General features: G+C 39.3%; 7 protein-coding genes and 1 long non-coding RNA gene across 16 annotated transcripts; 5 read left to right on the forward strand and 3 right to left on the reverse strand.

The window, feature by feature from the left end:
- Positions 1–1,820: 1,820 nt before the first annotated feature.
- phf1 (PHD finger protein 1) lies at positions 1,821–36,005 on the reverse strand. 2 transcript variants are annotated; one of them, XM_066645041.1, is made up of 17 exons: positions 35,951–36,005; positions 34,332–34,536; positions 33,262–33,392; positions 15,387–15,465; positions 14,285–14,366; positions 13,568–13,654; positions 12,503–12,597; positions 11,584–11,732; positions 10,640–10,735; positions 10,487–10,555; positions 10,246–10,369; positions 9,920–9,987; positions 9,448–9,579; positions 8,437–8,515; positions 5,865–5,980; positions 5,618–5,701; positions 1,821–4,652 (listed from the first exon to the last, which is right to left on the reverse strand). In XM_066645041.1, the coding sequence occupies exons 4-17, from the start codon at positions 15,462–15,464 to the stop codon at positions 4,397–4,399; spliced, it is 1,515 nt and encodes a 504-aa protein (XP_066501138.1). In that variant the 5' UTR covers position 15,465; positions 33,262–33,392; positions 34,332–34,536; positions 35,951–36,005; the 3' UTR covers positions 1,821–4,396. The 2 variants fall into 2 exon arrangements, with proteins under 2 accessions (XP_066501138.1, XP_066501137.1); XM_066645040.1 differs by lacking the exons at positions 33,262–33,392; positions 34,332–34,536; positions 35,951–36,005 and adding an exon at positions 15,941–16,510.
- Positions 22,463–44,267, forward strand: rgl2 (ral guanine nucleotide dissociation stimulator-like 2). 2 transcript variants are annotated; one of them, XM_066645038.1, is made up of 20 exons: positions 22,463–22,613; positions 24,379–24,554; positions 33,283–33,330; positions 34,080–34,160; positions 34,346–34,512; positions 35,549–35,602; positions 35,861–36,054; positions 37,236–37,345; positions 37,521–37,736; positions 37,825–37,928; positions 38,546–38,630; positions 39,438–39,494; positions 40,210–40,296; positions 40,433–40,465; positions 40,729–40,850; positions 40,958–41,047; positions 41,971–42,061; positions 42,360–42,584; positions 43,058–43,172; positions 43,436–44,267. In XM_066645038.1, exons 2-20 carry the CDS (start codon positions 24,390–24,392, stop codon positions 43,615–43,617), a joined length of 2,226 nt encoding a protein of 741 aa, XP_066501135.1. In that variant the 5' UTR covers positions 22,463–22,613; positions 24,379–24,389; the 3' UTR covers positions 43,618–44,267. The 2 variants fall into 2 exon arrangements, with proteins under 2 accessions (XP_066501135.1, XP_066501136.1); XM_066645039.1 differs by lacking the exons at positions 22,463–22,613; positions 24,379–24,554 and adding an exon at positions 31,379–31,558.
- A 2,975-nt stretch (positions 44,268–47,242) lies between these two features.
- On the reverse strand, positions 47,243–53,285 carry dnase2 (deoxyribonuclease II, lysosomal). 3 transcript variants are annotated; one of them, XM_066645044.1, is made up of 7 exons: positions 53,017–53,285; positions 52,578–52,673; positions 52,029–52,188; positions 51,489–51,579; positions 50,385–50,549; positions 48,411–48,638; positions 47,243–47,653 (listed from the first exon to the last, which is right to left on the reverse strand). In XM_066645044.1, the coding sequence occupies exons 2-7, from the start codon at positions 52,670–52,672 to the stop codon at positions 47,286–47,288; spliced, it is 1,107 nt and encodes a 368-aa protein (XP_066501141.1). In that variant the 5' UTR covers position 52,673; positions 53,017–53,285; the 3' UTR covers positions 47,243–47,285. The 3 variants fall into 3 exon arrangements, with proteins under 3 accessions (XP_066501141.1, XP_066501139.1, XP_066501140.1); XM_066645042.1 differs by having other exon boundaries at positions 53,038–53,284; XM_066645043.1 differs by lacking the exon at positions 53,017–53,285 and adding an exon at positions 52,760–52,967.
- Positions 53,286–55,709: 2,424 nt separating this feature from the next.
- si:dkey-33i11.1 (B-cell receptor CD22) lies at positions 55,710–64,008 on the forward strand. Its single transcript, XM_066682249.1, has 10 exons — positions 55,710–55,758; positions 57,144–57,500; positions 57,659–57,916; positions 58,225–58,476; positions 59,432–59,701; positions 60,303–60,572; positions 62,771–62,852; positions 62,937–62,985; positions 63,612–63,745; positions 63,909–64,008. The coding sequence occupies exons 1-10, from the start codon at positions 55,710–55,712 to the stop codon at positions 64,006–64,008; spliced, it is 1,821 nt and encodes a 606-aa protein (XP_066538346.1).
- Positions 64,009–65,701: 1,693 nt separating this feature from the next.
- On the reverse strand, positions 65,702–70,740 carry LOC136667876 (myelin-associated glycoprotein). 2 transcript variants are annotated; one of them, XM_066645058.1, is made up of 5 exons: positions 70,504–70,740; positions 69,375–69,461; positions 68,767–69,150; positions 66,554–66,641; positions 65,702–66,019 (listed from the first exon to the last, which is right to left on the reverse strand). In XM_066645058.1, exons 2-5 carry the CDS (start codon positions 69,427–69,429, stop codon positions 65,971–65,973), a joined length of 576 nt encoding a protein of 191 aa, XP_066501155.1. In that variant the 5' UTR covers positions 69,430–69,461; positions 70,504–70,740; the 3' UTR covers positions 65,702–65,970. The 2 variants fall into 2 exon arrangements, with proteins under 2 accessions (XP_066501155.1, XP_066501154.1); XM_066645057.1 differs by having other exon boundaries at positions 70,127–70,740.
- On the forward strand, positions 70,583–88,830 carry hpn (hepsin). Its single transcript, XM_066645056.1, has 13 exons — positions 70,583–70,719; positions 71,707–71,831; positions 80,140–80,241; positions 80,704–80,745; positions 80,923–81,052; positions 81,686–81,796; positions 82,321–82,361; positions 82,567–82,732; positions 82,977–83,170; positions 84,696–84,791; positions 85,131–85,273; positions 85,600–85,764; positions 86,861–88,830. Exons 2-13 carry the CDS (start codon positions 71,813–71,815, stop codon positions 86,912–86,914), a joined length of 1,263 nt encoding a protein of 420 aa, XP_066501153.1. The 5' UTR covers positions 70,583–70,719; positions 71,707–71,812; the 3' UTR covers positions 86,915–88,830.
- A 12,026-nt stretch (positions 88,831–100,856) lies between these two features.
- LOC136710941 (uncharacterized) lies at positions 100,857–103,299 on the forward strand. Its single transcript, XR_010804682.1, has 4 exons — positions 100,857–100,872; positions 101,035–101,109; positions 101,208–101,232; positions 102,497–103,299. It is a non-coding gene; the product is annotated as an uncharacterized lncRNA (long non-coding RNA).
- Positions 103,300–103,852: 553 nt separating this feature from the next.
- Positions 103,853–120,603, forward strand: LOC136667788 (phospholemman-like). 4 transcript variants are annotated; one of them, XM_066645052.1, is made up of 8 exons: positions 103,853–103,988; positions 115,013–115,062; positions 116,327–116,359; positions 116,460–116,480; positions 116,574–116,648; positions 116,922–116,958; positions 117,641–117,690; positions 119,911–120,603. In XM_066645052.1, the coding sequence occupies exons 2-8, from the start codon at positions 115,029–115,031 to the stop codon at positions 119,928–119,930; spliced, it is 270 nt and encodes an 89-aa protein (XP_066501149.1). In that variant the 5' UTR covers positions 103,853–103,988; positions 115,013–115,028; the 3' UTR covers positions 119,931–120,603. The 4 variants fall into 4 exon arrangements, with proteins under 4 accessions (XP_066501149.1, XP_066501147.1, XP_066501148.1 ...); XM_066645050.1 differs by having other exon boundaries at positions 103,866–103,988; positions 116,457–116,480; positions 119,911–120,602; XM_066645051.1 differs by lacking the exon at positions 103,853–103,988 and adding an exon at positions 104,364–104,612.
- Positions 120,604–123,467: the final 2,864 nt, after the last annotated feature.

Consider the following 123,467-nt stretch of genomic DNA (forward strand, 5'->3'; position numbering starts at 1 on the left):
CTTAAAATGCTGAGGTTATTTAAACCCCAACATCAACATGAACAGTGTACAAACTTGTAGCAGCCTAAGCAGAGGAAAGGCACCTGCTGTTTACTTTTTCTTTACAGTCCTCACAAAATTATTAGAAACATAACAAAAATGTACATAGACACCATGTTATCTTTCCCAAATGTAGTCAGAGTCAGATTATAAATATTTAAAATGTAAAATTAGCTTCAGTAGCTTCACACTGCGGCTATGAAGCTAATGAGCCGACAACAGGCTAGCTAATAGAAGCTAGCTAATGAAATACCCCTCTAGCACTGTAAAGGCAGGCCTTTGGCCTGAAAAATAGTGAAAGTATAGCCACGTGGCCAGGCCAAAAACATAGTAGCAGGCATTCCGGAGCTAACGTTTTTAGGTGAGGCAAAATCTTACATAATTTGTTAGCTCCATTAGTTTCACAGCTACACTGCAAAACTAAAGAAAGAAAATTTGATACTCCAAACATCACAGTTAAGAAAATATTCGTTTTATAATATTAAACATTTAATAGTGTGTATATAATAATAACTTTGTTCGTGTCAGCTCTGCTTTGTATTAGTTCTTCAACCTAGATAACTTTTCACTGACCTGAGTCAGGTAACCTTGGGGGCAGAATGTGTAGATAAAGCATGTGAAGCTACGGAGTGCTGCATTGTTCACCGGTCTTTTTAAGAATCATGCACCTCTATACTAATTTCTCTAATTTGCTACCGCTCTTTGTTAAGCAGCAGAATGGTGGCCTCCTTTGCCGAGGAGAGCTCATTAGTGAAATGGGACAGTGGTGTAAAGGCTGGAACAAATATCTGTAGACTCTCCAGCCATCACTGAGCGAGGGACCTGGGGCACAGTCTTTTTTCATGAATGAAACAAACACACCAGAGATGTTCTCGACACAAAAACAGGAAGGACCTACTGTTATGAATATAGCTGCAGGACAGAATTGGTTGATTGATGCATTATGCAGATAAATAAGCATCTAATGAGTCACTTCTACTATCCAGCACAGAGAAAAATATTCCTGCTGAGGTATATTGCCTCTTATAAAAGTTGAATTTTATTCACTCGAAGGAGTTCATTCAACACCTGCTATTTTAATATGCAGCCGCCTCAGACGGATTGGACAGCAACAATGGGCAAGCATTTTAATATCACCCTCATTACCAATGCACTTTACAAAGCAGCAGAATACTCTGCATAAACCGTGAATGTAGCTGTATGTTTAAGGGAACATGCCACTCCTTAACATTTCATCCGTTATGCCAATGATTTTAAAATCACTGAAGTGTGAAATGTAAAAAAAAAAGCCTTTGTTTCCACAGAAAAATATTAGCAAAAACAGGTCTGTTGAATTTCAGTGTGTTTTGAGCATTTCCTGTTTTCTAAATCATTTTTTTGCCCAGTTAGATACTGAGAACACTGTTTATCAGCTGTACACTTAAAAAAGAAGGTTCTACAAGGTTCTCTTTAGTAAAGAGAATGGTTCTATACAGAACTCTTAACATTTGAAGAACTTTTTACATGATTAAAGTGTTCTCTGCGTCATGAAAGAGTTCTTCAGATTGACGGAGAATGTGCTATAAATGGTTTTAACCATAAAAGAACTGTTTTTGATGTCGTATAGAACCCTCTTTTCTAAATGCTACATTATAGAATCATCTATAGGACATTCTCCATCTGAAAAACCCTTTCACGATGCAAAGAACCCTTTCATTCAAACGGAAACAGAAAGGTAACGGAAAGAGGTTGTTGTCAAGGAAAGGCGACTAATTAAATTCCTGCTACAAAGTGATGAGCAATGTTTTTATTAGTCGTTCACATTTCAGGTGTGGATCTACTGTACACACTGTATAAACTTAACTTGACCAAAAGTCATAGATAACATCAAACCCAACGTGAACTTGACAACATTTCAACCAAAACAAAAATAGGGGAAAGAAAAAAACAAAAAAAAAACAGAATGCAGTCTGCTAGGTTATTGTCCATTGACTTTAAAGTTAACCCTGAATTGTTTTTTAAAAATCCATATATGGTCTAAAAAAACACTTCACAGGGGCTTTGTATGTGATTTCTCATGAACGTAAATAAACGATAAAGCAAATACAATACATTCATTTCATCCACTGATGAAGTTAACCTCTTTCACATGAAGAATGACTGTTCGGACTGACGGTGCTGTTCAGAGGAAATAACGTGTCTCTGATCAGAAAAAGGGACTTCGTTTCTAAACGTTCATGCAGAGACGCCTTGCATCCACAGGCATGTACACAGTTGCATTCAAAGGCCATCATTTCCATTTAAGTATTAGGAATGTCATAACTGGGACCCCAATGAATCTGATTACAATTATATAATGTAAAATTACACAACACTGCTTCACAGAAACACAACTTTCTCTAAACAAGACCCCTTACTCAAGGGTCTGCCAAAATGTACTTGCTTTCTAAGTTAAATCAGAAGACTTAAAGAACCCTCCAGTGGAAATCAAGTTTTTGACCTTGTTAATGTTGTCTGAGTTAAATTAGCAATAAACTCCATGGCTGAGTATTTCTGGTCTGAAACAGCAGCATTCCATAAAGGAATCCACCATTCTGATGCTCACCAGGACCATTCTCAAAAAAAGGTGGTTTCAGACAGTGTTTCGTATGTCACAGACTCAAGGAATCAGTCCTTTCGATTGGCAGGGTCAGGCTTTCCAGGTAAGGTCAAACTGCAAGGCAGCTTCAGACGTGTGGGACTAATTGCATATTTATAGGGCTAAGTGTACTGAATTAAGGTGAAGGGTTTGACCTAATACTTAGCCATATTTTAAGGCATTAATAGATTAATTTTTATTGGAAATAACTCTTAAATATATCGTGTATTTAGGGGTTAGACTACGACTGGAGGGGAACTTTAAGAAAACTGTTAACATTTAACAGATAACTGTTAACTTAGTCACAAGTCACACTTTTGTCTGTCGTCAGAGAGTGATGTGTTGTGTCACGTAACATGGTTTTGCTTTGAGACACCTTTAAAAATTATAGTGACAGTATATGTGTTCACTCACTTTCCTGTGGAAAACATATCAGGAGAATACTGAAATATCCAGTTGTCCATTTTCCCTAGCACTTGTGTTACAGGATTTACAGTAGGCTGCTTAAATCATTTGAGTGTGCTGCGCACACACATAATTACCACATCTAAAACTTTTAAATTAGCTCAGTGTAGCTGAATCAGTAAAAAGTAAATCTAATGTGATTACATTCACTGAACTAATTTAAAAACTGAAGAAACATATTCTAGCTGATCCCTTTAAGTTCCATCCTTTTTTTGCAGTGTACGCTTACTGATGGGTTAGACAGTATATTTGCGGGCTTAAAAAAATGTTTCAAAATGTTTTCCCCACTGCTTTAGTGAATCTGCTCGCTAGAACAGCAGTTCTCTTTCAATTCAGCTTAGTTCAGTATTATCTGTGTCCCTTGAATATGGTTAGAATATGAGACGGAGACTTGTCTCCATGTATTAAACATTAATTAACTCAGTTCATTTTAATAAGAAGAATTTAATAGACATTTAACTGTGTATAATTTTTGAGTTTCCTCCCTGTGCGTAATGTTCTGGTCGAAAAAAGGTACTGCTACCTCGAGCACTGGAAGTGTACTTGAAAGTGAATAATGAAGGTGCTATTCAACATCTCCTATCAGATGATCCTCATACAAGCAAAACAGACCTTCCTCTGTTGCCTAATTATATTGGTGATCCAACCACGTCTTGTTAGGTCATCTATCTTAAAAAGGTTGCATATTAAGAGGAATTTCTAATTAGGACTCAGTATATCAGTATTTCTCAGGGGTGCCCTTTTTTCCCTGTTAGGGTAATATTACAATTACAGGTATATGTTATGACCTTCCAGTGAAGCTCTCTTGAAAATCTGATGTATGTGAGTGATGAGTGCATAAACAACATATAATTACCATGAATAGCTTATATTTTATATATATTTATATATATATGATACAAATCGTGATAGTAAAGTTCAAGGCATTCTAAAGGTGTTTTCTAACAGTATTCAAAATATAGGAGACGCCTGTGGGGGGAAAGAGATCTAACAGTATAATCCCACAGAGTAAAGTTGCTGTTGAGCTCAACCTGGATTTGTTTCATGTTGTTTTTTTTCTCTGCTTGCTGTGACTTGAGTCCAGTGCTGTGTCAGCTTTGCTATAGCTGCACATTTATAGCCCACCCTAATCACACAGGTTCACACAGCTTTCCTCTTTTTACTTCCCTTCTGTTGAATATTATGTACTTTCCTTCTTCCTCTTTAAATCACTTTCCAGCTCCCTTTACGTGTCTGTCACGTACATTCATTCTCTTTGTTCTCTCCCTCTCTCTCTTAGTACACTGCCACATTTCCCCATTCCACCAGGTACTGGACCTTTCCGTCTGGTGTGACACGTCTGGCCAGAATCCTGACCGCCTCACCGCCGCCCCAGCCTCTAGTCGCTGGTCCGTCCATGCCCCCTCCATTGGGGAATGGAGCAACATCACGCAGGAACAGTGAGGGACACTGCTCAAACCTCTGGGCAGCTGATGGGTGATTCGGTGAGAAGGGCAGGCAGGGGGCTGGAAGCCGACAAGGGTCCTCCGCACTATAGAGTGGGTGGGATAAGACAAAGCATAAGGTGACAATATGAAAGAACATCATCATCATTATCTGTAACCCTTATTCCAGTTCAGGGTCGCGGTGGGTCCAGAGCCTACCTGGAATCACTGGGCGCAAGGCGGGAATACACCCTGGAGGGGGCGCCAGTCCTTCACAGGGCCCCACACACACACACACACACACACACACACACACTCACTCACACCTACGGACTCTTTTGAGTCGCCAATCCACCTACCAACTTGTGTTTTTGGACTGTGGGAGGAAACCGGAGCACCCAGAGGAAACCCACACAGACACAGGGAGAACACACCACACTCCTCACAGACAGTCACCCGGAGGAAACCCACACAGACACAGGGAGAACACACCACACTCCTCACAGACAGTCACCCGGAGGAAACCCACAACCTCCAAGCCCCTGGAGCTGTGTGACTGCGACACTACCTGCTGCGCCACCGTGCCGTCCATGAAAGAACATGTAGCACTTTATTTTCTGTGATATTTTCTTGATCCATTGTAGATGCTTTGCTCATTTGTAATCTGTAATTTACAATCACACATAAATGTTTGGGCCTCTTTGTTTAAAAAGTATTGACTAACGTTATTGTTTACATGCTGAATATAACATTCTCGAAAAAACAGTATAAGCCCATCTCTGTTTTTTAACTAAAAATTTCTGTTTAACTCTCAAGCTGCAAGGGAAATATATTGCATGCAACTCACAACATGCAACTACACAGCATGAAGCTTTGGTAGCGTAAAGCTTACCACTGCATAAACAATATCAGCACTTCAAAGAATATAGTGAGACAGCAAAAGTTTATAAATAGTATGAGGTATAATATCATTTCAGTCTCACTTTAAAAAGTCCTAAAGACGTTTCCATGATACAATGCTGATTGTGAACAATACAAACACAACTGGCTTTTAAACACACTCACTGTTTACCTGTAGTGATGCAGAGTTCGTGACAGACCCTGAGATCCATTGTATGACGGGTGATAGAGAGCATACATTCGCTTGGGAGGTGAGCTGTTAAAAACAAATACATTTCCAAATTGAAAAACAGACTGAAATCTTCAACCTGTTTTTAGATTTTCTAAGCAAATAAAAGGCAAATGTCCCACGGATGTTAAAGTAGAAGTTATCAGAACTCTCCCCAAGCTCCACACAGGTTTACTGACACAATACTAACCCACAGCCTAATTCCTCCTCAGATTTCCGGGTGTTATAGACGCTCGCCCCACCTACACATCCATGACAACATGGCACTAAGTCTATCGGGTTGGCAGTAACTCCAGGAGGACAGGACTAAAGAAGACAGAAAATATTGATTATAATTTTCAGAAAGACACCCAAAAATATTAATGCAAACACTAAAAAATATGAAAGAGCTACTACAGACACAATTACTCATTGATAGCTACAGTAGGTAAGCATTTTTGTGGATTAACTGCTACAACCCCAAACAAAATACATTTTGTATTTTGACTTTTATTTCATTACAGACACCGTAACCCCGATATATTCCATCTATTTTTTGTCAACTTTGTTAATATGCATCCATTCCTGCGTTTCAGGCCTGCAACACATTTCAAAAACCGTTAAAATGGTAAAGTATTTACCACTCTGTAACGTTGCCGTTTCTTCCCATGGCACTAAAAAGGGTGTTATTTAGTCCTATGTGGTTTTGCATTGTCTCATTGAAAAATGCATGGACATCGCAGTAGGAGACAATGAAGGCAGGATGTGTTGCTCCAAGTTCTCAACGTACTTTCCATTTACAATAATCTGCTGACATCGCTTGTTTGAAATCACATTTATTACTGTATTTATTTATGTATTGGAATGTGTTGCAGGCCTGAAATGCAGAAACAAGATGTAAATTAAAAAAAGGAATGAAGATGACTAGACAATGCATGAAATATAATGGGTTCATAATGTCTGCAATGAAATTAAAGTCAAAGTAAATGCAGGACATTTTAAATATCTATCTATAAAAGGCTTAAGCAAATGAAAGTATTCATTTACAATTCATTGACTTCGACAAAAGCAAAATGAACATTTTATGTAAACTGTATTGCAGTTAGAAAAACAACATGTTATGTACTAGCTATAAAGTGAATAGATATTTAATGTTCTATATAGATTAAGACAGTAATTAGTTAATATATATTCATTCATTCATTCATTCATTGTCTGTAAGTGCTTATCCAGTTCGGGGTCGTGGTGAGTCCGGAGCCTTTTTGGAATCACTGGGCACAAGGCAGGAACACACCCTGGAGGGGGCACCAATCCTTCACAGAGCAACACAGTCCCAGATTCACTCACACCTCTGGACACCCTTAAATAGGCAATCCACCTACCAACGTGTTCTTTTGGACTGTGGGAGTAAATTGCGACACTACCTGCTGTGCCACCGTGTCAAAATTAATATTTTTAACTAACTTTAAAACTGAGCGCTCTGAACTGAACTGACGACAGCGCCCTGTAATGACCGATAGTCAGTGACAGATGCTGTAAATAATGTATATTTTAATATTGAAAATGTGTTTAAAAATCATATCATTGTTATAGAATATTATATATATATATATTGATAGATTTATTAAATATATATATTGATTGTACATGCATTGATTTTTCATGCAGACCTACTTATAGGAATACTGACCTACAGATCTTACATTTCTTAAATTCTTATAAACACATGAAACTGGATAACCAAGATCTAACCCAACAGATTAGTGCCCTTAGCTTGAGAAGCATGATAAACAGGGGTGAGTGAGAGCACACCGTGGTCGAGAGCATGCTCCGTGCGTGTCAGCAGTGTGTTAGAGCACGGTGTCCAAGTTTTAGCACTCATGCAGAATCTAAATGTCGGCATTATTCTGTGGTGCATTTCCCTTCTGCACAAGTCATTTGACAATAGGAGCATGACACAGCATCTCAAAACCAGCCGTAATCTCGCTGAAACATGAGCAGATAAGAATGCATCAAAGTCAGGGCCACTGCAAACATTCTATTATTCTGAAAAAGAGCTTTAGCTTGTGCCTCACACTGTAACAGAGGTTGGAGATTTGAATGTACATTTGGTTCGCCCTCAATTCCCCTATGCTTGATCAGAAAGAAGTAAGTAAAATATATTATGGGACATGCACAGATGATGTGTTGCCACTTTAAATTCACAAGCTGTAGCAATACTATCCTGTCACTGTGCCTGTGCCACCTGGCCAAACTCTAATCAACTGCAAAGTGCATCTGGAGGAACTCCTGGATTCTCTCCAAACATACTTCCATTTTCCTTCACATATATAAAAATGAACACACGACAAAACTTAAAGCAGTGCTGATTTTCAAACCCCAATGAGATGAACCAAACACTGATGTCACATCAAAAAAAATGTAGATCTTTTCTTTCTGTAAGATAACACTATACAGATTAACCTTGAATCAAATTCAAATTAGTGTAAAATATCACGTCATATTTGAGAGAAAATGCAGTCACATATTTCTCAACAGGGTTTGCAAAACATTAACAGAAATTATCACATGCTTTAGTAAACTAAGCAATAATTTCTAAGGGGTCAAGCACCAGAAAGTGCAATGACTCGCCAACGATCTCCCGTTTGTCGCCAGGAGCATGCTGTAAACACAAAGACAATTGAAGTTAACAGGTGACTGTTATCACCTGACTGGGACTGCCGGGTCACTTTCACGTCTGAGAGGACCTCATTTTCAATGCAGGTGGACGTGAAAGCACTGACCTGTGTCTCCACGATGCGCCGCTTTGATTTCCGAGACTCGGGCACCACCGTTCGTCTCTGGCAAGGCAGTGACAGGGGGCTGTGGACCAAATGACAGAAGATCATTCAATAACCTTGATGAGTTTCCTCTGCAGAGCTGAAAAGGTACGGAGAGTTAAAATAAAGAGAAAACATACAAAATAACAGTATGGCATATGGATGAGTTTTTGTTCCTAGAAAGCTAAAGGACCCAGGTTCCTAACTATTGAATTGGAATGCTGAAATTGTTTTATCCATGATATTAAAACAAAGTCTGAGTAGTTTGATGTTAATTGGAGCATTGTAGAGAACTCAAAAAGGCGGAATTCTTTTGTGATGTTAGGAACAGGTGTCGTAATGTCTATGAAAGCACAGACATACTATTTACTATCCTTAACCACCAATGTACCTCTGTGTTTGCTGAGTTGTTGATGTTTTAAACGTCTGCTTCTTTTCATCACAGCAGTGCACAGTTCTCAGTATTTAACAACTTTAAAACTTTGTTTGAAAAAGCAAAGAAATTCCCAATTAAAGACATAATTTATCTTCTGCTATTTTATATATATATTTACATAATGAGATTAAGCTTGTTGTAATATGTTTCAGCTGAGAAACAATTAATATACAATACTTTTTTTATTTTGTTTTGGGGTTTTGTTTTGTTTTTCTTTGTTAAATCTAATCTTTTGAATCCATACGAGCCTGAAGCTTTTAAGGCATACAGCATCTCGGCTCCTTACTCATACATCCGTGTTTCTGGTTCTTCTATTACAGCTCTTTGTGACTTTACCTGCACTAAAGCTCCTCTCTGCAACTGCATTTGGACACAAAGTGAGTTTAAAATAAGAATAAATTGCTGGGAGAATTGGAAGTGCGCTGAAGTAAATACAGAGCAAAATGCAAACAATGTGACACTGAAGTACAATATAAACAAACACAGAAGACTGTAGATCTCTTTTAAGATAAAAAGCCTGGCATGGCCCTTGTGCTGACCTTCTGCGATGTGTGATGCTGATGGGCTGGTCAGCAATGAGAGGCGATGAGTCAGACGACAGTGGAGGAGGAGCTCGCACTTGAAGGCCAAAAAGACACTTTTTCTTCTTGATCTCTTTCCCCGAGACAAATCTTAATGGTATATAAAAGTGCTCAGTGAGAATGTGCGCTGTTCAAGCAATAGCACAGCCCTGGGTACTGCTCTGTGTATTACATACAGTGCAATAAAATAGCAATGCATTGCGAATTTGATAAAATTATCTGGGGACTATTGCAGTTATTGTTAGACTGCTCTCATGTAAATGATAAAACCGCACCTACATTGCCTGTAATTACATAATACAGCTATTCCACTGGTGTAATTAGGACGACACACTTCTACTGAATTAGAGTAGCCCACTCATATAGAGGGTTAAAAGTAGATCCGGTGAAAATACAGCAGTGTTCATATGTTATATAAGCTTTGTCTCACCTGTCTTTGTGGGAATTTAAAGCATTGAGCAGATTGTTACAGCGATCTTGCTTGGGTGTATCTGACAACTGAGGGACAGAAAGAACACAAAGAATCTGTCACTTACATATAAAAAACTGTCAGTGGTAAAATGAATGCACTAGAACATGCATTTCAGTAAAAATAGGTCATATTTAGTAACAGAGAAAGAAATATGAGACGATCAAATGATTAACAACACCGCTGTTCAACCTCATAGAATGCAGAGTTTGTGCTATATTTAATTGTGTCTTATCCTCAGGGCTGGTTGGATTAGCATGTCTCTATATACAAGATTTTCCTCCTACCGTGCCCAACAGCAAAGAATCCCAGTTCTCATTCGCGAAGGACATTATTTCGTGATCGAAATCAAAGTATTTCCTCTTGCAGCACAGAGACAGATGATACAGCACTAAATGGGCCAAATCTACCCTGAAAGGATGGGGGGGGGGAAATCACAAAGAAACATCACATACAAAAGCTGTTAGCATCAAAAATCTTTTTTTTTTTTTAGTTCACTGAAGATGGTAAACAGAAAGATGGTCTTACCAGGTCATAGGCAGTCTCTGAATGGTCTCAGCACCATTTGTACAAACCGAGCACTGGAACTGATAAAACCTTAAAAGGAAATTGAAAAGAGGTTTGCATGTAAAATCAGTAGTGCAGCACCGGGCTTTAGTTTAATGCCTCCAATATCCTCACCTGTCTCCATAAAGCAAAGGTTTGGTCAGGCACTGGGTGCAAGCTTCATGAAACCACTGTCCACAACTGTTGCACTGCAACATCTTCAAGTTCCACCTAACAAACAAATTGGATTACTGGAGCAGACAAACTGAACAAATTGTGTAATCTATCAATCGCCAAAGTACTTAGACTTACCCAGTTCTTTTCAGAGCCATATACACATTCAAATTCAATGAGTAAATTCTGCATTTATATCTTGCAACTCCTAAAGGTACTCTTAAATACCTTTATGATCTTAATTAAAAGACAATAATACTACTGAGTATCCAAAAAAAATATCTATCAATCAGTATACATTAAGTAAGCAGCCAGAAGGTATTAAGAAAGATATAACTCAGAAATGGTTTCAAAACTAAGGCAACCAGTATCCAGCCCTGATTTATAAAGATACTTTCTGTAGATTTTTATGCAAATCATTATACACACTACCAGCCAAAGGTTTGGATTTTTGATTGAACTTTGTGGATTCTGTGCCTATCAGGAGTGTTACAAGGTTATGTTGGCCTCAACATCTATTTAGCATAATGTTTCATAAGGCCTTTGTCATTATTGACAAAAAACAAGATATTGTAAATTTGTAAATTAGCTCAGCTAACACTGGAAGTTTAACAAGCTCCAATAAGGCATACATAATTAATATTATCCTATATTTTTAGAATGATATACCCTGCAGAAATAAGGTTACTCTTATCTTCATCGGTGGCTATTAGACGAGGCTCGTTTTGCATATTTGCAGAGATCAGAATTGTAAATGTCAAGAGCCCCCCCCACCCCCCCCCCCCCCCCCAATTCTGTAACCAGGCATGTCCAAAATTTTGACTGGTAATGTGTTTACATACATTCCCAATCTAAAGCAATACTCAAATGTTTTGAAAGCAATGCTTATAGGCTGTTTGACTTACTCTCCTGGTCCGGCACAGTAGCAGTAACACTGTTGCTGGTTGGTCAGGTGCTGGGGATCCCAGTCTAAAGACGACAGCTGATAGGGCAGCCTCAGTTTCATTAACTGCATGAGTCGGGCAAAACGCCCTCGTTTTAAGGCTCCCCCTCTCTAGGATGAAACACAGCCCTGTCAGTTCCATGCATCACATCTCTCAACCTCACCCCACCACCCCCTGTCATGTAAGCACATTTAATAGAGATCTTATTTGAAGATTGGAGTTGGGAAAAGAACAGCTGAAAGGGAAAGTCATTATATTTTCCGTACTGAGGTCAGACGAAAAGATTTCTATCGTCAAATGGGGTTGTCAGCCGGGGTGTAAAGCGCGAGCATTGACGGACAGATTAAAGAACAAGCCCATTTAGTGCGGCAGACTCCCAGCCATCACCTGCAGAGCACTGCTACCTAATAAACACACAGCCCAGCATAAGTAATTCATGGACATTCACAAAGAGTCACACTATAAGTCGAAATTTCAGTTGGAGCATATTCACCGAAATGCCTCCTTACAATTCTCTTCCAATCGTAACTGTTTTCAATCCAGAGCCATTGTGTACGGGCTGCTTTGTGTTCATTGGACAGGTGCATACTCCATATTTGCTAGTTCCGAACATATGGCTGTAGTTAGGCGTGTGTTAAAAAGGACTACATTTTGTAATTAGTAGCTCAATGTAATTTAATTAAAGACCCAAACGCAATGATGGCAAGATGTAAGGAGGGATTTTTAACAAAAAATGTAGGAAAGAGGTTTACTAGAGACTGTTAATCCAGAACTATAAAATGTACCTCTTAGGTGAATGGACCTGTTTAAATGGACAATGAGTGTACATTACTAGTATGTCTTCTAAATTGTGTAGCAAAGCGTCATATATTGCATATACCTTGGTTGCAACAGCAAAAACACACTGGCGGCAGATCCAGGAGTTGCTGTCAACCTCAGGTTCAATGGTTGGTGTATGGCACTGCAGATGATAACCTGAAATAAAAAAGAATACCGTTTACAGAGCTGTTATTTAATACCGAAGTATACCCTGTATAGTCTTAAATGATTTAAAAACCACTGAATATTTAAAGAGGCGCTTTGTAGGAATAAATATGTATGTTATATTCTTTAAAGGTTCATCAATGTTGATGATAATGTAAGGGCAATATTTAGTATATATGTATTTTTACTGCCACAGCCAAATTTTAACATCTAAAAAATGTTTAAAAAATTTAAACATAAAAATGTAGAAATCTACATAGGAATGTCAACATTAAACAATATTTTGTGTTTAAATTTTAAATGAACATAAAGGGGAAGCTTCTTCACAATTTTAAACATAAACAATTTCTGTATAATTAATATGAAACATGCTTTTCTAGAGATTCAAGACTTATTCACACTGGTGTCCAAAGCTTTTATCAGCTCCCTCACAGAAAGCTATTATATGAAATGGTTAGTAATATACTGCTGAATGCCTGGGACCTCCTTTTATGATTTTTTAGGAAATCATTCATGCTGGAGAGAGATATGCTTGGTCCCTTCAAGACAAAACAGTTGCCAAGAAGAATTTTAGAATGATAGCAAATAATTTTTATTAAAAACGGAACTACTTAGATATTTTGAAAAAAATCCCCCTTTGAAAACAATTGGTAACTTGACAAAATACATAGTCATTTGAAATCCATTAGTGTTCATGTATCCACTCTTATTTCATGTGAAATCAATGGTGTAGAGCAGTACATAAGATGTACACAATGTACCAAAAACATGGTTAAAGTTTTAAAACAGTTAAAGATTGAAATTTCACATACTCAACCGAATAGGCCACACATTATGACGACTAATTAATTTCCTGCACCCAGTCTTTATCCTTAGAAATCACATAATAAATATTAAATATCACTTTTTGTGTGCAATGTTCTTTTAATTAAAAAAAATGTATGTCCGCTTGTTTGCTCACCGTGGCGGCATTTTAGACAGTTTATAAGAGGCTCTTTAAGTGGTGGACCGTCACAGATACAACAAACTTCCTCTCCACTGGCGGAGACTAATGGGTAAACAGAGAAAGAGGGAGAAGAGGGAAGAAAAAAAATTTATGATTTCCTTTTTTTTCCTTTCTTTATAATAATATGTGCTGATATAAAAGTATACTATAAATATAATAGTAAATGTAGTCTATTACTTTTTTATAGACTTGACAATGTTATTATATAACACTTTAAAATGATAATCGAATGCCCCCTAAAGGAATTATCTGAAAATATGTCTTTATTAATTAGGTAAAATCACTCTGAATGGACAATGCTTTGTCTATCTGTACTTTCATATTCAACTATAACAACTTATCACACACCATCATCATGATCTGACTTTGTCACATTCCTGAAGCAATTACACTCTCTTCGAGAAAGTAGAAATAATGCTAATCACTTTCCCTTTTGTTGCTCTCAAGGCAATTTACCTCGGTGCACACTAGCGGAAAATGTATATTCTGAATATTTTCTTGACAAATTAACTTGTCAAAAATCTTTTAATAAATCTTGTTGGCATTGAGAATGTACTTTGCAGCACGAAATACTGTTGTTGGGATTTCAATCTGGTAATATTTCAGAAACGGATTGCAACACAAAGAAAACCTTTATCACAGAATGAGATAGGTTAAAACTGAATTACTTACATGAATGAATGTCTTTCCTGAGGACCCAAAACTCTGAATTATCCTCAAATCTGACCAAGCAACACTGCTTGACAACATCTACCTGAAGAGCAAAAGTTTCATTAATTTTGTGTGCTATATGAAACGTATGGGACATTAAAAAAACACTCGTGTTTGATTTTATAAAATGTCAGGAGGCAGACTGTTACTGTGGAGAACAGGGCACAACCTTAACCCTAAAAATATTTGACAAATCATTAAATACGTATGGAAGGAACATGCATACTTTTAATACATGCGACCTACAAATATCAGCTACAAATGTTTTTTTTTTTTTTAGAACCACCCATTTATGAACAGTTCAGCACAAAGTGTCAATAAAGGTTATATCTAACCCCACAAGTGACATAACCCCACATACGGAGGCGCAAGTTGTAACAGCCACTAAAGTTTGGCAAAATGATACAAAGCACAGATAATTCAATAAAATTAAATATTTTTTTCTGAATCAGACCATATATATATATATAGTACAAATCGCAAATAGTTGTGATAAATGTAGCAATTTATGCAAATTAAACACATAGTTTTAGGTATGTTTTTTAATTTACATCCCTTTATTGGATGCTATTGGTTCCCACATTGTTTATTTACAGTTGTAATGATGTAACTGTAAGACAAACCACATCAAATAGAATTCGTCTCTTTGAAGAATTTGACTTCAAAATATTGCTTTACAGACAAGGGATTTGAATAATGTAGGTTTAATCACTCAGAATCACATATTAAACCTCAGAGGACAAGATTATATTCCCTGGAGAGTTTGAGTGGTCAACAAAATTTTAAAGACTATATTGGTACATCTTTCAGGAGCGTAGTGATAACTCCAGGACATTTATAAGTAACTTGATGATTTTGGGCAGAAGACTCCCTACATTTCCAAGGTTTCCAGAATGTGTGGGAATTCAGAATGTAGTGTAAGTACATATTGCAACTGAGCTTTTTCCTAATCCTCGCCCTAACATTAGTTAAAAAGAGTGACTAAAGACAAACTTGAATCTAAAGTAAAAAAGATTTTACAAAATCATAACCACACAGATACAGACAAGAGCACAAAACTCACTCTTTTTACGTTGCCCAGGTACAAGAGTCCATCACTCCACCGGGCTAAAACATCTTCTCCCTCACTGACTACCCCCATCCTGAACAAGAAGTGGAAGACACAGTTTGAGGAAGTGTGGAGTAAAGAGGGGAGAAGTCGGGGGAAAGGGGGGTTAAAAGTGCAGGGATAAGCCCCGAGGGCCTCGCCAGGGAGAGAGGGGGGGACATAAAGGGTTAAATTCACACTCAGTGCATAGCGACAGTATACAGTACAGCGCTTTGAATGATGAGAGACTGAGGCATTAGCACTGAGGCGGTGTGTTCACTCCAATGCAGAGCCCCATTAGAGAGCACTCAGCTCTCAGGCCCATTAACACGTACCACGTACGGAGATGAATAAGTGAAAAATTAAATTTAGGAGGACGATTAAAGATTTGAAAGCGTTTAGATAGAAATTATATTGGCTGCTGTGTTTGTACGTGTGATGGAAACCCAGAAATAGATTAAAAATGGTTTTCAAAAGACAGAAAAGAGAGAGAAAAGGAGAGAGACGAGAAAAGAGCTCTCGGCGTTTACCTGTAAAGTCGTACTCTTCTCTGCTGGGGTCACAGAGACTGGTGTTCGAGCTTGACATGAAAATGTCCGACCTCCTGTGTGTTGTTCGTGTTTTTAAGCTCTTTTCTCTCTCTCTCTTATTCTTTCTTTCTCTTCTTTTTCTCGGCGCCTCAGATTAACACTAACGGTCACTCTCTCTCCACTAGAATATGGATGGGTGCTCGAGCGTGTGAGCGCGCGCGCGCGCGCGTCTCGTTGATAACGGTCAGTCAGTCAAGTCGTCGGTTTTGTCAGTCCGTCCGTCTGTCCGTCTCTCCGCCGACGCCGTTTTTCATCATGTTCCTGTCCTTTCCTTTTTTCTCTCTCCCTCTATTCTTTCTCTCCCGCTTTGCTAGCGTTGTTAAAACGTGTTCGTCAGCGGGGCTTGAGAGAAACGAGCCGACAGAGACGCCATCATCATCAACATCATCTCTTTTTTTCTTTCTGTCAGTCTTCCCTCTCCCTCTTTTTTTTCTGCTTCTCTTTTTCTTCTTTCCCTGTTTCTCTGTGTGCTCTCGTTCTCTCTCTCTCTCTCTCTCTCTCTCTTTCTGTTCTCTCTGTCTCTCTCTCGACTTGTTGTGACGCAGACATAAAACACAGAGCAGTGGAGAGTGGGAGGGAGAGATAAGGCGGGTTTTGCTCGGTCTGTTGAGGAGGGGTTTGTGTGTGAAACACCTTCACATCTGTAAAAGCCGACAGTGACCGACAGCCATGCACCACCACCATGTTTCTATGTGTGTGTGTGTGACTGCTAACCGGCGCCTGAACTGAAGTTTTGTGGCCGCTGGGCTAACTGCCCTGGCCGGAGTGAGCAAAGTTTCAACCCTCTCTCCGCACGCCCACTTGGCATTACCTAGGTGTTGATGCTGCTAGTGGGTCACTTGGAATGGCCCAACTTTACATTTTACATTTAACATGCAGGTCAAAGGTTTCAAGTTTTGAGCCAGTCATAGAATCCATGTTTAAGGCAATATATCAGTAAAACAAATCACATTTTCCTTCTTTTGTAAACATGTCAAACCACACAGTGAAATTCAGCATTTCAATGTAGACTTCGCTGCCAGTTTGTATAACGTTTCATCATTTTATTTTTCATGTTTTTCATTAATTTTCTCCAAGTTCTGAGTGCTCTGCTAAATTGTCATGGCTGTGGGCTAATCACTGTGGCAAAAGAAAAGGGAGTTTCAAACCTCCCACACTTTCACTATACAATTTTAGTCCGGATTCTCAGTATCATATCCCAGTTAGTGGCCTCTAGTCTGCAGGTTTTTGTTTTGGTTTCGCTGATATGTTTTACATGACTGAGCTGCACCCATTAAACTGCACACATTGCAGATTTTCCTTCTTTGTGTTTTGGTACCAACACTTTTTGTTTTACTTGCATACCCCCAAGTCAGTCTGTCGGCGTCCATCAAAAAATACATACAGTAAATACAATATTGTGGTGGTGTGCATGTAATTACGATGTTTCCAACAGGACTCTTTCAGGTCGCTCTCCAGTGAAAAACATGTACTTCTATTGTTGTCGATTTTTAGTTTACTGTATCTTTTAAACACAGTAACTGTCCTTCACATTGTTTGAAAATGTTATGACGCATGGACCAATAGAAATGCTCCCAAATTACTTGAACTTAAATGTTTTCACATTGACTTCCATTGAAAGTTATGTTAGGAAGGTAAATTAGCATTTTGGAGATATATGTTTTCCATTGGACAGTGACGATATGAAATAATTTTTTTGTTGCCTGTAGTATTACACACTTATTATGTTTCACATTCACAACACACAGAATTGTGTTTTATAAGTCCTTCTTCACTGTTCACCAGGGCAAATGCAGTGAATGTTGGAAACTGCAGAGACAGCAAGCTAATATACCTTCCTTTTTTTTTTTATTGTCTGTACTCTAGTAATGGGACTGTAAGTTTGCCAAAGTTTGTGTAAGTTGACAGGTTTGGCTTCAGTTTAGCAGCATCTTTCAATTTATGTAGTGTTTGATCCCATCATTTAGTGTATGTTGCAATTAGTTTAGTCTCAATTAAGACATTAGCAAACATCAGTTGGACAGTGCAAGATCTCCAGTGTTTTGAAAATTTGCTCAAACTAAAGATTTGTGCAGTTCACCCAATTAGTTCATGCTGATGTTGGGTCATTTGGAATGGCTTAAGTTTCATTGTGTTCGTATAACATTCATAGCTTCTGATTACAATGTTTAGCTAGCCACAGTAGCCATACTGTTCCTGAATGCTACCTATTTCACTGTCATTTATGTTTTCTCAATTTGTAAACATGAAATGCTCTACATAATGAGATTCAAATTCTGTGTTCCAACTTCCACAAACACACAATAAGTATGATTTACTATTCTTGCTGCAGTTATCCCTGCTGGAAAAATTAGCTTAGACCTGCATATCTTGGTGTCAGCAGAACAATATTGTGTTATGGATACTGCTATACTGGTTAACCAGCATGCCTCTGACTGTTGACCAACTAAATCAACATGCTGATCAAAACTGGTCTTTTAGCTGTTAGTCAGAATAGCCAAATAAATAAATAAATAAATAAATAAGAATGTATTCAGAACAGCCATGCTATAAAAAGACAAACAAATATATAAATATACCCAAAGTAAATACATCTATTAGCATCACAATATCTACACTTTCAGTAGGTTATCAGACAATAATAACATAACAAGCCCCTGCTAGTGAAATTTGATTTGTGCTAATATGCTGGCCTTAATGATAAACCCTGGAAGTTCTTCAGATTTATTTAATAAAATATTAATCTCTTCTGAATGTACTCAATTTCAGTTGGTTACTAGCCAAACTCAGCTCAACTCAGTTTCAGATGGTGACTAGCCAAAATAGCTGCACCAAATGCTAACCACTTTGCTGTGTTTGAGCCTCTCGTTTTACAGCTTTATTAATAGTAGTAGAACAGTACTTACTAGCTACTATACCATCACAATGTGACCAGAATTTGACTTTATTAACATGACACGCAAGCCTCTCTTAATTAAATTCCAATGATGCTAATATGTTGGCATCAAAGCTAATTTATGGAAATGAATGTATCTAGTTAATACTGAGACTACATGTATGATCACCGCTTATACAACACTAGAGTCACTAGTGTTTATTAACTGTTTATTAACTTAAAAGCTTATTGCAGTTTTAAAGCTTTATGCATGTGGTAAACACACACACACACACACACACAGTTGTTTTGCAGTTCTGCTATTCATGTTGTGTTCAAAATGGCCTCTGGCAGGTTTAGGAAAGCAGAAGTGTCAGTTCCTTGATAGCACACCAGAGGGCAAGCACACCACACTTACTCAAAATGAAAGGATAGAGAAAAAGAATGTACTGTCTGTACCACAGCAAATCATCTGGATTTCCATTCTGCATTTAATGTATGTCTGTTTAATTATTCTGAATTCCTGTTCTGTATTTTTAATAATGACTATGAATCACTGTGCATATTGTTGACCTATTTAGACCAGGGGTGACCACTGTCTAAATAGGGTGTTTAATGTTTTTTGCTTATAAATGTGAGGTGAATATTGTTACAGCTTTGGACCTATATGTAGATCTGAAAGAAATTGGTTACACTGACTCAAGGGCTTATAAAGCAGGTTCGCAGCATGTGTTCTTTTCTGTGTTGATCTATACAATATCCAAGGCCTTTTAACATTTTTGTTACAAGGTCGGCATTCCCTGCAGCCCCTAAACTGAACTCAAGGATTAGTTCATTTCTGAGTAATCACCCCAACTCAGAAACATAAAACCCATCAAAAAATTCAGCTTCACTTAGAGACTGAGACATGAAATGAAGTATGGCCAGATTGCCTGCCTTCTTATTTGCTTACAGTTGTTGGGTATTTTCTTTTCAACAAGCCCCACCTCCTCTTCTATGACTGGCTAAAGGTCTACACTCATAAGCATAAGCATCTCAATAATTATAAATCTATTACAATAGTTTAATTATTACTGAAAATGTAGTTGAAAACAAAATAATATAGATTCATTCATTCATTCATTACCTATAAGCGCTTATCCAGTTCAGGGTCGCAGTAGGTCCAGAGCCTACCTGGAATCATTGGGCGCAAGGCAGGAATACACCCTGGAGGGGGCGCCAGTCCTTCACAGGGCAACACAGACACACTCACACATTCACTCACACACTCACACCTACGGACACTTTCGAGTCGCCAATCTACCTACCAACGTGTGTTTTTGGACTGTGGGAGGAAACCGGAGCACTCGGAGGAAACCCACACAGACACAGGGAGAACACACCACACTCCTCACAGACAAGTCACTCGGAGCAGGAATCGAATCCACAACCTCCAGGAGTTGTGTGACTGCGACACTACCTGCTGCGCCACGTGCCGCCCTAAATATATATATATATATTTTTGAGAATTATTGCTAATTTTCACAGGGGATATGTATGAAACTATTATAAAGGTTATATGTACATTGCAGAAAACGTTAGAATGAAAATAGATACATAAATAAATAAACAGACATACATACATATAAGGAAAGATAAAATGATACTTTCAGACAAATTCAGCTACTCTGTGTGGAGAAAAAGAAAGCAGTGGTCGGCTTCATGTGTCTCAGAGGAAGTTCATGTTAGCCCTCAACCTCCCGGGAATGGTGTCATTGTGTGTGTGTTACTGTGGGAGAATAGCTGGATGGTCTGGAATTGACGATGACTAAATATTTGTGGGAAAATTAATCAAGAAAGCTTTGTGCACAGCAAATACACCAGTGTTTAACCAACAGTATTAGTGTTAAATTAACATTGAGGGTTGATGAGTGTTACTTTTTACACTCACAGTGTTAACACTAATCGTGTTTATTTAACACTGGTGAATTTGCAGTGGGATGAATATATAATAAAAACAGTTTTCAATGTAATAAACTGTAAAATGCCCCCAGGTCCAAGTGTATGAATGACTTATTTAATGAATGAATGAATGATATATTTTCTCTTCAGACACAATGAGGTATAATTCTGGGACCACTTATGCCTAGTTAATTTGGGTGAACAAAAGATCAAAAGGTGTTGTATACATTTCTAGAGGAGGACTGCTGTTTTTGGAGTCCAAGCCACTTTGTTTCCCGTTTGCAGAACAAAGGTTAACAAACCCCAGATTTTTTTTCCAGTGCACAAACAGACCAGAGAACTAACATACCATACATTCCCTGTATTTTACAAAAAAAAATGTATTGGACTGAAATTGTGTATCGTTGGAATAAGATACTGTACAGGCCATTGTTGTTCACTAAAGTTAGAAACCTTTAAATGTAAAGGTACACCGATAGTTTTAAAATCATCTGTGTTCCCTAAAGACACATTTTAATTGCTGCTCCTGAAGAAGAGGTGTGAATATTTGTCAGAATTTATTAGAGAACTGTGTAAAACATTCACTCATTCATTATCTGTAACCCTTATCCAGTTCAGGGTCGCGGTGGGTTCAGAGCCTACCTGGAATCATTGGGCGCAAGATGGGAATACACCCTGGAGGGGGCGCCAGTCCTTCACAGGGCAACACACACACACACACACACACACACCTATGGGCACTTTTGAGTCGCCAATCCACCTACCAATGTGTGTTTTTTGGACTGTGGGAGGAAACCGGAGCACCCGGAAGAAACCCACGCAGACACAGGGAGAACACACCACACTCCTCACAGACAGTCACCCGGAGGAAACCCACGCAGACAAACAGGGAGAACACACCACACTCCTCACAGACAGTCACCCGGAGGAAACCCACGCAGACACAGGGAGAACACACCACACTCCTCACAGACAGTCACCCGGAGGAAACCCACGCAGACACAGGGAGAACACACCACACTCCTCACAGACAGTCACCCGGAGGAAACCCACGCAGACACAGGGAGAACACACCACACTCCTCACAGACAGTCACCCGGAGGAAACCCACGCAGACACAGGGAGAACACATCACACTCCTCACAGACAGGCCCCTGGAGCTGTGTGACTGCGACACCTACCTGCTGCACCACCGTGCCACCCTCTGTGTAAAACAAAACAACCAAATATAAGCCCTGCAGATGAAACTTAAAACTCTACAATTAACAAAAATTGTGGTACAATTATATCCCCTAAATTACTGAATATGTCCCTTTGTGTATACTCCCACAGTAACAGCAAAATATTTCACCACGGTGATAGTTTTTTCTGAGAGTGTATTCAGCATCTTTAAATTGTGGGACCGCGTTAAAGATTAACTGCCCCCTAAGACATTTTTTAATTAACAGCTGAAATTTATTACTCTGTAATACCAAAATATGCCTCTACGTATTTTTTTTACCTTGAGATTTCAGGGACTCATTAACATTCAACACGGCGCCCGAGTCAGAACTCTCGGCCAATCATAACGTAGATGGGCGGGGCTTGCCTGAAAACGGGTGGTGGGAAGAAAATCCACCGCAGCTGCGCAAAGGAAAGAGGCCGAGATCAGGCGGAGAAACTGGGTCTGATCTAGTGTGCGATCTGTCGATAAAACTCTCCACAGCAGCGGGGGAGCGGAGATATGGAGCAGTACAGACCCTGAAGCCAGGGAACTCTCCTCGGCGGCGGATGGACGAGGGACTCGGAGGATAGCGGGTAATCTGACAGCTATATTTTGGATATACATTTTGACAAAGGCGATATTACCGCTTCAAGTTTATTATGTTGGGTTTGGAGAAAGAGGGTGGCTGTACGTGGTAGAGTTGGAGCTCTGTTTGGAGGCTTAATAGCGGCGTTATAAGACAGGTCGTGTCCTGTCTAGCTTTTTTCCGTCCTTGTGAAAGCGCCACACATCATTTTGCCTAATTAAACCATGCACTTCTCTGTTTATATTTAACTGCCGGCCTCGGTTATGAACCGTGTGTGTAACTGAGCGTGAGTTAAAGCCAGTGGGCTCAGGAGACCCTCCCAAGAGCTCCAGTAATCAGCAAAGGCAGCTTTTACATTCGTGTGGGGTGTGACCCAACTTAGTACTGAGCTTTGGCAGCTAAGTCATGCACGAATGTCCACATGAGTGGAAGATGTTTACGAACTGGCACTGGGTCCACGAGCAAAGAAAATGGTTAAGTTAAAGGCTCATTATATTGGCAGCTCTGAATGTCTGTGTAATTCAATCACTGTCATTTAAACAATGTCATACACAGAGTTTTCAAAACTAATGTTGCGTTGTAGAGAATAATACCAACTTGCATCTCTCTTACAGCGCCCAAATAGGAACCAGGGCACCTTCAAATTGCCTTTGGTTTTTCATGCTTTCCCTTATAGCATGTTTTTTTTAAGACACTTCATAGACCAAGCATTAACCTGTGTTACAGATGTTTGGTTCCTATCACAACCACAGAAAGAACCTGACTCTAGGTTTCACTAGAATGGAACATTTCATATTAAAACACTTGCCTGTTTGCAACTTAATGATGTAATGATGTGAATAGTTTGAGCTTTCGTTGGAATTCCCCTTTAATGTGCATAGGGCGAGAAAGATGGCTTCAGTGATATGGCCATGTCCTCACTCTCACAGATGTGAACAGTGCTAAATTCATTTGTACACTGTCCAGTTGTTTCCATCTGGACTTGTATTGACGCTGTATGCTAATTAACCACTGGGGAGTTTCGCTGTGTGGTCACAGTATGCGGAAATACTGGCTATACTATTGTTCCTTGTTTCCAGCTATATACTTATTCATCCAGGTTTATTATTTTTTTATTCCAAGGCCAGTTTTCAGGAAGTTTCCCTGAGCAGAAGAGCTGATCTAGGGTCTGTTTACAGTGAGTAAGGTCATAGTAAACAAGTGAGATCCACAATCAACAGTCCTACTTTGAGAAGCTTTAGAAGTAGATGCCCAAAAAGTACATAAAAAGTTGAGAATAGCGCAGAGGACGCTTTAGTTTTCATGCTGATAGAGGAATTAAGAGGTTCCGTTATGTTACTCAGTGCCTATGCAGCTTTTAGGCTTGTTTCTTCTGTAGTTTTACTTTCATTATTTCAACTAAGTCATCGATATTCGTACTTGTGTATAAGGTCAGCTTCCTCTATACAAATACCTGAGGAATTAATATGAATATAATAGATTTGAATGTCATTTTTTTGACACAGCAGTGGATACCATCTCAAACCAGGCCTCTGTTTGTGCCCTGTGCCTTCCTGAAACTGGTATAGATATCAGTACTGCAATCAAAATTCTAGCAGAGGAAAGGGGAAAAGGGAAGGAGTGGTCACAATTCAAATTTGAAGTCACAGCTTGCAACAGGGAAATGTAAATGATGTAAACAAATCAGTAGCAAGAGAGGAATGACCCAGATCCAGTTATACTTCATGATGTGTGAGTGTATTGACCAGTATGTTCTTGGTTTTGTGCCTCAGCCACCACCACCATGCTTCCCCGGAGTATGAAGACAGCTGGGGTAGACCTGCCAGGAGTAGGGTCGAAAGATGTGCCGCTAATAGGCTATCGCCCTTTGACGATGGAGATTGTCAGCTTTCATCCTGCTGATCAATCAGGGAAAGAGCCTGGAGTCAGTGAACATGGAACATCGCAGGTCAGTCTGGGGATATATTGTAGTGTTTTTTGTCACAGATTTCAGGTGGGATTTCAACCAGTAGGATTGGATAAGCACATGGTATGGACAGTACCAGACTTAGTTTCTTAAATTTAGTCAGGAATAGTATTTTTCGATTCAGCTCAATTCCAACTCTATTTTAAGACTAACTACATGTGTAGGAATAGTTCATCTTTGAAATAGATTGACTACTACCCCTGGGCAAAAACAGTCAAGTACTGAGTACAAATAATTCATATTCATCAAAGGTTAAACATTTTAGGTACAATAAAGTTTTAAAGTGTTTTGTTTTTGTTGTTGGTTTTGCGTAACATATAATTGTAGACTAAAATTCAAACATTCTCCTGGTCTTGTTGAATATTTTAAAAGGATAATTTTCCTTTGATTAAAAAAACCCTGAAAAATAAGTAGTTTAAAAATGACAAGCTAGAATAGTTGATTGATCACAGCTTTTGTAGAGTTCCACCAATGTGTATGTGTGAATTTTGGTTTAGACGATTTTAAAGTTTGTGATTCCAGTATTCGGTGTGTGCTGGATTTGAATGAGCTCTGCATTTCATGGTGACATGTCTCTCTGGCCAATCAGCTCTCTGCAGTGTTTACACACCCCCATTTATTTCCTACTCTGCATGGTTGGAACCCTGAGCGAGCAGGTACTGAAAACTTGCCAGGTACCAGATTTGGCCAGTAGAAAAGCAAAAGAGACGTGTCGAGTCAAGTAGAGTCATGTAGGTTCCATGCAAAGGAAAAGCGCCATATATTGATGAGCCTGAATATGGGTGGAGTGAGGAGAGCACTGTTTTTACTGCTGGAGCCTGAGTGGTGGTGGAGTGGAACATTGCCTTTACCGATGGATGCATTTATACAAAACACTGAATATCCGAATCTCAAAATTAGAATATTTGGAGCCATCGCTATTGATCAGAAAATCAGCATTCAGCACCCTCTTTAAAATAAGGCTGCACTGCGGTTCCCAGCATGGCTCCGCTCGCTGAGCCCTTTGCTAACTTGTGCATACACGGTGCCACTAAAGGCACAGAGTGTACCCAAATAAACCAGAGCCTCATGGAGGTGTTCTAATTTGAAGTGTAAAGCTGACAAAATGAACTGTAGCTTTGGCATGCTTCGTTGTACGTAGGTTGCTGTAGGGTGTTAGACTGTTTTAGACTTCGATCAAGACTTTTATGTTGACAAAGCTAAATGCATGTTGAGTGGAGGGTTGCCTTTACTGCCACATTTACATATATATAAAAAAAATAAACGAATATCCGAATCTTAAAATAATACACTGAATTTCTACCCAACTAACAAATAACTGAACATTCAGGGCCAGCCCGAGCTGAAACAGAAACAAACAAAGAATTATATAACTGCAATTGACACAAATTAGACATCAACGTCATTGAAAGTCATTAGCATTAATGAGATCCTGACAACAGCATATGCAACCAATTTTAAGAGCTTTGGACGTGTTGAAAAATATCTCACCAGACTCATTTGAATAAAATTACAAGAATGGAATCTACAACAAATGTAATAACAAATGCGTACACAATATATACTGAAACTGCTGTTGCTGGAAAGTGAATAATGTGAATTAAAACCTGTTGAAAGAGAGGTTGGTCTCTGACTTTTGCACAGTAATGTAAACAAGAGTTCTTCCTGGGATTAATCACACTGATGCATAACACTGTTTATGTAGTTGTAATTTCACTTCTCTGTGTTAGGAAACTGAGAATGTTCATTTGGATGGGTGTGGCTACTTGAGTGGACATTTTTCAAATGCTACTTGTGTTTATTTTATTTTCTTGGTCAGTCTTTTTTACCTTTAAGTCACCTGCTGGGTCCTCAGAACTTGTCTTTAGGCATCGGCTAAATGTTTACGTTCAGTGTGTCATTTTTGAGACTTGGGGATTCCATGTGGGTGTTTCTTAAGTTGATGCTGTCAAACCGAGAGCTTTGGCCTCATCGGATCACTGTGCAATGCCTTGAGCAAGTCTGTGTGCTTGGCTCTAATTTAACACTTTAATTTTACAGCCTAAAAAAAGAAGTCACTCTGACTCAGACGGATAGTACTCTGTGGTCATTTCCCTCCTGTGAGGAGAGTCACATGACCGGGTGCCTTGTGGGCCTTGAGTAAATAATGCAGTGGGGTCCAGGGAAGAAGACAGTGGCTCTTTTGTAAGGAGCATACTCAGATGACAGAGCCGGGGCAGACAGGCTGAAACTAGATGCTACCAACCACCTCACATGGTCTTCAATGAAAATGACACAATGAATGTACAGGTCAGGAGAACATATGGACGCTGTGTGTCTATGTTTATATATCTGTCTGCAGTGACTTTTAGAAGGGTGCACTGGATAGCTGAGTTGCTAAAACAAGCCAAGTTGACCCGGTTTGGTTAGAGAGCACTCAGCTTGGACTTGCATTGCACAACATTTGTGTCAGTAACTCTGGTAAACCTAAATGATGTCAGAGGAAAATGACTTGCAGTAACTCTATTTCATCGGCTAATGAGTGTTAAAGCTATTTTTAATGACATCTTTCACAAACTGACCTTCAGGGGAGCTGCTGCAGGAACATTTTTCGAATATCGATCGGTAATTTTGCCACCAAGGATTACTTAAACCAACGTATCAGGTTTACTTTATACCTCCTTCACTAAGGCCTTTACTCATTTGTTATTTTTACTCCTACTCCTACAACGTAGCAGTCTCACTGCTGGTTTTTCAGAACTGTTTCACAATCAGAAGAGATAACCCCGCTTAAATCGTCTGTGACATGAAGCTGAATTCCTCTTCTTTGGCAGCGTTTTGTTTAAGCCTTCCAATTCCTCCTTAAATGTTGCCGTGGCCTCAGGTGCCAAATGCAATTACTTCACCATTTAAGGTGGAACTGGAAATGTACTTGATATCTGCAGACTGCTTGTTATGAATGAAGGGTCATAATAAGAAACTACACAAAGTGGTTTTTTTGGTTTGTAAAGGAGATTTTTGGTTTGGGCTTTTTGGTTGCGTTTTGCTGGGATTAAAACATAAATTTTAGGCATAAATAAAATAGTTTTTGGTACGTTTTATAAATAATACTGATAACGGTAAAATGGTGGTAAAAAGCAAAATATTTTTTTATGTGGTATTTTGTCACCACATGTACTTCTCCTCTTTGGAAACGTATTTTTAACCACTTCATAGTTTCGTGTTGTAGCTGAACCACCACTGGGAGCAACCCTGTTTCTCTGGGAAAATGCAGTACACGAAAAAAGCTATATAAATTCTGCTTTGTCGTTTAGTAGTCTTTGAACAAACAAAGCTGATTGATTGCTTGATTAATTGTCAGAATAATCAGATTACACAATAGTGTAAGCCCTCATTGTGAATGCATGTCTATGATCATTTTTCCATGTTAATGAACATAAACTCACATAGAGTCTTAGACCAGCACTCTTCGTCTGACTCATGTAATAAATATGGGTCAACGGAAGCCAAGAACCAACAGGTTGGAAAAAAAGGAAAAGGAAAAGGAGGGATTCATGGAGAGAAGGAAGGCAAGCTGAAACAAGGAGAGATCTGGAAATAGCTCTCTGTTGAAGGATTTACTACCAGGGAGCTGCCCGTTGTAGGTGACCTTACTGTGAAGTAAATTCAGAATGGAAACAATGAATGAGCACAGAATTAAAACGTGGGTGGTATTCAGTTGTTTTGATAAGAAAATTTAAATATATTTCAGCATGAAACATACCGTAAACATACGCATTAATGTTAACATGTTTTCACCTCGTACCCAAAATGTTTATGAACAGACAAAACATGTTGAGTTTCTGAAGCTTGTTTAGTTACTTTTGAAACAAAGCTAAGAGCACTCAAGATGGATGCATCTATTGATTGTGGTAGTTGCAGCAGGTTTTCCTTGTAACTAATCTTCAGTCCAAAAGTAAAGAAGCAAACTTCAGACAATCAATATCTTGACTGACTTGCTACTTTGTATGTAAATGACACTGGGACTTTTTTGGGGGTCAAAGTACCTTTTAAATGTAGGGCTACAAAGCAAAATACTGTGGTTTGTAAATGGAGTCAAGATGTAAACGGAGAGAGAGAGAGAGAGGGAGAGAGAGAGAGAGAGATAGCGAACAGAGAGGGAAAATAGACACCATGACAAAACAGCATGTCCTGTTTCCTGTGTTTGTCCACACTTATTATGTGCTTCCTGCCACCAGAGGAAGGAGATGGAAACTCAGAGAGAAGGTAATTTGTACGTCATGAGAGTGAAACTTCAAGGCGAAATCCCCAAGTGAAAAAAACCCTTCAATTATTTAAAAATTCACATAACAGGATTTTTTTTTTGCTATTTTCTGGTTGCTGTATGTTAGCACAAGGCATTAGCATGTTTTCATGAGAGACACTGAACACAGCTAGCAAGCAAACAAACGCTAAACACAGATAGGTTAGCTACAGGTATACAATTAGAAAGCAAAACCACTGAGTGAAACCTAAACCTCACAGTGGTCTCTGAGGCCTTTTTTCAGTTCTGCTTAGCTTTATATAACATACAGCCACAACTTTCATTGAAAATAAACCTTACAGATTTTACTCCATTAGCGTACGCTTACTCAGCGAAGTTCCCACAGAGTTAAATTTACCCTTGCATTGCGGCCTTTATTATTACATACGTGTTTTATACATATTTTCATATATATATATATATATATATATATATATATATATATATATATATATATATATACACACACACACACACACAGCCATAACATGATGAGTTTCTGAAGCTTGTTTAGTTACTTTTGAAACAAAGCTAAGAGCACTCAAGATGGATGCATCTATTGATCATGGTAGTTGCAGCAGATTGTCGTTGTAACTAATCTTCAGTCCAAAAGTAAAGAAGCAAAGGTCAGACAGTCAATGTCTTGACTGATAAGCTACTTTTTGTGTAAATGAAACTGGGACTTTTTTTGGGGGGCAAAGTACCTTTTAAATAATTGACATATAATTTGACCTATATCAGGCACTGAAAAACTGCCTGTAAATATGTTTAACGGAAAACATCTTATAGATACCTTGGTGGATTTTCTTATGCCATAAATCCTCAGGTGAGCAAGAAACTCTTTTCTCTTAGAAGCAGAGCATCCAGTGGACGGGAGTGTCATTGGTGATTGTACAGTTTTTAAAACTTTATTAATTAATAAACTAATACATTTTGTTTGTACAAGTGATATAAATAATTTGGCATTTCTTTTACCGGTGGCTTGCTGTTACCTGTTTAGTTTTGTAGGTTCAGTCTCTGCAGTTAGTGCATATTCAGTCAGTGAATGTATCAGAAATAAAAAAATTATTTAAATAAATTCATTTAAGTGTGTGCAAGTGTTAGTTATAAGTCCTCTAGCATGGACACACACCTCTGCACACTTTTAACACTAATAATAGTTTTAGATTTCTAAGGTTTATTTAAGACTATATGTGTTAATTCGTTTCTGAGCTAATTTGAAGTGCAGTGTAATAACAGCCTAACCTGTTCTACCAGAAGAAGCCATGCGATCACTCCAAACAAAGTAACTGCTGGTTAATTTTTGAAATTTCCACCAAGTGGCTTTGTAAACTGATGGGTTTGTGACTGACTCTTTGCCTCCACACAAGTAAATTTGAGCAAGATCTTAAAACAAAGGTTTTTATCAACACTGTGTATTCAGAGATACCTTAACCCCCCCCCCCCCCCACACACACACACACACACAGAAACAAACACACACTCTGTCAATATGTACTGTTAACTGCTCTTACACATAAAAAGCCACTGCTGTTTACCTGCTTATAGCAATCCCATTTAGAACAACACATTAAAAAGAGAACAACAGTTCTAAGACTTTATGTTTATGGCCCTCTGTGTGAGTAATATGAATAATGCAACCCCCTGTTTGAATACAATGAATTGCACTATAGCATTCGCGCATGAGCCAATGAGAAAGAGAGAAAGAGCTCCAAAAATTAAGAACTAATCATATAACATCAGTATCTGACCACACAAATGCAATCACGATCCTTCCAGCTTCAATTGTAAAGCCTTTGCAGATTATTAGATGAATTCACTCTTAGTAAAATAAGGGACAAATAGCTAACTATTCATCCCCCTGATTTCTGAAGCAACTTTGAATGAGCTGGAGTCTCCATGGGCTACATAGTGTATACTCTGTTTAATGGCACCTATTATTTGTTTCTCAGGAACTACTTTTAATAAACCGTCAGAATGAAAAATGACTCACTTCTGCAGTTTTCTAAGAACCATTATGTGAAAAGCATTTTATTGTGATTTTGTGATACATATGATTTAGTGTGTAGTTGCATAGTTGCATAATAAATTAAATAGTTATGTAAGCAGATAATGTATTGAACGTTTATTGAAACATTACTAATTCATATAAAAGATGTGCTTTTATTATTGTTGTTTATTATTAATTTCTCAGCACAAGTTTGAGAAAACATGAAGCATTTTTGGTGCCTTGCTTAAGATTGCTGCACTGTGGAGATTATTTGATGGATTGAATAAGACCAGGTTTCATTAATCAGTAGTCCTGCCTTTTGTATGCTTTATATTCTCGTCAAACAGGTTTTCTGGCTTTGGAAGAGCGCAAGAGTGGGTGAGAGACCTAGGGAGACAGTGGAGGGAGGGAGGGAAAGTGAATGTGTGGGAAAGCACAGTATGTGTGTGTGTGTGTCTGTGTTACGGGTGTTGCCCAAGTGACGTGGTCCAAGGAGGTTGTCTTAGTGACCAGCTCAGGTGTGCTTCTTTACAAAGAGAGAGAGAGCATGTGTGTGTGTTTGTGGGTTGTGTGCATTTGAAAGAAAGAGTCAGAGAGCAGGAGCCGGGACAAAGAAGCTGCTTGGAACGAGGCTCAGTGCTGGTTGGGATTAAAAGTGGAATAAACAGGACGTATCTGAACAATCCAATGCGAACGTTGTATTCTCACAGTCTGGTAGGATTTGCAGGAAGTTGGGGCTTCACCAGTCTGGACTTGTTGAGCAAGCCAACATTCGCTCTGCTTTTTACACCTTAATTGGAACTGGACGCAGATTAAAAACATCTTGCACGTCTTCAGCTTATCTTAAATGTTGGGCTTTTCTTTGAACCTGATTGGATTTCATTCACATGCCACTGTGATTGGAACTTGCAGTGTTGTTCTTCCTGAGTGAGGTTAAGTGCTCAAGTCAGCCTACGCTTAGCACATACTGCATGCTATGCTTACATTAGACATAATTTACGCTGTTGGTATCTGAAACTATGTGATAAATAATGCAATAACCACAGGTCTAACTCTCACATGGGAGCTGAATCCAGATAAAAACACACACACACACAAAGCGTATTAATCTTTGCTTACTCCTTGGGTTTTGTGTGGGATTCGTGGTATGTTGTTCATATTGAAACATGCAGTGTGGTTATTACTGAATGTGAATTATTTCCAAAGCATGGGTCTTCAGAAGTTGCTTCTGTTGTTAAACATAATAAGCATAGCTCCTACGCTGCTGTTTATACATTTCGACATGGCGTTTGTTTGGACTTGATTGGTTTTTGTTTATATTCCATTGATTGTGTGACCGCAGAAACGTAAGATTAGTTTATCCTTAGGTCAAACTTAGTGTCCGATACGGGTCCTCTTCTGATAACATATAACAGCTGTAACGTAGTTGTACTTTGGACGTTGGCCTGAATTGACACACCAAGAACCGCTGCTTGAATATAGAGCACATGCAGCCGACTTCATTCAAATACAAATATTAAAACTGAGAACTGTGCATGGTTCTTAGAAGTCCCATTTGCGTCTATGAAAGCAAAATCATTATTTTTGTATCTTCGAAAAAATTCAGAAAAATGAATAAATATGACTAAATGGAAGTTTTGTGGGAATTAAAGTGGGGTCTCTGAGATTTGTGCAGTACTTTATGCAAATTAGAATGTCTTTATTAACTAACCACATCAGTTCTTTGCAGATGCAACATGTTTCCTTGCCACCGTCGCCTTCGGCTTACTCACATCGGGCTTTGATTCAAATGTTCTGTTCTGATACTAATTATGTGAAGCTGCTTTGTGACAACGTCATTTGTAAAAGGGTGCTATATAAATAGATTTGATTTGATTTGATTAGTGTGCATGCCCTTAACGATGTCGTGCTTTCTGTGTCGTGAATACTTCATGATGGAAACTCAGCCATCGTCCAGAGCATCAGTTAATACATGACCGCTTTCCTATAGTCCTTATGCTATCTTTCGCTTTCTTCTCCGCATTGTTGAAGTTAACACAAGATTTCATAATGTGAACTTGTTTGTGGCTTGCTTTTTCCAACATGTACAATTCTGACTTATCAGAGTGTGCTTTGAAGGCCTTGTGTGAAACGCTTAACAATTTCCACTGAATTCCGAAGAATACGTTGGAATGAAAACAGGGTTTTGTTGCCGTTTTTGGAGCGGTGTTAGAGGTGTGTGGTGGTTTAAGGTTTGGGATTAAGGGGGACTTTCAAATGCCCATGGCCCATAGCAATTAACAATGAAAAGCACTCTCAGTGTGAATTTACTGTTAATAAATAGAGGTTTTCATTTTCAAGATACTAGGCTTCCTTACAATTGTGTGTGTGTGAGCGTTGGATTACTGACCACATTTTTAACACACCATCAGACTCACTGTCTCTGTTGATTTCCTTAGGTCGAAGCTTCCCCCATGAAGACCACCTGGTACTGTCCACTCAACCTGGTGAGCTCATTCTTCCATGTTCAGATTAGGATCGTTCATTCGGGGCTAATTTTGACAGATACCTGTAAGAATTAAACAACGGATATTTTCCTAAGACCTGGAAAGGAAACTTCAGTGACAAAAAGGGGTCAAATAACAGCTTATTAGATTAAAACACTCGGGATAAAATGTGAAAACACACGGATTTAACCAAAATAGCCACTGGAAATGGATTTTTGTGTGGGTTTTGTAAAGAAAGCTACCTATTTACTATTGCACTGCAGCAGTGCAACGCTACATTCCGTGGAGAATTTACTTTCTACACAAGTTCTTTTGTCCTTGGAAGACCATATGCCAACATGTTATTATATCTGAGATCAGCAGTCATATGAAAAAGTTCGTACATCCCTGGGGATACTCCACAAAGAAAGATTTCTCATTTCATGCAAAAACTCAAGCCCCAAATAAACTGTGTTTAATAGGAAAAGAGCTTAGAGGCATTCATACAGGACAGTCCTCAACTGTGGGCTAATGCTATTTAGCAAACTCATAAATTCTGTTTTGCAGAACAGCCCCTAGGTTTAATGTCATGTGTTGCTGATTTGATGATCACATTCATAACATGGAATTTGGAGCACAATGTCTGTTTATTTGCTGACGAACAAACTTTATATTTTCTACATTGTGTGTGTTAAATCTGTTAGCTAACATGGTAACTGCTTTTTGTGTTTTTATGATTTATTAATCTAATTTTCCTTTCTTTGCCTCAGTCCACTGTGTCTGAGAAAGAGGAGGATGGCATCATTTACACAGTGATAGTGAAACCTCAGCCTGGCAGCTCAAATCCACAGGTAATGACCTATTCATTGCTATAGCGCTATGTGCTGCTACACTCCACCAGTCCTTGCACAAGACCTTACTTATTGCAATATTTCTGGTGTCTGTAAAGCCCTTGCAAAAAAAGAGCAAAATCCCAAACATAGTCCTAAAAGAACAATTACAGGATCAAAAAACAGACCTACAATATATCTCACAGTCCACAGGACACCGCAGTCAGTGCGTGAAGGCCGGGACGGAGGAGAAGCTGGTGCGTCACCTCCTTCACTCCTTCTCCATGGAGGACACTTCCTTCATCACCATCTTCTTTTCCACCTATCGTTCCTTCACCACCCCACAGAGAGTGCTGGACATCCTGACGGACAGGTGCAGCCCCCAGCTTGTAATATACTTCATTATAACAAATTAAAGTTGTGTTATAATCTTATTAATTTTGGGTTATGTATTTATCTGGTTTAGTAGGTTTGATAAACATTTTCCAAAAACACATGTATTTTTTTTACAGTACAACAACAACACAATACAACATAATGTTTACTTTTTTATGGAATGTTACAACGTACATGTGTATGATAAGAGTAGAAGGTAGAGAAGATTTGTCTGATATAATGTTTCATATCGTGGGCATATTATACAACCCAGTCTCACACCTATTCGTGATATAGTCACATATATAGGAGACTGCAATTCGTGACATAGTCCAATATTTTCGACATTTTATGCGACAATAACACAATAAATAGTGTATGGGTAATCACCATAGAAACACTACGCAACAGTAACACAAAAACTCTTCCTCATTACAGGCGTCATTACTGATATAACATAGAAAAAAGCATAATGCGAATTACATAACATAGGCCGTTGTTCCAACAAAGTCATACCGTATTTTATTATAATATTTCTCCTAAGCAGAGCTTATTATTGGTGTCCTACTTTAGCTTTAACTCTAACGAGAACATTTCTTTCACTTAACGTTATTTTGACTAATTTTCAAAAGGTTAATACTGAAAAGGACATTTCTCTAGCCATTATTTGCTTTGATATTTAAGCAAATAATTAATTAGTAAGGTTATATTTTTCATAAATAAAAATAAGACGGTGGTATTAACGGATGGCAATGACGTCTTAATGAGGAGGAGTTACTGTGTTACAGTCGTATAACACGGCGCACGGATATGACGGTTTGTTTGGTAATTACCCATGCACTTATGATTGTGATATTGTCGCATAAAATGTCGAAAATATGTGACTGTGTCATGAATTGCAGTCTCCTATATATGTGACAACACAGCAGTGTTCTAACCCCTGTCTAACAACAGCCCTTTACACAATGACCAGTGTCGGCGCCTGTTACTTTTATGTGTCTCTGAATATTTCTTTGTCTTTTGCTACACCTCAGATTAGGTAATCCACCAGGAGAAATCAACAGTCCCACCCGTCAAGCCTTCAACAAGTATGCTTATTTGTTTGATACTACTATTACATAATTCCATGATTTGTTTGTTTATGTGAGTCCTGTATTAGAATACTTACAAACGTACAGGTGTCCAGTGCAAGCTCCAAAGCAAAACTTAATACCATCAAACGTGTCTTGGTTGATGGAATATACTTGGGTTAAATGTAGTTTAAAGACCCTCCCACTGTTGCACATGCTGGAGACTTGCTGCTTAGACCCATCGATTTGTGTATGTGTGTCTCTGTGAATGTCCAGGGCAGTGTGCACCGTGTTCGGCACGTGGTTGAGTGAGTACCCGGAGGATTTTCGCACTCTGGGGGATCCATCTCGCCTGCTGCGGCTTACCCCGTTTTTGCCTCCCGACGCAGCGGGTGCTGACATCAGGGGCCGGCTGCTCCGGATTGCAGAGGAGCTCAGTGAGAAGGCGCTAATTCCTGACCAGCATACAGGTCAGTCTTTTGCAGCTCCACATACTTTCAGGTTTGATCAACAGTGCAAACTCTGGAAAAAAAACAAAAAAAAACATTTCCCTCATTGTGAGACTGAGTTTGAGGCCTGTATAATCAGAGGTGTATAGTGAGTCACGTACCTGTACTCAGGTAAGATTACGTATAAAGTAGGTACCCAATATACAACTTAAGAAGGAGTAAGAAGTACTAAGTGAAAAAAAAACTACTCAAGTACTGAGTAACCGCTGAGTAACCTCATTGGTTAATAATCAGGACGTCAAGTAATACACCTGAATGCACACAAATATAAAAGAGTACAACATTCAGAGCCTGAGAATATCTCTAAAACAACTAAAACAATAATAAAGTAAATCTTTACAAAGTAACAAATTAAATTCAGCCACAATAACTTAATAACAAAACAATGGGCCCAATAGGCAGGGGTTACAAAGAATAAGAACAAGAAGAACAAGGCAGTCTGCACATAAACAATAAACTCTGTGTGTGTGTGTGTGTGTGTGTGTGTGTGTTTGTATGTTCACTCCATGAACTGACTATTCAGCTTAAACAGCAGCTGACTCTCAAGCTCTGTTTGATTGGAGAAATTGATTTTTTGATTTGATTGGCTAGTGGCTGATTACATTTGATTGGTGAGATGCAGTCATGTGACAGAGCCTCTGTTGGAAGTCTCGACAAAACAAAAAGATCAATAAAAACAAGTAGCATGTAGCGAGCAGATTGTAGCTAAATGTAATGGAGGAAAAGTACCGCTTTTTCTTCACAAATATACTCAAAAAAATAAAAAGTATGCTGCATTAAAACTACTCTTATAAGTACAATTTATCCAGAAATGTTACTCAAGTAAATGTAAATGTAGTGCGATACTACCCACCTCTGTGTATAATCCTGCAGTTTATAGTTCCTTCCTCTCTCCTAGGCATCTGTTGGCTAGTTTAACCAAACTGAACATTTCATCCTCTCCTCCAAGAGTGTTGAGGTGTCCAATGACAGCAAGTTAGCAGCAGTTTGAAAAGATGCAGTGGTACTTCATATGTCTTGGAGGAATCATTGTGCCAGCCTGCTATTTTAAAGTTGTCACCAAATGTTTTCATATGATTTTATATATATTTTTTTAATTATTTATGGTAGCATCTAACATAGAGAATTGCTATGTTTGGCAGATTCTTCTAGCATACTCTTAGAAAATCCTGATCCTGCAAAGTTTGATGCCACCAGCATCCTGGGCTTCCCTTCCAGTGTGATCGCTGAGCAACTGACCAAGATTGAAACAGTGAGTATAACTTTACTGTTCTGTCTACAGTAAACATCAAATGTTTGAAACAGCCCCCCACCCCCCTCCCGAATGATTCAGTGCTTTTCATAATCTTTAAGATGTTTAAAAAGACATAAACTAATGGGAGGTTAGATTAAATTAGGTTATTCTTTGCTGATTTCTCTTCCTTTAGGAGCTGTTTCTAAAGCTAGTGCCCTACCACTGTCTGGGATCTCTGTGGTCTCAGAGAGATAAGAAAGGCAGAGAAGGAGTGTGTTGGTCAGTCAGAGCCACGGTCCGGCAGTTTAACCGCCTGGCCAACGCAGTCACGGCCTCCTGCCTTTGGCAGACAGAGTTAAGGACCCAGCAGAGGTCTCGCCTCCTGGAGAAATGGATCAGTGTGGCCGAGGTCAGAGTGGTGTAAGCCTCGCAAATCTACTGTTCCTTTTTGCAACTGTGAAATAGGTTACAGGGATTCATGAATGTCTCCTGAACAGGCTTGTCGAACCAGAAAGAACTTTTCATCGCTGTACGCCATTGTGTCGGCCCTGCAGAGTAACCCAATCCACAGACTGAGAAAGACCTGGCAGGAGACGGACAGGTCAGTGTTTGATCCCAACTGCACTGTCCATCCAATGCCCATTGGCAGCATTTAAACTTAATGAGGTACACTGCATTCGGACTCTTTACGTCTGAAAATATGTGGTGATTTCAGCTCCAATTCAATTCAAAGGACTGCTAATTAACAGGTTACCAGGCCCAGTGCCATATGTCAGAGTGGTGTAAAGCCCTCCAGCATTCAGCTGTGGAGCAGTGGAGCTGTGGTCTCTGGAGTGATGGAGTTCTTTCAATAGTTTTGGGATGCTCTTGTGGCTGAATGCCATAGAATCCTCAAATTGGTGACTTCCCAGAGGAGTAGAATCTGTTACTACCACCAAAGAAGGCACAACCCTTAAAATTACCTTTCAGAACCAATGTTGGATAAGCAGAAGTCCATAAACACATGGTGCTTTATAGTATATCTTGGTTGCTAAACAGCATTTGGGCTCTAAAACAGTCTACATTTTATTTTTCATAAGTATTCCACTAAAAGGTAATATGCGTACATGCACTGCACTTCTATGAATGGGCTTGGCTTTGTACTGTACTCTGTGAATGCAGCAGTAAGCGTGCGGTGGTGGGGTCATGCTCTTTGTTAATGTGCTCTGACCCTAACAGGGAGGCTGTGAAACGCTACGAGGAGTTGGCCTACATTTTCTCTGAGAAAGACAACTACTCACAAAGCCGTGAGCTGCTCAACGAAGTGAGTCACACACAAACCTCAAAGCTTCTCATTCAAAACACTATCCGGCTCTTTCTATCCGGGTGAAGATGACATAGACACCTCTGTTGTGTAACTTGCTTTTTCGAGATTCAAGGCGTGCAGCGTTACTGATGGAGCTGTTGCTCTGTGTCTTTGTGCTGAATGTTAATCGGGGTTGTTCCAGCACCAAAGCGGTGATTCTGAGAACTGAACTCTGATAATGAGCTCTAATAAGGGAAGAAAAACTGATGACACGCGTACAAAAAAGCCATTTAATGCCAGTCATGCAAATTTGCAGAGGCTTGTGTGTTTCATTAGCCTGTATTATCAACGGTTAGTTGCAGTTGGAACACTTCATTCTGCCTCTTCTTCTTAACGGCTTAGTATTTCGAGACACCATTTTGTTACTGTTATATTTACTCTGATCATTTTCTGTATTGATTTGCTAAATCAGTAATTATCATCTCAGCCTTGTGGAAAAGTGAACTCAAATTCCCATGCACCTCTGAAGTCATATTTCATTCTGTAATCAATGCCATGCCCATGTGAAAAAACTCTGGACCATTTATCTCTATAAGTCATGATAGAAAGTAAAAATAAATTATACAAAAGTAGTCCTTAAAATTAACACTTAAATAATGTGTGAATTAGCAAAGATAAGTCAAGACACAGCAAAGAAGTGACAACATTCTGACACTACAGCACTAGTTTAGAATTTATTCCTGTATACAGACAGTAATTTCCCAAATTGTACCTAAAAATAAACAAATGGCCTATAATCTATAACAACTCACCTTTGTTGTGCAGGAAGGGACTTCCAAATCTGCTCATGTAGACACTAAAGTCAACAACAGAAGACACACGGTAAGTAAGACTTACTGCACAGAAAAATTACAATACAACTTTCAACTAAAATTCATTTAAATAACTAACATTTTTTTTTTCTAGAAACAACTAACCTTTTGTCAGTTCTCAGTTTCACTGTTTACTGTCTAGCTTAGCTAAACGTTTAGCGCTAGCTTAATATGAACATTAGCATAGGTAAACTTGCTAGTTAACAGGTACTTGAAAAAAGAAGACAACTTGAGATGCAGTAAATAGCTTTTGTGTGGGTTGATACATCACAAAACCAAAATAATAATTACTTACAGTAGTCGTTTTATCTTCGAGTGCTTTTTGTCTTTTGAGCTAGCTAGTTTAGCTAATGTTCAAATTTAGCTAATTAGCTAGAGGCTTGGGTAGCTAACAACAAACTCCAGCAATAATAAAAGTATTAAGCCTTAATTTTTTAAAAGCAAAAATAACTTATTTCGTTTATAAAGCTTGTTCTAATATTCAGGTGAATCATCTCTAACTTAAAGGTCCTCACTTAAAGGAGCAATAAGTACAAATTAATGCAGTGAATACAAAGCAATTTGTTTCTTCAACTCATGCAAGTTTAAATTGATTGCTTTTTTTAAAAAAATCCCATCATACATGTTTTTACTACTTTTTGGTGGTAAATATGACTTATGTATAGTATATTTAGTTTTTCTAAGTTCGCAGTGTAATGACCAGGGTTCTCTTGCCAATTTTACAGTCCAGTGCTCAGGGAACTGTGCCGTACTTGGGCATCTTCCTGACTGACCTCACAATGCTGGACGCTGCAGTCAAAGACAAACTAGAGGTAAGACTTATGTAGCAATACACAATCATTTATAAAGTTAAATGCAAACCAGTGACAGGCAGTTCAAACACAAGTATAAATTGTATAAAACAATTGAATACAAATAATAATTATAATCATGCTTTTCTGTTTGCAGAATGGATATATCAACTTTGACAAGCGAAGACGAGTATGTTGCTTTTTCAAACATTACATTACATTTAAAATTATATTACTGGAATATTATATATACCAAGTTTGAGCTGAAAACTATGACACTCACCATTTGGCGCAAGGTGAATTATAGAGAAAATTTCAAAATGTTATAGTTTTATACATATATCTCTGAAATATATATAAGTTTTCATTTCCTAAATTTGCTTAGCATTTGTCCCTTGAACACTTGAGAATTGAGAAGACCCTTAACCTGCGCTCTCTCCTTTTCCCCAAAAGGAGTTTGAGGTTCTTGCCAAAATACGGCTCCTCCAATCTTCCTGCAGGAACAGCACTTTCCGCACAGATGAATCATTTTTGCACTGGTACCACAGTGTGCCCTCGCTAACCGAAGAACAGAGGTGAGGGTTAATCTGCTCTGTTGTGGTTTTCTCTCAAATATTAAGTATGCATACCTTTTATATCAATATGGTGGATGACATTGTTTAATGTGTTTCGTTTTATACAGCTACAAGCTATCAAATCAGATTGAACCTCATGGCGAACCAAGCCCTGGGCGTGCTTTACACCCTACAGTGGTCATCACAGAATGTTCTGAGTAAGCTCCAACACATACTGACACCCTCTTGGTCACTGACGCAGTCGGTAATTAAAGGAATTGTTTGGCATGAAGTTGAGACAAAAATAGACAAAGGGATATTGTCTAACATAGTTAGACGGTAGTTAGTGCGTCTCGTTTATATTTATATAGATCTCCATTTAGTACATGTTTAGTTTCTTTGTCAGTGTAATTGCAGTGTGTCTGCTCCTGTGTTGGTTGATACAAAAAAATACAGTGCAGGCAATATCTGATCCTTCCTAAATAAAGAATATCCAGATCCTCTCCGTTCCAAGCTACTCTCATTTGGACTCTCCTCTTCTATTCACCCTGACATTTAGAGTAGATGACTGGGATGGTCATGTTACATTATTGTCAACCCATTTGTGCGGATTTGGACGCGTTGTTGGTCAGTGCCCTGCTGGAGTATCCAACAGCATCTTGGTTTACATTTTTGGGCGGAAGCAACCAGAATTTCATTTCCGATCTTTTTTTTTTTTTTTTGGAGTCTATGATGCCATGTATTCAAAAAATATTTCTAGGGTCTTTGGAGGGAAAACAGCCCAAGCACATCAGAGATTCTCCACCATACTTAAGAGTGGAGATGGGGCCTTTTCTCATTCATATTATAAAACTGAGTGGTAGGTAGCTTTGAATAGAAAGGGGCTTTGCAGCGGAACAAAGGCACAGTGTTTACTGAGATTGAGCACAGTATCTGCAGTGTACGCAGAAATCCATGCGTGTGTGTGTGTTGCGTGTGTGGCCTTCCTGCTATTAGCTAGAGCCCTTTGTTCAGAAACTCTGCTGTTTTCTGTCTGTTCAGGATAAATCCTGCAAACAGCACATGCTGACGAGTCGCCTCACTTAGTGCAGTTTGTGACAAATTGGATTGTTCTGTTCTCAATTCTCTCTCTCCCCCTAAGTGCTCTCGCTGTGACAAACCCTGGTGTTGACGGTGATGGAATATTTGACTTCCCTTCGCCTGTCAATCACTTGCTTTCAAAGCTTGCCAAGGTAAAGACTAGATTTTGCATTTACCTTTTGGATTATTCAAGACTCATCTCTCTTCCACTCATCAGCCTTTTTTTAAAAAAAAAGTGTTTGTTTAAATGTTCCCTGAAGGTCTTTATAGTTAATACAGTCATTTTCTATCATTTTACTGAGTTGTCATTAAAAAATATACAGAAGAGCAATATTATTCTCTTAACTTTGCTCTTCTGTGTCTTTTTATCTCCTTTTGCTTCCATGGACCATCTTAAATTCTTGTTTATGATATCAGTAAGTATACTTATCACTACCCCATATATTACAGCACATGAAATCCCCCTCCGTTTCCTGTCTGGATGTTGATTCGTCCCCACCAGCCACTGACCCCACCCCCTCCACCCTGACCACACCCACTGTCGTCAAATCACATCGCCGCTCTGTCTCCTGTGGCAACACTCCCTCCAATACCTCCCAAGGGGCGGGGCCAGACATGAGAATCGTCAAGATTCGAATGGATCTTCACGATGGGAATTTGTATCGAAGCATTCTGGTATTGTCCCAAAATGTTTTTATGGAATTGTTCTGGCTGTTTATTATGTTTTAAAGCTATAGTTTGCTGTAAAAACGTACACCATACTTGGACGATGATTCCATTTATATTGAGAACCCACGATGGACAACAGAAATATACGATCTGCTATTTTGAGCCGTCTGATGTTGGACATAATATGAAATAGTGTGAATAAAAATAGGGGAAGAAATCATGTTCTTTACTGATGTAGAAAAGGATGCAATATCGTGTTTCTCAATACAGGATCAATTTGTATTAAAAGGGGCAACGATTGGTAGGTTAGGGGCTAATTGCTCAAATTTGTCACCAAATATTGGCTTAAATATTATGCTAATAAAAGGAATATTCTCTGCACTGGTTCTAATTGAAGAGTTTTGAGATAAGTTATTGCTCCTGAATGTAATTTGACACGCTCATTTCAATAGCACTCTCTCTCTTCTACACTGCCTCAGGTTACAAGTAATGACAAAACTCCTACTGTAATCAGCTCTGCATTAGAGAAGCATAACCAAGACCCTCAAGAGGCTTCCAAATACGAGCTCATCCAACTGCTTCCAGATGGAAAAGGTACATGCACACACCTTTTCCTCTTCCTTTACATACTTTCCGTTCAACGTTCAGGAGCATAGTCTAGAGAAATATGTTCACATGGCAAATATGCTGCACTTTTTCCTGCCCTGATAGCGTCTACTTGATCAGTTACAGCACAGAATAACTGTCTATTTAATTACTTCAATGGAAACTCTGGGAGGCCTTTATTCTTCTGGGTGTTTTCTCTATAACTGTGCTTCTTGGCATTATGAGTGTTTCCCATTTTTCCCAATGGACAGAGTTGACAATACCCGCCACAGGAAATGTCTTCTACGCCATGACCTCAGCTAGCACGGACTTCCTGCTCAGAAGACGAGGGGGAAACACACCAGTCGGCTCGCCATCGCTCAACAACGAAACCAGCGCAACTTTTCCACGAATCAAGGCCAAGGGCCGGAGACTGGTCCGAACACTCTTTTAACAGCAGTCAAAACAATACTTGGACTAGTGCAATTATTTCAATAGATACAAAATGTGAAGGTAAACATAACTGGCAGTACATTTCTCCTTAAGTCTTTTAGCTTATTCTGTTCTATTTTAGGCATAATGTTATACGTGAGAGCAACATTCAACTACCAGCAACATATTAAAAGAATTGTTTACACAAAAATATTCACAATTTTTGCCTTATCTGAAAGGTAGTTTATTAGCCAACACATGTCTGGTGTATAGATTTGCTGACTTGGTTCTGAGCTGGGCTGATTTAGCTAACAGAAGCTTATACACCAACAGTTAGCACTGTGCTAAAACCATGATTATAAACAAACATTTGTCTCAAACGTGTGGTGTATAACAATGTATGACATACTGTTATCTGTAAAGTGAGTCAAAGTTTAGGTAAAAAGTTGACAACTGAAAAAATGGAAGCAGCATTTTTTTAAACCTGAAGTTTTTTTCCGTAATTTTTAAATGTTAGCTGCTTTAGCCTGGAATACCAGAGCACAATTAAAGAAGCACAGTTCATGCTTTGGCTGATTTTTAGTAAGTGGAAAGCTGAGCAGATTTGAATTTTCACTTAACTATTTCATTACTTGGTGGAAATGTGCCCTTATACCTAGCTAGCATTGATGAAATATTGCACTAATTTTCACATTTCTTAGGTTCAACTTGTTTCAACAAAGACAATGACAAGAACAGTGACATGTTGTGATTGTTGGGGTTTTTTCAGTTTCCCCTGTCTACCTCTTAAGAAATAATTACAATTTCCATCCGTTCCTGCTAATCCACCAACAAGTTGAGTTTTCCGGGGACAATGGATTGTGAACTAAAAAACCACAACAGAACAACATGATGTAAAGCACTTAAGGGTACTTCTCATGCAGGTTTATACACGTCTTGCAGTGAACTGTTAATTGTGGGAATCAGTTTCTCCACACAGACAAAGCTTGCTTTAAGGGAATAGTTCTGTGAATTAAGCTAATGTTGCTAACAGTGAATGGAAATGGCCAGCAGTTAGTACCATGCTAATTTGTGACTAGAACTTCCATTCGTTTAACATGAAAAACATATGGCCAAGTTATTCCTTTAAAGCAAACTGAGCTATTTCATATGAAAATACTGCCAATCATGTATGCAAGCAGACAATATCACACATGGCTCTGACTTTAGTCTCACAGAGCCACGGATGTGGTTAGGCTGCATTAATGTGCCGTTTTTTCTTTTTTTCTTTTTACTGTTAACAGCCCACCAACACATTTCCATAACAGTTCACTTATTATATGAACTAATAAATAATTGAAGTGATAGTTCAGGCAAATAAAGACATAGTTTTCAGTCAAGACATGTTTGGTGCCTGAAGTTTCCATCTTTGTTTTGGAACTGGACCCAGCTACAAGGCATAAGTTAGCCTAATGGACCTCAAAAACAAAACAGTTAGCACAATGCTAATTTGTGAGGGTCACAGTGAGTCTGAAGCCTATCTGGTATTAGTGGACGCACGGCAGAAAGACACCCTGGACAAGCCAAGTATGAATTGATTAATAATTTGTGAGGTAAAAATTTCCAGTACCTGCTAGCTACTTGTTAGCCCTGGTGCAAAATTAAAGTCTTCAGGCACCAAACACGTTTTTGGATGATGGAATTTATTTGTGTTATAGGGAGAAAAGGTTTGTAACTTAAATTCTTTCCCAAACTATCACTTTAAGATTGTTTCCAGAGTAAGTGATGTTAGGCTGCATGGCTGTTAAACGTGATACTGCACAAATGAGAGCGCTCAACTCTTAAGTAACATCTTTTGCATTTTAAATTAAACCAATCTGAGATTATTAACTACTTATCAAAAATACTAATTGTTGTACAATGTCTTTGGTTATAGCTTTAAGAAAACAGCTTCTATGAACCCAGCTCTAGTATCTCATTATGCTTTTGAAGTCTCACTTGGACTGAAGCATTGAAGGTGTGGGTGCTGGGAGAGGAGCTATTTCTCTTTCGTTTGGATGTTTCCATTCGTGGTGAAGTGCCTTGTTATGGGGTGCTCTTGCTTCTCTGCAAAAATAAAGTGTGTTTTACTGTGTCGCTCAGGATAAGCTAATGTTGTACATTCAGTCCTGTATATTTAAAGCTGGATTCTGACTTGTTTATGCACTATATATATATATATATATATATATATATATATATATATACACACACACACACACACACACACACACACCACCAATTCTTGTATGCAATAAATTTTCATTTTGATATACATTGGCTTGACAGAGCTATTCAATGTGTTTCAGAACTGGGAGGGTTTCATTCACATGTGGAGGGTAAAGACTAGCACATGGTTCACACTTGGTGCCTCATTTTTCAAACTTACAAGAGTTTCAAGAGAATTGTTGGAGAACATTAACTGCAGATTCTGTTACACAAACACGCAATTTATATGATTTACAATTCTGTTATATTTAATGAATGGTTTTACATTGACAGACTTTTTTTTATACAATTCAAATAATGTGCAGAATAAAAATGTCATTCGTTTCTTACAGATTTCAATGTATTTTAATTGAAACAGAATTATTTGTCAGATATTTAACAGCTGTTCAGTTACAAATAATTTTGATAATTAAAAAAAAGAAGCAACTTTTGGTTTTGTTCTGAATATTGAAAACAAGAGAGTTCAACACATTCATCAGCAATGTGTGAAAAATCAGGGAAAAATTACTCATTCCCTCAGAGATACTGTAAGTAAGAAGTGAAAAGCTTTCATTCTGATGTAAACATGAAACTCACAGAGCCAGGGGAGGCTCCATTTATCTGATATGACTTTAATGAAAAAATGCCTCTCCAGTCCATATACACAGCTACAACTCCCAAAAAATTCTCTTTTATTACTGTGCAAATAAACAATGTATGAAACTATGCTGAATTAAATAATACATGTGCCATGTCAAAGCACAAAAATGTAAACACAGACCCACACACAGTAAAATAAAATGTTCCAGTGTTTGTATTAATAGGCAACCTGTATCTATAAGAATAGCATCTGAGAGAGAGAGAAAAAAAAACCCAGCAGTACATCTTTGATGTTTGAAGTGAAATGCAGACGAATCGATTAATTAAGCTTTAACAGTAATTTAAAGAAACTTGATCCCATAAAAAAGTAGAACAAAAATGGTTTATTACATATTACAGACTATTACTCTGAACCATCATTACTGTAAATTATTTAATCATTTAATTTTACTTTATCTATTTTTATTCAATGTTAATGACAAACTGACCATTGTTCTGTACCCCTCTGCTGAAATAAAGAAAACTGGATCTAGATAAGTGGGGATTACCATTAAGTTAAAATACAGCATTAATCAAACATTAATAAAGGCATTAAAATGTATTAAACATATATATATTAGCAAAATTATCCACATTTCCTAAATGTTTTGCTCTTACAGAAGAAAACAATAATGCTGCATATCAGTCAAATACCGATCAGAAATGATTTATCAATATCACAGTATATTGTTTGTTCTGGTACTAGGTTTGTTGCTAACCCTGCATTATCATGTTCACAATGTAACAGTAAATTTGCAATGCGTTTTAATGAATTTTGTCTGCGATTTTCACTTTAAAAGTGTTCGTGTTCTCACCTATGACCCGTCAGTACAGCAGAGCGGTCTCACACTCCTCCACCGTCCCGCTACACGAGTCACACTGCAGCGCCGCCGTCCGATACGCCTTCCACACCACGCTGTTCTTGTGGCACACAGTCCCCCCACCCCTCTTCTCCTCTGCTTCATTCCGATTAATATCCCCCACACACACCCATTCACTGGACACGCTCACTGCCCACTTGGAGTGGTCCTCCGTGGCCTTGAAGGTCTGCTGTTGGCCGGGAGAGAGCATCTGGATGTTCAGGACTTTGTAGCTGGGGGAGCAGTCGGAATCCAGGACACCGGTTGATCGGCGCCAGAACTGCACCAGCAGGTCCGACTCCAGAGCTGGAGCCACCCACGCGTGATAGAGGTCTCAACAAAATAAAGACAAACAAGCTTCAAAATCATTCACTAAATATATCCACGCGCTGGATTAAAGCCTGAAAAAACTGCTGGGTGATACACAGCAAAACTAGAATATCACGATGCAGAATATATATCCTAGAAGATATTTCAGTTTCTGAAATTTATATTTAAAGTATATTTATGGTGTGAAACAAGAAATGGTTTCCATGCAACAGAAAGCAGTGGGAATCCTACAGATACTTTATTACATTTCATAATAGGTAATAAATAGATGCATTTACTTAAGTAAAATACTGAAAGATTTGTACGTGTACTTTGTTTTCAAATGGTATTTTCCCTTCTATTCAAGCACTATATTTGAATTTACTTTTCATATTTAGTAACGGTTTCTTTTAATTTTACATGTGCCATGTGCTTTTAGCACTTTATTTTACATCAAAAGAATAAAAAAAGGAGAAGAACAGAGGCTACAAACAATGTTTACTACTGTTCCATATTGTAATCAATATATGAACTACTCTTTGAAGCTGCTGTTTATTTATTTGTTTATTTTTTACTTCTATTAAAGTTAGTTTGGTTTTTTTAAAACTTAAACGTTATCTAAATTTTACTGAGTGGGTTTTTATATGTAAAAGTTCTCATCCTTGAACACACACCTCCTCTAGCCTCTACTGCATGAACTACTCATAGGCTTTCTCAAAGATTCCTTCAGTTCCTTCTGCCAGTGGGTGGAGCTAGAGGGACTCTCACAGCAAACACTTACCATTCTCAAAAGCAGCTCCTTTAGCAAAGCTGATGAACTCCTTCCCGCCCAGTGAGAGCAGGGAGACGCTCTGATTGGCTGGGGAGGTGGAGCCTGACGGGACGCTTGAGTTGCTCCTTCCTCCAAGGCTGTGTTTACACATATTCACCATGGTGGGCACTGAGGAGGCCAGAGCCTCAGGGATGTCACAGTCATAGATATGCGGCTGGTTGATTTTCAGCTGCTCACCTGTGGAGCACATTATAACTTTTACAAAGAACTAATTTAACCATTCACCTCACGTGTACATCAGACGTTTATGTAATAAGCAAATAGGGCTAGACAAAGAAGCTGCAGAGGCTTTAATCACAAACACTTTGAATATTCAAAACAGAGGGCAGCATTTGTTTGTGGTGAAGTTTTACAGGTGGAATGATCTATATTACTTCTCTCTACAGGAACATTTTCCTCCATGTTCTTGTATTTTTCCAGTGAAGTGTGTTTATTGTTTGCATGGTCTAATGTGCTAACATTTCATCAATAAAGTGACCACATTTTAAACCTGACTTCCTCAAATTGATAGCACTCCACAGTAACTCAAATATAGGCAAGAGGCAACATTTCTATAGGCTGAAAGGGTGTTTATATATAAATATACGTGTGTCTGAGTCAAACCAGTCAAATCCAGGCTGTTGTTAAAGTTTCCATTCCATATATGAACTGTGGGTCATGACAAGCACCTTTTTAAACTTTACATACAACTAATGTACAGCTAAAAAACAAGAAATAAAGATAATTCATTATCTGTAAGCGCTTATCCAGTTCAGGGTCGCGGTGGGTCCAGAGCCTACCTGGAATCATTGGGCGCAAGGCGGGAATACACCCTGGAGGGGGCGCCAGTCCTTCACAGGGCAACACAGACACACACACACCTATGGACACTGAGTCACCAATCCACCTACCAACGTGTGTTTTTGGACTGTGGGAGGAAACCGGATCACCCGGAGGAAACCCATGCAGACACAGGGAGAACACACCACACTCCTCACAGACAGTCACCCGGAGCGGCAATAGATCCCACAACCTCCAGGCCCCTGGAGCTGTTTGCCTGCGACACTACCTGCTGTACCGTGCCGCCCATAAAGATAATTACATTTTCAAAAACTATTAGCACTGATAGGACAGGTAATTAGGCAACATATTCTAAGTTGTAGACAGCTGCATCCTACGGTATTCACTGCCACAACCAAAAACCCGTATTGGCACATCTGTAGTGCTATGAATGGCAGGTTTCTTGCTGGAAGCAGATACAAAAGCCAAACAAATGAGTATCACAGCAACAAAAGGAAGTGCAGCTGTAAAGTGTCATCGGCATAATGACGCTCACCTGATGAGAAAAGCCATAACCTACGGCTCGGTGAGAACGGCACTGTCACTATGGTTACAGTGCCAGATAGATGGATTACTCCCGCCGTAACTATGGCAACTGCACCCTATGCATGATTTGCTCTTAAAGCATAAGTGATCAATGTGCGGGCTTCCATAATGCGTTGTCTCATGACTCTCCAGTCACAGACACAGTGAATAAAAGCATACATGGCATACATTTTAAGCAGCAGAATCATCAATTTCACGCTCAACTAATCCACACATATGCATGCCGACAGCACGGTACTCTACTGTCAAGTCGTGACAGATGTTGCAAAGTTTGACTCTAAAAATGTAGTATTTAAAAAAAACGTTCATTTAAATATAGCTCTTTACACTTAAATACATTTAACTGATTCCCTTAATTGTCACAAGTATTCTTCTTGGGTTTTGCAGTCAAGCTATGGAGCTGTTCTTTCATTACTTGTCAGGTACTTGGAGCCACTTAGCTCCAGTGCAGAACTAAAGAAGCATCAGACAACAAACATGTCTTGACTGAAATCTTACACGTGATTTAAGGTGGAAAACTGTGTGCACTTGTTTCTTTCTTATGCTCAAAATTCTTACCTATGGTTTCAAAGCGTTCCTGAGGATAAGTAACACAGATAAAGTTCTGGCCGTTATTGATGCCTGTGCTGGGGTACGAGAAATTACCCTCTGCCTTGTGAGGTGGGAAGTGAGGAGTGCTGTGGACCAACCAAATGCCCTGCTTGCCGTCAAAGAGGACAAGACCTGTGAAGAGAATAACAGACAAATGATCAACTGTCAGGTGTCAGCACGCTTTAGGGCAGGGGCTGTCCGAAGTCCGGCCCATGGCATCACTCTTAAGAATACATCATTAGTGGCCCGCTGGCTGTTTTTTCTTTCACCTGACGGTGGCAGCAGTGCGCTAACGTGTAGGATATTGAACCACTGTGTTAATGAACTAAGATAAACTTAAAGGCCATTCATTTCTATGGGCCAACAAAGGAATCCATAGAACGACATTTGGTGATGGTTGCAGCAAAAAAGACGCAAAGTTGACAGTGAGAAGCGGCGATTTCAAGAGAGATGGAAGTATCTGTAGTAAATTTTTGTTTTTCATATTTTTACACTTATAAATAATTTATGAATAATATATATTTGGAAAGGGTGGCGCAGCAGGTAGGTGTCGCAGTCACACAGCTGCAGGGACCTGGAGGTTGTGGGTTCGTTTCCCGCTCCGGGTGACTGTCTGTGAGGAGTGTGGTGTGTTCTCCCTGTGTCTGTGTGGGTTTCCTCCCACAGTCCAAAAACACACGTTGGTAGGTGGATTGACGACTCAAAAGTGTCCGTAGGTGAGAGTGTGTGAGTGAATGTGTGTGTGTGTGTGTGTGTGTGTGTCTTGCCCTGTGAAGGACTGGCGCCCCCTCCAGGGTGTATTCCTGCCTTGCGCCCAATGATTCCAGGTAGGCTCTGGACCCACTACTGAGAATTTAAAACATTTATTTAATTACAATATTAAAAAATGTTTTATTAATTTTCAAGATGTGGGCACTTTCATAAATTATCGTAGGTGAGAATTTCTCTCGATTAGAAAAGAAGCACTCTGTAATTTTCTCAGTACGCCACATGTCACAAAAGCTCTGCAGTAATAAGAAATGTCAAAAACTTATTGTGAATGAAAACGCCATGTTAAACAGTGCCTCTCACCTTTGGTGTGTCCCCCACTCCTGTGTGTATTTTCCAAACGTTGCTCTTCTGGTGGTTGGTCGTTGTAAAGGATATACCCAAGTTCTCTCTCCTGCAACACAGGACACCCTCATTATACCCAGGCACCTCTTTCTAAAATAATTATGATGAGTTTGTGGTGAAATCACTTCACTTGTGCATTCTGAAATGAGATCTATTGGAGGTATAAAAACAAACACGCATTTTTAGAGCTGAAATTGTCAACAATATTCACTGAGCTTTTTTAGCTATGAAAAAAAAAAAAAGAGATTGATTCGCCTCTCATGCGTGCAGCTGCAAAACCAAGACCGCCGAATAAGCAAAAATACTCTGAAGTACAGGCCAAACCAGTGCTTTCAATCAACATCTCAGTTCTGCAAAAGGGAAATAAGACATCTGCACATCAGCAAATTTAGAATGGGGAAATCAAGACAAAACTGAAAACAATTACTGCCTGCTGAATTGTCATTTTAAATGCAGTCATGGAAACCTTTTACTGCAAGATGTGCACCAGTGCAGTACCTCATACAGTGGCCCAACCGTCCTCCCAAGGGCCCCCGAGACGTCTCCCACCAGCACGCTGCCTTCCACCCATCCTTCACTCTTCTCCTCCAGGAGGAGGTACTTCAGGCCCTGCTCGGGGGGCTCTTCATGTGGACGGGGGAGTTTGTAAAGGTAGAACCTAGAGAGGGTGGGCACACAATGTAAAAACCATGACTCTGAGGATGTTTGAAATAACAAGATGTATTTGTATTGCATGTTGTCATTAGCGCAGCTTTACAGAAATCCAATTCCAATCCCTATGAGACCTTCAGCAAGAATGAGTGTGGGGAGAAAATATCAGCAGTCCTTCACATTGTGTGACAACTTCATGATGAACGGACCAATAGAAATGCTCCAAAATTACTTGAAAAAAAATATTTTTACATTGAAAGGTTATTTGCTTCTGAAAATGTGCTATTTTGGAGACATATATATCAAATTCTCACAGCCATCCAGTGTAAAACCTTTCAAGAAGAGAAGAGGATGTTTATTATGCAATTTAAAAAAGTATTATATATATATACCAACCAGTCAACTGGGTTTCCCTGGTCGTCATAGCAGGACAGTGTGGTGCTGCCGCCCTCTGCTGGCTGCAGTAAAAGCAGCAGGATGAAGAGAAACATGCTGAGAGTGAAAGTGACGAGAACATGAATGACTTTTATGGCAAAACCACTGTATAGAGAAACTTAAACACTTGAAAACTACATTACCTACGGGTTTTAACCAATTCAACGTACGATAAATTAATTTAAACCGAGTTTACACAAGCAACACTGAAGCGCTGAAAATAGCAAGCAACCGTTAACGAGCAACCGTTTTCTTTTAAGGCTCTGTCTAAGCACGAAAAGATTAATATATCAACGAAGTTAACTTCTACCTTTAGCTAAATGAGATTTCATTTACTTCATGACGCTAATTTTGATATTAAAGCCAAGATAAAGCTTATAAGTAAACCAGGATACGCGACCGTTGATGTTGTTGAACCTACCTTCCCTCGTGAGGTATTCTAGAAGTTTCCTTTCACTGAAGTTCACATTTACGTCGCTCGGAAGAGTATGAACAGGTTATTTCACAAAGTTCACTGTTATCTTGAACTTCTCTCGAAACTCTGCTGCCTGTAGTTTGTTTCATTTCCACCTTTAACAAAAAGGCGTTTCCAATCCGCAGCTGTGGAGGACATTGGAGTTCTTAAAGCGCCCATATCTTTAATTCGTCAGACATCTGCTGTTAGCTCCCCCTGATGTTGTGACGTTAATCTGGTTTCACGCACTAAAAGCATTACCTATGCTGTATCTTATAACGCATAAATGGGTAAAACTACTCTGGATTAAATGCGAAAAAAGCCAGCAGTCACCATGGGAACGTGGATAATACACGGGACTTTTTTTAACCACTTGTTCAATCAATGTTGACATTCATTTTGGGATCTCTGGAGGTCACCAACCCACACACAGTGAAACAAGAACACTCAATAAGAATTAAATAAAGATAATAAGAATTATCCCTCCTCTTTGTCTGAATCTATAGCGCTGGACCCACATTTATGTGAAAAAAAATGAGGTTAAACTTTGCAAAACACAGAGGCACAGAGAAACAAGAGCACTGGGTAAATGTGACAAAATATTAATTCATTCATTGTCTGTAACCGCTTATCCATTCAGGGTCGCGGTGGGTCCGGAGCCTACACGGAATCACTGGGTGCAACCTGGTGGGGGCCCAGTCCTTCACAGAGAGAGACCATAACAGAAAGAGAACTGAGCCAGAGCCTTACTCCTGTGTGCTCAGTGTTGGGGTGAACAGTGGGCATCTCATTATCATTTAAAGGAACAGGCATACGGCCCCTGAACTGGGTAAGTGGTTACAGATAATGAACGAATGAATGAATGAATGGAACAGGCATTAAAACCAGCAGTTCTGAACAGCCCTGATAGCAAGGAGATGGTCCACTAGTGTTTTGCACAGTGTTTTCTGGGCGGACCGCTGGTGATTAAACAGAATTTTAGACAAAATGCCACATTTTAGGCGGCACGGTGGTGCAGCAGGTAGTGTCGCAGTCACACAGCTCCAGGGGCCTGGAGGTTGTGGGTTCGATTCCCGCTCCGGGTGATCGTCTGTGAGGAGTGTGGTGTGTTCTCTCTGTGTCTGTGTGGGTTTCCTCTGGGTGACTGTCTGTGAGGAGTGTGGTGTGTTCTCCCTGTGTCTGTGTGGGTTTCTTCCGGGTGACTGTCTGTGAGGAGTGTGGTGTGTTCTCTCTGTGTCTGCGTGGGTTTCCTCCGGGTGACTGTCTGTGAGGAGTGTGGTGTGTTCTCCCTGTGTCTGCGTGGGTTTCCTCCGGGTGACTGTCTGTGAGGACTCAAAAGTGTTCGTAGGTGTGAGTGTGTGAGTGAATGTGTGTGTGTGTCTGTGTTGCCCTGTGAATGACTGGCGCCCCCTCCAGGGTGTATTCCTGCCTTGCACCCAATGATTCCAGGTATGCTGAACCCACTGTGACCCTGAACTGGATAAGGGTTACAGATAATGAATGAATGAATGAATGAATGCCACATTTTAGCACTTTTCCATTCACAGTCCAATTTACATTTTTTTCCTTCATTTGGTTCTTTTGTTATTCTTTATAAATAAGATTAGTAAATAATTTTATTCCAGCACAGTGTCAACATTTTTACTCATTACTATATCTCTCATAGTTGTTGGTAATATTTGTATTAGTTTGTTTTCCAGAATAAAAGTCTCTGTGAATGTAAACTCTGTTTGAGTTATAAATGAGTTATATCCTCTACAGTCAGTGGTGTGACTGCCTTTTTATGCCAGTGGACCGATATACGCTCACTGTCTGGGAGGTCTGTTTAGACAGGGAGAGAATGCTGCTCTGGTGGTCCTTGTAGTATTTTGACCAAGGCCCTAAAACTGTCTTACCTTGTGGAAAATGGGTAAAATGTATCACCTTTAAAGTATCATTTTTTCCATAGGTAGCCTCTAGACCTGCTCTCGCCTATGACCTGCTAGACAGCTAAAGATCTGAGCCTGGAAACTGGCCTCTAATCATTTATACAATCTCAGTTTAATAGGCGCAGATAAATGAACAAATATTTAACAGATGGGAGTACATTTGAATTGATTACATAATGAATAAAGGTGAAGGAAATCAACTATCACATGATGAAATTTAGCCCAAATCTAAAACAGGACAATATGCTCCGGGTCAGTTGTAGTTGGTCGTTGTAAATAGAGGGGCTGTAGGTGTCAGCGGCTTGGCACTGATGCCCTCTGCACCTAGAGAGGTGAGATAGAGTTTCACTGAAGGCTGAGCAAGGTCTGGTACGACTTCACAGTGCGAAGACACACAGCCTCAGGGAGACAGAGGGATGGCCGGTCTTTCGCCTTTCCCTCACTGGCACTTCCTCTTTGCTTCTATCCTCCTGGGTCTCCAGCATCCTTCATATCCACTCATCATTCTGTTGGCCTTGTTGCTGGCTACCAAAGGGGTCCTGACTAATGTGGATGGATTTGCCTGCAATCTAGACTGAAAAGGACAGACCGAGGTAGTAGATTCATTGCACTCCGTGTCATAAATTATGGATTCAAAATATTAGCTTCCCAGGACCATGTGGCTACATCTTTAGATCTTGTTTCTACACAACATAGGTGGGAAGATTGAAGATGTGGGCACCTGCCGCGGCGCTGACTGTAATCTACATTGCTCTACCAGGTAAGTCACTGCTGATATGATTTGATGTAGCTTGTAATGTAGGTTTCATCGTAGCAAAGCTCGGTTACTTTGTACTGCTCTTAATTATTACTGTATACACTCACCAGCCTTAACATTATGACCACCTCCTTGTTTCTACACTCACTGTCCATTCTCTCAGAAGTTCACTTTGTAGTTTTACATTTAACAGACTGCAGTTCATCAGTTCCTCTGCATACTTTGTTGGCCCCTTCCATATATGTTTGGTTGGTAGATTATTCTCAATCCAGCAGTGACAACAAGGGGTTTAAAAACTCCAGCATCCTTGCTGTGTCTGATCCAGCTGTAGCAGCACAGCACACAGTATCACACCACCACCACCACATCAATGTCACTGTATCACTGAGAATGATCTGCCTCCCAAATCATACCTGCTCTACGGGGGTCCTGTGGGAGTCCTGACAATTGAAGCAAGGGGTGAAAGAGGGCAAACAGAATATTAAGACAACAGATGGACTATAGTTTGTAATTGTAGAAATACAACTTGCTTCTTTATGGTCAGTGGAGCTGAGAGAATGAACAGTGAGTGTAGAAACAAGGAGGTAGTTGTGACTGATACTATTATCAGTGACTAGTAGTTTTTTCTGATACTATTAATTAATCAGGCAACATGTATGGAGGAGAACATTAAGTAGTTGGATAGTTGAAAAACTCTGGACATTTTGACGCACTCAGGGCCCAAATATTCATTCATTCATTCATTATCTGTAAGGTCTTATCCAGTTCAGGGTTGTGGTGGGTCCAGAGCCTACCTGGAATCATTGGGCACAAGGCAGGAATACACCCTGGAGGGGGCGCCAGTCCTTCACAGGGCAACACACACACACTCACACATTCACTCACACCTACGTACACTTTTGAGTCACCAATCCACCTACAAACTTGTGTTTTTGGACTGTGGGAGGAAACCGAAGAACCCGGAGGAAACCCAAGCGGGCACGGGGAGAACACACCACACTCCTCACAGACAGCCACCCGGAGGAAACCTACGCAGACACAGGGAGAACACACCACACTCCTCACAGACAGCCACCCGGAGGAAACCCATGCAGACACAGGGAGAACACACCACACTCCTCACAGACAGTCACCCCGAGGAAACCCACACAGACACAGGGAGAACACACCACACTCCTCACAGACAGTCACCTGGAGGAAACCCACGCAGCCACAGGGAGAACACACCACACTCCTCACAGACAGTCACCCGGAGGAAACCCACGCAGACTCAGGGAGAACACACCAACTCCTCAGTGCCCAAATAGTTGTAGTCTAATCGAATCATTGAGAATTTAGAAATGTACCCCACGACTAAAGCTAAACTAGCTTGTCTACTGTTATTCCAGTCTCATGGGGGAGCAAGTGGATGGTGACTTTCTCCAGGAAAGACATTTGCGTCTGGGCTGGAACCACAGTGACGCTGCCCTGTCGCTATGATTACCCATTGCCCTACAACGCCAAGCAGGTGATGTGGTTCCATATAACAAGAGAAGGTAAAAGGGACTTGGCCTATCACACAGATCCTAACCTAGTGAGCCCCTCCTACAGAGACAGGATTAGATACATGGGGGGCCACAAAAGATGCAGCCTGCAGATCTCCAATGTCAAGCTAAGTGATGATGGTCAGTACCACTTCAGGTTTGAGACTGACCACCAGCAAGGTAGATGGACCTCACCAGACTCCATTACTCTTTCAGTAACAGGTAAGAATACAGTTGTAAGTTTCCATATTTGTCCTAAAGCTTTTTAGGTAGTGGTTTCAAGTCCTGCTTTCTATTGGGTTTCTCTCACTATTGCTCAGGCTTTGTTAAATTAAATATTCCAGATACCTGTTGTGAGTACTGCTTTTTATTGCTTGCAGAGCTTCAGGTACAGGTGCATCCAGCACGTGTTAATAACATGTTTGCATCAGGAGAGACGGTGTTTCTTAGCTGTGTAGCTCGAGGCTGTGCTGCTCCCGGCAAGAATTTTGCCCTCTATCGAAATGGAATCAACTTAGGATACGCAGACAAGGTGTCCACCATCTACAACTTCAACAACCAGCATGCAGGTTCCTACTACTGCAGACCAGTACCACCACAAAATGTCCAGTCACCAGAGATCACCCTCACTGTGGGATGTGAGTAGGAACAGGCTCATTTGCTTGGACGATTAGCTACATCAGCTTTCTTTGTACATCTCCCTTTTAGCAATAGCTTAGTGAACTTTTAATTGTATATTATTACTCCATATATAGTTGATTTATCAAGACACAGAGTACAAAATATGCTTACTTGACCTTGCACTACAGCGAGGCTAATGTAGCTAACAGGTAATATAAAGTTTTGATTCATGTCTCTGAGGAAGCATGCTTTCAAGTTAAGGATAGAAGGGAGAACGTAATCCCAGCAAAATTCTTTTTTTTAACAGATGCTCCCCGTCACACAGTGGCACAGGTCAGTCCCCGGGGAGCTATTCCGGAGGGCAGCTCAGTGACCCTCACCTGCAGCAGTGAGGGAGCCCCAGCCGTAGAGAGCTTCGCTTGGTTTAAGGAGGGTGAGAGTGGCAGCGTCCCAGACAGTTTCAAACCAGAGCTCAGGCTCTGGAGTCTGGACTACAGAGATTTTGGAGAGTATTTCTGTGTGGCTCGCAACTCTCTTGGTACTGACCGCTCTCGTCCAATCCTGGTTAACATTACCTGTAAGAGCTTTTTTGCGTCATAACACAATGCTCCGAAAACATTAATGGCTTTCAACTCATAGGTGTTATTATAGCAAATTCACATTCCTTGCTAAGAAAGTAATGACATACATAAGAATCAATTCCATGGTTTACACTAGTGTAAGTTAGCCTAATGCTAATGGCTACACAAAACCAAAACACATTGTTTGCAGATTTTCCTGGTAACTGATCTGGTTTTTAGGAGAAAATAAGAAATTCAGGTTTAAGGAAATAATTTATTAAAAATGGTAAGAAGCTAAAAAAGAAGGTTAGTATAGTTAGCATTATGCTAATGCCGTGATATTTACTAAAGTCAATTAGTTTTCTTTCTTTTGAGGGAAGTTAGTACTTTTGAGAGACATTAATGACTTACAAAGCCTTTTTTTTAGGGAAACCATGTCTGGTGACAAACTTATGTGCTCCCAAAATTGTTTTAGTTATGGCTCAGACGTTTGAACTTTTCACAACCAGTCCTATGACATAGTTCTGTCGGTTTGGGCCTGCTGAGCTGGTGTCTGTTGATGACATCTGCTTACCAGTTCTTGTGTAAGATCATTATTTTTGGCAGAACGACATGTCACACTGGCATTGGTGTGTACTAACGTCACCAGGGTAATGTTCAAATGTACAAATTTAGAACTTATCTTAGATATTTGCATTGAGTGACACAGATTTTGATGTTTTTTTTTTCATAGTAAAATGTATCCCATTTTTAAGTTAATAGCATGGATGGAATTATAGAATGACACAATATTTCTAGTTCTAATTCTCTCTAGCTCTCACTGAGGTCATTTTTAAGTAGCCGTAATGCTCTGGCCTTATTTAACTAAAACACAGACAAAAATATCCCTTTAATAATATATGTTCAATGACATCTCTGCAAATTGTTTACAAAGCAAGGTGGTGTTCATAGTTTTTTATTGCCCTCACAAAGACCCCCCTAAGAACACAAAGGTCCTCATCAGCCCCAGAGGTGACATCATGGAGGGATACTCAGTCAACATTACCTGCATCAGCAACGCCAACCCACCCGTGGAGAAATACGCCTGGTACAAGGTTGGCGGGGGTCAGCCTTGGGCCCGAGGCTCATCTCAGAACCTCAGCTTAACCAGTGTGCGCTCACACCATAGTGGACAGTATTACTGCACAGCCTGGAATGTGTTTGGTATGGGGACATCCTCCTCTGTCACACTGTCTGTACTCTGTAAGTTCTCATTTTTTCTATTTCTGAGAATTGTGCTTGATGCTTTGGGTTGGGTTTGAGCAAAAATCTAAAAGTTTCTGCTATAACTTCAACAGATATGGTGTCAGATGTTAGCTTCTTTATTTTGGAACATGAGCTACAAGTCTAAAATGCCCTGTAGAATTTAACATGTCAGGTTAGCGTTGTTCACACTCTGATGCTGTTTTACAATTCACTTTTGTCTTTCTTACAGTTTTAGACTTGAAATATTAGCTAGTTATTTGAAACATTTGCTGGGGTTGATATTGTCCAGGAGACTGGCCTTAGTAAATATTAGTAATTACAGAATTCTTTCTTTAGAAATGTTGTGTATTGTAGCACTGGACTGAAGTAGAAATGTCATGCTCATTAATCTGCTCAGGTTTCTCTCAGTGAAATGAAGCTTCCTGTCTACCTTCGTTAGCCCTTGAAGAGCTAATCAATCAATCTCTCATTCCCACTTACCCCAACCTCTTTCTCACTTGCTCTCTCTCTCTCTTTCTACCACTTTCTCTTACATGCTATCTCTCACCCTCCCTACATCTACTTCCACCTTCCATCCATGTCTCTGCCTGTCTTTCAGACGCCCCGAAGAACACCTCAGTTTTGGCCCGTCCGTCCAGTGTGATTGAGGCGGGAGCTTCTCTGACCCTGACCTGCAGCAGTCAGGCTAACCCCGCTGTGGAGAACTACACCTGGCACCGGATCAATGCGGCTGACGCCTGGGAAACCCGATCAGGCCCCATCTTCACCATCGCTGAGGTCAGCACAGGGGCCAGTGGCCAGTACTACTGCCAGGCCCACAACCGCATTGGTGTCCACAGCTCCCCTGTCCTTACCGTCCGGGTTAGAGGTCAGTGGAATCCAAAATGGCGCTTATTTCGTAATTGCTCCCAAATGATCAGGGTCATGGTGGGTTTGGAGCCTACCCAGAATCATTGGACATAAGGCAGGAACACTGGCTCTGTGCATCACGAGATCTCAAATTTGATTTGATTGCATCTGATTACAATGTACACAATTTACAGAGTTTGGGTGAAAGTCAAAGACCACTTGTTATTTCCAGTTTTTTCAGTATTTGTTATGTTCACCATGTGTTTATTGCATTCACAGCTGTCATTCTTATCAGGAGAATTGCTTTTAGGTCTTTGAAGAAACCTGCAGGGCTATTTTCAGCACATCCAAAAATCTGTCTTATCACAATTATTATTATTTTTTTGAGATTTAAAGCAAGAGTCACTGTCTTATCTCTCAAGCTATTGCTGTTTATAAATGGATTATGTCTAGCATCCTATCAGAAAACTCATGAGAGTTCATCATTTTTATTTAATGGCTGTTTTGCCTGAAAGTGAAGTAAATGAAAGTTGGTCTCTGACTTTTTCACAGTCTGGGAAGGCTACTACAATCTGTTCTATTGTTACCAATCAATTATGTTGAATTGACACCTTCACGTTTGAGCGTGATGCATCAATTAATTTGAACTTCTTTATGTTCCATCCATTATCTGTAACCGTTTATCCAATTTAGGGTCACGGGGGGTCCAGAGCCTACCTGGAATCATCGGGCGCAAGGCGGGAATACACCCTGGAGGGGACTCCAGTCCTTCACAGGGCAACACAGACACACACACATTCACTCACACCTACGGACACTTTCGAGTCGCCAATCCACCTGCAACGTGTGTTTTTTGACTGTGGGAGGAAACCGGAGCACCCGGAGGAAACCCACGCGGACACGGGGAGAACACACCAACTCCTCACAGACAGTCACCCGGAGCGGGAATCGAACCCACAACCTCCAGGCCCCTGGAGCTGTGTGACTGCGACACTACCTGCTGCACCACCGTGCCGCCCACTTCTTTATGTTGCTTATAAAATATATAATATATATTATATTTATTATGTATAAAGTACATAAACCTCTCATATTGTGGCATGCTGTGAGCGTATGTGAGCTTGACTTTTAAGTCTGAGGGAAAAAATATTTAACACATTTTCATGCTTAAAGAAATTGATTTCATGTTTCCTGACGATTTCTGGTGGATATTTAGTCAAGGCAGGTTAAACCATACAGTATCTTCACTGATAACTGAGTGTGCAGAAGCCTTTCCGTCTCCAGGAGGCTTCAGTTCTGTTTGACATTTCATGTGATTGCGTTTCCCAAATTTACAGTCAGCGGTTTAAACTGTGGTTTATAATTCTGCTTCCCTTGTCACAAGCTTTTATAGCCTCATCACATGTTTCACATCTGCAACTCCATTCTACTTTCTCTTTAATCCTCTTTTCTATTTTTATATTTTTTGTGTCTTTCTCTTCTGTCAGACTTTTGATTTTTGTTGAACCTCTCAGAGTCACTGCATGCTTCAATGTTAAAAAATGTTATTGGATTTTGGCTTCAATAACTAATAAAAAGCTTGGAAATGTCTGAATACTTTGTGAGAAGGAAAGGCTTTTAAGTACACAGTGATTAATATAAGCTCAGTTGGACACAATGCTATCTCTGTACTACATAGTGTTACCATATGATAACAGTTCATTTCTTTAAATGTTTTGCTAAAATCTTGATTCATTACTGAACCAGGTTTCACATCCAGTCAAAATGAGTAGAAGGGCATGTTCGTTTTTACTGTGGTTTCATGTGTAAGTAGGTACAATTTTATTTTATCACATGCCTTCCTGTTGCAGTTTTTTTTCCAGATGCAGATCACATGGTGGGGTCTAGTGTGTGAAGCACATAAAATCCTTTATGGGGTTCAAAATTGATAAAAACAACATGCATAAACAAAAGCTGTTATATTTTCAATCCCTTTTTAATAAACAAAATGATATAAAATGCAATGGGGTTTATATACAATGACAAAAAATAAATGCTACCTCATGGCAACTTCAATCACATTTGGAAATTCAATCTGGAGTACATACAATGAAAGCAATTGAAAACATGTTAAACACATTGGAGAGTGTCATTTCTACAAATTACTATATTCTGAGCAGAGCTGTCAATCTTTTCCAAGTCCCACCCTTTTTTTAACAAGCATTGTTTGACTGACAGGTCGACTGAAGGTGATTGCTCTAGCATCTGCGGTGGGCGTGTCTGTGGGGCTCATCACACTGACAGTGGCAGTAATGATCAGGTGACCATTAGCTCCGTCCTGATGTACAGGTATAATAACCCTATCTATTAAAGCTGAAACTAACCTGCACTCTTTGTACTGCAGCAAGAACATGCACCGAGTGGACACTGAAGCACTGGAGGAGGACAAGCAGGTCTTTCACCACCTTACCTGATTTTATGAGTGGCATAACTGAAAAACTGAAAATTTCCTAGTACATACAATCCATATATGAAAACTATTTTGAATTTTTCATGGTTGTGATGTATGGTTATGTGCTCGCCCATTCAGCCTACAGCAGTTCAGCGGGCCCATTGACGTTGTAGTGATGTAGAGTGTTGTGTGGGAAAACCACACATATTAATATGCACGTTTTTAAATTATTATTGTGGTGTTTTCATTGTCTTTTGTCATTAACACAGCTGGGATCCCCCATGGAAGTGGACAATCTGTTTTATGAATCTCCTGAACAAACATTTCAGCTCCGGAAGATTAAGATGGCGGACATTCCTGTGTGTTTCATTAAACCCTTTTATTCAGATATATGTAAATGCCATATCTTAAATTCATGTTGTATCTTATCATTACTTATTTCACTATTAATTTTTATAAGACTATCGGTAAAGGAAACTAGCATTAAGTCAATAAAAGATTACCACAAGTATCTCCTTATTAAGAGCAATCTGTGCATTGTAAATGAGGTTATTTTTTAAAGTAAAATCAATTGTGAATTCAAAACAAACCACTTACTAAATATATGTTTTTGGGTGTGTACCATAGGAAGAACCAGAAGAAGTGTATGAAAACACTCATCCTGCTATCGTTCCTCTTAAAGAAGCTGTTAATGATCCTGAGGGAGGTGGGAACAATGGGAAAGTCAAGTATGTCACTGTGCATTACTCTCGTATGCCCAGGTCAGAATCTATCCTTTGAACTGAAAAACCCTACTGAAGACAATGCTAACGCTAACGCTAATTTGGTTAGCAGTAAACAAAAACTAGAAGTATACAAATATTTGTTTGTGTAATAACTGCTTGTTTTCCTTCAGCATTTATAGTTATTTTTGTTCTTCCACAGTCTGGACCAAGCGCAAATCACAAAGGTTCCTCTGGATGGCAGAAAAGATCCTAATGGAGGACCCAGTGTTGTTTACTCTGTGCTGGCCAAACACTCATAACCATTTTTATGATGTCAGATATTTTTTCTATTGTAATTCCTAGCAGAAAATCATTCCTGTTATTTAAATCAATTACACTTCCACAAACAAAATTATGTTTAAATTAATTATGTGGCCAGTTAGCATTAGCACTAACACACTTTGATGAAATTAGCCTTTTGTGGGTAAAAAATGTTGTGGTTTCTTAGTGCCGTCAGCTAGCGTGGTTTCATGCTAATTATCCATGCAAGCACTTTTCGTTAGGGCTCATTTTATCGAAACTAGTGGTGCAGGTTAGCATGATATGCAAAAAAAGGGGACTTTTTAGGCCACTGGAGCAAGCTGTTAGCATGATGTCTACAAAAATTAGCCAGGCTAGTACATGTTTGCTACATTTTTTTAGGGCTCATTGATCTGTAACATTAAATCATGGAAATTTATCCACATTAACAGTTTTGTATGCTGCAGGAAAGCATTTTTATATTTTATTCTACATGACATTTTGGACATAAATAACTTTGTTAAAAATAAATGTAGTTTGTGCTTTTACACCCCCAAAATGAATATTTTTTTCAGTTTAGGTTCCTGCTCACTTCAGCCTACCTACCTTACCAGAATTTGTCTTTTGAACATGAGCCCAAGATTATCATGATATTCTAAATGCAAATAAAAATGTATATACAAATATAACCTGAAACTGTTTGAGTTTTTTACTAAATTTACTTATTAGAATTTACAACCAACAGATCTCACACCTCGGGTACTAATAATTAACAAACTATATATTGTTTAATTTTATGTGATTTGGTTAATTGATCTTCCCTCTTTCAATAAAACCCATGCAGAACAGCTGATGCCTAATATCTTCCTTGATTGTTATTATTCCAGTTTTGCGTTGTGTCATATAATATTGAATTGCTCTGCTTACACATCAAAGACGTTTGAATGCTATTTATTCATCTTCTGTAACTGCATCTTAAAAAGGTTCATTGTGATTTTTGAAACCATGTTTGAGTAGTGTCTGAGACAAAATGATTTCATCTTAGGCTAGATTTCTGAACGACCTCAGTTTGGTTCATTCATTTTCAACCGCTAATAATTTGTTAAGTCGTATGTGACAAAATAATGATGAAAGAATTGGATATATAAATATATAAATTACCACAGAAATAATTAAACCAGCAGTCTTCATCTGTGTCATGGAAGCCAATCTCGAAGAAAAAAAAACACTACCAGGGTTTTTTCTTTAAAACAAATGACATTTGACCAATATATGTGATGTTTTTTGTACATTGTCACGCTTGTAAGGGCAGCATGGTGGCGCAGCAGGTTAGTGTCGCAGTCACACAGCTCCAGGGGCCTTGAGCTTGTCGGTTTGATTCCCACTCCGGGTGACTTTCTGTGAGGAGTTTGGTGTGTTCTCCCTGTGTCTGTGTGGGTTTCCTCTCATGGTCCAAAAACATGTTGGTGACTCAAAAGTGTGAGTGAATGTGTGTGTGTTGCCCTGTGAAGGACCGGCGCCCCCTCCAGGGAGTATTCCCGCCTTGCGCCCAATGATTCCAGGTAGGCTCTGGACCCACCGTGACCCTGAACTGAATAAACGCTTACAGATAATGAATGAATGTCACGCTGTTCATTCAGCTTGAAACTGCTGAGTCTACTATGGATTTCATGCAGTTGTAAATTTATTTATTTTTTCAACAGAGTACCTGTGGAGCTCTATCAGCGAATATCCATCAGCGAATATTTTACCATACACATACTATAACATTTTAATAGAAAACAATTTTAATTTTAATGGAAAATAAATATTATTGGTAGCACTGGAACATTATTGCTTACATTGTACAATAAATAAATGGCTAAATAAACAAAACACCAAAAGCAGAAAATACATCCTTTTTATTCATTAATTTTACAATTCACCTGATGATCCAGACATTGTCCTTGGCGTGCAAATATTTGCTGTACATTGTACAAATTTCACAGTGTGCCGTCAGCATTAGTCCGGAGTGATTTTGCGTGTTTCCGTCTGTAAAAGGATTAGCTGTGTTAGTCATTATAAAGAAAAAGGGTGAGAAAACAACCTTACAATAATCTATCCTTTGTCATAGATAGTTACCCTAAATTTTCTCTAGTGTCTAATGTTTTCTTCTTGATTTCCACAGTGTTATGAACAAACGTACACACTTCCAAACTTAAAAATTGTTGCTACTACTCTTTTTAGCTATGCTAACATTTTAATACATTGACACCAAACAGAAAAACAAGTCACTTAGAGATTCCTTAACCTCTTGGTTTGAGAAAAGTGTTACATTATTTGGGCATACAGTCTGCACAATGCTAACTGCTATATAAGTATTCCTTTACTCTCATTGTACAACATACAATTAATTGTTCCCCATCTTTTACCCAGAAATGTGAAAGAAAACAACAGACACTAAACACATCTTGACTGATTGTCTACATTCACTTTAGTGGAAAACAGTACAGTTTATCATTTAGCAAGTTATTGATTTAACATTTCTTACTTGAGTGATTAGCAAACGGATTAGCACCGTCTTACCTTCTGATTAAAAGAGCAGTAGCGACTATTGCAATCAGTGTGAGGATAACTCCAAGCACAATGCCAGTATAGGAGACACTGTTACCATCTGCAACACAAAGAAATACGATTTAAATATCACTGAATATATGCAGATATATATGTAATTAGTTTATATACAGGTACATGCAAACATTTAGACCCTACTTATATTACACCTCCTTTACATAAAACATATCTCTGCACATTTTAATGCATAATTACTAAAATTATTAGTTAATTTAAAATATCAGTCTGTAAAAAGTGGCCTATGCACATTACGTTCCACTGCATTTTATACTTTAATGTTTATCATTTTCATATGATACTGTTCTGTTTTAAAAGTTTTTACTAGCAGCCAGTTTTATGACACGTTTTGCCTGGAAGTCATTTAAATAGTAGACCTCAATGAACCTCAGTAAATATGCCCTATTCAAATATACATATCTTGAATCCTAATGCTTCCTAACCAGCCTTGCACTGACGGGCATATGTAGAACTTTGTCCCAATTATTTTCCATTAAAACATGATTCCAATGACAAGTTAAGCTTTCAGTTCCAGCCAATTCTCTTCCAGAGTTCTCTTGGCTGTATCTACTGAAATACCACAAAGAAATAAGTCCTAATGGTATCAATTTTACACATTTTGTATTATGTTTAGATCATAGTATATATAATATCTATATTTTATTTACAAACACAAACGCTGCATGTATTGAAAGTTTAAGTTCTGGGATAAGTGGTTATCTCCCTGTTTCAATGAGCAGCATGTAGCCTTTAGACAGGAACCTGTGGTCCATGTACCTAATGTGGAATAAAGAGGAAGGTCTGTTGTTGTGTCAACATGCCACATCTTCTGCTTCTGCTAATCACTCACCCGTGCTTTCTCACAGTTTCTGCCATATTCATAGAGCCAAACTGCAGCAGCACTGGAATGTAAGGTGTCATCAGCACATGTTTTAAGGAGAGCCCTATTTAGCATAAGCGTGAGCACTGCCTGTGTGATTCAGAGCGGTCAGTTTGGCAAAACAGTTCCATGATAAATGCCCAAACAGCATGACTTCCACAGATGTTTCTGTTAGTGCATCTTTGACATAGCAGAGTCAATTCCATCAACCAGCATTGTTTACTATGTTCTGATTGTATTATATTAATGATAAAAACAGCCTGGGATGTTGACATCAGAGACCAGAGACTGGTAAAAAATTTCAGTGGGGAACCGGGAACCATTTCTCTGCAGAATGGCTGTAACGTGCCTTTTGTATTTTCATATTTTTTTATTGCTAGGTTTTGGTTTCAATTGTTTTTTTAAACAAGGTTTCCCATTGGTTAGGCCTTCAGGGGCTGAACTGAAGGACTAATGTGTTAGATTATCTATAACTAGTAACTGAAAATGGTCAGTGGGACTAGTATTTTGTGAGGAAAACATCATGGGATATCCAAGATATGCCACAGTGTGTAATATGCCACTGAGAGTAAGCATATTTTTTGCTGATCTTGACTACAATAAACTGAGATAATAAACTGAGAAAATCTTATAAGTCTCAGTTCCTGAGAGTTTCAAGGTGTTTTTATCTTTCAAAAGATTTTGCAATATCTGTTGGTTGGCCTTGTTTGAGGAAATGTCTGAAATGAAGACCTGTCTAGCCCAACAGTGTTTCTGAAATGAGGAAGATGTTAGCGTCTGGCGGAAACTCCAGAGCTGTGCAAATAGCAAGCAAACACACACCTTCCTTGTGTTTAAATCAAACATCATATGGCTAATGTGGCTGCTACTGTTGGACTTTATAGAGCAAAAGAGTGGTGCCCTTTGTCTCCTTTGAAGGAATTGTCCCAGTTTTCAGCTTAACCTCTATAGGGAGTTACCACTGACTTAAAATAGAAGCCAATGGGAAGATGCTTACAGACGAAGATGACCATATTCTACAAATGTGGGAGAGATTAAGTTATTAAATTAAATCGAATAACACTGGAAAAACAAAACTACTGAAGGAGTTTTGTAGCTTTTAGTGCAAGAACAAAGAAGAAACATTTTTATGGCTTTGAGGTAAATGAGTTCAGTTAGCCAGCATATGTATCTTCCTTTGCTTGTAAGTACCATTAGACTCATAGCTCCAGTACAAAACTACAGGCACTAGACTTGTTCTGGCTGATTGACAATATGTGAGATGACCCAACCACAGCTTTAACAGTACCTGAAAATTGCAGAGTGAATCCCCTCTGGCCCGGAAGCTTTTTCACCGGGTGGTCTGTGATAAAGCGAAACACATAGACTCCACTGTCAGTGGTCTTCAGGTCAGTTATCCTAATGGAGCACTTTTTGGAGCCTGTTGAGCCGAGGTACTTTACCCTTCCCTGGTACTCGGGGTCTGGAAAGATCCCATCACTGTGGTAAACATAGGTGGGTGTAATGCAGAAGCTCTGGTTACGGCACCACATCTCGGACAGCACTTTGTGGGGTTTTCCATTTTCTGAATCCTCTGGGAAGTCATAAGAGCAGGGAACTGTCACAGAAGACCCAAGATGAGCATGGACTGGACCCTCTGGAACACGAACTACCCAATCCCCAGCAAACACACCTACACAGGACAGACAATTAAGCTGTTATTATACGTTAATGTTTGCAGAAGTGTGCTCTCTCGAAAGGATGTGAACTTACTTTGCATAGAAAAAAAATAGGATTGTGGGTGTACAATCCTTTGTATACAGCTGTATGTAAACATCCTCAAAGACTTGTCAACAATAGCTCTTGTTTTCTGTACAGAAATGTTGGTGGGGATTTTTTAAATAGATTAAATCTCACCTGAAATTATTACTGATGTCCAGAAGCATCTGATCTGAAGGTGACTCCTATCCATCTCAACCTCCTAGAAACCAAATCTGCACAGACCTAAAGAGAGCAGCACTGTTCAGTTCTTTCACTTCCCTTTTTTTTTTTTTGCATGTTGCTATGTGAGGCCTTGCTTTGTTTGGTTTTGTTTCCAACCTGTTTATAATGGAGTATTGCTGTGTTTAGATCTTTATAAAGCAAACATCATGGCAGCTCATCATTCATGTCTCTCTAGCTGTTGTGAATCAGGCTCTTTTGGCAGCCTACATTGGCATGCAGCACATTGTATTAGCCTTTGTGTGAATTGTGTAGATAAGGACTGCATGGCCACATGTTTACAGACACCTGCGCATTTGTTGCTCCGCTACCATAGCCTTTTCAGGGAAGGTTTTACAATAATGTCATTTCTGTGAAGATGTGATAGCATTCAGACACAATAGCATGAAGTCAGGTTACGTATATAACATATTTGGCATCACACACTCCCCCAAACACTCACCTCTGTGGGTAATTTCACACACTCACACCTGTGGACAATTCACAACAATTCACAGCTGGGGACAAATCTCACACACACACAGTCTGTCTGTCACAGTCACACCTGTAGATGGTTTCACACTGGTTGTCCACCTACCAACGTGTTTTTGGACTGTGGGAGGAAACCCCCACAATGCTGCCCCTTAGAATAAACATACATACAGTATAAAGTAACAAGAATTTCTTACATCACTTTGCAAATTTGAAGAACACAGGTTTGGCTCCTGATGTCTCGCAAAGTCTAAAAAGTGTGTCCTCGGTTTATAATCCCGTTTTATCCAAGATACTACGCAATTTTCAATAGTAGAGTCTTTCTCAAGACTGAAGATTACACTGGAGCTCCTGTTGCTGCAACTTTTTTTACTCCTACCCGCGTTCCGACAGGCCACGCCCCTTTACCTAACGGTCCAATATGCTAATCATGAACCGCCAACGAATCAGAGCGCAGAAGGAAGAATTAGAGCAGCCAATCCCAACACAGAAAGGCGGGGTTTGTCGGAAAACGGGTGTGAAAAGCCCACCTGTACCCTGGGGACGTTTTTTTTTTTTTTTTTAATTTACTGACCGGAAGGAGCGGGTTTGGACTTTTCCAAACAGTTGGAGTGCGAAGGACCAAACTGCGGGAGAAAAGCGCTCATTGTGAAGGAAAATAAAAGACCCGAGGCTCTTGGGAGAGCGGGAAAATGTCAGAGTGGAAGTTCTGAGAAAACAAGCTCAGTGTCCAACTTCATGTCTTTGTTGGTCGTTTGGAGGGGGACTTTACCTGTGGCGAGTGAAAAAGGTGAGTCGTTTTAGTCAAATGAGCAAAAACAAAATATTAAGCTGTTGCGTAAAAAAGATGGAACAAATTACGCGAGATGTTGTCAGGATACAATAATTCCAAACTGCTTTAATAGCTGGGAATGTGTCTCTGGAAGTTCGCGTCACAGGGGTTTTCTAAAGGGACCAATTACGGAGCCTTCGTTTATTACTGGTGACACAATTTCTAAATAAATTAAATCGTGTGAACGACTTAATAACTCATCTGAACAACATAATAATAGGTAATTAATATATTATTGAAAAATTGAACAGCATTTCTCTAAAAACCACGTTGTTAGAACTTTAAAGACCACGTATATTACATACACACAAAAATTAATTAATTCCTAATAAATATTTATTCTATCTTTATTTGACGAGTAAAGTGGTGTTTACTAGTTCAAAGTGTTCCCAATATTTTTATAAATGTAGCTCGTGATTCTTTAATATATATATTTTTTCAATTTTACTATTCTGAACATGTTCAAACCATAGTTGTTTGGTTTATTAGTGCTATTTTTGATGCTGTTAGAGGCTTGGAGGACTAATAAACCTCATTAGACCTTTGGTTTGGTGTAAAACCGCAATATTTTTGGTTTTGTGTAACTATAGCCTATGTGTATTTATACTTCAGACATTTAAATCAGTAACCATACATTAACATGAGATTAAACCTAGGCACATTCTTTAGAGCCTCAACTACTTCTCCACAATCCAGTGTATTGTGTTGTGAACGCTACTTGGACAAAGCTAATGAAAGAAATGTAAAGTAATTCAGATATTCGATTGCTTATCTTTTTTTCTAATCGTTTATAAACGGTCGCAATGTTGAAAACATTACGTGTTGACCGTACACTCCAGACCCCATAACTGGCTTTGCCCTTTGGTTTATTTAACTTGTTTAACCCGTCTTTGTCCACCGCCACAGTCCCATGTGTGTGATTCTTTATTTTTTAATTCCTGGCAGGTTAAAAGAGAAACAGAGCCCCAGGTCGTGGTGAGGAGGGTTTTTTTGGGAGCCCTTCCATCCTCTTGTTTTGTTCCAGTTTTCTCTGTTTTTCATTTGGAAGGACATGACAGAGAAAAAGATAGGTGAGTTCTGACTGCACCAAAGACAAATTGTGCCTTTTCTCTCTTTGACAGCACACATCGGACCAGTCAGCAGTTAAACATTAATGGAGCTGAGCTTCTGCAGACTTATTTGTGGATAGGACCTGTTTTGTCCAGACAGAGTGTTATAACGAGTTATTAGTACAGTAACAAGGTCGAAGGTTGTTTAACAGTCGTTCAAGTGATGTCAGCGGGTCTATTTGTCAACAGGATTAGAGAAAAGCAACAGAAATGAGGGAGGTTGTAGAGACGCTGATCAACCATAGAATAGAAATAAGAATTTTAGGTTGATTCATCTTTAAAATATAAGGTAATTTGTGTTACTCTGTTGAGTTGATAAGGATACGTTCAGAGATATTGTTTTTGTCTCCTTTAACAAGTCTGCTCCCAAAATGTTTGGGCCACATGCACATCTTTCTTGGTCAAAGTAAAAAGGATTCACATGTTGGAGCTGTTCTGTGTGCTACCATTTTTTTCATCACCGTGTAAAGCAGCATATCACCGCTGTTTATTGTTAAATGCACTGTGGTCATTTTTAACAAGCTTCCATTTTGTGTCAGTGCCTACACAGTCAGCATTTTTGGCATTTCGACATTGACCTTGGCATTTTTGAAGGAATAAACATGCTTGTTCCAAAAGTTACACTGTAGATTGGCTGTCTAAATCACATTCCATATGCCGGCTGTTAATGTCAGTGCTTCCTCTGGTCAGTAAATATTTCCAGCTCAGGCACTCAAGCTAATTTGTGGTTTAAGTCACTCCAGCTTTTTTGATTTGTTGTATCTATAGGCAATAAGCTGTAAAGTCAAGGTAGTAGAACCTGTAGGCATGTGCTCTCTGATGAATAAACCCAGCCCAGTGAATTGATACCTTACAGAAATATCACTTTTATTGTGCATACTTTTGTTTAAAAAAATTGGCTGTTGAGCTGCACTGGTTAAACTTGCTCAGTGTGGTGCAGTGTACATTTTAGGGCATTCTTGACTCTTGACAACCATTTCTTGACTCAAAACAAACGTTTCAGAGACCTCAAGTCTCAGTTTTTATGTATTAGGAAAAAACAGGCACAAGATTAATGGGCAATTGAAATTGACATTCAGAACTTCTAATCGATATAATCTTGTCTATATCGATTATATCAGTTATTTTTATTCTGTCCCCACTGTGTCATGTGATTCTGCCCCTTTCTGACACATGGAAGCAACCTAAACGCTGAGGTCGACCGAGCGACTCGAGCAGCTAGTACCAAAGGAAAACACAGCATCTGTGATTTGGCTATAATTAAGATGACAGCGAACAATAAGAAGTCAAATGTAAACGCTGAGAAAAAAAAAAAAACGAGAGGAACAAGCTCCCAGCAACATTAGAAAAAATATCCCATATTTAAGACTGGTGCGTATTTACAGTACAAGCCTCGTCACGATATATATATACAGAATAATTGTTCATTAATCATAATCGCGGTAAAATGTGAAATTAATTGTGATATTGATATGCGCTCATATCGCCCAGCACTATCACAAGATTAATAAAAGTAAGATACTAATTTTCGTGCAGTTTTAGCATTGAATCAGATTCAGTAGGCTCACCTCAAGAAAAGCTTTGATAAATCCAGTAATGCAGTGGCCCTCAGAAGAGATATTAGCTCGTTCTCCACTGAGACTTGACTGCAAAGGTGTGTCTGTATTGTCTGCTGAGCTGAGCCTGGAAACGCCTATGGCAGGGAGCTGATTCACACATGCCCATTTTCTATCCAGCTATTTGTTAAATAGACATTACGTAGTTGAGGAGATGATGGAGGATCATGGGATTATTGAAATAGCATGGTGGTGGCTTAGTGGAACATTTTTTTTACTCCACTTATGGGTAGGTTATACTTTTTCCCGTAAGAGATATTCAGAATAGCAGACAAAAATTTGCAGACAGCACTTAGACACAAATTTTGACTTTTAATAAGCTGTAAGTTACGATTAGTGACTGTTAGATTATTTATGTAACCAACATTGTCTTACAAACACAGAATCCAGGTACATTTCCTGTAAAACAGGCTTTTACCTGTTAGTTTTCCACATTTGTGCTTGTCTGAACAGACCCAAAGCACTCAAGTGTGCGGTGGAGTTCCTTACATCATAACACAGCACTATGTGGTTTTACTGGAACTGAAAATCAAGCGGTGTTTATGACTCAGATGTCCGCGACTCACTCAGAGTAAGCTTCCCGACAGTCATCTGTAGTGGACAAAATAGTCACAAACAAAGCTTTCCTCCGTCACGTTGGCAGTGGTACAGTTTGTGTTGGATTTACCTCAGGATGATGCGCATTTTGCCAATACTTGGTTGAATGACCAGCACACTTGTTTCAGTTTCCTTTTAAAGGACCCACGTTTTTTGTCTGAACTTCACTTCTGCCAAAACATTCATTCATATTCTGTTACTGCTTCGTCCTGTTCACAGTCACGGTGGGTCCAGAGCCTGCCTGGAGTCATAAGGTGCAAAGCAGGAGCATACCCTGGACAGAGCAGCAGTCCCATCACAGGGCTCAGGTGCTTAAATTTTGCGAAGGCAGCCACGTGTGACAGTCTAAAGCAAGGAAAGAATCATTGCTGCCTTGTGCCAGAACATGGCTTCAGGAGTTTCAGCCGTACCACTAGACAAAAGTGCTACTTGTTCTCTGGTCAGACGGGTCAAATCAGGTGCAGCACGGGCATCGGCTCAGACGCAGGGGATATCGCACCAGATCAGGTAGAAACTGGAAGTTGGAGCAGAGCAGGGAGTCTTGGCTGTGTTTGTGTTAAGGTTGTGTTATCTGTAGATAAAGAGAACCCAGGAATTTATTTATTGATCCGATATTAAATACAACTGTGCTTTATACCCCTCTAGCTCGGGAATGAGCACAGTTATAGGCTTATGTGTGGAGATTAGACAAGCCACCATTTACAGTTGAATATATCTATGGTAGAATTCATTACTTTAAATGATTGTAAATTGAAGCTAAACCTACAGGGTTTTATTGGGAGATTTGGGCTGGCATTGAACGTGGGTTTTTCTGATGTTAAGCGGATCGAGATGGATTCTCTGTGATATCCAATAGTGTCACGAAGACTGTTCTAATGGTCCATGTTTGTGTTTATATGGCAAAGTGTGTGTAAAATATCCCACCATTCAAAGGATTTTCAAAAAAGGTTTACAAATAGGTAATAAACTATAGATAAGTTTGTATTTTACAAGTATTTTACAAAAGTATTTACATTACTTACAGTTGCATGTTTGCTTTGCGTTCTGTGTAGACGTGTGCCCACATCCTGGCCATGACATTAAAGGTTCTCCCTGAAACATACCTGTTTAAAGATATAAAGAGTGTTACCATTGTACCCCAACCTGGCCTGGGACACCCTGGTTGCCTGGCGAGGTAAATGAGAAAAATAGCCCCTCGTCCCAATGGGCATGTGTTGTTGATGTTCTGTTCCATTTAGTGACAGGGCAGAAGTCTTAGATTTCATTCTCTGGACCAGAAAGGTGGGCAGTGATGGGAAACAAGCATGGCTTATGTCTGTGAAGAGATTTCTGATGACTGACCTCCCTGGATTTCCTGTTTGTTATGTGAACGTTTGTGTTCAGAAAATCTCACCGTATGGCCCTCTTACATTAGGCATAAAAACTGCACGCTGTGTTTGAAAAACCATGTGTGAGTTGTCCTGGTCTTAACGCGTTAAAGCACACACTGATCAGGTTATTTAATGCATCTTGAGTATCACAAAACGATCCAAACAGATTATTCACATACAAACTTCATTTGCAGAAAAGTTGGGACATAAATCTGTGATTTGTTGATTTTCTTAAACCTTTATTTAAAGAACACAGGCAGGAATACACCCTGGAGGGGGCGCCTGTCCTTCACAGGGCAACACAGACACACACACATTCACACCTATGGACACTTTTGAGTCGCCAATCCACCTACCAACGTGTGTTTTTGGACTGTGGGAGGAAACCGGAGCACCTGGAGGAAACCCACGCAGACACAGGGAGAACACACCACACTCCTCACAGACAGTCACCCGGAGGAAACCCACGCAGACACAGGGAGAACACACCACACTCCTCACAGACAGTCACCCGGAGGAAACCCACACAGACACAGGGAGAACACACCACACTCCTCACAGACAGTCACCCGGAGGAAACCCACGCAGACACAGGGAGAACACACCACACTCCTCACAGACAGTCACCCGGAGCAGGAATTGAACCCACAACCTCCAGGTCCCTGGAGCTGTGTGACTGCGACACTCCCTGCTGCACCACCGTGCCACCCCTGATTAGGTTTTGTAAACATAAATAAATTTAGAACCTGATGCCTGCAACGCACTCAAAAATAAGAGTGAAATGTTTATGGAAAATTATCCCACATTTCTAAAAGACCACACTGTTATTAGGTGAATATGAAAGTTGTGAAAAGATCATTCACCAAATGTTGTCTTTGCAAACAAACGCTGGTTGCTGCTCTTTTTAAACTTTTTAAAAATTGATTAGAAAATTGTCAAGCGGTCCGACAGAATCTTTTTCAATGCACAATAGCAAGTTCTACAATTATTTACAGTTCATAATGCCATAAAAACATACAGGGAGTCAGGGATGTCAGAAACCGTCATGCTAATATGATGGACATAGCCATAGGAAGCTATATATTAAACATGTGCAGAAATACTGGCAAGATCTTGGGCCTGATGTAATCTGAGATGGAATAAAAGACAGTGGAAACATGTTCTGTGATTAGACAAGTCCAAGTTTGAGCTTGTTTTTGGGGAAATATGGACATCGGATTCCAAAAAAACAGCCTCTGTGATGGCATGGGGTTGCTTCAGTGCCATGAGTGATCTGCAGAGGAGTGAAGGTACCTTTGATGTAGAGACTTATAGTATAGTTATTTTGGAGAGACATGCTGCCATCAAGATGACATAAAATGAAAGGTTATGTGTCCCAGTGGTAAAATTATTTATTTATTTTTGAGTGTGTTACCCTCATTGCGGGCATGGATTTTTAAAATTTGCTTATATTTAACAAATAGAATTTGGTTAGTTGAAGAGAATGGCGGCACGGTGGCACAGCAGATAGCGTCGCGGTCACACTCCAGGGACCTGGAGGTTGTGGGTTCGATTCCCACTCCAGGTGACTGTCTGTGAGGAGTTTGGTGTGTTCTCTCTGTGTCTGCGTGGGTTTCCTCCGAATGACTGTCTGTGAGGAGTGTGGCGTATTCTCCCTGTGTCTGCGTGGGTTTCCTCCGGGTGACTGTCTGTGAGGAGTGTGGTGTGTTCTCCCTGTGTCTGCGTGGGTTTCCTCCGGGTGACTGTCTGTGAGGAGTGTGGTGTGTTCTCCCTGTGTCTGCGTGGGTTTCCTCCCACAGTCCAAAAACACACGTTGGTAGGTGGATTGGCGACTCCAAAGTGTCCGTAGGTGTGAGTGTGTGAATGAATGTGTGTGTGTGTTGCCCTGTGAAGGACTGGCGCCCCCTCCAGGGTGTATTCCCACCTTGCACTCAATGATTCCAGGTAGGCTCTGGACCCACCGTGTCCCTGAACTGGATAAGCGGTTACAGATAATGAATGGATGGATGGATAGTTGAAGAGCTTGAAAATATTTTCTTTGACCTTTGGCCTGTTAAATAAAGGTTGAATTAACAAATGAGGAGCTTTCTGTTTTTATTGCCTTTTTAAGAGGTTTACCGACTTTTTCAACAATGCGGTTTGTACATTTACAAGTTGAGAAATGCACCCAGGATGTATTTTAAAGAGATTCACTTTTCACTAACCAGTGTATATGCATGTGATTAAAATCCTGTCAGGACATGGTCCAAATCCTAGTGCCATAAAATGACCAGGTGTAAATGGGTCACAAACACACCACTCAAAACCTCAGTATCTCCTGTAGGTCTTTGGGGAGTTTGTCTAGGTATTCAATGGTAAACATATGAAGAGACAGCGTATACTCTTGTTGTGACAGCTAAAGCCGAATACATCTCATGAGTGTGTGAAGCCTATATTTAAAGAAAAAAATGGTGTAGTAACCAGCCTCACGTGGTGATGCCACCCCATGTTATAGCACTTTGTGTATGTGTTGTCTGCCTAAGAGCATGCTCGTAGTCATCAGACTGCCGAACTGCTTCAGCTCCACAGCTGAGAACCCTCGCTTGAGCAGAGATACCATGACTTCTCAAGAATTCATGTTCAAATGTTTAAATTCAACATAATTTATAAGTTCCAAATAATTCTATTGTTTACTTCTAGGGCTTGGACCAACATGCAGAAGCTAAACATGTTGGACGGGGTGGGTACAGATGTGACTTTCAGGATTAGAAACCATAGAAGCATGTGATGATTACTGAGACTAAATGACATGGCTGCACTGCAGGGTTGTGATTCGCACTGTGGGCAGGTAATAGAATTAGATTAGGACAGAGTTGTGCTCAGGTCAGTGTCAAGGTGAGTACAGGGATTCTAAGTATTTCAGAAGTGTAATTTCAGGGATTTCAGGTGGGTTCAAAGCCTGCCCGGAATCGCTGGGTGTAAGACAGGAACACACCCTGGAGGGGGCGCCAGTCCTTCACAGGGAGACACACACACACACACATTCTGCATAAATAAATTAAAATAAATGTTTTAAATGTATCTATACATTTCCATATATCAACATTTATTTGTTTTTTTTTTCGGTTTTGCTTTTATTTACTTATTGTTTTATTTTTATATTTTATATTTCCACATTTCTTCACTTATTTATTTTTGTTTTCCACATTTCTACATTTATATATTTCTCCACCTGTATGTTAATTGAGTGGGCGGTCCTAACCCAACTCTTAACCAGGATTGGTCAGTTTGGTCAACCATAGAGAAACACTGTCTGGTTTATGGGATTCAGCAACATCCCACTCAAAGCCATTGTGAAGTTAATCGAAAGATAGCATAGCTAGCCTTAGATAGATGTTCAGTTGGTTCTGTCTGGTTCACCAATCTTGACAATTTTACAAATTGATGTTTGTTATTAACACCTTAAGGGGGCAGCAGAGAGTGTTGTTTGTTTGTTTGAGCTTGAGCTGTCTTCCTTCCACTCACTAATGCACTCATATAGTTAAATATTTCTATGTGCCATGTGCCAATGCTCAATCTCTGTTTTTTTAGTAAGGCTTTTATGTGTGGACATTGGGATGGACAGTTTGATGTATGTGTTTATATGATTATAACAGGTAGTAGTCGATATTTTCAGACGAGAGAACCATTATTAATCTTTTAGAGATGACGGAAAACATGTTGCACATGATTTTTTATATAACTCTCCAACTTCATGGTCAAAACCATGAGTCCTGTCCTGGGACAGACTGACATTCACAGGCTGCACTGTGAGCATGTGTATGTGTGTGTGTGTGTGTGAGTGTGTGTGTAGGGGGGTGGGTGGAGGTGGGGGGTAGAATATGGCACGGTATTAAATCCTAGTTTGCTTTGTGTCCATGAAAGTGCTGACTTTGGACTATTGATCTCATTCTTCTCTGCAGTAGTAAGTGAGCTTCATTGTGCTCGATCGGCTGCCATCTCTAACTCTCAGTGCAAATTCATTTCTGTGTATCATCAGTGTCTGTGTTTTTCCTTAACATATACTTTATATAATGAAAAACACATATCTGTACTGTGGGGTTTGTTAATAACATTAGATATAGTTGTTTTCAATATAAACCCTTTTTTCTAGGGGCTCATTAGGCAAAACATGTGTGCCATGGTGCCTCAGTTTTCAGGATACACAATAATCATCCCCATTTTTCAGAATTTTGATAAAAAGTATCACACATTTGACACATTTAAATCTAAAAAAAAATGACACTGCACTTAGAGCTGGACAATAACTCAATATAAATATATATCGCAATATAAACTGTTTCAATAACAATTCTAATTCTAATATTTACAGCATCTGTCACTGACTGACGGTCATTAGAGGGCTCTGTCATCAGTGCAGCACTCAGTTTAAAAGTTAGTTTAAAAACATTACTATTGACAAACCCAAGAGGTTTGACGGTGATGTCATGTTTTTTGTTTCTGAACAGTTTTTTCTGTGGCTTTTAAGCAGTTTATATCAATATCTGAATTATATCGTATCAACTGAAACTTAGAAATACATCGTGATATAAATTGTAGCCGAATCGTCCATCCCTAACTGCAATATGCTATTCGTACCACTTCAAATTCGAGTTTTCATCTGAATGATAACCCTGTTTGATTTTAACCTTGCTTTGTCTTTGGCAGGAGCACAAGGGATGGCACTATGTAGCCCTTGTCGAGTGACGGTTGCTGTGGGTTTGACTGTGGTTATACTGGGAGGACTGGGAGCTGCCATCTGGGCCTTGGGTGAGTCTAAGACATAAGTCTAAGTCTTATTAAGTCTATTTGTATAATTATGTAGTGAATATTCCATGTGTTGACTATTCTTTAATTTCATGTGCCCTCATACACCTGCTTCATCAAATGAATGGCTAAATAATTGCTCGGTTGACAGGAGAGATGATAGTGGAAATGTCTATTTATTTCTAAAGCTCAACTTGAGCTGTCTGTTTTTACCAGAGGAGGTCTGCGGATGTCTTATAGGATGAAATATCTGTGTGGTATCCTCGGTTAAGCTGAATTCTGTTTTTATATTAATGTGAGGGGTGGACCTCTGTGGAATTATGGGATGTAATATGCCTTGAAAAACAACTTACTGAACATTACAGACATTATACACTTGTTCTAGATTAAAAGAGCAGGCTGTAATCAATCCCTGAAATGGTCTCCTCAGCCTAATCCAGCTGAATATTTCATCTTGTGTTTCAGTGACCTACCTACGGACAGCAGAAGACACAGGTTTATATGATGGTAAGTGTAACAGTGTCGTCTTCCAGAATGCATTGGTGTAAACGTGCCTGATAGTCATTCTAGTCCTTGCTTGTATTTATGGCTGTTATATTGTGATGCTGTATGTTTTGCAACATATCCCCGCTCCTTTGGGAGAGAACTAATCTCCTGTCGTCGCGTCTTCTGGCTCCATTACAGTGCAGGTGAGCGTGGCGGATCAGAGGCTGCGGGTGTTTGACTCTGTGCAGCGGAGGTGGAGACATGTGTGCTCTTCCAGTGCTAATCAGCTGCTCGCTGCCATCAGCTGTGAGGAGATGGGCTTCGTCAGGTAATGATGAAGTGAGGGAGGGGGACAGAGAGACCGTGAAAGCTGAGAGAGGCTGAGGCAGAGACAGAGAGAGACGGGAGAGTAATTCAGATTGAGTAAAAATATTACAATGAAGAGAAATATAATTTACACATGTAGCTTACACAGCAAATCAGTAATGCACCGCTGAAACTACACTACCAACAGCAATGGAGGACAGATATGGTTATTTTAATAAGTAGCTATATTAGATTTTGAAAACATACACGGTATAAGAGATATAAATATACACACTCCAAGAAAAACAGCCGCTAATTCCTTAAACTTGTCTCAGATTTACCTCTATACCACCATTCATTCAGTACACACAGGTATGCTTTTATCATTATGAGTTTTTAGCTGCCACCTACCCTTCTGACACATGTCTGCAGCTCAAAAGCCCTAGATGGGATTGGTTCCTTAGTTTTGTGATGTAAGAAACCCTGGCTCTCTGAATTCACTCATTTTGAGGAGGTTTTTAAAACAAATGTCTTTACTGCGAATGTCCTGCTCCATTCCTTCTTTGTTAAATCGATTATTTTTTTGATTTGACACATTACTCTAGACGTATCCAGGCACTGGACATTTGTTGGACTTATCTTCCTTGTCTTTCAGAGCGATAAACTACTCAGTCACATGTGCTTCTGACAGTGGGCACGAGTATTTTTGCGTGAAAGAGAGTGAGTTAACGTATGGCAAGAAGATCAGCACTGCACTGTATCCATGGTGAGATTCTCCATGTAACACATTCAGTAATACAGTCAACACTCCACGTTCAAATACGACCTTTCAATTGTATTTCAATTCCAAACACCAAGTTGATAAAGAGGGGCAGCACGGTGGTGCAGCAGGTAGTGTCGCAGTCACACAGCTCCAGGGGCCTGGAGGTTGTGGGTTCGATTCCCGCTCCTGGTGACTGTTGGTGAGTTCTCCCCGTGTCTGTGTGGGTTTCCTCCGGGTGCTCCGGTTTCCTCCCACAGTCAAAAAACACACGTTGCAGGTGGATTGGCGAATCAAAAGCGTCCGTAGGTGTGAGTGAATGTGTGTGTGTATCTGTGTTGCCCTGTGAAGGACTGGCGCCCCCTCCAGGGTGTATTCCTGCCTTGCGCCCAATGATTCCAGGTAGGCTCTGGACCCAACGCGACCCTGAATTGGATAAGGGTTACAGATAATGAATGAATGAAGTTGATAAAGATCTGGATGACTGGACAATGGGATGTCATGTTAAATGACTGTTGTCTCTGTTTCAGCAAATGTGAAAAAGGACAAATTGTTGAAGTTCTTTGTCAAGGTAAGGTCTAAGGTGAAGTGTATTTATGTTAAAAAGTTTCTTATTAAAGGAATAATGTGCAGTATATCATCACTACTGTAAAGAAATGTGATTAACATGAACTTGACCACAGACATGTATCATTTATCCTTACCTTTTTCAAACGTTCACATGTTTTTCAAACAGTGTTAAAATAATTGACGTTTGGCTGTTGGTGCTGTTGCAGACTGTGGGCGTCGAATGCTCCCCGAGGAGCGAATTGTGGGTGGAGCAGATGCTCGACAGGGTTCCTGGCCATGGCAGGTCAGTTTGCAATACGACGGGGTTCATCAGTGCGGAGGATCCATCATCTCTGACCGCTGGATCATCAGCGCTGCTCATTGCTTCCCTGAGTGAGTCTCTCTCTCTCCTTTTCTCTCTAAGAATGTAATAATAATTTGTCAGATATTTTAGAAGAAAAGATGTGTCCTTTTTTCACCTAGAAATTCCACTGAAGTCATTTGATGCCCACATTATTACATTATTACATACATTAAGTGTATGCACACATAGCCTTTTGGAATGCCATTTACACATACTGTACAAACACACATGGCCTCGTGTTTTGTGTGTGTGTGTGTGTGTGTGTTTTCTCAGGAGGTATCGTCACGTATCAAGGTGGAGGGTGCTGATGGGCTCCATCTACAACACCATCCACAAGAATGTGGTGATTGCTGAGGTGAAAACAGTCGTCTACCACAGCAGTTATCTGCCATTCGTCGACGCTAACATCGATGACAACAGCCGAGACATCGCTGTCCTGGCCCTGACCAAACCCCTGCAGTTCACGGGTGAGTTTACACCAGACACATTCACAGTCTCAAGAAGTAGTTTGTATACCTCTTTATTTATTTATTTATTTATTTAAATATCCCTATTATTGTATTATGTAAATTAAATTGAATATAACATTTGAGTAGCATTCTGAGACTCCTCTGTGGTTTATAAAAGAGATTTCATTATCTGGTGAATTGCTCAAATACTTTTTTGTTGCATAATTGACTTGTTGACTTTGCTTTTACGTGAACTGTAGTAACACTGCGCAGCAGTGAGTGGAGGACTTCATAAGGTTTGCTGTAAGTTCTTAATTAGAGGATTTACTCTCAGTAGCAGTCTTGCAGGAGGCTGGAGGTAGATGCTAGTACACACAGCACTGCTGTAGTACCTCCCTCCAGTCTCAGGTTGCCGCAGAGTCCGGAGAACAAAGCTCCTCTTTTTCCAGCCCAGACAAAAGACAATGCTATCAGACATCTCCGGAAAGGGAAAAAAAAGAAGAGGAATTCTCTCTAACTGTCATGTAACATGTTCTCCTCACATTATCACAATACTAAAGAAAACATCTTGTTCTTCTTCAAATATACACCACATAAAAAGGTGGCTTTATTCTTCTGAAATGATTTTGGAGGCAGTTTGTGTTCGGTTAAGCTAGAGATTAATTACTCAGCCTTATTTTAAACCAGCTCCACGTCTTTAAGACCCAGCTGTAGACCAGTATTGTAACAATCAAGACTTGGGAACAGAATGGGAACAGAAAGTGTCAGATAACACAAGAGCCGATCTGCCGCTGCTCACAGGAGCTACAAAGAAAACATCAATTAGAGCCGTTATCAGGCATCTCAGTGTATCACTGTATCTTTCTGAAGCGGCACACAACAAGGACCCTAATGTCTTCTCATATTTGTTCCAGCCTTCCACATCGCCACCTGATTTCACTAATTACCTCATCATGACAGTCCAGGAAACGTAATTAGGGAAAGGAGGTGTTGTGCTGCGTGGCTCCCGGGGATTGTTTATTTTTTTTCTCTTAGATATAATCTTTTCAAGGGTCTAGGTTCATTTTGAGGTACATGCATGAGTAAATTATTACTTGAATGTAATATGTAAATACAATTTCACCTGATAACCACTCACTGAGAGAGGCCAGTAATGGTTTCTGGCACTTCTAATTAGTTATAGGATCGCTGGGGTTGGGAGACACTGTGGCGCAGCAGGTAGTGTCGCAGTCACACAGCTCCAAAGTGCCCGTTTAAAGTTGACAAAGTTAGGAACTCAAATTCCACTGTATTTAGTTGTTTGACACTGTCATAGAGCTGCTGCTTAGCATTTAAATGATAATGAGCCACTTACTGTTCACCCCAACCCGAGCGCACACCTGTGAGGAGCAGAAGCTCTGGGTTTTTAGCCGTTTTTGTTGGTTCTCTTTCTTCTCTGTTCTCGTTTTCTCAGTTGTATTCAGTGTTCTTGTAAACTGTGTATAAAAACAACAACACCACCCACTTCAATCTGGTTCTCCCTCACTTTTACTTGTTGTGACAGACTACATCCAGCCAGTGTGTTTACCCACCTACGGCCAGCGGCTGGTAGATGGCCAGATGGGCACAGTGACCGGCTGGGGGAACGTGGAATATTATGGTGAGTCTAATAATCCGTTATACTGATAGAACTGCAAACGGTGGCTGATTCCCTGAATGTCAGACCCCACCGCTGCGTTTCATTTCTAATAATTGCATTGACTCGGCTAGGACTCCCCCGCTTGTCCATTGAGCTTCATATCTCTGAACTCTATCAGTGATCTAGTGTTTGACAGTAATGAGGGCTGAATACTTGAAGGAGAGGGAATGATGCCATCCTCTTCAAAGCAGGGCTCTTTGAAGATATGAGCTTTTTATTCCCCCTGACACCTTCACTTCAGTCTGTATTTCATCTCTCGTCTTTTATCTTCAGTATCCTATTTCCCTTTCTCATTATCAGGCACACAGGCAAACATTCTGCAGGAGGCACACATCCCCATCATCAGTGATGCTGTCTGTAATGCTCCCGATTATTACGACAACCAGGTCACCACCACCATGTTCTGTGCTGGCTATGAGAAAGGAGGAGTCGATTCCTGTCAGGTGAAGTGCTCTGGGATGACGTCACAAGCGTTAAAACAGGGACAGCAGACACCAGAGGGCGCCATTCATTCCTTATTTACTTCAATCTCAATCCATACTCCAGTGGACAGAGTTCCAGATTTGGAATTTGAATGTTTATAGAGAATAATTTTTGAGTAAATATTCATTAGCTACTATGACAACAGTGTGCATAAATGTATATAAGTGGAAGAATTATGTTCTCTCCCTCCACTGCAGTACCACAGACAGGAAGTGTATTAAATGCTGCTTATTATGTGGTTCTGTAGCAAATATTTAATCTAATTTATTTTTTCCGTGTGCTTCAGGGGGACAGTGGCGGCCCATTTGTGGCATCAGACTGTCTGTCGAAGACCAGCCGCTACAGGTTGCTGGGAGTGGTCAGCTGGGGTACAGGCTGTGCCATGGCAAAAAAACCCGGCGTTTACACCAGAGTGTCCCGCTTCTTGCCCTGGATTTCGAGCGCCATGAGGGTGAGTACTCAAACTAGTGCTGGGCGATATGAGCACAAGTAAATATCACAATTAATTGTACATTTTCCACTATTACGATTAATTAACTATTATTTTGTTTTTTGTATTTTTGTCCCTCATAGTTCAGTGACTCCAGTGTGCTCCAGTATTAAAGCTGGGATATTTATTTCTAATGTCGCTGGGAGCTTGTCCCTCTCTTGTTTTTTGAGCACTGTTTATATGCATTCATTCATTCATTATCTGTAACCTTTATCCAGTTCAGGGTCGCGGTGGGTCCAGAGCCTACCTGGAATCATTGGGCGCAAGGCGGGAACACACCCTGGAGGGGGCGCCAGTCCTTCACAGGGCGACACACACTCATACATTCACTGTTTATATTTGGTGTGTGATTTTGCTTTGGTCACTGAAACTGTGTTTTTTTTCATGTGTCAGATAGGGGCAGAATCACATGACTACAGTGTGGTAGTGTGGTTTAAAAGGGACAGTACATGAACACACAGTGGGGACATAACAGAATAAAAAAAATAAAATTTGATATAATCAATATATACAAGATTATATCTATTAAAATTAAAATTAACTATTAATATTAAAATGTGGATTTCGATTTATTGTTCAGCCCTAACTCACAATACAAATACAAATTACATATCGGCACTCATTCATTCATTCATTATCTGTAACCCTTATCCAATTCAGGGTCGCGGTGGGTCCAGAGCCTACCTGGAATCATTGGGCTCAAGGCGGGAATACACCCTGGAGGGGGCGCCAGTCCTTCACAGGGCAACACACACATTCACTCACACACTCACACCTACGGACACTTTTGAGTCGCCAATCCACCTACCAACGTGTGTTTTTGGACTGTGGGAGGAAACATATCGTCACTGTCCAGTGAAAAATATGATGGTTGTTTTCTTGCTCTTATTAATGTGCCAGAAATTATGGAAAAAAACTAGCAAACTGTAGAATGCACAGAAAAATGCCATATTTAAGTTAGTTTCCTGTGGAGAATGTTATTTTCACTGTGAAATATGAGTAGACCTATTCAGACTGCTGAACTGATCTGTGTTTCCACCTTCTCTCCTCTCTCTAGACGTATGAGAATTCGCCAGGGGTTCATAAAATGGCCCGAGCAGCCACAGCATAGTCCACCTCAGACTTGAACTCATCTGAAAAGACAGAGAAAAGAAAGATCCACTCACCACGAAGGACGCCATAAAGTCCCCAAGAGCAGCAGAGTCGTAACATTGACCCAAAGAAGACAAGTACCCTCTTCTGTCACCTGGCCAGAACTCTGAATCATCTCTGAATCAAAGGTTTCACTCACACACTGTTAAACTCGGTTAAAATTGTCAGCACAAAGCAAAACGGATATCAAATAGTGGATGTAATAGTTTGAGAAACATAAAAGATAGGAACTAAAAAATTAAGCATTAAGAAATTGAGATGCCAACTTTAATCCAAGCAGGATTTTATTGCAGGTTTTTTCAGCAGTAAAACAATGAGGTCAGTCTTGTTTACTTCCATTTTTTAATGCAGTGGCAAAGTGCCTTCAGATATAAACTCAGTTCCAATGACCAGATGGAAATGACTCAGCTCATTTGTCACACAGCCGGAATACCAGAAAGTGCGTTTTATTTTTTTATTCTTGGGAAGTATGGGACAGAAGTCGTCTTGTCAAAGTTATAAGAAGAACGCTGGACTAATATTTCTTACATGATGATACCTATAAGGCAATGTAGCCCAGTCCATGTGGTGCATTAGATATGATACAGTTAGGCTATGAGTCTAGAGGAAAAATTGAATTGAAAGGACTTTTTTGAGACAGGGCTTTAAACATAGTGTAATACATGAACACGTACCTATATATGTGGAATACTCATATAATGAAATGGATATCATGAAAAAACCTGTGCCTTTCCACATACACTTTTACAGCTGTCCTTATAAATATGATCTGAAGCAGAGGTGTGTAGTAACTAGTTACATTTGCTCAAGTACAAGTACTGAACTATTTTGATTGGTACCTTCCTGGTTATTTTCATATTGTAGTAATTATACTCAACTATATCCTTAGTTTACCTCCATTCCGTTTGTTGGTGAACTGCTTTGTGATTGAATCACACCAGTCATTTTAGCTTTAGCATTTTTGTTTTAGATCCAAAAGACATCCAAACACAGAGGAACACAGTTTTATGTTCAGTTCCTGTGCTGATACATGCCAGGAGGTCCTGCTGATGTTCTATGAGTAAGGCTACTCTTCCCAGATCACTATTTTACACAAGCAACAATACTTTTACTTGAGATTTGTGGCTACTCTCTACCCACCTCGGATTTAAAGTAACTGGACATAGAGATTAAATTATATTTCTCGTCTTTCTTTCTTTGTTAATGGACACGGAAGGACAGGCTCTTATATAAAGACGTAAACCAAAGACAGCAATAGTGTTGATGTGGCAGTCAGTATTTCTGCGTAATGTTGTGTTTGTTGTTGTAAATATTAAAAGCTTCATTATTATGCAACAAAATGTTTTAATTGTTGATAAGTTTTATTTCTGATTGTGTTCTGAGCTGCTATGTGGTAATTTAGAGGTTACTATATGTTACTATAAAAAGCTACTTCAAAGTAAGGTATTTAAACACATTTGGTCGGGTTAGTTCTTACAACTGATTGAGAATACACTACACAATACGGAAAATCAAACCGACCTGCTGCCTATTTAAAGTGTTTTACGTGAACTCGAGTTCTCGTATAGTTCCAGCTCCCTGATTCCCTTTACATGGTTCTTATCTGATAAGACTCGCAGTAGACCGCTGAGATCTTGTTTGCGTGATATTTCTCAACGATTACGTATTAGCTACTTTTCCACCTTTATGCACTTTTTTCTCTTTGTTTGTAAACCTCCAGTAATTGGATGAATGTATGTACATGATGCAAATTCAGACTGCTGACCTCTGACTTATACATTGATTAGAATAGTGTGTGTTTTTGTCTTTTTAAATTTGAATATCACCATAATGTTGAGCATTGAAATAAAATCTTAATTTTGAATAAATGTACATTGTAACAATAGCGGTAGTCGTTATTTGTAACACGTTGTTTTACCCAACTCTGTTGTCACTAATTCCACCATTAGTACTCCCCCTCTCACACTGGGTAAAGGCAAGCATATATTACCTGTCAGACTATTGCTCTTACTCAAATTACCGTTAACACAACAACACTAGGAATCTCAACATGCTTGGAGGAGAAGGCCAAATGTCCAGATGTGTTATGTGTAGCATCATGCACAATGATAGGGCAGAGGGAGGGCCATCCAACCCACACAGAGAGCCAGATCATTTGTCCTCTCCTGGGTTCCCAGCCTCAGAAAGCTGAGGCATCACCGGAGATTAAACTGGCCGTCTCCTGATGATAGGGCCAATGCTTAGACCACTGGACTTCTGGAGTTCTACTGAATCTCTGTGGATGTAGAACATCATCAGCTTTTGGTATGAATTTGGGTGGTGTTTGGGATCCAGAGCTAATCATCCAATATCTGTACTAGACCATAGTCATTTTCAGGTTCCTGAATGCCATCGAATTCTCAAAAAAATGTAGAAGAACAGAGGCTGTTACTGCAGCAAAGAAAGATGAATTACCAATTACTATAATTGACTTAAGGAAGAAATGTTGCCTGAGGATGTGTCTGTGTTCCTTTGTCTCTCTGCTGTTTATTTCTAAACACAAAACTGAATACTTGGGTTAAAGCAATGGAAAGAAAGGCATCATGTTTCCTTTTTTTATTTGGCCTGTTTTATTTTTGTTCTCATTAATAATGCCAAGTTGTTGTACCATAAATATATGTTGGTGAACAAAAGGCTTTAGCTAGAATCAATGACGCTCTTTTGTAATTTGGTGGAACTGGTGTAGGCTTTTTTTCAGACTTTATATCTTCAGGATGACCTGCTGACGTTTAAAGATGTTTTAATATGCAAATAGTAACAGTGAAAACAGTACAAGTTGAAAAAAGGTTGACGCAACACTGGATCTTTCAGTTTAATTTGTTGGATTCAAGGCCACATCAGTCAGAGCTATGCTCAGCAGTAAAGAACCAGGTACAAGCCTTCTTATTCATACAGGATAAATACTGAAATGTCTTTGAATGCGCTTCCTTCATTTCTTCATATAGAAGTTAGGAGTGTCCCCACTGTGCAAACTCTGAAGCAATTCTTTGAAGACATGCACAATTTCTTTGCAGTCAATGTAAATGGGCCTGTTTGTGCTACTTTGTAAGTAAAATACCTCTCACACAAATGACAATACTGAAAGAGGGAACACTGAATCTGTGCTATTTACACAAGGACGTCTGAAGAAGTAGTCTCCTCTAAAAACTGGATTTGGTAGGTCCCTGTTCAGCCTGTTCCAGGACAGTTCCACAGAAACCTTGCTTGCAAATGAGAAGTTTAATTGTAGCTTGCTAGTGCCTCCTCAGGGAAAGGAAGTCTTGACTGACGTTTTGTCGGACTGTTTGATCACAAGAAAGGGCCTTTTATTTGCCCTTTAGGTTAGATTCCTGCACCCATCTTCTCAGTGAGGTGGTGAATTTGGAAGGATGGAGAGATATAGAGGGATTCTCTTTAATCCATCATGGCTTTTGGTCTTAATGCTGGAGTTTATTTCGTCTTCAACAGGTATGATAACATTTTGACTCAGCGTTTGGAGCAGGATGTATTGTAACAGAGATAATGTGATATCTGGTAAAAATATGTGGTAAAATGGGGATGGTTTCACGTAGAACGTATTGAAAGACGGCATAGCCAATTACGATATAATGAAACCAATGTAGAATATCTTGAAACTGTATATATATATATATATAATGAAATGGGAATTTCGTTAAAAAGCTCAAAACAATTGTGAGATGATATCTGAAACATCAGGCAAAATTAATAATCAATTATTTTTGGGTAACAATTACAGATATACCACCTAAAAAAGTCTAAATTACAATAAAAAATATGTATTTTATGTTAAACCACAGACGTACAGAAATTTGCTTTATAATTATGCAACAATCTGAAAATTGTATCTCTTTTAAGTTGCTAGAATAAGGGCTAAGTTTGTAAAAGTTGAAAAAGCTTGAATATAAAAGAAGCTTGGTGTGCGTCTACAGGCAACAATGAAAAAATAAACTGTGATACATAATTTTGTTCTGATCGAAATTAAGGTGTACTGGTGCATACCAACAAAACAACAAGAAAATGTTTTGTTTATGCCAGTCCAAATTAGAATAGTCAAAAATTTGCTCATTTCTTAGTCAAATGAACAAAGAGAATTACACAACTTTAGATAATCTCAGGTCCTTCTTCACCATTCCTCTCTCCACGCCTCTGAAGGGCTCAGCTACGCTGTCGTCCCTCAAAACGTCACTGTGTCCAGTGGCCAAATGGTCACCTTTCGCTGCGGCATTGTGCCTGACAATATGTCCCAGCAATTAAATTTCACAGTCCAGCGTCCTGATGCCAACTACACTTTGACCTGTCCTGGAATATCCCTCAACATCTCAGCTCTGGTGAGAGATGTTATCGTTTCTCTTTTCAAACTAATGAAACAGACACTTTAAGCTTTAGCTTTTATGATTACAACAGATTTCCATGTACTTCCAGTGTGAATTATTTTAATAATTATGTGTATTCCTTTATTTCTTTGTCTCTTTTTACATCTTTCTATATCTGACTAGTCGCTGACTGGGCAATGTGACTACAGATCTCCTGAAATAACTGCCACGTGGCACATAGCTAGCGCCACAGCTAACTTTAATGGCACTCCTTTCCTTTGCCATTCACAAGGTCTTGTTGATAAATATGGCTACCTCTGGATCACTGGTACGTTAAGACAGTTTAAAAATGTAAATGTATTAACTGTGCTAGCCATACTACTAAGAGAATTTTATTAAGAAGCTAACTAGCAGCTAGCAATAAGACCGTCACAGATGTGGGAGACTACCAGATATGTACCAGACACTACCTCAAAGTCAACCTGAAAGTAAATTTATATTTAATATTTTTAGTATTAGTGAAACAGGACAGTTTCCTCATACAATCAAAAACACATATTGATATGGATAGTTTAGAAAGATAGGTGGCATAAAATTGCACACAGATATATATGAGTTACTGGGTGAGTGTGTGAAATTGTCCAGCCTGGAGGTTGTGGGTTTCGTGTCCCGCTCCGAGTGACTGTCTGTGAGAAGTTGGTGTGTTCTCCCTGTGTCTGCGTGGGTTTCCTCCGGGTGACTGTCTGTGAGGAGTGTGGTGTGTTCTCCCTGTGTCCGCGTGGGTTTCCTCCGGGTGACTGTCTGTGAGGAGTGTGGTGTGTTCTCCCTGTGTCCGCGTGGGTTTCCTCCGGGTGACTGTCTGTGAGGAGTGTGGTGTGTTCTCCCTGTGTCCGCGTGGGTTTCCTCCAGGTGACTGTCTGTGAGGAGTGTGGTGTGTTCTCCCTGTGTCCGCGTGGGTTTCCTCCGGGTGACTGTCTGTGAGGAGTGTGGTGTGTTCTCCCTGTGTCCGCATGGGTTTCCTCCGGGTGACTGTCTGTGAGGAGTTGGTGTGTTCTCCCCGTGTCTGCGGGGGTTTCCTCCGGGTGCTCCGGTTTCCTCCCACAGTCCAAAAACACACGTTGGTAGGTGGATTGGAGACTCAAAAGTGTCCGTAGGTGTGAGTGTGTGAGTGAATGTGTGAGTGTGTGTTGCCCTGTGAAGGACTGGCGCCCCCTCCAGGGTGTATTCCCGCCTTGCACCCAGTGATTCCAGGTAGGCTCTGGACCCACCGCGACCCAGAACTGGATAAGTGGTTACAGATAATGAATGAATGTTTGTGTGTGTGTGTGTGTGTGTGTATGTATACGCCCATTGACATGAGTGTGTAGCATTGTCCACATATGTGAGTGGCTTGGTGTCTGTGTCTTCCTATCATCGTAATTAAGAACAGTTTCTAATGGGGTAACTTTAATCATTAACTTAAGTAGGTTTGAAAAATCTCCTTCAGCAATTATAACAAGTAGCTCTCTCTCTCTCTCTCTCTCTCTCTCTCTCTCTCTCTCTCTCTCAGCAAGCAGTTCATATTATGCTATGCTGTTCGGCTGTGTGATGGGAGGGTTTTTTGGGATCCTAATAGTCTTTATTGTGTCATACATTTCCTTGAAGAGATCAGAGAGACTTCAGAAATGCTTCAGTGAGTGATTCTTTTCAGATGCCATTCAACCAAATACTAATGTTTAAACATTAATATTTAAAAAAAAAATGAAACCCTGTAAGTGTACTTTAATACAATAAACTCTCTGTGTTTGCAGGGGGCCCTGAGGAAGATGAGGTGACAGAGGCCTCAAAGGAATTTTGAATATGAACTCTCATCTTATATTCTTTCTAATATGTGTCTAATTCAATTGATCGTCCAGAAGCCAATGTGTGAAAAGCTGGAGCTTGAAACAAATAATAAAAAACAATGTAATAAAACAATCAATTTGGCTCTTTATCCAGCAGAGGGAGCCCCTTGTTCCTCTGTGGTAATGAAGTCAACGTTGTACTGTACAATATCAAAAGCAGGTTGAAACACTGGTCATCCATGGATTAATTAGCCCATTTACAGATGTACTTCTATTATAACAATAGATTAACATTGATGAGGCACATTAATTGGGACTATTGTGTTTATATATTTGTTATTTAATCTATTTATGTCTGTCCTCAGGTTTTTAGATATCTATTGATGATAACACTTACATACAATTCTGTGCAAAAGTCAGTAAACATCATTTACTTAGTTTTAATTATATATTATTATTATATTTACCAGAAGACTGCAAAGAAACCTCAACAATTTCAGTATTTATTCTCTGCCATTTGCAGTTTGCCCCGAAAGAAATAAACAGGGATATTTTTCCACACTTCCAAAGTTCAGTCTTAGGACTTGGTTGTGTTTCCTGCTCCTCACGACCCCAAACACATTCAGTGTATTTTTATATACATAATTTTTAGTTGTTGTTCCAGTTTTCAGTCAAATATACATAAACAGACGTGAAAATGCTAGGTGTAGTATTCAATAGTGTCATTAATGAACTGACACAGCAGAACATTTCATTGCTGACCAGAAAACCAAATATATCCTTTGCACAGACATTTCCCAAAGCAGATATATTTTTCTGTTCTTTGTCTCATCAGCTGGAATTATGAAATCTAATTCTGAAAGTTTTGTATGAAGTTTAACCTTGTGGATATAGTTATTGTAGAAGTTTAAGTTGGATTATTAAAATAATGTACCAATTAAAAGAAATATTTGAGCAAAATATCATGATAATCATTCATTCATTCATTATCTGTAAGCACTTATCCAATTCAGGGTCGCGGTGGGTCCAGAGCCTACATGGAATCATTGGGCGCAAGGTGGGAATACACCCTGGAGGGGGCGCCAGTCCTTCGCAGGGCAACACACACACACACACACACACACACACATTCACTCACATTCACAGACACTTTTGAGTCGGCAATCCACCTACCAATGTGTGTTTTTGGACTATGGGAGGAAGCCGGAGCACCCGGAGGAAACCCACGCAGACACAAGGAGAACACACCACACTCCTCACAGACAGTTACCCGGAGGAAACCCACGCAGACACAGGGAGAACACACCACACTCCTCACAGACAGTGACCCGGAGCAGGACTCGAACCCACAACCTCCAGGTCCCTGAAGCTGTGTGACTGCGATATTGTGCGCAAAACACAATATGGCAGTAGCAGCCATTTTAAACCTGAATGGTGTCTTCCTTTTGTTTTTGTTTTTTTGGTCCATTTTTTCACTGATCAACTACATTCAGTGGAAATTCGATTTCTTAAGTTATTGTGTCTGCACCAATTCTTTCAACAATTGGAAAGATATTCTTTCAATGACAAACTTCAATTTCATTTTAAACCTGGGTATTAAACAAACGCTTTTATTAAAGAACTTGAAATACTGTTCAAGGTCTGTGATGACTGTTTATCTGTTAAAAAAATCAGAAACAGAAGAAAGGATGATCCTGCTTTGCACAGCCCTCTTACCTCACTGCATATTTTAAAGCTGCGAGAGGGTGAGGTGTGTTTGTAGAAGCGAGGTAAATGTGATAGCACTGTTTGTTAAGTTACATTCCTGGCACTTTCTTCATGATTAAAAAAACCCCAAACAACTGCAGTCTAATCATTAACTTGAGAGCTATCCCTTCTTCAAAAACTGACATATTTGAGTCTTTACTGATTAGATGTTGGTGCTGACATTTGAAAAACAATTTCAACTCTTTATTTCATCTCTTTTCACAGCAGAAATTTCACTCTTGATATTTTTCTATAGAAATATGTAATATTTATGGAACATGACATTCTGAACAAGGGTTTGTAATTGTTCAAGTAAGTGAATGGGAATGTGGTTTCTCTCTCAAGAAAACTGCAATCCTGGTTTCCATTTTATCTTAACATGATGGGTTTAAGGAGAGAGATGTGATCTGTTCACAGCAATCAATTCTGATAGAACCTTTCATTCCTCATTGCTCACTAGCAGCTCAATGCAGAATCACAATATTTCACACAAATTTCTAATCTAATTTTTAAAATATGTCAATTTAATACAGCCACTAGAGGGCCCACAGAATGAGATTTCTCATTACAGACTCACCTATGAAATGGTTCATGTTAATGAGATGCCACTGTCCTTATTCATACAAATGTTTAACTGAAAAAAATTGGTTCTTTTTGAGAAATAAGGGACAATTCAATGCTAAGTTTAACAGAAGTCAAACATTAGGACTCCTGAGGTGAGCTACAGTCGAAGCGTTGGCAACTAACATTAGGAAGTTACAAGTTGGATCTTCATACATCCAAGACTGGGAGTCCAAGAGAGTATAATTGGCTTCACTATGTGGGTTGGTAGGATGCCCCTCTTATTTTGACCATCTCTCCGCTCATGCACAAATGTCTGCCAGCTGATGTGAGAGATCTGGGGAGTTTGCATTCTTCTCAGGCATGTTGAGCTGTCTGAAGACGTCGCGTTAACACTGGGCACTGTGTGAAATCAGGGAGAGACTCACTAACAAGTGGGTTTTAATGAAAACTAACAATTGGGTAGCAAAAGAAAGAAAAAGATTTGCATATATGAATAAAAACTGGCCTGTTTTGGGAATATATAAATATGAAGTTAGGTTTACATTGAAATATTATATTTTTTATAATTTTACCGTTTAACCAATGATATTTTTGAAAACTGATTAGATTTTGATGAAATTTAGAATCTGATGTGCTGCAAGTGTGTGAATCCTATCTAGTTATTACTTGTTAGAAGTTGTCCAAACTAGTCTGTGTGACATTTGCAAAGCCTTATCACTGGCAGCTCTCCAGTGTAGTGTATTCCTACCATCTCCTTGAGGTTTACTCCTTCATGGACATAAAATCCTGTGGCTGAACTTGTAGCTTGATAGAGGTGGAATCTAATAATAGAGAAAAGTCTCGTTTCAATATCCCGAGGTTGCTGTGGCGCCTCCTTAAGCACCCGAGGAAGCTCCAATAAATCTGCAGTTTGTTGTGTAATGGTTCTCAAACAGTGATCCAGTAGGGAGGATTTCACTTTGTGTAGTCCACTTCAGTCCTTATTTCCATGACCACTTTGACAGGCTGTGATCTCACATGCTATGAGGCTCATATAAATCTATGGTTTCACATATACATACTTCCTCAAATGATTACTCAGGAGGAAGGATTTTAAAAGAAATATTAGGGAAGTATGCTCAATCGCCTGCTCTTATTTGATCCTCAGCTATATTCAAGAACAATGCAAAAACCACACAAAGTTGGAGGCAAGCCAGGATATGCAGTTTCTATGGGTTTTTTTTTTTATCTTATTTTTAACGCTGGTTTCTGCACTACATTTGACACAGAAGACGCTGTAGGTTTAAATTATGTAATATATAATCTCTTAAAAAGTTACAAATTGAGAAAAACAGACTCCTAATCTTTGCTAATGCTAATTTTTTTAGCAGCAAACAACAAAGCCAGCTAACGTTCACTGTGTGAGATTTTTAGCATTTGTGATTATATATATATATAATTGTATAAATACCTCACATTATTTTTTTTATAATATATCTATATATATAATTATGTTCAGAGTTGCAGACTTAACAAATACAGGAACTCTTTTTTTTTTTTTGTCTGAACAGGTAACCTCACTGCTAAAAGCCTTAGCAGCCATTTTGATATAATGTCAACTCAAGGTTGAGGGAAGGCAGTGTACATTTGAACAGGATTTGTAAAAGATAGCTAAAATTTCAGATAGTACTTATTTTAGTAGACTTAACAATGTACACTTTACAGTCTACCTCATTAAAGTAGGCCTAAATGCCTATAAACCCAAATATGGTAGTGCTTTCTTGTTATATATTTTGTAGAACAGTCTAGGGCCTGTTTATTTTGGGCAAAGTTGTTGGTCTTGACTCAATGATATGTTTGTAGATGAAACACACACTCTATCAATCTTTGTCACCCTGCTCTCTTTTCATCTGCTTACCAATATGATACTCACAAATGTAGCTTAATGTATAACAAGTGCCACGGAACATGAGGGTAGACACCGTAATTGAGTCCTTGACTCCACCCAACTTTTTGACCCTGAAATATATATTTTTTTACTTACTTACGTCACAGAGCAGCCAAGGTGATAGATAGATAGATAGATAGATAGATAGATAGATAGATAGATAGATAGATAGATAGATAGATAGATAGACTATATTTGACCATTTTTAATCATTGCACTCTGAACAAAACTTTGTATGTCAAAAATGTTATCTGTAGAAGATACGTTTTTTTCTGTTTGTAAAATAGTTCAGTGTAAAAACAATGTTGACAAGACAAGCATAATTGTGAAATAGATAGCCTCTGGAATGTACTGTAACTACACCTAAATATGACATTAGGGTTAGTGCTAGCCTCTTTCAAATGCCTTTTAAACACTGTTTAAGCCGTAAACATGCAAACAGTGTTTGGAGGCTAAACACGGTGAGGCTGCAAGGCAGGCACCACGGTATTCACAGATATGATGTCCAGTGTTTTAGGTGTAAACAATTAGGAGGAGTTAGACTTGAAGGTAAAAGCAAAGACAGAAATGTATATTTAGACTTTCTGCACATTCTGTACGTTGCATACCTCCGTGCCCACGTTCTGAAACACTAACACATCCCGAGGGAAGGTAAGACATTTCTATTTGTTCTGTTTCATTACCTTTTTATGAATAATTTCCATAATTCTTTATCTCATTGTCTACATTAGTAATTTTTGAATAAGGCTTAATAGGACACAGCAGAGACATTGCACGCCTTGTAGCCTTTTTTGTTTTGATATCTTGAGGACATGTACTTAGTATAAACAGATACTCAAGTAGCTGTATTTGGAATAATCAAGTAGCTGTATTTGGAATAATCATTTTGCTGTGTTTTTTTGTGTTTTTATGTGTCGTGATTTTGTTACATTAGTTGTAAATTTGGAATTAGGCTAAATATTTGTGTTTGAAAGAATTTTAGGTGAAATTCAAAGTAGTTGGTAAATTGTCAGTTAAATACTATTGGGTAATGTGTTGGGTTTTTTTTTTAATGCCAAATAGAAATAATAAAGTAAAGCCATAATACAACTCATTTTTGACATCTTAAAACTGTTTTATGTATGGATTTTTTTAAAGTCAAGAACTACATAGGAAGTTGGTTATTACCTCTTCTAATTGGGTTATTTTCATATATATTCCTGTGTGTGACTTAAGATATTTCTACGTTCTGGTCGAGTTGGGACTAGAAAGTGTGCACGAGACTGAAGGCCCTACAAAACCATTTAATTCCATAATGAATTATTCAATGAATATTATTTTTAAAAAATTAATATAATTAAGAATGTATTACATTTACTAATACATTTATTGTTAATGCAAGTACAAATTAAAATGAGCGATTTCTGTATAAAAGAAGCTTCTGGGTGAGTTAAAGGTTTTCCTACAAGTGTACAACCACAACAAGAACCCTATAGGACCGTTTATTTCTGAGAGTATGGTCCCACATGTATGCGCTTAAGTAGCGTAGTTGTAAAGTGCAGGATTTTGGCCTTCACAGCACTCGCTTCAGACCCTCATCCTTCTCCAATACACACATGCAATGGATAGCAGTAAAAGCCAGAGGTGGCTGTCCTTTGGTTCGAAAGAACACTGAGTTAATATCCTCACCAGGGAAGGGGGCCCAAAATTTCCAAAACAGCCCTGATACACTAGGATGTGATCACAAGGGCAAGCCAAGGGTACCCCGCAGCTCGCTGTGCCCTCGCTGCTTTGACCCAGGCGTCTTGTGTTTACTGTAAAAACACCCGTGCTGATCTGACTCAGCTGCTTCTACAGCTGTATCTACTAAGAAAACATTCCTGCTCCATTCCACATCTGTCCACGGACTTGCATTTATCATTAAATAAAGTTATGGAAAAAAGTACACTGCAGTTTTCTCTCAGTGGTGCCAAAAGAACCACTATTGGGTCCCAAAGTATTGATGTCTGAGTGCGAAGAAGATTTAATTAATATTCACATAATGCAAGGGTCAAATGACCCCATAAATGAGGTGTGAGTGGGAAGAACCTTTTATTTGTAAAAGGAACCTACACTTTATGTAAAAGTTATGTGACACTTAAACATTAAACGTTTTTTAAGGATTTTTCTAATACAGTTTACGATGTGTTCTCTGTTTGAAGGGAGAGACCCAATACTTATCTGTATTCAAGAACGTGTAATTGACAAATGTATGTTCTCAGACTCGCGTTCTCTTTGTGACAGAAAGCAGGAACTGGGAAGATGAGGGGCTTCACTTCGCTAGTCCTCTTTGCAGGTAAATATTTTTCCTATTTTGAATTCTTCTGAAGGGCATCCAAAGCATCTGTAGCAATAACAGAACGTGAGAGAGCTTATTTACTGTGATTTTTTAAAACATTTATTTGTATTTTTTGTCCTTCCAATTCAGTGAATCTACCCAACAGAATGAATCTGCATTTGATTCAACTGTTAAATTGCCCCAGGTTCAGGCAACAGTGGATACAACAATAGACACATTGTCACTCTTTAAAGAAAATTTAAAAAAAATAATAACTTGGTGCAGCCATTTTATATTAGAAAATGGAATGCTTTTAAGTTTTATTTGAACATTAACAAGGTTCGATTTGATCCCAAATCTTAGTGGTTTTTTAAAAACACAAAAATGAAATTTGGACAGTGGCAAGAACCAATATCTGTAAAATACATATATATAATTCACTATAAACTATATCCAATGGGCCAGCCTTGGCCTAATGGTTAGAGACCAGGCTTGGTACTGGAAGGTTGTGGGTTCGATCCCCAGGACCGGCAGGATCATCCACAGCTGAAGTGCCCTTGAGCAAGGCACTGAACCACTAGACGCTCCCCAGGCCAATCTGCCGCCAGTTCTGGGTGTGTGTTCACGGCCCCTAGTGCCCTTGTGTGTGTGTGCACTGCCACAGATGGGTTAAATGGGGAAGACACATTTCGTTGTACAAGGACAAATAATTGCACATTATCTTTATAAATAATGGTAAGTGCTCATGCATTGGTTAAGATTATATATGTCTAATTGTGTTAAAACTGTGTTCACATATTCATAACCAACCTACAAAAAATCATGTATTAATTGTTAGTGCTTTAATTTAGGCAATTTTTTAAAAGTTTGTTTGCACAGATTGAATATTAAAATAAATAAATGTGAAGTTTGATACATAAAATTAAAAAATTAAACCAAACATAATGTGTTGTCATGTCTTTCACATAGTCTTCTTTTGCTCCTAGTTTTCAGTACATTCCTCAGTGAAGCTGAAGCAAGTAAGTGTATATTTTCTGTTGTCACAGCCACACTCGGCTTAATGCATTATTTTTCCATACACAACAATGGAAACTGCTATTTTCAGCTGTTTTACATAAAGCTGTTTCCACTGCTGAGGATGTCACTAATTTCCACTTCTCCATTTCTTTCCTTGTTTCTTCTTTTTCGGCTCAGATCCATTTGTTTACAGTAAGTACTCCAGACCTTATTGCCCTAGACCCGAATACAGTGCTGCATGCTGGCAGGAAACTGACATAGCACTAATCATTTTATAAAATTAATGTAAAATCTGGAAAAGAAAATGCTTAATGTTATTGGTATCAACTTCCCATTTCGTCCCTGACTCTTTAGACTATGACAGGCTGCGGATTGGAGGCATTATTTTCACAGTCCTACTTGTAATAGGAGCCTTTTTTGTCTTGTTTCGTAAGTATTCATTCTCATATTTCGGGTATTTGATACTTATTTACACTGTTGTCTTCCATGTCGTGCAGTGGTCTAACTGTAACATTTCTCTGCCACAGATGACAAATGCGGATCAAAGAAGAAGTAAGTACCATCTTTCCCACTGCATTTCCTTTTGGGCCATAAGGACCTATCATATTCAACATGGCTAAATGTTGTAGACACCATTCTTCTGAAATCCAGAGCATTTCCAGAACGTTTGTCCCCCTGTTTGTAGCAGCAACAGCATCTACTCCTCTAAGAAGGCTTTACATGTAGATTGTCGTGGACATTTTGAGTTTATAAAAGATTATTCCTATTGAATCAGCACAATAGTCAGCTTTAATGCAATGAGAAGCCTTTTATTTCTTCTGCAGAGGAATAACCCCAAGTCTGAGAGCTGCTCTCCTCTGCTGGAGGGTGGTCCAGTATTTTATACCTCCACTTCTGTAGCCTTGTAAGGGTATAACACACACGTTAAGTTCTCTTTTACTGGGAACTGCCCTCAACCTGTTCTAGGCATGCCGCCAACAAGTGGAACACACAGAATGAGTTCTGCTACATGTCTCACGCAAAAGCAGATAAGAGCCCGCACAGACTAGAATATATTAGAACACACACACACACACACTTTATTTATATATATATTTATATATACAAATTTCTCCTGGGCGGCACGGTGGCGCAGCAGGTAGGTGTCGCAGTCACACAGCTCCAGGGGCCTGGAGGTTGTGGGTTCCCGCTCCGGGTGACTGTCTGTGAGGAGTTGGTGTGTTCTCCCTGTGTCCGTGTGGGTTTCCTCCGGGTGCTCCGGTTTCCTCCCACAGTCCAAAAACACATGTTGGTAGGTGGATTGGCGACTCAAAAAGTGTCCGTAGGTGTGAGTGTGTGAGTGAATGTGTGTGTGTGTCTGTGTTGCCCTGTGAAGGACTGGTGCCCCCTCCAGGGCCCAATGCGCCCAATGATTCCAGGTAGGCTCTGGACACACCGCGACCCTGAACTGGATAAGGGTTACAGATAATGAATGAATGAATGAATGAATGAATGAACGAATTTCTCCTAAAAGATGTTAAAACTTGCATTCAGATTAGTGAGGTCAGGGAGTTGAATTGAGCTCCGTCACTTTAGAGGATACAGTTCCACTGCCTTATAACCTAATGCCACACGGCTTCATATCCCTCTGGTCCATGATTGGCACTGGGAATGTTGAGCTCATGTGCAGCAGAAACTGTACATTAGAAAAGGTGTCTACAAATGTATGGGTATATAAAGGTTACGAGGTTCAGAATTACATTCATTTCCTCCATCAAAGGTGTTCTGGTGGCTTATGAGATAAAAACTCTTCTTGTATTTTCTGTCTCTTTTACAGGAAGCATGATGAGGAAGCAAGTCAGATTTAAAGATGTCATCCCATCAGAGCCTGTCTTCTGGTTGGAAATCATTGCTGGATGAGACTCATGCTCTGTCTGACTGCTCAAAATAGAGCTATATTTACTCCTTATTTTTTATTGACTTGCATCACTCAGGGGTTGGTGAAATAGTACTATTTTGATCCAGTCCGACAAGGCATCTGTTTCCTTCTTTTGTGAGCAGGGACGAAAGTAGCTCTTACACGTTCCCGCTCTAAAGTCATTTATCCTAATTTGAACTCTGTCAACTGAGAATTCCTTTCAATGCTTTCGCTGCACAAAACAATAGCAGGGGTAACAGGGTCCATGCAGAAAATCAAATGAAAATAAAGTCAAATTTAATCTTTATGCCTTCATGCTCTTTTCAGTGTGGATTAATAATGTAGTTTATAATAATAATAATAAAAAAAAGGTTTTATTAGGACTGTCGTAGTCTGGATTGGGAAACCAATGGTTACTGAATGTCTGAGATAGCAGCATAACTGACCTCACTCTCTCTGGGTAGGATGGCCCTCCCTCTGTCCCAGTCACTCACAATACAAGCAAACACAGGTGGCCCTTAGCAAACAAAACAGAGAAGGCCCTTAGTGTTCCCCTGCAAATGTGTTGAGCTGTCGAATGATGTGTTAGTGACACTTTTAAAAGTGGGTGCAACTTGAAATGATTAAAATTTGGGTTTAAAATATTTGGCCTAGTGTTACGTTTTGAATGGAATGTGATTTTACCTTAAATATATTTGTATATTAAACCTGCATTGCCATTTATTCGTTTTAATTCCTTTAAGTTGCTGTGTAAGATGTCTGAATCTTTTAGAGTGGCTATCATCTGTCCATCCTGAGGACACAGTTCCACTGCCCCACAGTCCAGTGTTGACTAGGGTGACCAGATCTAAGATGGTGAAAAAGAGGACTCTAGGGGGCAGTGATGAGCTCTCGCCCCTTGCTGCCGTTGTATGTTTAGTTGAACCTATGTGTGCTTACATCTCTATTTACTACACAAAACATGGGAGTTTCTTTTTTAATTCATCCGAGAACTTACATTTACGTTTCGGCATAGCTGCTCGAGATGAGGGTAGGTACATGAGCTTTGCCTGACGTAAACAAGGACTACTGACGTGCAGACTGACCAATTAAATGTTTACAGAGAAGGTTATCGACCAATAACGGTAGCGCTACAGTCAGACCGTCCAATCAGAAAATTTTAGGCTACTTCACCACGCCCCCTTCTCGCTCCACTTACGAACCAATCGGAGTAGGGGAGGGCGGGACTTGTTCGTGAAAGAAACTTCTCGAAGTTCTATGTAAGCTCTAGAAAAACAAAATCCCGGACGTTTGTGAAATTCCGCCCGGACATTTAAGTCTAAAAAAGAGAACATGACCGGGTAAAAGAGGACGTCTGGTCACCCTAGTGTTGACACCTTTATACACTTCAATCCAAATGGCATAAGGCATGGTATGTGCTGGTCATTAAAAGCATCCCATTCTATTAATTAATGTTTTTCTATTGATATTTTTAAAGCTGGCATTTACAGCTGAATGCCAAAGTTGTCTACACACTTTTGGTCATTTAAGATGACACATTATAATATCTTTATAGATTATCATGACCATACTTTTACATTAATAATAACATAAACAGAGTCACTGATTAAATATCTTGGCAAACGGCTTTAATATAAAAGTAACTTTCCCGCGCTTTAAAAGAGTCGGTTCTTTTGAACGCTTTCTTCTAGTTTCCAAAAAAAACTGCCTACCGTTCCTGAGCAGTACTACCATTTCACCATATTTTATCTCTCTCGCGCACACTCACTCACACACACGCGCGCGGAGTTTATCCGCCTTTTCACTGGAATGAACAAGATGAATCGGTTCAGTAAATTGAATCGAATACATTCTGCTTCGGCGTCGACGACAAGCAAAGATATTAAATCTGCGTTGGTCTACTGTTCATAACTCAGCCCCCTCACTAAAGGCAACCTGTTGAGGTGTCTGTGGGAACAGGGTGTTGGTCTGTAACAGTCAGGATCTCAAGTTGCTCAACGTGTGACGGTGAAGCTCGATTTTTATCTAGACCGGGGTGAGTAGACTGATATATATATTTTTTCTCCTTCAGTATTCTATCCGGTCGTATCAGTTTAGAACACTTCCAGGGAATCAGCAGCTCTCAAAGTTGTCAGAGATGCCTTTAGTAACTGGCCTTTTGACTATTCACCTCATAGGAGGTGTCTGTAAGTGAAACAATATGGTATCTTCATTCCCTAGCGTTAATTTTGGGCTCTTTCCAGATGTTGAGATCTAACTACACTCTCGGTAAAACGATTCTCATCATAGTGTGGGAAAATTTTAGGTTCACTTTTTCCTTGTGTGGAATAAAAAGGCGGGGATTACAGCTCGGCTCATGGTTTTTCCATATTTCCCCATAAGCCTGAACACACCTTAAGGATGTTTTCACAATTCCTTCATCATCGGAATCCTTCAGGATTAATCTGAAATATTTTATTTGAGAGAAATACACAGAAAAGGATTGGTCCCAGTGGTGGTGATAGGAACCAGACCTCTGAAGATTTTAAAGCCTTTAAAAGCTCACTCACTGCTGCTTTGAGAAATGGTTTTAATTTATAAAATGTTGGATTTATTTCCTCCCCAAATTGTTGGAGAGATATCAGAAAAATGACAAATAATTACTTCTATTTTGCCATGTTCATTGACATCAATATTACACACACAATCGAGAAGAAATCTGTACAGTTATTAATGAGAAAGCTGTCTTTGTTTGAACTGTGAGTCCCCAACACTGTAAAGAAATCTGATTTGGTAAATTTTTCAACAGTGAATCATTTCTCTCACACAAACACACATCTCTGAATTTCTTCTATTCTCAGAATAGAAGGTGGTGATATTCCACTTTTTTTAAAAGGTTCTTGTTGTTTTGGGATAAATAAAATAGTCACAGACATTACATTTGTACCTATGTCTACAGCATGCCTTTGTAGATCAAACTGAATGACTTTGTTTACAAAATGGACGTGGAGAAATGTAATAGATTTGCACTTTTTCTAAATTGATTCCAGATCATGCAGTTTTGATTCTCTTTTATCATTTCCTTTTTAATCTACCACATTTAATTCCTAATGCAGTGTGTAATTGCACTCCATTCTTCTGGTGATGGCACTTGATCTGCTTTGCTGCTACTCACACCTTTCACTTCGCACCTTCCAAGTTTAGCTTTCTTTTTAGAACAAATGGAAGACTCGCGCCTTATCACCAGCTCATTTACAGACACCGTATAAAAAAAAAAAACTTTGAAGACACCTGCTTGCCCAATGTTTCTTCTGAAAGAAGAAAATAGTTCACCATTTTGGTTTCAGTAACGAACTCTATTTTTGCAGAATGCTTTAGGACACTGCTGTAAAGACCTAACTGCATTAATTTACATTTATATGTATGGCATTTAGCTGATGGTCTCGGAGCGAATTACAAGGTTGCTTGTTTTACAGAGGTGTTTCAGTGTTGTGTTAGGTGTCTTGCCCAAGAACACTTATTGGAGTAGGGCAGCATATTCACCCAGTCTGGTGTGGTAGCTCACTGGCAGGTGGTGGTGGTGTTATCCATGGTGCCAAAGATCTGGTGCTAATGTTGGTTGATTAGTTCTGGATCACAAATTCTACTCTAGCTTATCCCAAAATTATTGGATGGAATTCCATCACTTCAAACAACACAGCTCCACTTCTTCACCACCCCAAAAGCTTGGATGGCTTTATACCCCTACAGACTGTTTTTGGCATTGGGCATGGTAACCTTAGTATATGCAGCTGCTCCAGAGTGACACCCTGTGTCCGCAATGTCACGCCAAGCCGTCAAAGGTCTCCAAATAAATACGTTCTCCAGGTAGTCATTGAAATGAGGTATATGTTGAATAGGGTTAGTAGTCTTCACACTGTATAGACATAGGGGGGGGCCTAATATTTACAGAGATTGAGAGGTCCAGATGTTCCCGTTTAGCTTATGTCAGTAAAGCCCTTCTTTTGTCCAAGGCAAACAGTGCCTAATGCACCACTTATGAAAGAACCTGATGAAACTCAGCATTCGTTTTCAGCCCAGATCCTTTCCACAGTGTTTAGAAACACGCAGTATTTGTTCTGAACTCTTGCACTACATGGATAAGCTTTAAAGAACATTGTATACAAATACATCAAACCACTTTCCAGGATGTCACACAACTTTCTTAATGCTTACACTACTTTAATACGACATGTCATGGTGAGTTGGCTGTAGAGCGGCGCTCTCCTGTGGTCTGAGCTTTCAGAGGAGTCAGTATTTCCTCATGAAGTGAAGAATGGGGCGACTGAGGAAAAGAAGAATGAGTCATTTCACTAGTATGTTCCTTTACCTCTGTCATCCAGCCAAAGTGCACATGGCGAGCATGGGGTAAGTCATGCTGCTTGCTATAACAGCAACACGAAGCACTCAAAGCGCAATTTAGAAACAGAAGATTAAAGATAAAACGATAGAAAATGTTATGTCTATTTATGTCCAACTAAATCGAGTATGATAAGGAAAATGCCCCAGGGCACATTCAGAATTGTTTAAATGGATGAAATATTGTTTAGTTAAACCCCAAAAGTAGAAGGACGGTTTTCAGCTGTTCTTAAGAAAATCCAGTGTTCCAGTAAAATAGACCTGAAGATGCACATCTCTATGTACTTCACTGGAGTACTAACATATCTTCAAGGTGAAGGTGGAAGAAGCTATTGATATTCATACTACATTTCTTTCTACTGCTAGAAGCCAAATCTCATATCTGCATTTATGTGTCAAAATAAAAGTCATGCTAAACGTCCTGTAGGGTTTAATATTACTCTCATTAACATATGTGTAATACATCCACAAATACTTCAAAGAACATTAACGGTGACGTGTCCAAATTAAAACAATTGTTACCACAACAAACTAACAAACAAACCTTTTTCTTCTGATCATTTTGAGATGTGTTCCTAACACTGAAGCTAGTACAGAGATAGTGTGTTAGTTCATGGTTATTCTGGGCCAAATAAAAGAAGCCATATTAGATCAAATTTTGAAGATGTTTTGTTTTGCACTGTAGTCTCTATTTATAAAATTACAATAAATCTATCAACAAAGAACAGAAGTTTACCATTCAGTACTCTCTGTAGCAGCTGGGACATCACTGTAAAACAAAAATACGAAGAGAGTACAGTTGTCTCTAATTATAGCATTTTTTTTTTTTCCAGAGTTTTTGGATTTGGGCGGGCGAAGTGTGTTTTTAATGTGTGTTTATGTGAAGGTGGTCTGACTGTATTATACTTCAAAGTGTGCAGTAAGCTATTCTCGGTGCTTGAGTTTTGTTCTTTATTTAGATTGCTCTGAATTCCACTGTTCATGTGCTACATCCTTTGTCAACCATGTGTGTGCGCGCATGCACACTGAAGGCAAAGTGTGTCCTAGAAGGGTATCTGACAAGGTGAATGGAATCAACTGCACAACACATACTGACAAGGTCATAAATGTGCAAGCTGATAATTTCTCTCTCTCTCTCTCTCTCAAACCTGTAGCTTACCCCTTTCCTTTGACGATTAAGCATTCCGTAAATACACAAACGCGAACATCCTTAAGGACAGGGTATTAACACTTATGGATCTCCAGGCTCACATGACTCTAGTGCCTCTAGAGTCCTCCACACTGTTCTGACGTTAATATAATGCAAAAGTCCTGTTCTCATTCCCAATATTTATACTTAAAGTTCAGCCAAGTGACATGCAGAAAGCTACTCTCAAAACAGGAAATTCTTTTTACCCTAGGCAGAGTGCTCTAACGAAGGGCTGGACAAAAATTCAATAACAATATATATCGCAATATAAACTACTTTTTTTATATAAACATTTTAAATATTTCAGTATACATTATTTATAGCATCTGTCACTGAATGACATTCATTACAGGGTGCTGTCTTCAGTTCATTGCACTTTATTTTAAAGTTAGTTAAAGGGGTTTAGGTTTGTTGGTAATGTCGTATTTCTTGTTTTTTTTCTTTCTTATTGTTTATATCAATATTGGAATAATATCATCAGAAACGTAGAAATATATTGTGATATAGATTTTGGCCTCATCGTCCAGCCCTACTGTATCCACTATTTAACATATTGGATTGGCCACTGTCAGTGCTTGATTTATTATTTTGTTTATATGATACACAGGGAGCCTTATCAAGGTTGCTAATAGAGACTTGTGTTCTGCAGCAACGGCCTCTACTTTCTTTTTTGGGTAGGCTTTGTTCTAGATATTGAAACATTGCTGTGAGGATGAGGTCGTTTTCAGCAGTGAGAACATTAGTAAAGACAGATCCTAATGTTGGATGATGATGATGATGTTTGGATCACAAAGGCCACTCCACCTCATCCCTAATGTATGAATACATCTGGCATTGAGCAAGGTGACCTGTTCAGCTACTTCAGAGCCACCTATTGATCAGTGCTTTTCTACAGAGGTTACACATGCTGAGTGTGTGCAACTGAACACCTGTGTCAACAAGAGGTGCACTTCTAATTATATGGATCTAGGTTTAGATTTGAAGGTCGTACCATGGGTTTAGCAGCTCAGGCTGGCTGTCTGTACTTTAGTCTTCATGGTGATGTAACGTTTTGTATCAAATAAACCACGCAGGTTAATGTACTTGTCCCAGTGGCATGGTCTGTTTTGCCAGTGAGCTTATCCTCTCAAGGCTAGGAGGTCACATTTGACTGTTTTTGTGAAGCTGGCCAAAGCAGAGAATAATGGTATGTGGTATTTTAAGCTATTCTCTTCAGAACCATGTTTGGGGATGAAAATCCTGAATTTCTGATCAACCAGTGTGGGCTGTTCTCTCAGGGTTTATTTGCAGAGGGACTAACAGCTGAAAAGGAGGTGGTGGATGAAATCCTCCTTAATGCCTGCACTGTCAGATATTGCAGAAAGTTTATTGAAGGTTAATGTAGAATTGGAGATGGTCACAGTTTCTTATTACTGTATCGCTGTGAACACGAATAATGGTGGTTCCATTCGTAACCATCCATTCATGACATTTCCTACTTTGTCACCTTTGCTTTAAGGATTTCTTGATATTTAGTAGAAACGTGTCTTCTCTATATTTCATGTTTCTCCATTTTAAGCATCTTTTAATAACTTTATATTATATACTAGGGCTGTGCCATATCGTATAATTCACAATAATAACGTCACAATTATTTTACACTATTTAAAAAAGTCAATATCGTGATATTCTAACGTTTACCTAACGACGTCATGCAATTAGCCATAATATGGCATACGTTCTTTACATGAGTTGTGTAGGCACAGTGAAGTACGGTGGATAGGCTCTGAATGATTGAAATTACATTTGTAGTAAATAAATAAATTGTTTTAATAAATAAAACCATTTAATAGCTTTAATATGTTTCATTTATTAACTATAATATTAATTTTGTTCTTGAAATTAATAAAAGTATTTTTCATTGTTTTGTCATATTACCAAGGATTTCGTTATCGTGAAAATACCCTGAAATATCGTATTATTTTAGGGGAATATCGCCCACCTCTATTATATACTGTAAATTCAGATAAAAACCGGCTTGTGTAAATGCTATAAGAGGCTGCTTCTGGCAAAATATTAGTTGACTTTGGTTTTTTTAGATGTTTAGAACTCTTAATTGTCTCTGAATTGCTAAACCAGTAAACAAGCCGCGCACACATCCAAACACATTGCTAAATATATTTATAAGAGAGGGCCTGGCCATTTGGTGTTTGCGTTTGAAAGGTCTTTTGAGGCAACATGGCCTATGAACTTCTTTTCACAGAGAGTGTCCTCAGGGAAATTGGCTTTGAAGCCCTCCCCTGGAATCTGTGACTTCCCACACCAACCACTGCTGCTCCCTCTGTTCAGATTCTGAATAATGAAGAAACATAGCAGAAGACTACAACAATTAATTTTGCTAGAGGGGTCAAAAGGGACCTTGAATGAGTGCCAAAGCCCATTTTCATTACAGAACATATATAGTCAACTAATTTGCTGAAAACAAGTTTGTGGTTTTGACATCAATTCCACAATGAATTCAAAGTTCTCCATTGGTATTTTGGATGTAAATGTTTAACTAGCTTTTCCAGTTTTCTATGTAATATCTGGTAAAAACACAGCTCGGAAAACAATGAGTTATAAATGTGGGGATTACATTGTGTTTTTATTTGGCGAATGGTCATAAAAGTAAAAACCAAGCATTTTCAATTCTCCTTTTCACATTTTACAGTCATTGTATTGTTCTCTGTTTGCTCTTCTGGGTCTGAAGATATGGCTTGAGAGAGCTAAGTGATAAGCAAAAGCACACAAAGGAACAGAGATAGATACAAAAGCACTAGTGCGTAAACAGGGCGTGTTCAACGAAGGCTGCTTCTGCCAACGATTCATCTCGGCTGGTCAGATCCGCACAAAGGAAATGGCAGAGTAGAGGAGAAAATGCACGTCAAATCATCTTGAGTGTCCGAAACAAATCCCTGATTCTTCCTCTGCTTTGACTGTGCATTGGCAAGCCAACATGACTAGGAGAGAACACAAGACTCTCATTATTACAGCTCCACACCCCGGGTCACACCGCCTGGTAAGGGGCACTGGCACAACGTCCAGCATTGGCAGGCTTGTAGCCAGTGTGGAGTTTATCTCTTGTTCTCTTTTGTTAAGCGCCACCTCACTTAGCCTTTCCACTGAAACGTGACCCTTAAAGGTCCTACACAATGAGAGCAGTCATGTAACCTCTTTAAAATCCCCGACTCATAAGAATGGTTTGTTTTTAAGGAAAGTCTCCAGCAGGTTTTGGAACACTTGTTTCTCTTTGTGTACTCTTCCAGGCAGTTCTCCAAGGGCGTGGAAGAAAAATGTAGAACGTTTCCAAGGCTGAAGAGAAATGCCAGTGGTGACTTTTATGTGCATGCCATCCATTGCAGCCAAACAACTGCTCAGGCATTTTTGTCATTTCTATTTAGGAGTTGATAGACTTGGTGTGCAGTGATGGTTGAATGCCCTAAAGCTGGGAAACGATTTGAAAATGGAACATAATTTAAATGAGGGGCTTTCCGTCCTGGATTTGTAGCTGACTTTGCAGTATCATAATACAATAACAGCTATTGCGACACCAGTTTTTATTTTTCAGATTAAACGAAAGTGAGGCAGGTTTTTAGAGACGTTAAACCCTTCAAACATCTGGTTACTATCACCACCGTTATGAACAAAGCTGACTAAATCAAACTAACATTGACTCTGATGATTTAGTAGCACAGACATTGTAATTCCCTTTTAAAAGGAAGGTCAGTAGAACCATTTAACAAAAATGATTTCTTATCCTCTGGCAGAATCATTAAAAAAAGCACAGAGCCAGTACTTGGAGCTCAGCCCATTCTCTTGGGCGCTCTCTCCCGCAATGTTGTTGCCTGGAAGAAAAGAAATCCTGCTGGCTGGTGTTAATTATGACTTTAGAGGAAATGAAAGGACCTACATCATCCTGATCTCCGTCAGCAAAGTTGAGGTTAGGTTTGGTTTCAGAGAACAAAAGCTAGATAGAATGGAAACCTGACACGTGACTCTGAGCTGATCACACCCTAGCTCACCTAGCAGGTTGGAACACCACCGATTTGCCGTCAGTTTGCATTAGGAAAGCAAACAGCCACATGTAATTCAACCTGAGAGAATGCAATAGAATCAGTCAGAGGTAGGAGTGGACTCTAAGTGACACTAACATACCACAGTACTTTGTGCCTTATTTCGGTTATAGGCACAATAAATATGGTAGTGGACCATTTACCAACCATCAGAAATGGTGCTCTATTGTATTATGACCACTATACCTTTAATTCAAATTCAATATATTTATATATTGTTTACAGTAACAGCCTTTTTTCTGGGGAGTTATAAGACTGCCATTGTGAGGATTTGATTGCAATCAGCCATAAGACCAAGAATGAGATCATGTACTGGTGTTGGGTAGTGAAACATGATAAATTGGCAGCCGGTATATTATTTGCCGTTATGCGGATTTGCCGCCTTTTTTGCGCTTGCGCATGTGCACTGACGCCTGTAAACTCTCTGCCGTCTGGACGTTTTTCAAAGTTTCTGCAAAGAACAGTCTCTGGGATTTAATTTCTCCGTGGGGAAAACTAATTTAAAATGAGTGATGTTCAGTACACGCGCACTCAGATAGCGGTGTAAACACACACACACACACACACAGCAGGTTAAACGACAGAAAGATACACTCAAACACCACAGTGCAGGAGCCCTACTTATATAAAACACATGAAAATAGATAGAGTCATTCGGCGTCTGAATTTATTACTGAAACACGACGATAAACGACTACAAACACTCGCTCTCACACACTCTCACTCCCTCCCTCGCGCTCCAAAACAAACTCGGTGCTGCACTAATTAGCGCCCCTCTAGAAACCGTTCATGCGGAACCAGCAGTAAATCTAAAAATATAAATTAACTATACCTAATAAACTAAAGAAAGGATAAAATTTAAAGTACAGAAATGTACAAATAAGAAGAAAAGGCTTTAATTACAAAAAGATAAAATTGTCAGTTATTATCGGTATCGGCTACTCCATGGTGCTAATTATCAGTTATCGTATCTGCCTCAAAAAATCAAAATCCATCCCTATTGTTGGGTAATTACTTCTAGATCATACACTACTCCAACTCATCCCAAATTGTATTGTATGGTGCTCCTTCACCCCAAAGAATGTGGTTCCACTACTCCACAGCTCAGTGCTGTGGATTTATACGCCTCTAGTCTACACTTGGCATTGAGCCTGGCGATCTCAGACCTTTTGTGCTTTTCTGTGGAGACTCTACAGCCTGTGCGTGCATTTGAGGAGTGCAGCATTACCACAGCCATGCTGCATATCATCATATTGCTTGGTAGAGAAATAAATTCCTCATTAGTTAAAAGTACAGAACAATGTCTTCAAGTCTCTGACTCCACGGATTAACTAAATCCCCCTCAACAGTCCCCAGAAAATCGCCAAATTAGCTGCTGCCTTTTCCCCAGGGAGCTCTGGACAGACCTGCTATGATCAAAGTGCTGAAATATTGGACTTTATTTCATCCCAGCATGTCTGTGGCAATCCCATTATGTTGTTCCTTCTTTGTCCACATGGCTGTGAACAGTCAGCTCTCTATTACGTCAATGTGTTACAGACTGGGTGGGAATCGCTGGACCCATTGGGTATTTAGGTGCTATGGAAACTCTGTTCGGCACAAGGGCTTTGCTTACCACAGTCTTGTTACCCACAGAGTGTTTGTATCTTTGTAAACAGATCTTAAACTATAATCTTATTTATTGTTGCTGATAACTGATCTGTAGCTGATCTTCATTATTTACCTATCAGCTTTGTCCAAGGGACTGAAGGAACTTCAATATCCAGGATCTTGAATATTTTATTCCTTTAATAACCAAATAAAATTTATTTTATATATGTACAATGCTTTGCAACATTCAGAAACCACTCTTTTTCATTTATCCAGTCAAAATAGAATTTAAAGTCAAGTGATACATGTTTGGCATCTGAACAAAAGCAATAAATATTTATATTTTAAAAACATTTTGGACACTCTTTCATACATTTCAGTTGTTAGAGATAATCCACCCCTCCAAAAGTCTTAGTTGGTTGTACACTCAAAATAATGACAGTTTCAAATGTAGTCTCATCATTTCATAAACACTAACCCCATCTCATATGTAGTTTTGATTTTCTAAAGTTTTTGTGAGTATATGAATTGTCTGTGCGTCTCAGCCTGAGCAGGTTTACTGCTGACATTTGAACACACATCAGCCAGCCCTGTGAGGACAGTTGCTGTTTGTTGCCCAGTTTGAGGCATGTTTAATCAAATCAGATGTAGCTTGTAGAGCAGAGGTAATTTAATTCACGCTGTTGTGCTTCTCGTTTGAATGAAGCCAGGAGTGGGCAATTATTCAGAGTTTGGGAGGGTCAGTGTTATATATTTAGAGCATAAGTGGCATTTGAGCATCAGGAATCGACTTCCAATCTCAGACATGGAAATATGGGATAGGCTTTACTATTGTAGCAGGCCATATCAGAATAGCAGTTATGATTAGAACTGTAAAGACTGTTTATCCAACTGGTTTTTCTGAAACGACTGACGTTTGTTTTGGGAAATGGCTTAAAACAGATGTTTAGACATTTCTTCACAATTATACAGAGATCATTTACTGATGTTGGATAACTAGTTCTGGATCAGTATTATCCCAAAGGTACTGGATGTTGCTCAAACACCAGTCACCCACATCCCAGTGCTGACCTGTTTCATTTAATACCAGTGTAGCCAACATCCTGTTCCATTTTATGAATTCTTCTCCTATATCTAACATACAAGCTTTGTATTATTGTCTGTAACAAGACTTGTCTTGTTTTCTAGGTGAAGACAATTGGCCATGGCACAGATTCTGGCAGTGGTATTAGTTACATGTGAGTAATTATTATTATATTTTTTTTTTGTCCTTAAACCATATAATCACATTATTGATGTAGGATTGCGAATCAAGCGGATGTACTAATTAATCACTCAGAGCCAATGATTTAATCACATTGTGGTGGACACTAGATGGAAAATAATTGATGGTGCTTTTCCACTGCATGGAACCTACACGACTCTACTCAACTCGACACGGCTCTTTTGCTTTTCCACTGGCCAAGTCCGGTGCCTGGTTCCTGGAACTGGGTAAGTTTTCAGTCCCAGCTCACTCTGGGTTCCAACCGTGGCAAGTAGGTAAATGGTGACATGTAAACCCTGCGGGGCACTGATTGGCCAGGGATATATCTATCACCACAAAATGCAGAGCTCATTCAAATCCAGCACAAAAAACGCTTGTAAAATCTCTTAAGTCACAGCAGCTTTCACATTTATTTTTAATGGACTGACAACGGCAGCTCGTAACTTTACCTCAAAGTGTTTTGAAGAGGTTTATATGCTCCTTGGGCCGATGGCCAACGGAAATTTCCAGTGAGAGTCGAATGTGCAACAAGTAAAACTGATCTGTGAGAACTGGGATGCAGAGCCATGTTTAGTCTAAAAAAAACAAAAACAACACATAAACACACGGTGAGTAAACAGCACTTAGCTTTATCGCTGCCATTGTTGTGGTTTTCAAAGCCAGCGATTCCTTAGAAACGGGGTTTTTGCGACGTCACTGACTCCATTTCGCGGGGGATCCCTGCCAGTGGAAAAGTGACAAGCTATAAGTGAGCCGAGCCGTGTAAAGCCAGACCTATGCGGTGGAAAAGCACCTTTAAATCTGCTCCACTAACTGCACTGTCCGGCTATTCTGAGTTCAAAAGAACTGTAGGATTAAAGCGACAGGCTGGTGGATTTGTAGACCTTCCCTGGATAGAAACAAATTAAACAAACACTCCAAAATTACTATATAGGAACAGTACATGGGGCATTTGTCTGTACATTTTAATGCACCACTAATATTTTGTTGCTGAATTTTATATAAGGGGGTGTAACAAAAAAAAAAAGACACGTGTTCCCTGTAGATGTTACAAATTAGTTGCGATCAAAAATGACATAACCATGCCTCTTTTTCCAGTGCCCAAACTTTTGTGTAAGTCTGTGTTAATTAATACAGTTTAGAGGACTTGGTTCACCTTGTGACTTCCAGTTCTTTCTATTTTAAACCACAGCTAACATTACAAATTGATGAGTAACTGATAATGTCCCTATTTACAGTTGTGTCCCTGGTTTTGGCAAATGACCAACAGAGTAAGACATTTAAGACATTTATCTTTCATTACTTATATACCATCCTGGATTGCTATCTGAAATTGTACTAAAACTGTTCTTTGGTTTGCACTGACAGCAGAGAATGACCCATTCACATTTGGTGAGTTTTTCTTTTCCCCCCAAGTGTATTAGAGAAATGCAAAAAGACCAGATAAACAGGATAATAATCAAACCTCTCTTGTACTTTCTGCAGATTATCATCGACTTCGTGTTGGGGGGTTAATCTTGGCGGCAGTCTTGTGTCTGATTGGCATCACTATCCTTCTAAGTGAGTTTTTAGCTACATGCAAATACAGTTCCTCTCTCCTAAACGAATGATTTTTTTTACTTTAAAATATTTGTTACAGGGCCACTTTAAAATTGAGTTAAAAAGAACTTAAAAGAAACACACACATACTATTTCTGTCAGTTTATTATTAAAGGTGCAGTTAACTTCTCAAAACTAAGTTTAAGGCATAATTTCTGGTTGTATTTATATTTAACTGATATCTACACATACAAACCTATATGTACACATATTCATCCAAAAATGTTGTTACAGGTGGACACTGCAGATGCAAATTCAACCAAAACAAAAGGTACAATGGAAACAAAAGAACCTCGTATCGGAATCCTTTTTATGGAAGCTATAAAATGTATTTTCTGTCTTGCTATTTGTATTTTTGAGGTCCTTAAGATGAACTGTGCATTTTTGTTTCAGTAGCATGGATGGAATTTATTTATTTATTTATTTATTTATTTATTTTTAAGTAACAAATACTTATGAATGGTTTACAAAACTAGAATCTAACTGAATTTTCATCTTTGCTGCTGAGAAAGCAAGTAAACACACTTAACTGTATTTAAACCCTGTTTTTGTATTTTTATTTTTTATTTTATTTTAAAGTATTTCAATATTAAGAAAGCAGTGGGTGTGCAGTATGTTATCTTGGACTCTTGGTTTTTTAGAGACTCACTGTTTCTTTTAGAGCTCAACAGAGAGAGCTTTTAGAGAATTAAGCATAAATATGTTATTTGATCGTATTAATGAAGAATATCCAGGCACATTCTAATGTCCCTACAAGTATGGCCACTAGGGGACCTGGGGAAAGTGTAGCCAACAAGAAGAAGCTTTTCCAGTGTTTGTTTTTTAAAACACGTTTTTTAACTTGATTCACTGTAAAGACTTTACATAATGTAAAAGACACGTATTATTATTATTTGTAAAAAATATTATTATTTTTGTAAGTAATGCTTCCTTCTAACCACTCTGTTCCATAGGAGGAGGACAGGAAATAATGCTGCTACCCAACAAATGCTCAGTGACACAGGTATGGTGGCTGTTTAGAGACATTTAAAACATACTCGTAGCATACTTTTTAAAATTAGTTTACTAAACGCCACTTAACCCATGATGCTTGGTGTGAATAACTGAGAATATATTGCACTGCTTTGAGATGTCGTAATAACGGTTGGTTGTAGCAGTTGGTGTAGTCCCCTGAGAATGAGTTCCATCTGCTAAGTGCTGTTTTGCCATCGCTCCTGCAATGCTCCCGTAAACAATATGCCGTATGGCCGGTCCCCTCTGAGCCTTACACATACTTTCCAGGATGACTCAGTCTCTCCCTGCTGTATTCCTGACAGAGGGAAGAGAGGATGTATAGCAGTGATGTGCCGTATACATGAAAGAGTAGAATACACGTCCATTGTCCCTTTTTACGTTTTTAAATATTACAATCATAATATAAAAATACCTTGATTATCAGAGAAATTGATGAGCAAAACGATGCTCTGGTCCAGTCATATGCACATGAGTGTATGGGCACAGTGCCAAAGCCCTGGGCTGTGGAACAGTGAAACCACATAGTGTGTGGTGATGAAGCACCATCCAGAATTTTTAAATGACACTGATATTTATCAAGCTGAATTCAATCAAATTCTCACAGCAATGTTTTAACAGCCAAGAGGCTGCCAATTTCTGTTAATCGTGTGATATATCACTGATGTTGTGCATGTAATTGATATGTAATGACCACATTCATAGATTTATATATTTTTTTGGACTGTCACTTTGAACAGACACCTGAATAAGAATATAATTACACTGATTATTTTTGTTGTTTCTCTGATTAATCATAACAGGTATCAGATCTTACTGCTCTGAAAACGCTCTTGCAAAACACACTGCTTTGAATAATACAGACAGCTTTGTGCATTTTTTATACAGTGATAGGTGATAATCAAAAAGCTCAGACTGTACTCTGATTTCACTCTGTTTAGGACAGAAAATATCCCATAGTCCTCCACCAGTGGTATGGCCACCAGGGGATCTGTAGAAACAGGCTACAAACAGAACTCTGCAAACTAAGGCTATTGTGGAATTGAAAACAAAATTTTAATGTCTGATTAATCTGATTCTGCAGGAAATGTTTAAGTGATGGAAGTAAATGTTTAGATATTTTAGTTTTGTCCTGCAGCTAAGATACATAGCTGAGGGGAAAAAATGCACCAAGGTGGATCATAACTAATTACATTTACTCAAGTAGCGTAATTCCCCCAAGTTCCGGCCATTTTAATTACAATATTGGAAATCTTAGCTAACTGTAAATAAATAGAAGTACTTTACTCACTCAAATCAACATTTTTCAGGAGTCAAATATGTGTAGATTAATGTACAAGACTTGCTTGACTTTGAAAGAAAATATGTTTTTAGATAAAAACACTTTTGTTTAAGTAGGTGCCAACATGGCTAAGATTCTTAGTGTCCCCTAACTTCAGCCACCTCCCCTGCTTGTGACAGTCAAACGAGACAGTTGCTACTACATTCAGTGGTTTTGAGAGGTTCGCAATGAGATTACATTTGTCCTGTGTTGGTATCCGTACTCTACATGTAAGGATTATAATGGCAGTAGATTTTCCCCTCAGAGAAAAGGAAGCTAACCGCTAAGCTAACTTTTACACTGAGGGAAATATCTGTCGCGAAAAGGAAATGTGTTGTGTTCCATATGCAGTTTTGCATACAAAGAATTACAACACTGTTAGAGATACTTAAATATTGTTTAGATATGTTATTTCTTGCAAAACTGCTGTTTAAATGCCCCACTAAGGCTTTAATAAGGCAACTAAGGTGTTATTGTTTTACCCAATGCGATTGGCGAAGAGAGAGAGCAGAATTGCACCGTATACGGCAGTGGTCGGAAATAGGAGGAATACTGATACCTTGAAATATTAATAGAATTCTGAGTATTTTCAACCTGGACTTTTATCTCAAAAAAAAAATAAAGATAGGATTATCCCAATACAGGAAGCCATTTTGACAGGGGCATCAAAACTTTTGCATGTGACTGAGTTACTGTTACTTTGTTACTTTGCTAGTGATATTAGCATGTTAGCTTCAGCTGTTTATCCAGGCTAAACCAGGGCTGAATGTTTCAAAGGGATTTTGCGATGCAGCTTTACCTAAATATTATTTGCCAGTTAAACTTAATTTGTTGTTTGGTTAGTTTTTAGATTATTATTTCTAACTATCTTCTTCTTTTCTGTGTTTGCAGCTAGGGCTAGTGAATGCTAAGAACTCATCCATTGCTCATTCACACAGTGTCTACCTGCCTGGAGGAGGTGGGAACAGTGGAGATGCCTCAGTACCGTATTCCACCCAGAAGTGCTGAAAAAGTGCTTAGTGTTCCTTTAAGGACGAGCCTGTTATATAGATGCTGAATAATTTTTATTTTATTATTATTATTTTTTAATCTACCACCTCTGTGCTGCTCTCACGGCTCCTTATTTGGCTGAACGTCACGTTGTAGCTGTGTCCTGGGTCTTTTTTTGCCTGACGTTTGACTGACTTTGAACTGATTTTTTTTTTTGTTTTTAAACCAAAAACACCAGTAAATCACCAGCTTTTGAGTTGTTACATTCTAATATGTTTACTAAAACCATCTCGGCTGTAGAGACCAGCTGAGCTTCCTTTGAGACATTGCTTGTCCTTGATCAGATTTAGAAACCCAACATAAATTTTAACCAAAATAAATAAAGAAAAATAAGAAATATAAAAACAATCAAGCAATGTTTTAGCACTTGTGTTTCTTTGTGTAAGATGTCATAAATCAAAATACCATCCAGCTGCCCATCTTCACTCTAATCACCTGGATGTGTAGATCCTTTGTTTAACTGTTCGTGGTATTTTGTGTCATGTATGAAAGTTGTATGTGTCAGAGACTAAAATACTAAAACAGTCAAGGGTTGTACGTGTTTTCTCTTCAGTTGATGGAATCAGCTTTCGTCTGTGTTTTAATTAAGAAAGAACTTACAGTGAACTGAGCAGTAAGAGATCAATAATGGTCATTTATATAATAATACGAAATGTATGATGGCCCTATAATTTAGTTAACAATCATAAAGTTCATATAGGCTTTCACAGTCGTCTTTATAACAAATACTCCATATTTATGTCATTAATATTAGTAATGAAAATAACATTTTCTACCCCACGTTTCATAAAATCAACCATATATCATTAATAATGACTATCATTTTCATTAATGTAATTTATAGTTATAGTTATATATTCAATATTAATAATTTGCTCAATGCTTGGCACATATTAACACTGATGCTAATGATCATACACTGCTGATGTTAAGGTAATTCCCAGCAATTCTTAACTGAGGTATTCAGGCCTTTTTTTTTACTTTTGTATAGGAATATATGACCGTAAAGTATCTACTGTACAAACTGGATTTATGACTGTTATGCAGTTATAGCGCCATCTGTTGGACAGGTTTAACCCATTTAATCCCATTTTTTTCAAGACATAAAAATATCCAATTTATATGTCATTGTTAACCCTTTGAAAAAAGTCCATTACTAATTTGTTAAATTTTCAAGGAAAAATGGGTGAAAATGTTTGGTCACATTTATGATCAGTGGGAGGATATGACGCACATGCAATTAACATATTTGTCCTATGCAGTCATGTACATTCTTGTATATCCTAACCTAGTTCATAGCACATTTAGAAGTTTCTCATTAGCAGATCCCAGCATTTACACAAGAATTCTCTGTTATATTCGAGTGTGACTGTTTCACACATTATATGGATATATTTTGGATACTGAAAGCGAAGATAACAGAACATCAAACATCAACACTGGGCGCAAGGCGGGAACACACCCTGGAGGGGGCGCCATTCCTACGCAGGGCAACACACGCTCACACCTATGGACACTTTTGAGCGGCCAATCAACCTACCAAAGTGTTTTGGGACCATAGGAAAAAGCATGTTGTTGCATCAACATCAACAGGTTTACTCATTTCATGACCACAATAAACAAAGTTGAGTAAATGAAAATGCATATATCCACACTAGACACTTAAAAGAATTTTATGTTCCAAAAACAACTGTCCCCTCTTCACATTAACATACTTTATTAACCTTTTCTTTGAGAACTTTGATGTAGCCACCCACACCTCGTGGTGCAACCAGGACATCAACAGTTCTGGTCATGTGACAGTTTACTCTAAACATGTGACACAGGACATGGTTCTCTGAGACACTTTCTTACTTATATATTTGCTGGAAGTGCAAAATAAGATAATAATAATAATAAAAAACAGCCACATTCAAACTTTTGGTTCAGTGGTGAAATATTTATTACAGCTTCTATTCTTTTCAGGAGACTTGCTTGCAGTTTTGTTCCAAAGTTCAGTCTTAGAAGTTGGATGAATTTTCAGCTTCTTAAATACTTAACTAATCCAAACATATTCCATTAGGTTGATGTCTGGGTGTAATTTCCAGGAGTTCATTGGCTTTCCCCTTCCTTTTATAGGTGCATTGTTTTCTATCTAATCTCTCGGAATTTCTTCCTGAAAAGTGAATAACCTGTGAATACTGATATTTTTACATGAAAATAAAGGATAAAGGGTGGTCTCTGACTATTGCACAGTAAATCAGCACAGTATTTGTATTTAGAGTGATACATATTTCTTTTTTCTTATCAGTTGCAGGGGATTTTGAGCAGTGTTCCAGGAAAGCCCCTCGCCTGATGCCTGAAGAGCTCAGTGTACTTCAAGTATTCTCGCTTTAGGGGGGTGATTAGCTCTCGCTTAGCTGAACCTATGTGTGCTTTTAAATGTTTACATAGAAGGTTATCGACCAATAACGGTAACTCTACAGTCAGACCGTCCAATCATAAGATTTTAGGCTACTTCACCACGCCCCCCTTCTCACTCAAGCGAACCAATCGGAGTAGGGGAGGGCGGGACTAGTTTGTGAACGTTCTATGTAAGCTCTAGAAAAACAAAATCCCGGACATTTGTGAAATTCTGGCCGGACGTTTTTTTAAGTCTAAAAAAGAGGACATGTCCGGGTAAACGAGGACGTCTGGTCACCCTAATTTTTCACTGAACATTCCAGTATCCAACCAGAGCTTCACTGAGCAGCCATAGCAATAAAATGACCTGTCCATTTCATCAGCTTCACTGACCTCATAGGCACACAGGCAGTAGTCTATATGTTGCTCTGAATATTTTTTAGCTGACCTTTACAGTTTCAATGGTTAGGACTATCACACAGTGCAGGAATGATTTGGGTTGTGGATCGTTCTCAGCTCTGCAGTGACACTGATGTGGTGGTGGAGGTGTGATATTGTGTGTTGCACAGGTACAAGTGGATCAGACACAGCAGTGCTGTTGGATTTTTTAAACACCCTCAGTGTCATGGCTGGATCAAACCTAGTCCAACAACTAAAAACATCCAGCCGACAACAACCTGTGTCCACTGATGAAGGACTAGAAGACAACCAACACACACTGTGCACAGCAGATGAGCTACTGTCTCTGACTTTTACATCTACAAGGTGGACCGATGAGGTAGGAGTATCTCACAGGAGTTTTTTCTCACAGTAGTCCAGGAGAGATATCAGGTATGGACCAGCAACCTCCAACTAACCCTGACTACAACCCTGGGTATAACCCAAATCCAGGGGGTATCCCATCCAGTCTGGCTTCCTTTAAACACTACCTGCTGTGCCACTGTGCCGCTCTATCAGGGTAATGATATACATATATTATGGTCACAAGTTGTATTTGGCACGGTGGTGCAATAGGT

Source organism: Hoplias malabaricus, chromosome 1, assembly GCF_029633855.1.
Source record: "Hoplias malabaricus isolate fHopMal1 chromosome 1, fHopMal1.hap1, whole genome shotgun sequence".
Lineage (NCBI taxonomy): Eukaryota > Metazoa > Chordata > Actinopteri > Characiformes > Erythrinidae > Hoplias > Hoplias malabaricus.

Bases quoted from the DNA above. Each gene is read 5' to 3' on its own strand.
- phf1 (XM_066645041.1), bottom strand. From the start codon at position 15,464: ATGGGGGTAGTCAGTGAGGGAGAAGATGTTTTAGCCCGGTGGAGTGAT. The intron at 11,733-12,502 runs GTATATGCAATA...GTTTCATCCTAG, and splicing joins TTTTTGCTGTTGCAACCAAG to AGAGGGGGAGCCTTAAAACG. The intron at 4,653-5,617 runs GTAAACAGTGAG...CCCACTCTATAG, and splicing joins CGAACTCTGCATCACTACAG to TGCGGAGGACCCTTGTCGGC.
- si:dkey-33i11.1 (XM_066682249.1), top strand. From the start codon at position 55,710: ATGTGGGCACCTGCCGCGGCGCTGACTGTAATCTACATTGCTCTACCA. The intron at 59,702-60,302 runs GTAAGTTCTCAT...CCTGTCTTTCAG, and splicing joins TGTCACACTGTCTGTACTCT to ACGCCCCGAAGAACACCTCA. The intron at 60,573-62,770 runs GTCAGTGGAATC...TTTGACTGACAG, and splicing joins CCTTACCGTCCGGGTTAGAG to GTCGACTGAAGGTGATTGCT.
- LOC136667788 (XM_066645050.1), top strand. From the start codon at position 115,029: ATGGCACAGATTCTGGCAGTGGTATTAGTTACAT. The intron at 116,360-116,456 runs GTAAGACATTTA...TTGCACTGACAG, and splicing joins TTTGGCAAATGACCAACAGA to CAGAGAATGACCCATTCACA. The intron at 117,691-119,910 runs GTATGGTGGCTG...CTGTGTTTGCAG, and splicing joins ACAAATGCTCAGTGACACAG to CTAGGGCTAGTGAATGCTAA.
- LOC136667876 (XM_066645058.1), bottom strand. From the start codon at position 69,429: ATGGATAGGAGTCACCTTCAGATCAGATGCTTCTGGACATCAGTAATA. The intron at 69,151-69,374 runs GTGAGATTTAAT...TGTCCTGTGTAG, and splicing joins GACATCAGTAATAATTTCAG to GTGTGTTTGCTGGGGATTGG. The intron at 66,642-68,766 runs GTACTGTTAAAG...TTTGTGTTGCAG, and splicing joins ATTCACTCTGCAATTTTCAG to ATGGTAACAGTGTCTCCTAT.
- hpn (XM_066645056.1), top strand. The intron at 80,242-80,703 runs GTGAGTCTAAGA...CTTGTGTTTCAG, and splicing joins AGCTGCCATCTGGGCCTTGG to TGACCTACCTACGGACAGCA. The intron at 84,792-85,130 runs GTGAGTCTAATA...TCTCATTATCAG, and splicing joins GGGGAACGTGGAATATTATG to GCACACAGGCAAACATTCTG.
- rgl2 (XM_066645038.1), top strand. From the start codon at position 24,390: ATGCTTCCCCGGAGTATGAAGACAGCTGGGGTAGACCTGCCAGGAGTA. The intron at 24,555-33,282 runs GTCAGTCTGGGG...TGATTTCCTTAG, and splicing joins GTGAACATGGAACATCGCAG to GTCGAAGCTTCCCCCATGAA. The intron at 42,062-42,359 runs GTAAAGACTAGA...CATATATTACAG, and splicing joins TGCTTTCAAAGCTTGCCAAG to CACATGAAATCCCCCTCCGT.
- dnase2 (XM_066645044.1), bottom strand. From the start codon at position 52,672: ATGTTTCTCTTCATCCTGCTGCTTTTACTGCAGCCAGCAGAGGGCGGC. The intron at 51,580-52,028 runs GTACTGCACTGG...CCTGTGTTGCAG, and splicing joins CGGTTGGGCCACTGTATGAG to GAGAGAGAACTTGGGTATAT. The intron at 47,654-48,410 runs GTAAGTGTTTGC...TATTTTGTTGAG, and splicing joins AGGAGCTGCTTTTGAGAATG to ACCTCTATCACGCGTGGGTG.